At 41.6% G+C, this 127,951-nt stretch overlaps 2 protein-coding genes across 5 annotated transcripts in view; one reads left to right on the top strand and one right to left on the bottom strand.

Moving 5' to 3' along the window:
- Window positions 1-20,093: 20,093 nt before the first annotated feature.
- LOC115363046 (potassium voltage-gated channel subfamily C member 1-like) lies at window positions 20,094-65,904 on the top strand. Its single transcript, XM_030057120.1, has 5 exons — window positions 20,094-20,162; window positions 21,375-21,506; window positions 22,679-23,540; window positions 26,891-27,103; window positions 65,843-65,904. Exons 1-5 carry the CDS (start codon window positions 20,094-20,096, stop codon window positions 65,854-65,856), a joined length of 1,290 nt encoding a protein of 429 aa, XP_029912980.1. The 3' UTR covers window positions 65,857-65,904.
- Window positions 65,905-112,218: 46,314 nt separating this feature from the next.
- Window positions 112,219-127,951, bottom strand: part of LOC115363473 (histone acetyltransferase KAT7-like) — a 21,440-nt gene continuing 5,707 nt past the window's right edge. For 3 of the 4 annotated variants that reach the window (XM_030057711.1, XM_030057713.1, XM_030057714.1), the window contains 11 exons: window positions 124,747-124,829; window positions 123,924-124,010; window positions 122,328-122,426; window positions 121,734-121,844; window positions 120,635-120,826; window positions 119,261-119,350; window positions 118,898-119,038; window positions 116,149-116,242; window positions 115,706-115,852; window positions 113,485-113,591; window positions 112,219-113,264 (listed from right to left, as the gene is read on the bottom strand). In XM_030057711.1, coding sequence (XP_029913571.1) covers window positions 113,166-113,264; window positions 113,485-113,591; window positions 115,706-115,852; window positions 116,149-116,242; window positions 118,898-119,038; window positions 119,261-119,350; window positions 120,635-120,826; window positions 121,734-121,844; window positions 122,328-122,426; window positions 123,924-124,010; window positions 124,747-124,829 — 1,250 coding nt within the window. In that variant the 3' untranslated portion in view covers window positions 112,219-113,165. The remainder of the gene's footprint in view (window positions 113,265-113,484; window positions 113,592-115,705; window positions 115,853-116,148; window positions 116,243-118,897; window positions 119,039-119,260; window positions 119,351-120,634; window positions 120,827-121,733; window positions 121,845-122,327; window positions 122,427-123,923; window positions 124,011-124,746; window positions 124,830-127,951) is intronic. The other variant, XM_030057712.1, reaches the window with a different exon arrangement.

Below are 127,951 nucleotides of genomic sequence, written 5' to 3'. Positions count from 1 at the left end.
GACAACTGCTGTTTTAATGCCATGTTGTGCTTTTTTACGCTGCTCCTCGATGATTTCTGTCAGCTACTGTGCACGCAGTTGGAAACAGGCCGGTGTTCACCATCGTGTCTTGTTTTGGTTTTAAATGGATTAAATGAGTGAAAGGAATACTTCACCAATAATGCACAATTTTTGTATCCAGTGCTGCATTCAACCTTCGACAGAGAAAGCTTTACTCACAAGCCTTTATGGTCAACTCATATTCCAAAAAAATGCAGCCATCTCTGATCCAATGGGGGAAAACTGGATCCCTAATTTTACAATATCACATTATGAAAACACGCTCATTATGCTGTATAATCCAAGTCTCCGGTGTCCAGTTTTCCATGGAAAATACCAAAGAAGAGAGCATTTTCCTTCCTCGTGCTGTTAGTGGAATTTTATAGATGACCCTCTGATGTCCCAGTCATGTGAAGGCAGCATGGAGCCATGCCGCGTGCTGAACAGCTACAGAAAGAGACACTCAAGTGATGAGAGTCGTTCCTATGGGAAAGATACACCCTCTGGTTGTGAATCTTTGGTGTAAATTCAGTTTGTGAGTTTTAATGTTTGCCAATAATTAATGACAAAAATCATGACATTTTGGAGAGGGATCATTTTTGTAATGCCAATTTCGGGGAAGCTGAGCAACTTGAATTTTTGAACCTTGCTGGCATTTTAAGAGTGCAAAAATGGTTTCCCAGCAGCTACAGCCATCCCTGGCAAGTCTAGGTGTGTCTTTGACAGAGTACTCACTTACCGAGGGCTTTCCTGCCAGTTTTCATACCTGACAACAGCATTTCCTCTGAGAAAAACAGGGTGAATCAGCAGGAGTCTCGGCTAGCAGGACGGGATGCTTTCCTCCGCGGCAGCTGCAATTTGTGATCAAGACTGATCAAAGGGGCAAATTGTTACATAAAAATCGCACCTAGTGCGGCTTTAAATTCAGCTCCAGGTAGCAGTGAAAAGCCTTACACCTGAGCTAATGACAGGAGAGGGGAGGACAGCAGAGGAGGAGAGGAGGGTTGAGAAGGTGAGGGGGGGGGGGAGAGAGAGAGAGGAGAGGAACATTTATTCAAGGACAAATGTGGACGGTGTTGTGGAGTGCTGCAGCGATCAGGAGAACAGGAGAACTAAGCAGAAAAAAGTGCATTGCCTTCTGTTTGCCTGTCTCACCCCAGTAAGCTGCGTGGGCTAAGGTGTGTGTGTGTGTGTGTGTGTGTGTGTGTGTGTGTGTGGACCAGCAAGACAGAAGGAAAAGCGGGAGCTGTGTTGGTGAGCATGTGTAAAATAAAGGTGTATGCATGTGTGGTTATGCCATTTAAAGATACTGCGAGGCGAGTTACTATAACCAGTGCATGATAACCATAAATACAATTTGCAATATATGAATAAACCATTTAATACTTTAGATTCAGCTGTACAGATAAAGACAAAATATTAAACTGAATTGAGCTGTGTTGATTTTATAGTAAGAGAAGCTCATGTGTGCTGCTCATTGGCCTTGTGGTCATGTATTTCAGGGCGTCTTTAAAGCATTAAACTATTTACTTTTGCCAAATTCTTCATTTTCACTTTGCCCATTTTATGATACTCTGCCTCTAGTGACCCTAATACAGTGTTTGTATCACCTGTCACACCTGAAATCCACGAAAATCTTTGCACTTACCCGTCCCAAAAGGTCATGATTAGATTGGACTGTTAATAGCTACAGAATCATCCAGTTATCAGCCTGCGCAGTCTTAACTAAAGCTGGACTTAAACGGTAAAAGGTCTATGCATTAAACCCCGTGACACCTGTAGACAGCCTGAATTTGTGAGTGTGTTTTACGCGTTTAAGCTCTGTGTTTTCCTTGGCTCAGAGTGCAATCCTCCTCGTCTTCTTGTCTCTGCTTATTCCCCATATGCTCATCTGTCGACTGCCGCCTCTGCTGGCTGCTGTGTTTGCCTTGATGTAAAAAAAAAAAAAATGAATAAATCAATTAATTAAAATCCCTTCGGTCTCTCCTTTTAGCTCGTATGTCTTTCCCCAGGGTTTTCTCCCTGATATGAACGGTCTTCGATCACAGGAATATTTCCCACACATCTGTTGCGTGGTTGCTCTCCTTAATGCCGGTTTCTCATTAAGACCCGAAATGTGAATTTGCAGGTCCGTGTAAGAGTTTTACACCAGAAGCTCAGTGGAAATTGTCAGTTACAGAATCCTGAATTTTTCTTTTCTTTACTTTCTTTCTTTCTTCCCTTCTTTCTTCCTTTCTTTCCCGCCCTCCACATTCTCATGTTCTATTATCCTGCTCTCATTCTCTCGCCGTCCCCAAGGTCTCGTGCTGTTCTTTTATCACCCAAGGGACACACACACACACACACACACACACACAGAAATACGTGAACGTGTGTGCTCGACTGTCCTATCCACCTTACCCTATTTCTCCTTCTATTGCATTCCTTTTTATGCATGTAATTTTTTCGTGTGAGCTCACTTGTGCAAGAAAGAAAGAAAAAAAGGTTGTCGTCTTGTCGTCGTCCCTCCGTCTGTGTGTTCATTTGCTTCTCTAATATCTCAGATCCAGTTTTGACATAACACAGCACAATGATCACCAGTGTATTTGAGGTATTTTACTATGTTTTTTTTTTTTAGATACACTAATTGGCCCAAGGGGGCACTATCATTAAAGCGCAGTACAAAGTGATGTATTTGTCACAGCTTGGCCCAGAGGGAAACTGGATCATGCATGAGTGTTGATGTGTTTACTGCCGCCTCGTGTGCCGGACTGCTGGTCCTGCAGCGTTTACATGCCAGCAGACTCAAGCTGAACAGCAGCAGCTCCCACATTTGTCTCTGACAGAGCGGCTCACCTGTTTGATGAAGAGAGAAGCCAACCACAGGCTACAGCAGTCTCCTTCAGGTTGCTTTCACACCTCCTGTGTTTAGTCCGGTTGAATTGTTCCCTGCTGCGTTTACAGCATTATAGAGGCATTACAGCGTTACAGTTATTGAACCCTATTAGGCACCAGCTATTCATCTGCAAATACTTTTGGTCTTCCACTGGATCCAAGCAAACTCTGGAACAGTTCATTCAAAATCAGAAAGGTAACACTGCAAAAAGTCAAAATCAAGATTATTTGTCTTATTTCAAGTAAAAATTTCTTATTTCTAGTCAAAATATCTCATTACACTTAAAATAAGACATGATCAGCTCAGAAATTACTTGTCTTTAGACAATTTTCACTTGTTTCAAGTGAAAATCTACTTGAAACAAGTGAAAATTAGCTTGAAACAAGAAACAAATTTTGCCAATGGAACAAGCAAATTTTTACTTGTGACACAAGTGAACAAGTAAAAATTTGCTAATTGTAATTGCTAAGTGTAATGAGATATTTTGACTAGAAATAAGACATTTTTACTTGACATAAGACAAATAATCTTGGTAAGATTTTGACTTTTTGCAGTGAATCTTTCAAATGTGCGATTTGCATTCATGAAAAGAGACGAAAAGAAAAGAAGTCAGGGGTAGCAGGGCACAGCTGATGTACGTCGTCCATCTCCCTCATCATGCAACTATGAAATCATGTCATTGCTCTCGTATACCTTCAACACTAGCACTGGACTCTGGGAGCAACACGTCTTCTTTGGAATACACACGAGAGTATCCTCATTATCCTCTTATGCTCTTTTTTTGTCAATCCTTCTTTGATGTGCAGACACAAGAAACAGAATGACTGTCAGAAACACTGAGTTCCATGGTTAAAGGTAATCCTTGTAATATGAACTCTTTCTTTGACCAATAATAATAAGCAAGCACGTTGCATTGGTTTCGACTGGTGGTCCGCTTTAATTGTATTTGAAACACGTGAAAGCCAATCGTAATGAAAACAAATGAACCAAATGGGAAAAAAAACAAACAGAAAACGAACGCTTGTCCAAGAATGCAGAAATTGCATTCTTGGACAACCAACGTACATGAAACAACACAAGGAAGTCATCAAGGAAGCTATTAAAAGTAGATTAGTTGAGCATAGTTAATCTATGTTTGATAGCTTATAATTAGGGGGGTTCTAATGGTGTTTTTCAATTACTAGGCCGGGCTGAAATTCACAGTTCCACATTCATTTCCATGACACTCACCCTGATATCTGATGCTGGCTCGGTTAGCGCGGGCTGTGTGTGCACGCCACTGCAACATAACTTAAGATTTGATTCCTAATTTCCATATTGTGCACACCCTTAAACCTGCAACATCACTATATCTGTGAGAATTTTTTACCAATACGTTGGGGAAAACGTTGCTAAGCTGTACTAGAGGACTTTGCACGCTGGCAGCTCCAAAGCTGAACTACAGTACCCAGAAATCCCTGCACACTGCATGACAGGGTTATCAACCATGCCCGTCTGTTCATACCAGTGGAAACCAAAGTGATGTAATAAAAATTTTAGTGCAACCTGAACACAACAAGCAATAAGGAGCAGTGAATATCAACAGTGAATGTTTCTTTGAAGGAGGCTGGCCTCTGATATTAATGGCATCATTGGCCTATCAGTCCGCTGCCATGTGGGATTCTGCTTTTTCGCCAACAGATTAAGAGCTGGCAAGTCAGGAGCCTGCTGTCCTGAGGTCCAAAACGGAGTGTAAGCTCCACCCTGCTGGCACGCCACCACCTGATACGTTAAACAAGCGCGCTCTCCGCTACCTGCTGGGCTCATGCAGGAGAGGCTTTGACATTGAGAAAGAAGGGCAATGACAGGCAGGCAGATCGTGAAAATGGACAGTTATGAAATACTGCCATCTGACTTTTCAGCTCTGCAGTCACTGGTGCATGCACAAGTGGCGATTCATGTCTGTGTGCACACTCACATACACACACAGACACACACACACACACATAGAGCCATGCATATTCTCTGATGTGTCTTGGTGCAGCTGATGAAATACAGAAGTAATCGTCATATTGCAGGTGTCCTGCAGAAGAAAACCTTGTATCTTTCAGAAAGTCACCTTGTTAATTTCTCCTGTTGCTGCCTGTGCACAAGTATGAAACTCAGATAACTGCTGCGAAATTGCATCACTGTAACAAGAGAATGTGATATAACTAATACAATAAAGATATAGCGTCTTCTTTTGTGTTCCTTTCCTCTGAGTTATGTAAGCGGTAATGCACTGATGATGCACTCTGAGGCCTCCCAATATAGGGAGTTAATGGATGAGGTGGCGGCGAAGAATGCCATGATGCAAAGCAGAGTCCATTAATTCCCTATATGGGGACACCTTAGAGTGCATTGTCTCACACCATGGACACCTCCCAACAATTAAAATACAGGGCGACTTCATTAATGTAGGGTGCAGTATGCTCTGAAAGCAAAAACCAATTCTGCCTGCAATATTTTTGTGCAGGTCCGATTAATATCTGGAATAGCCGATACAATGAAGCCACTGCCATTGCCAGCTGATTTAAACTGGTGTTAATGTATATCGTTAACAGCTGAAAATAACCCAAATTATTTTGAAGCTGAACAGCTGTTTAGTATCGCTGTTAGCTTTCTGTTGTGTTGGTTACAATAATTTTTCTGCATAGACTTTAATTGTAGGAAATTAGTGAGCATTTTTATTAAATGGTGGATTAAACTGCTAACAGGAACTATGTTTGAGGTTTCCTGATACACAGTTTTAACAGATCCCGGCAGATTCAAGCACTTGCATTGGTCATGGTATAATATGCGCCTAAGATAAAATCCACAAGTCTTAGGGCTACGTAGACAGAAACGTTTGTTACCATCATATCAGTGATTAAGCTCAGAAGTCTGCCACATTTAACAATTTCTACTGGAATCAACAATTAGAGTCATAAATCTTTTTTTTTATATAGCACTTTTTGAACACGGTTACGAAGTGCCTCGCAGTCAAGAGCACTAAAATTCACAAGACAAACTGTAAAATCACAAGAAAAGATAAAACACCAAAACAAATGGAGCTAAACAGAATAAAATTAGGTCAAAGTAATAAGAAAACAGAAGGGGGATAAAGATTCTAAAAAGCGTTAAATTGTGTTTTAAGAAGTGATTTAAAAGACGATGCTGACTCTGCCAGCCCGAGCTGCTCAGGTGAGTTGAGAACCTGAGAACACACGGTCACATTCAGTCTTTAACCTGGACGCAGGACACATGATGTCAATGGTAGCATGGCTAAATCGTTTTTCTTTACAGTTCTCCTCACGAGTGCAGCACTGAGTGGCGCTGAGGGGTAAATCATGCAGAGCTGGAGAGATCCGCACTGCAGGTCCAACAGTGATGTGAGGTGTTTGGTCGTGTCACACAATGTTATCTAGCCACTTTTTAACGGCCAGCTTGTTAAACTCTCGTTGCGATTTGGCTCACAAAGGGGTAATTAAGGTAAAAAAAAACACGGTTCCTGCTCTGTTCAGCCAAGAGACGTTGAAAGGAATCGGTGAGGTCAGATCCCTCTGTGTCACAACTTTTTTGTTTTAGATTTATGACTGTGGACAGCTGACTGTGCGCTATCTGTCCTGTCCATTCCCTCCATCCGGCGCAGGAACACGACCAGCTGCTCAGTCTCTGGGGCTCTGCAGTATCCTCTGTGTGTGTGTGTGTGTGTGTGTGTGTGTGTGTGTGTGTGTGTGTGTGTGTGTGTGTGTGTGCGTGAGCTTTATCCCTCAGTCTTGTGCCAGCTTTGGCTTTGCTGAGGTGAAGTGCCAAGATTTGAGAAAGAGCGAGAGAGTGAGACTTCTTCTCTTTTACTGTCACTTGTGATTAATTTCTGTGTCAGTCACGTACACATGCATGGACACTCCTACTCACACACACACACACACACTCACACAAATATGATCACGCTCCAAGCTGCAGGGATCTTACTCATGTCACTTTTGTACATCAATTATCTAAGTGCTTCTGTTTGTCACTAGTTAAGAGACAAACACACATTGATAGATAGGCAATCAATGTATGACCTCAGCAGAGTGCCCCCTTCACTCGATGACCTCATCTAAGCAGCCAGGTGCGTGGGGGGTGGCAAATTGGCAGTGGTCCATGACTTCTTGTTACTATCCACAATCTACCCTGCATTAGTACTGTGAGCAATTTCCTCATCACTTTTATCCTGTAAAGCCAAAATGCGATATTATAAAACCAAACTGCAGTCTTTATCAGCAACATGGCCCCACACTGATTTCTTGTAATTCGCAAAAGCTGAAAGGAGAGCAAAGCTCAATTTTTGCAGGGTTTTCCACTGCAGCAGCAGCAGCAGCAGCTCAGCAGTCTCACACTAAAAGAGAGTTTTAAAAAGAAATCCAGAAGGGAATTTGTGGCATGTTTTGCATTACTTTGTGAAAAAAACTGTTAGGCCTGAAGAAAATTGTTGAAATTTTTCATTATAAAACATCACAAAACACCGAACATGACAGTTTGAGGGCTGAACATCAATATTTTAATCTCGTAATAGATGCGCACAGATCAAACGCAGCTGTATTTCTAATGCAGGGCAGATGCTGGGTAAGCAGATTTTTTCATTGGCACGGTTCACAGTTGTTTGCCATTTCACTGACACTCCAATTCAGACTGACGTGCAGTGAACAAGCAGAAAGTTTCCACAAAATGCTCACAGGCTGATGTCGAAAGTAGCCACACCAGCCAACATTATTTGACCCGTTGGTAACATTAATAAGAGTACAACAATTAACGTTAGTTAATGCCGTAATAAACATTAAGTAACAGGTAACTAACCGTTAACTAATGTGTCTAAGAATCATGTACTAATGCTGTTCATGCTAAGGTATTAATTTATATGTTATTTAAGGGTTATTGTAGACATTATTAACATTAGTAAATCCCATAATAATCATTAACTAACAGTTAATTAACCATTACGGCATTAACTAACATTAATTGTTGTACTGTTACTGTAAAGTGTTACCGACCCGTTCTGATGCTACTGCTAAAATAAAAAAGTCAATTACAGTTTTGAAAAAAAAAAAAAAAAAAAAGTTTAAAAATATAGTAAAAAAAAAAAATAATAATTGTATTTTGTTAATGAAATATGTGTTTGGATTATTGACTTTCCTCACTGGCAGGAATTGGTGGAAGAAATCCCCTGTCACTGTAAGACATCTTTAATATGAAATTACTACTTGTGGATAAAATTCACCTGCGCCTCTGTGCGGTGCACTTAAACTGTGCGGTGTCGCAGTTTGACACTTATAAGGTCTGGTCATGCTAACATACTGACAATCTGTAGCAAAAGCTGCTTTTTATTTCTGTGGACGGTGGAGCTCCTAAAGGGGACCAGAGGGGCTTGTTGGGCCAAGTTGAGGAGCCGCTGTCTTTTTGTGGACGGCTCCAGCGTCGCAGAGCAAGGAGCCAGACAACCGGGTCAATACTGCTTGGAAGCCGTGGGCCAGAGCGGTCCAACAAGCCTGGCTGGTAGCAGCACAGCGTACTGGCCATTCATGAGTTACACTTTAAGCTCCCTGAGGTTTCTTCCTATTTTTTTTTAACCCTGTTAAGGGGCTTTTTTAAGGGAGTTGTTCCTTATCCAATGTGAAGGTCTAAGGACAGAGGATGTTGTATTGCTGTGAAGCCCCTTGAGGCAAATTTGTAATTGGGCTGATACTAATATGGGATATAGAAATACAACTGACTTAACTTGACTTAAAGAGCAGATGCAGACTCGTCCGGTTTGTGTGGGACCCCTGTCCCGTCAGAAAGAACTGAACATGCTGCACAACTTCCAGGTTTCAACTGGACTGACCCGAGGAGTTTACATTTTTACACTGCTAGTCCAGAAAAAAAAAAAAAAAAACCCAAAGAGAAAATTAAGGAAGCAGTCTCTCCATCTCTAGTTTCTGTTGGGCCTGCTGCAAAAGCTTGTTGCAAATGTTTGACTTTAATTTAAAATAACTGAACAATTTCATTATGCATAAATTAGCAATGGCCACCCTGTCTGCTGTCACACAGTGTCAGTGCTCCGCTGGAACAACTGTGGGCTAAAGTAACTAATCAAACACTCAGTGTTGAGTGTTAAGTTATGCCACATGAGCTAATGTTAATGCTACCTTAAAGTCCTCTGGCATTTTTTTTTTTTTTTTTTAAATCTTTCGATGTAGATTATAAATACCTGTGTCAGCCTGTGCAGGACAGGTAATGGGAAGCCAGGGAGGTAGTGGTGGTGGAGGGGGGGAGGGGCTACTATGGCACTGACACAGGACGGGGGGTGGCGTGGGGGGTTGGAGGGCGTCCACTGTAACAGCAAGTGGCAGACAGCACCCCCTAGGGCCCTCTCTGTCCCGCCAGGTGCATGCAGTGTTCCCTTTCTGGCAGCCGCTGCTTTTGGCCCTCGCTCTGTGCTTTAGCGGCCTGGAGCACTATTTGGCAGCGCTGTGTCCTTGCTACTTGGTGTATTGAAGCCACCTCTGCAGCAATCTGCAGCCTGCGCTACAGCTACAGCTACAGCTACAGCTACAGCTACAGCTAGAGCAGAGGATGGGAGGAAATAGGAATTGGGAAGAGAGATATCCTCTGGCCACTGTCTTTTCAAACAAAGGGTTCTTTTTTTCCTCATTTGATGTTTTTATATTTCAGTCGTTGTTTTCTTTAGTTAGGTTGTTTCGTTTCATTGTCTTCTTCTACTTCTTCTTCCTCTCTCTCATTTCAAAATGTCTTCACTAGTCTAACAAGCCCTTTTTTTTGGCTGTTTACAGACACACACACACACACACACACACACACACACACACACACACACACACACACACACACACACACACACAGAGTAGATTTTGCAGTGTGACTTGGGGCTGTTTTAGTACTGTAGCCAGTGGATGGCTGGGTGGCTCTCTGTGCTATAGAGCCACACCGGTTTGTGACTTCACCCCTCCTCCTCATACTCCTCCTCCTCCTCCTCCTCCTCCTCTTCCTCCTCCTCCTCCTCCTTCCCCTGCCTCCCTCTGTCGTTGTTCCACCTTGGGTATCCGCTGGTCCGTGTCATTATAGCACAGTAGAGAGAGAGAGAGAGAGAGAGTGAGAGAGAGAGGGAGGGAGAGGAGTGCAGCTCCAGGCAGAGCATTTGCTCGTATCAAGTGTGCTCCCTCTTCCCCCTCCCTCTCTTCCCCTCAACCCAATCTTCTCAAGCACAAACTGCCTTGCTTAGCAGATTAAATTAGCCAGGAAAATATGTCTTTTTCCCCTCCAAAACGCATGCCGATGCTGGCTGGCCTGTCTGTCTCACGGTGCGGCACAAGGGGAAGGGAGAACCCAAACTGCCCGGCCCGGCTGTATTTATGACTTATGGCAATGTCCTCTGACTGATGGGATTTAAGCTGTCGATATATAATGAAAAGGCAGCACGACTCTTTTGTTTTTCATCCAAAAGAGTTCATCGATCCTGTTCCTTCCTACACCCCCACCCGCCCCCCCGATCCCTTGCTGATTCAGTGCAGTCTTTGCTTTGCTTACGCAGACGTCTGCTGGAGGCCGGACGGCAATTACCATCGCACTGATTTGGGAGATTTTTTTTGCAAGGCCGGGTCATTGCAGCAGCCTGCTTTATCAGACTCCAGACAATAAATAATACATAAATAAATAATGGAGATATTCCACCTACAAGAATATGTGGAGCCACCTACAGCAGTGTCTTTGAGTTTTAACCCAAGGCTAGACCGATTCAAATGAATGGAACTTTTCCAGAGAATCAACACTATAAAAGACTGTTTTTTTTTTTTTTTTTTGTGCATTGGAGAAAATCAGTCGACAGAGGGGATTAATGAAATCTGTGACCATTTAGGACAAAATGTTCCCTTTTTCCTCTGGCTGTGCAACTAATTAACAACACACAGCCTCAGTGCTAGTCTTGCTAATCTTGTGGAAGTGTCATAATTTTACAACTGCTGATTGCTGATATAATCTACTCCGTTTAGCAGGCGCTCAGCACTGCCCCTCTATGCCCAAAAGAGTGTACTGCACCCTTTGTCCTTGCCAGCGGCTGCGGTTCAGCTTTCTCTGTCCACAGGCTTTACAGGGACTTACAGGGCAGGGAGAGAGGGAGTAGAGGGAGGTGGGAGGAAGGGTGGAAATGATGGGGGGAAAGGAAGGAGGCTTGGAGAGGTGGGGTGGAGAGAGCAGTAATTATGCTGATGGGCCACTGGTTGTCTAATTTGGTGGTGTAGTTTTTAATTGTAAGCGCAGCAATATCACTACGCTACTAATATACAGTACAAGAATGCTGACTTATCCTGTCTGCACTTATTGTGAGTCACTCTGGATAAGAGCCCGACTTTCCCTCATTTCCTCCCTTCATTCACTTTCCCCACCCACCTGATGCTCAAGACAGAAAAGGTCCACTTCAAAACACTTTCTAACTGATTTTATAGGATTTTTTTTTTTTTACCACATCTTCAAGAGCAGTTGCAGTGTGATTGACTTCGTGCTCTTTTTTTTTTTTTTTTTTTTTTTTTTTTACATTTTCCATAGGCCTCAGAAGTCGTGGTGTCATGTTTCTGTCCGTTGTTAGATTTTTTTGAGATTTCCAGATCAAAAAGTAGATCATTTCTGGTTGGAATGATTGAGGTTTTCAAAATCATTTATAAGATTTGGACATTTAAATAGGAAAAAAATGCACATTTTTAATAAACTGAACATGGATAGTGATTTTAAAACACTAAATGTTCACGGCTAAGTGGTTAGCCACCCATGATTACTGATTATTCTCTTCTTAATATTTTTCGTTTGAACATAGAGAACAGATGAGCTAAAGATATGGACGTGGTGGCTGCTAACCAGGAACTTTTCATGACTCAGCAGCGAGTTAGAATAATTCTAGTCATAAATTTATCAGGCAAAGCCGCTCACAGAACAGCCAGCCTTGTATTTAGTTAGCAAAATAATTATTTCAGGTGAAAAGACGGACTGTGACTGTGACTTGGATGAAGGTGTGAAAAGCCCATGGAGAAAATGTGCTGGACCTGAAATTCTACATTTGGGCAAAGGTTTGTCAGCAGCATTACGTCTGCCCTCTGCAGCCTGTTTCATCCACCCAGCAGCCATCGCACTGACAATACACTGAAGTTAATTTTGCCAAATAGTCAATCCTTTTTCCAAATGGCATAGGAAACAACTACTTTGATATGTTTTTTGTTGATCCAGGGACTGACAATCACCTTTTTTTTTTTTTTTAAGTTGCAGCATAATAATGTCAGGCTATAAACTGTTACATATTGTTAAAATAGATTATTAAAAATTAATTTAAAAAAAATAGGCATGGATGCCAGTTGATGTTAATAAGATGTCCATTAAAGTGATTACTCTCATTAGTAATATTTTTTAAAGTTCATCTTAATTTTATCTAATAATAATAATAATAATAATAATAATAATGATAACAACAACAACACCAACACCAACAACAACACCAACAACAATAATAATAATAAAGTCTATATTTTAAATGTTAAAAATCAACTCGTCATTGATCATTGCTAATTTTAGACATCCATATTGCTGTGATATAAATTCATGCATAATAATCCTCACAGTATAATTGTGCCATCGTACCATGTGGCTTGCTGTGCATCTTGGGAGATGTAGCTGTGTTTTGTTCCATTCAAAATCGAGAGCCAGAAGGGTGCAAGCACACACACACACACACACACACACACACACACACACACACACACACACACACAGCAAGAGACTTCCTGTCCAGTACAGTCCTCACTTCTGAGTCGGCAGAACTCCAGGATCAAGCCTCACACTTCACATTTGTGTGTGTGTGTGTGTGTCTATGTGTGTGTTTGTGTGTGTTCAGAGGGATCCCAGCCAACGTACTGCTGTATCTTCCTCCTGGGAAGTAAACAGTATGCAAATCTCCAGGCGGGCTATTTGTAGTGAAGTCACCTCTACAAGGGACACAGTGTGTGTGTGTGTGTGTGTGTGTGTGTGAGAGAGAGAGAGAGAGAGAGAGAGAGAGAGAGAGAGAGAGAGAGAAAGAGTGAGTGAGTGCATTTTCTCTGCAGTGTAAGCGAGGACATCCCAATTGCTGCGTCACAGCTGTGGCATAATAGTCTCACCTCAAGAACGTGTTGAGTTTTACAAAAATGCCAAGTATTAACCCCGCCCCCTTTTTTTTTTTTTTTTTTTTTTTGTTAAAGAAAATTCAATCAAATCAGTTCACCTTTCTCTTTGAAAACGCCGACCGCTGCATGGTGTACTTGAGCGTCTCATTTTAGTAAACCTTAGGAGACTGACAAACACACCTTGTACACCTTGACGGCCTTAAAGGAACAATTCACCCAAAACAATAAAAAAAAAAACATTATTTCTGTGTGATTTGGATCCTGAAGGTGTGTTCACACAGTGCAGCACAAAACAGCCGTGAATTTTTCGCTCAAGTTGCAAAATTTTGGAGACTTCCTTGAGAGCTATTTCCAGCCGAAGAACACTGGCAAACCGTATTTATCCGCCCCTAATTCCTACGCCTTGAGGGTGGATAGATATAGTTTGCTGGTGTGATCAGTTTGCTTTTCATATTTCGGGTGACCCGTTCATTGAAGCAGCAACAGTCACCACATTTTCAGCTTTTCAAAAGAAAACAAGAAAATCAGCCACTCCTACGAGGTAAAAACTGAGGTTACCGCCAGTAAATGTAGAATGGAGCGCTGCTGCGACATTTCATTCTCAGCAAAGGATTACGATGAGGAAGTCCCACAAACAACATGACGGAAGCAGAAAAAAATCTCCACAGTTTGCATGGCAGAGAAATGTGAAAAGAATATAAGGGTCCATCAGCCGCCACAGACAGGCTTCTACCAAGCAGCCTGTAACAAGGACTGAGTGAAAATCATCATCATATAAACGCTCGCCCTTCAGTGAACCGACTGAACCCTGATTGTCTCTTAAGTTTCTCAGCAAAGTTCTTTTTTTTTTTTTTTTTTCCTCCATGTTGTGCAGCAGCGCCACATTCATCTTCTATATCTGCTGCTTGCAACACTCCACTGAAGCCACAGGGGTTTTTTTTTACGGCTGCAGGGTTACATCACATGGAAAATACTTAGGTGTCTTGTGCGTCATTTTATACAGATTTCCCTGCAATTCAGCAGGAATTACTTGGCACCTTTGCAAACCTTGGGATGTCAGCTAGAATTTAAAATTTTGCATCGCAGCTTATGATGCAAAACAAGCCTATCAACCGTGTTTGACTTGCCGAACGGAGCTAACCAACCCTTTGTAGGCTGCCATAAATCCTCTCGGGCTGCATTTACTGCGCATATCTTTTACCAAACTACATGTAACTGATGAAAGTAGCCAAAAAATAATGTCTTATGAGGAGGGGGAACGCATAAATTATTATTTCATTATTAGTCATCCAGTGGAAGTGATGTTTGTTCATGTCGGTTCATATAACTGATGATCTCCTCTCATCTTTGCATTTCCTCCACTGGCTCATCTTCCTCTCTCTCTCTCCCTCTCTCTCTCACACACACACACACACACGCACACACAGTCAGGTCAGTGTGGTTATGATCAGACATTGTGATGAGCTGGGAGCGGATCTCAGGCCTGGCCAGGCTAATTGACTGTAATTAGTTACTTCTGATCCTCCATCCTGACTCGGGCGCACTTTTCTCTCTTCATGTCTTTTTGATTCTTCGTCTATTCTCGTCTAATTTCTTTTCTTTCAGCGGTACACCCCTTGTTCTCACCACTGCACCCTGCCTCTGCTTGTCCATCAATAACCATTTTTTCTCTCTTTAATTTCCCTCGTTCTTTACATCGGTCTATCTTGCTGACTGGCTGTCTTGCGTTTTCTCGGACTCTCGCTCTCAGCATCGACGTTATTAGCTAAGTAGATGGGTAATGAGTATTTTCTGCCTCGCCGGATGATGTTTAGTGGCTTTACTGTTATTCCTTCCGTTATGCTGGCACAAGCAACCCGCACATAGTGTTTGTTTGTTTTGTGTGTGTGTGTGTGTGTGTGTGTGTGTGTGTGTGTGTGTGTATGTATGTTTAAAACCACTTAGATGCTTTTAACAAGCTTGTATTTTTTTGATCAATGTTTGCACTTATTTGGAAATGAGCACTAGTCCAGCTAATGGCTTGGCGATTACATGTTGACAAAATGTTTTATGAAATTAAAAAAAACAAACAAACAAACAAAAACAGTAAAATCTGGGGAAATGATGGCAGCATGATAAGTAGAAAAGACAGAAAGAAAGAAAGAAAGAAAGAAAGAAAGAAAGAAAAGGATACAGATAAAATTAGGATGGGAAGAACAAAAGGAAGAACACAAATGAAGGAGAAAGACATGAAAAGAGCGATGACAAGAGAGGAGAAAAATAGCCAGAGCGGGAGGAAGATGATGAGGAGGAAAAGGGATGAAGAGGAAGAGGAGAGAGCTAAAGAAAGGAGAGGAGATTGGCCAAGGGAGGAGGAAAGGGAAGTCAGGGGAGTGATGAGCGCCTGGCGTTCTGTTAATAAGAATTAGGTCAGCGTGGGTGACTGACAGGAGAGAGGGAATGTGAGGAAGAGGGATGAACATGAGGGAAAGAAAAGAAGGAAGATGTTAACGGAGAGACGGGGGGAGGAGGAGAGGGCGCGGTGAACTCTGGGTTTGTAGATCTATCTTTGGTCAAGCACAAATAGCCACCGGAGTTACACAGAGAGACGTTTTCGCTCTGACAGCCGTTTTTCTGTTTGGTGTTTCTGACTGAAGCAGAGATGAGACTGGAGTGAGAGAGCCAAAGCAGCAGGACACAACATGCAACATGAAAACCAAAGATGTTTGAAGACATATACGCTATACTGCATGCAGCTGGCAAATCAGCAAGGGATAATTAAAGGGATAATTCACTCATTTTCCGAAATATGATATTATTTCACTTCCCTCCTAGCTGTTATGTAGGACAGTAGTGGTGCTATCTTCCTCTCAAGGTATGGGAAACATGTTTGATAGAGGGGAGCAAATGGCATGCCAACTATCTTTTAGCAAGCAAGTAATGCATATACACATTCAATGACAGCAAACTCAAGCTGTCTACGTCCATCTCAGCGTTGGCTGCTTAGTAGACCTTAGGAGTCCACCTCAGTGGCAGGAGGCTAACAGTTAGCATTTGGAGCATCCAGCCAGTATCCAGCGGAAGATAGCACCACTGCTGTCCTACACAACAGCTGGGGGGAGAACAAATAATATCAGCTTTGTCAAAATGGATGAACTATCCCTTTAAGTAGACTTTATTAGTGGGGTGTGTGTGAGAAAGTTGCAGTTGTGATTACTAAATATGAACCATGTGCAATGGATAATAAATATGTTAAATGTAACATACAAATATTACATAAATAGAGCTCCAAATGTTAGCCACAGCGACTAACAGTTAACCCAACATAACAGGAAAAATAAGCTTCATGTTCCTATTGACTAACACTACAAGCAACCAATATGGAGGTCAAAGGTCAGAGGTCGCAGCAGTCAATACCAGATATAAAAGTAGTTTTAGAGGGATGATGTGTTAGGAAAAGACACGATTAGAAAACACTGCTGGGCAGATGAATGCAGACGTTGCTCATTCATTTTTGACAAGCTTAGTGTGTCTAGTATTGTCGAGGAGTATTTTCTCCCTTTTGTCAAAGTATTTTTAATAAAATTTTCTCCTTCTCTTTCTTTCTGTTTGGGGCTGAGGACATAATGGCTCTAGGCCTGTGGCTCACCTTAGTTTTGGCCTGTGGTTAAAATAAGAGAAACCTGTTGAGGCTAGTTTCTAGCAGTGTTCCTCTCCCTGTTTTGTAACAGCAGTCTTTGAGGAATTCAAAAACTGTCAGATGTAGCTGTTGTATCAGTCCAACTTTTGCAGGTTTGCTGAACTGCTTCTGCATTTTTGCCCCATCCCCGAGAAGATCATACTTTGCTCTCCATTCAACCATCAAGTTACAGCGACCGCTTTGGTGCAGTGTCTGGTTGAGTTAGAAGCTGTACAGGTTTATATTATCATATAAAGAAAGAATTACCTCTTCTACAGGGACTGATTGTAACATATCAAAGTTACTTGTCTTCAATGGAAAAATCAATGTGTGTGTGTGTGTGTGTGCCGCTGACAGATGTGTCTTCATGGAGTGACAGCTCAAGTCACCTGGCTGCTAAATACCCAGAGGTGAGCAGACACTCGCTGTTGTAGCAGCCAGCTGGACTTGTGAAAGACAAAATGATGCTACATGATGGCTGTTTACCTGCCAAAGTGGCTGGCAGGGTAGACGAACTTTACAGCCAGACAGATTTGACCATCATCAGTCTGGTGGAATTGAGTTTCCCTCGCTGGTTACAGATCCGCTCCTCAGCGCTGCTGGGTTAGCTTTGTTTGCAGTGGAATGCAACTGTAAGACAGACCGGTGCCACACACACGTTCCAGTGGTATCATGCAACATCACATACAACAAAACATAGAATAACAATGATATAGAATGAAAAGGCCCACTAACCATCCATCCACATCCAGGAAAAAGGAAGATTGCATTGTTTTGCAAACCATGGTATTTTAATGAATAGTCCGTTCTGATTGGCCAGCGAGTGCATTCCAAGGTGGGCTGTGCTATTTCTGATTGACAGTATTTCTGATTCACATCTAATACATGGTCAAGATTTTTAACTACTGTCACCTTATGCCAAAAAGATGTTCCTGCCTGATTACTGCAATAAGGTACAATATTATTTATAAATTCTACAAAGACTTTTTGACAAAACTTTGCTTCATTATTTACACGCAGAATGGTTATCTTGCTCGATTTACAGTTCTGTCACAATGTAGCCACTTTTGCTACAGAGCAGCCCGTCCTGCTGGACTAGATTTGACAGAAATCTGTAAAGTGCTTTAGGTCAGTGTTTGGTATCAAATGAGCCTCTTTTGCAAGTAGCTGTGTAATAAATAAGATAATGTAGGGGAGGCCGGGCCAGTAATTATTTCAAAATAAGCCCCTTCTGAGAGATCGCTACCTCTCCACTTCATGTCTGACTCTTAATTTATCCTCTTGTGGTTTTATTTATTTATTTAGTCATTTATTTATTTTAAATGAGTGCCATCCCGTATATCAGTGATTCAGTGATTTCTGTCTGAGCAGTTAGTTTAAAAAAAAAAAAAGTGCTACAGTTATACTGCAAACCACCATGAGAGATCCATAGATGCAATATATGATCACTTTCATATTGACTGATCAATTGATCAAGACTAAATTGCTGCAGTGCATGAGCATCCAGGTGAAGGCAATTCTTCATCCCTATGAAATGTATCCCCCTTTCCAACTCCCATAAAAGGTGTGTGTGCGAGTGTGTGTGTGTGTGTGTGTGTGTGTGTGTGTGTGTGTATGTGTGTGTGTGTGTGTGTGTGTGTGTGTGTGTGTATCCAGGGCAGCTCTAGATAGCAGTGTTAAATTAGACCATGATAATAGGCTGTGGGAGTTGATCTGCTCTCTGAGGATTAGAACAAGACTTCATCTGTCTGTCTTCATCACTGACCCGACATGCACACACACACACACACACACACACACACACACACACATACACAGGCCTGAGTATATATGCACTACACAGCTCTACACAGTTATACATCCATATACTTAAAATATAAGCTCACATATTTTAGCATATACACACAAATGTGAGCACACAGGCACAGACATGCACACAGACAATGGAGCTGGTGTTTGACTCGTTTAAAACGGTCTAAATTGGGTTGCTGCATTTTCTGTGACTTTTAATACTCCAATATAACACAATAACTTTTAGACTCATGTTCCAGCAGCCTTAGTCACACAGAATGTCTCAAAGGATTTGATAGAGAGTGAGCCTACCTTGATCTAACTGATCAACAGTCAGTAACAGAGTTAGAAGACACAATACAGTCTGCAACCAAATAATGCACAACAAAACAAAGCACAAGAGTCAAAACAGCATGTTGAAGAGACAAAGATAATCTAGCCGAGCAGAAAAAACCCAAAGAGAAGCATGAGTCCAAGCACAACCTGTTCAAACTCTGTGAAATGAAATGCTCAAAACATGAGGTGAGCTTTTCTGTTATTGCTGGAGTGCGATCTGTGATCTTTTTTTTTTTTTTTTTTTTTTTTTAAATATGGCATATACCTAATCTACCATGTGTTAGAGTTCATGTTAGCGCCATCCACAGTGAGTTTTGGTGAAAGAAGGCAGGCCACAGCCAAATAAGCAGGCAGACATGGGCAAGAGTGGCCAAATCTACTAGCAGACGGATTAATTAACACTTTGTATCCTTTACCAATGTAAGCTAAATAAATTTATTCTCCAAATTTAAGATGCAGAGGAACAGTTTTGGTGAAAGGGAACATTAAACGACCATTAAACTATGTTAGTGCAGGTGACTTTTTTTTTTTTGTGGAATAAGCGCTCCTTGGCTATTGATAGATATATCAGTATAGATGCAAGTATTGACAGGTGCATTTTTTTTCACAAATAATTTTTCACATATCCGAAACTTTGATCAGTTGTCATATAGTCGAGTATGTAGGACAAGCACTATAGCGTGAATGTTAAATGAGTGATGATGAGAGCCATTTTGGACACTTTGGTACACCACTCAGCACTGCTGGATCTCTTTCGCCGTGAAGGAACCACTCGATGTTTCCTAAAAAATGTCACCAAACCAAGGAACCTAACTAGGAGGTTTCTTATGCTTTCTACCAAAATGAGATGGTCCTAAGCAGTCACATATCCTAAAACTTGTGCTTCAGGAAACTCACTTGCCAAATGAGAGACATCAAGACAGTGGACGCTCTGTGGACCTCCTGTCATGTTCTGTCAGGACGTCTGCATTGATTCAACTCGACATGTCAGGCCGTGTTGAGAAAGGCGGAGCAAGGCTCTGATGGAAAAACGACTATTTGTTAAAAGAACGGTGCTTCTGAGGCTCATTTAGCAGTTAAAATGGTAAAAATGGGAAACTTTCACTTATTTTCTACTTTTCTAACAAGGGTTTCGGTCTCACCAGTGATACTCACAGTTGAGAATAAATAACACTATCTCATTGTAAGAAGCTACCATTATACAACACTGCCAATGTTAGCCTGCAACTGCTCCGAGGCAGCAAACGACAAGCTGTCCTGGATGGGGCGGATGGATGGGACAGTGATGTCAGGTAGATGTTGCCAGGTTCTCACGATGAAGTCCGCTATCTTTGTTTTTTTTATCCACCATCTTTGGCCAAGCAGCTCACTGCATTGAGCACAGGGAGCGAGCGGTATAGGAAGGGAGGGGCGAGAGAGAGTTGTGTGTGTGTGTGTGTGTGTCTGTGTGTTAATGTGGTGGGGGGAAGGAGGGGGCAGAAAGGAGGGGGGAACACTGCAGAAAAAGGGAAATTGCCTTACACACACATACACATACGTACACTGTACAATAAATGAGTGTAATAATACGGTACATAAAATATATTCATGGCTTGTCAGTTTCAGTGATGTGTGTGTTTGTGTTTGAGTGTGTGAGTGGATGGAGGGTGATGGGTGGCGGTCTAAGATAAATAGATAATCATTGATCGTAGGCTGATAGAAAAAAAGGGTGCTCAACCTACGTCTGAAAGATGTATGGGCAGACACACACACACACACACACACACACACACACAAATCGATAGGCATTTATCTCAACTCCAGCATACATGACACATGTTTTCTCAATGACAGACACAAGGAAGCCTACATCTCCACAACTTCTCTCTCCTCTTTTAATTCAGCATCTCTGTCTCTCAGTCAGTCGTTCAGTCATTTACTATTCATCTACCTGCTCGCTGCTCTTCTTGCTGTACAGTCTGTCCAGCTTTTCCCTCGCTCTCTCTCTCCCTCTCTCTCTCTCTCTCTCTCTCTCTCTCTCTCACTGTGCAGTTATCAATGGGATTGCAGCAGTCAGGACACTCGTGCTGAATTAAGCTGCATTCCTCCACTCTTTCTGCTTGGCGGAGTTTGTGTTATTTGGCGCCATCTATCTGCAGCTCATTGGCATCACTAGTGCTTTCTAGATACTGCATTGCACCCCCCAGCCCCCTAACACACACTGAGACGCCAAAAGCACACTGGTGTGCTAATGGTCTGGAAATGTCTATTACAAAGGGATTGTCTGATTTTGTCTCTGTCAATTTTAAGTTACTGTATAGTAAATATGTGCGTATTTGTTTGTTTCATGCAAAGTGACCTAGCCTCTGTCACTTTCTTGTGAAGGTGTTTTGTCTAAATGATTAACAGAGACCACTGGAATTTGTTGCAGAAAGTATAATGATCTTATGTCTTCTTTTCCCCCCGCTCTTTCTTTCCTCCCTCCCTCTCTCTCTCTCTCTCTCTCTCTCTGCAGTATGTGGCGTTTGGCTCCCTCTTCTTCATCCTCATCTCCATCTCCACTTTTTGCCTGGAGACCCACGAGGCCTTCAACACCATCTACAACAAAACAGAGAACGTCACAGTCGGCAACGTGACGCACGAGGAGGTACGGTGACCAGTCGGCCAGCTCCAGTAGCTAGTCAGTCAGTTGCAGTTGGGTTGGTAGTTTGCTTGCTGGTCCTTGGTTGGTTTAGGTTGGTCAGCTGTTTCTATTAGCCCTCTTAACCTGAGCGATACAGCAATTATCCAGCCAATTGGCCACCAACACACCACTAAAACTTCTGTAGTTGTCCACACTAAAATGGGTAAATTTGAAAACATTTTTCATTTTTCTTTTGGCCCTGTGTCCATACTTAGCTGGGGTTTCCACCTCTGTAAACAGAGCTTTTTAAAAATCCTCTCCAAAGTGTGTAAATTTGCAAATACTGGTCTTGTTTTGCAACAGGAAAATGCTGATGTAGAATTGCCATCTGATCTAGGCATTAGTAACACAGTGCTCACAGTGTAAGCACAGGCCATGCGGTACACCTGTACATTGAATTGGGGTTTAAGCATTTTTGAGCATTTCAGTGTAGAGGTGTCAGGCTTTTGGAAAGCCATCTGACAACAGTAGTATGGCACAGTGGGCATGGAGTACCAAAACAACGTTTTCAAATTTAGCCATCATAAAGCAAACATTTCCTTAGTCAGTTCAAATGAAGGCATCCTGGGTTTGACCCCACCAGTGTTAATGAGATGTTAATGTATGAATGGGTCGTAATTACAAGGCTGTAGACAAGGGGCTCCGCCTTTGTACCTCAATGAAGTAATGAATAATGTAAACCTGTGCTGTTGGTGAACAATAGCAGGAACTGACCTCAATCCTCAATGACACCTTGTGATTTTGTCCCTAATCTAGTTCGATGATTTGGCCAGCCAATGGATGGGTCATTGGGGGCACCCTAAGTATGACTGCTACCAAGAATGATATCATTCAGACATCCTTATCCATTCCAGAATGCAAAGTGTCTGTTACATTGTTTTTTCCTGTTAGTTGACATTTGCACTGTAATCGTATTCAAGAATTGAGAACAAAGGTCACAGGGTCACCAAAGTCTCCAGGGGTCACGAATGTGCATCGCAAATTTGAAAAGATTTCAATAAAATGTATCGATTTGTCCCGTTCACAGCCAGGATGTGTAGTGGCAGCAGTCAGAGCAAATCCACAATATCCCCAACCTGTTGTTTTTATTATAATGAGATCAATATATCAGTTAGTAATGGCTCTCTGCCCTCCAGATCGTCTATGAAGTGGTGACAGACGGCTGGTTGACCTACGTGGAGGGCGTCTGCGTCATCTGGTTCACCATTGAAGTGATGCTGCGCGTCATCTTCTGTCCTGACAAGGCAGAATTCTTCCGCAGCACACTGAACATCATAGACTTTGTGGCCATTGTGCCATTTTACCTGGAGGTGGCGCTGAGCGGCCTCTCCTCCAAGACAGCCAAAGATGTGCTGAGCTTCCTGCGTGTGGTGCGCTTCGTCCGTATCCTGCGAATCTTCAAGCTGACGCGCCACTTCGTGGGTCTGCGGGTGCTGGGCCACACACTGCGAGCGAGCACCAACGAGTTTCTGCTGCTCATCATCTTCTTGGCGCTGGGCGTCCTCATCTTTGCCACCATGATCTACTATGCCGAGCGCATTGGTGCCGACCCGGATGACCCGACGGCTGCGGCCCACACCAATTTCAAGAACATCCCTATTGGCTTCTGGTGGGCTGTGGTGACCATGACCACGCTGGGCTATGGGGACATGTACCCCGAGACATGGTCGGGCATGCTGGTGGGTGCTCTGTGTGCGCTGGCTGGCGTGCTGACCATCGCCATGCCAGTGCCCGTCATCGTCAACAACTTTGGCATGTACTACTCGCTGGCCATGGCCAAGCAGAAGCTGCCCAAGAAGAGGAACAAGCACATCCCGCGAGCGCCGCAGCCAGGCAGCCCCAACTACTGCAAGCCAGATGCCCTCGCCATGGCGACTGCCTCACCGCACAGGTTGATGGGTAACGTGATCGGGCCGGGCATGGTGGGCTCCGGGAGCATGATGGGAACCGGAGACTGCCCTCTGGCACAGGAGGAGATCATTGAAATCAACAGAGCAGGTGCGTGATGGATCAAAGGAAGTGTCTGTGTGTGTGAGCGTGTCTGTCCATCTGTCACAGTCCACATGGGTCTTGAAAATCCTTAAGTGAGAGAGACAGAACGAGAAAAGGGGGCAAAAGAAAGGTTTTGAAAATAATTGGCTTTGGAGTTACAGTATTTGATGTTTTAGCACCCAAAGAGTCCTTGATCAAACAATGCCTTGAAAGTCATTGAAAGCAATTATTGTTGAGTGCAGAGTATTTAAAGTATGTATAGTTTAAGTCATGGTGGAATGAGAAAGCTGCAGAACAAACTGTGAAAAAAAGCTTATTTCCCCCCCAGCAAATCCATATTTTCCATATCTCAGATTCTGTGTATCCATATAGCTGACATGCTCAGATAATCCTCTACAGACAGACTGTATTTCCTGCCTGTCTACACATTGATCCAAGCCATCTCATCTCTGCTCTGCTGCTTTAATGGACACGTCCATCAGCAGCAGCACAGATACAGTAGGTTTGTGTATGTGTGTGTGTGTGTGTGTTTTAGTTACAGAAATACTTTATAAAGACATTACATCCAAACACAGTAGACACCAGATAGTCCCTGTAGAGCGCTTATCCTCTCTCTCTCTCTCTCTCTCTCTCTCTCTCTCTCTCTCTCTCTCTCTCTCTCTCTCTCTGCGTGACTATAAGACAGGATTTAAGGTTTATGACTATGAATAGTCCCAAAATTGCTTCGCCATTGCAGCGTTTGACAGCACACTGAGATGTAATTAAGCTTAAGAGAGGGAAACAGGGGCTGTGTGTGTTTTTGTGTGTGTAGAGGGTTTGGGAGAGTATGCGACAACAGGGAACACAGCACTACAACTTAAAATGATTACCCAATTTGAGCTTTTGAGCCCTGATATAAACGTGTTTCATGAACAGCCCAGAAAAACAGGGATGCACTCAGCACAACAAATACGCAAGCAGCTAGCATATGGCATTCTGGGAACTTCCATGTAGAAAAATTGAGCAAAATGTAAAACGATGTTGCCTGAGGTTCCAACCTCTAATTCCAAGTGGAATGTCAATTCCTTATACCTTTTTTCACAGCAGCCATTTTGCCATGAAATAGCAGGGTAAACATAGTTGATACTAATGACAATAATTCAAATTTCAGTGTTCCATTTAAATGTAGCAGAGACTTTTCATTCAGATAGCATTAATGATATCAGGACCCTGGCTCTGTTAGACCTAAATGGAACAGTACTTTGACTCAGTGGCGGATACAGAACATGGCTAATGGGTGGCCTAAAAAATTCTGGATGGGCCTGTTATTTCATTTTGTTTATTTTTTTTTTTAGATAGACATGTATAAAATGATATGATGAAAGAAAAAAAACCCTCTCGGTAAATGAGCCGAGAGGTTGTAAACGAGCCTAAAATACACGTTGGAAAAAGGACATTAAAACATTTATTTATTCAGTTAGTTATTGTTTGGTCTTGAATCTGATAGGGTGGGCAAGCTGTCAATCTGGGTGGGCCTACGCCCATCCAGGCCCACCCGTAGATCCGCCTCAGCTTTGACTGATGTCATCAGTAACACCTGTGTTTACCCTGCTATTTCATGGCAAAATGGCTGCCGAGACAAAGGTCTTCAATTTTCTTGACTAGGTGGTTGTTGTTGTTGTTGTTGTTGTTTTTCCAACTTCTGAATACAGTGGAACATGCATTCGAACTACAAAGTGGTAGCAATCTTGCCAACATGAACAATAAAAGTCTAAAACAGCTAGTTAACAAAAGCATAATATTAAAACGATTATATTTTTTGCTGCAGACAGGGTAAGTGACCGTGTGGTTATGAGGCTCTGAATTGGGGGCTGAGAAAACTAGCTTGAGATCCTGACTAGGATTTCCAGGTCAACGCACGGTTTTATTTGATCTGTTTTTGCCCAGAGGTTCAGAATTCTGAGTTTCTTTTTCTTTTCTTCTTTCTCTGCCCTACTGTCCTCCGTGTATGTATATATGTGTGTGTGTGTGTGCGTGCATTCACCCAACCCCCGCCTCGTGTCTGTAAACTGTTGAGCAGTAAGTCACGTCAGATTAGATTTGACAGCCGTGTCGGAAGCTAGAAACATTATTTCCCCTGCATCTATCTCCCCGTTTGTGTGTGTGTGTGTGTGTGTGTGTGTGTGTGTGTGTGGGTGAGAGAGAGAGAGAGAGTCTGCATTTGTGAGATTGTACATGAGATTGTCTGTGTATTTATTTGTGTGAAAGAAAGACAGACAGTCAAAGAGGGATTCCATAAGTGTGTGTGTGTGTGTGTGTGTGTGTGTGTGTGTGTGTGTGTGTGTGTGTGTGTCCACCTACTGCCTGCTGTGCTGCAGTGTTTTGCTCATGTGATCACAACAGCTATCACAAGGCACTAATGTCACTTTACACCCCCATCCTTCCTTCCTTCCTTCTTCCTCTCTCTTCCTTATCCCTTCTTACTTCCTTCCCTCCTCCTCTTCTTTCCTTCTATCATCACCTCCTCCTCTGTTTGCCTGTTTCCATTTATCCATCCTACACTTCAACTTTCCTTTGTTTCTCCTCTTTCATACGACTGACCTCCACATCACTCTGTGTCTCCTCCGTTTCTCATCTTTGCTCTGAATCTCTTCGCCCCTCGCCACCTCCGTTCTTATCTCCCTTTCCCATTTTTATTTCTTTTATTCCCGTCCGTTCATTTGCCTCTCCCCTCACCCACCTCCTCCGCTCCCCATTTTCTCTCCTGCCCATTAATCTTCCCTCTGTCCTCTGTCTCTCCCCTCACTCTCGGCCAATTTCACCCTCTCTTTCCTGCCTCCTGTTTTTATTTTTTACCTCTTTAATAAAACGGTCTTCTTCCTTCCTTTTTTCCACACCTTCATTTTTCCTCACTCTCCTACCTTCCTTTCTCTTTGCTTGGCCTCCTCTCCTCTCCCCTGCCTTTCATCGTCTCTCTCCTTTCTGTATTCCATTTGACATTTCTGTACATTTTTGCTCTTTTCTGCCACTCTCTCCTCTGTCCTCTCCCCCTCCCGCGCTTTCTCTACCTTCCTGTCTCCTCTCCTTCATGTCTCCTTCCTTCTATTCTGCCCTTTCTCTGCTCTCTGTACTCCTGTCCTTTTTTACTCTCTGTTGCCCCTGCGTTCCTATCTCCCCCATCCCTTGTTCTCTGCTCTCTCCCTTTTCCTCTTTTCTATCCCCTCTGCTGTCCTCTCTGCACCCCATTTGGCATTTTCCTTTACCGTTCTCTCTCCCTCTTACTCTTGTCTTCTGCTTTCTCTCCTCTACTTGTCCTCTCACCTTCCACACCTCACCTCCTCACTTCATCTCCTCTCTCTCTCTCTCCTACGGTGCAGACTCCAAGCAGAATGGCGACGCGGCGGCCAACGCGGCGGCACTGGCCAACGAGGACTGTCCCACCATCGACCAGGTGCTGGGCGACGAGCGCAGCCCGGCCACCGGCGGCCTCGGCTCGGCCACCAGCCGCGAGCGCTACCCGCACGACCGCGCCTGCTTCCTGCTGAGCACCGGAGAGTTCCAGCGCACCACAGACGGGAACGTCCGGAAAGGTAGGAGGGGGGGCGGGGCGAGGCGAGGAGGAGGAGGAGGAGGTGGAGGTGGAGGAGGAGGAGGAGGAGAAGGAGGAAGGGGAAGGAGGGGAGGGCGGGACTTGAGCGACAGCAGCAGCTTTTCGCTCGACGCATGGTCTTGATTGACGTGTGTACCGGCAGTGTGTGCAAACGCGAAGTTAGAATCCTACATGGCATGTAGCAGTGCACATGTATGCGCCATACACACACACACACATGCGCAAAAGCACGCACTCAAGTGCATCACATGTACGTACATAGCAGAATATAACTCAGTAATAGGCACAAGTACATATAATGAACTATGCAAACACACAAACCCATACCCTCAGCTTACGTGCAGCAAGTTATTCCAAAGCCAAACGTGATAGGCTACTTAGATAAAGTCACACATACACACACCCACACATCCACACACTTTATCCTCCCTCCCCCCTTTTCACCTTCATCAGTCATTTTAAGTGACAGCTCAGCATCAGCACAAGGCTTGCCATGTTACGAGCTGCATCTACATCACAAACAACATATCAATGGCCAATCAGCAGCATTGATATTTAACCTGATGATTATGCTAATTGACAGCTTGCAACTACGGCGGCAGCAGCAGTGGTCCCGCTGCATCTGTGCTGCAGTGCTACTGCAGAGCTGCTGCAGCAGGCTGAGACGTGTGGATGAGGAAGTGATCGGGACACCAAACTGTTGGTGCCTCCGGTGTTTCCCGTCTGCAGGCTCACGATGTTGGCACGGCGCTGCAAAGCCACTGGTCCGACAGCCCGTTATTCTTTATCCCCTAATAGTCCGAAAAACATCTCACTGGACCAAAAGCCCACTAGTCCAACAGCCCATTATGCCCCACCCTCACCCCCCCAAATGAAACAGCCCATTATTCTGAAAATAAACGTCCATTGCTCAGAGGGCCCATTGCCCCAGTTACTGTTTGGTTCTGACCTGATGATAGTTTTGCCCTTTCATTTCCTAAGATGGCAACCGAATATTTGGCAACCCTTTCTCTAACCTCTCTAATCTGCCTAATCCTAATCTTAACCTTAACCCCAACCTAACCGAATAAACCAATAACCAATAAACTAAAATGAGCCCCCCAAAATGTAAAAAATTCTGGTGCCATCCTAGGATGAATACAATTTGCTTCTTAAAATAACAATAAAATGAAAAATAATCTTTTCAACTAGTTAGCTAATTTTGTCAGAGTATACACCCATTAACAATAATAATTTACAGTCCTGAAAGACGCCTCTTTAAGCCTCACCCCAAAATGTTAATTTTTTGACGTAATGAGCAGGATGATGCTCTCTGAGCTCGTCTTCTATCAGAAAATATTGATCTTCATGGAGGAACCTCAGGAAGGCCAGTATTTTTCAGCAGGAGACATCTCATTGTGGCTTATGCTTTGGACCATTCCAGTAGAAACTGTGACGTGTGGTTGACGTAAAACATGTCACGTAAGATCAACTGCGTACTGCCACAGACAGCGGCTTTGCAATGTGGCCAATAACCCAGAATTCACAAAATTATACTGATAGATGATAGGTGTGTGAAATCATTTGAGATTAGATGGAATGTAACAAAAGTTTAATTTTATGCTTTAGCTTTAATCAGTTGGACTCAGTTGGACATGCTGCTGTCACTGTAGGACAAGGACGTGTCATTGATCCCACAAGTAAACGAGGAAACGCTGCACCTCAAATGGCAGCGACCGGGCTGCTTGGTGCCAATTCTGAACTAAAAGAGAGAGAGAGAGAAAAAAAAAGATTTTCCCCATGTGAAGCATCAAATCTATGAGGACAGACTTCTGTGAAAGCTGTGCTCTGTATTCTGCGTGTATGCTGGCTGATTTAATGCTCATCTTTTTTGTAGTATTTTTTATAGGTCTATTTATGCACACGACTGAAGGGTTTCATCTCAGCTACCTTTTGGGAAAATACTGCTACCTGACTCAAAATTGGGAACCCATGACGTGCCTGACTTTCACGCAACAAGAGAAAGGAGCTTTTTTTCCTCAAAAGGTCAAAGTCTGGGGATGAAACTCTTCCACTGTGAACTGGCGTTACTTGAATCTGATTTGAGCCAGCAGATCAAATCAGATGAGGGGACAGAGTCACCGCATCAGGCTGTCAGACTCTGCTTCTCCATGGCTCTTTTCTCTCTCATCCTCCGCTCCCTCTCGTCCCTCCGTCTGTCTGTCTGTCTGTCTATCTCGATCGCGGTTCTCAGATGTCTCTCTTTTCTCAGTTTGCTATCAATGAGGCCATTCATTGATTAACAATTCATTCTCTCCCTCTCTCTGTCTGTCTCCGTACTCTTTTGTTGACATCCTTTCATTTCCTGCACTAACCCCATGCCTCGTTTGTTCTTTGGCCATTTCATTCACTGATTTTCCATTTTCCCCTTCTTCTCCTATTTCCCCAACGTCCTCCCCATTGCTTTGGCCTGCTTACTGTTTTGAAACACCCCAACCCCCCTGTCCGTTCCCCTTTAACCCCCATGGACACTCCTCCACACACACCTGCCCTTATACACAACAAACACACACAAATACCAGAGGGCTCAGTGTCCAGCAGTCTGATTTCCCCGCTGGCAGAGGAGTGGTTCAGGCCGGAGGGGCTTCTGCTGCAGCAGGATGTCAACGCTTCCTCCTGGATCAGACCATAAGCAGACAGAGGTAACAGCTTATTTGAGATGTGCACAGATTTATACAGATTGCCCTGGAGTATTCCCACAGAATTTAGATGTCTCAACCGGCTACGAACCATGTTAAAAACTGATTTTAAAAATACAAGCGGACGCATAGACCAAATCACAATGTTTGTTTACAGTCACTTCTGTGTAGAAAAGCTCTTCATCACATCCATGTAAGCTCAATGAGGCTGAGCGAAGGGAGGCGAAAGAACAAGTAACACCTGAGATGTAATTTCAGCTGGAGAGAAAAGGGTCAAATGGTGCTGTGCTTGGGGGTGTCAGGTAACGGTAAAGATTGGAGGTCAGTTTTTTTTTTTTTTGCAGATTTCCATCTGAGAAGAGCAAAATTTCTCTCTAAAACTACGAACCTTAAACCAGCATTTAGCCTGTCGTGTAGCTTTTGGCTTATCGAGGACGGCAGCCAGACAATGCAGACTGGAGACAGCGAGAAATGTCAGATTCCTGAGACTATCGTGTTTAACCGTTTGTCTTTGAATGTTTCCATTACAGCTGAATAATGACCACAGAAATAATAACATTCGCAGATCTCACAAGCCTCCGCCATTCAAATGAAATGCCAGTTTTCTACCCAGAAATGACCGTGGCTGTTAGAGCAACATCACAGTGATTCGGTCTGTTTAGTCCAGTCATTTTATGAAAAGACCTAGGACAAACTGCAAGAGAAGCAAACTCAACCGATTTTGTATCCTCAGTTTGTCCTGAGTGAGGGAAAAAAAGTCCCAAGAAATCCCATTGGTGGAAAGTTTTGAAAATCACCTATTTATCACCACATATTAACAAAAAACACTGTTTTTAACACACAGGAGAAAGGGGTTCAAAATTTTACTTTCAGATATCACTATAAAAATTCACAAGATGATTACACACACAAAGACAAGAAAAAAAGTCAATTACAAGTTCTTTGAATTATTCTGTTTACACATGCATATCACACATTATCTGATTCGATATGCACTAATAAGGAATATGAGGAATAAATGCCAGAAGAGACATTTAAATTAAAAGGTTACTATATATATAGTAACCTTTTAATTCACTGTTTAAATGTCTCTTCTGGCATTTATTCCTTATATTCCTTATTAGCTTTTATTAACTTTCCACCAATGGGATTTCTTGGGACTTTTTCCCCTCACTCAGGACAAACTGAGGCTACAAAATCAGTTGAGTTTGCTTCTCTTGCAATTTGTCCTAGGTTGACCCCAATTTCGGCCTAAAATTACTGGACTAGTTGTCCAGACAAACAGCTGAACTGACCAGACAGGAGCAGCTCAGAGCCCAGGACAACAGAGAGGAACCAAATAATCCAACAGTAGTCGAATAGTAGCAGGGTAGAGCAGTCTGAGCGCTGCAGTCCAGAAGAGTGCAGCAAAGTGAAGTGTAGTTGAGTAACGTGTCATAACACCGGGTACAGAGCAGCGCTTTAATGCCACCACTTAGGGTCCATTTCTCTATTTTAAAATGGAAACTCTTAACACAAACCAAACTAGCTTTGCATTTCAGCGTCCATAAGGCAAGCACATTTCAAATAGAGGTCTGCGGCTTCATGAAGGCCAACTTGGGGGGTCCTGAACATGAAAAACCTAAAAGCCCCGGGGATAGAAGAATACAGTCGAGAAAAAAAATCACATTAGAACAAAACGCACACAATGAATAAGCGTTCATCCTCCAGAAGCAACATCAAACCACTTTAATACATCAAATCAAACGTACACACACACACACACACACACACACAGTCTGAATGTTTACAGATGCATGCCGGGTGCTTGTTAATACAAAGCTTTTAAGTGTGGTTCAGCAATCATATGGTGAAATTTAATTGTGTGTAGGTTGGGGGGCATATGCATGGTGTGTGTGTGTGTGTGTGTGTGTGTGTGTGTGTGTGTGTGTGTGTGTGTGTGTGTGTGTGTGTGTGCGTGTATGTGTGCTTGTTCTGTCCATACAAAACACTTGACACAAGCACTGGTTTGCTCTCAGACATTTTATTTAGTTCAGCAATTTCACTTAACCCCACTGACACACACACTCTCACACACACACACACACGCATGTACACGCACGCACACAGGCCCTTGAGAGCAGGATCAGCTTTCACAAAGACCTCAGATCACTCAGAGCTCCCTGTGGGTTTGGAGTACATTTCCTCATTCATTCTCTCCATTTCAAACCAATGAATAGGTGGATTTAAGTGTCAAAGTGCTTTTTTATTCAATATATTGTGTATTCATCTTTGAGTCAGCTGAGAATAGGATACGTTTGTTCAGCCACTGTTAGTGCAGGGTGAACACGATTAACTTGAGCCACTGATACAGAACATGATGATGTCATTCTGGTCAAATTACCTAACGTCAGCTTCAGTCAACATTTTGTCTCCATTAAACATAGAAAGTAGACACAGTTTGACTTTTTCCCTAAATAAATTTGCTATATTTTGTTTTTGAAATTAAAATTAAATTGAGTCAGTGCAGTATCCTAAAGTGTCAAGTTATGCACCTGAGGCTAGCTCCAGCTTCAGTTCTGATTATTGCTAGTTTTTGAAGCAAATACTGTATAACATTATAGTGAAACATCAAGAGGCACAATGCATTATGGGTGCTGGAGTTGACTTGTTATGTAATAGGAAGTTAATTAGTGCACGGTGCACTTTAACTGATTGCTTGAGGCTTTAATTGTGTGTCAAATGGCCAAAAAAGAGGGGAGAAAAGGAAATGATGGTCATGCACTGCATCACACACACACACACACACACACACGCACATGCAAATGCACATACATATTATAACACCACTTTACATGTTCAAGAGATTACACTGTGTATGTGTGTGTGTGTGTGTGTGTGTGTGTGTGTGTGTTTATGAGAGCAAAAGACATCAGAAACAAAACTGAATATGTGACTGCATGCATGCATGTATATGTGCCTATATTTGCCTGTGTGTGTGTGTGTGTGTGTGTGTGTGTGTGTGTGTGTGTGTATGTCTGTGTGTGTGTGTGTGTGTGTGTGTGTGTGAGTGAGTGATATGCCTGCCCTCTCTACACTCATGTTGTAACCACTCAGGACGAGGGCTCACAGGCTCACGGGGGGCGGGAGGAGGGGGGGCTTTAAAGGTTAAAGGTCACAGTCTGACGCGTGCTGTTGCTGTTGTTGTTGCTGTTGTTGCTGTTGTTGTTGTTGTTGTTGTTGTTGTTGTTGTGTTAATGTCTCCTCCTCCAGGTTTTGTCGTGTCATGCGTTTGTACTTTGGTTCTTGTTGCTCTGTGTTACACTGTCCATCTGTCTGTCTGTCTCTCTGTTTTGTGTTTTTCTTGTTTGTTGTCCGTTCGTCCGTCTTTCTGTCTGTGTGTGCGCGCGTGTGTGCGTGTGTGTGTGTGTGTGTGTGTGTGTAGCTGTCTTCCCCTCCTCCTGCTCCTCCTCCTCCTCCTCCTTCTCCTCCTCTCACCCGGTCTCTTCTCACTCTGGTACTTACAGATAGGGGGCGCCAAACACCAAACACTCCCCAGGCTCATGCTGCCTCCCCCGAAAGCACTTTGGCTCCAAACCCCCCCTGGTGTCATCGTCACTCAATGACATCAGGGGGGTTTTTAGCTCCAGACTGTTTGTGGGGATCCGGCGCCTGGTTTATATCATACAACTGCCTTGATTAGCGTTGTAGTCAGCATAGCAGGAGCTTACAACATAAGCTGAAGGTTTTACAAAAAAACGAAACAAAACGAATTTGATGTGGCAATGAAATTTCCCTTTAAACCCTGTGAGAGAATTCCCTTCAGAAAAATGGAAAAATAAAAGTAGAGGAAAATGATCCAAACTAAAAGACCCACAGGGAATTCAGATAGCGCTGGGACGGGTGCCAGAGTGAAAGTGGCTGCTGCGCACTGGTTGGCTCGTTGCCCCGCCAGTCCACTGAGAGCTGGTTGCTGATTGGTTGGTTGGTCGGTTTCTCTCGTCCTCTGGAACTGAGCTCAGATCAGTCTTTCCGGCGCGGCCCACGGGGAGAGAGCGCTGCTCGTTTCAGCTGAGCAGACCCGGCTCCGAATCGAAAACGCCCCGCGTTCCGCTTCTCGGATCGACCCGGATCCTTTAAGGGAAGAGTTTGGCCAAATTGAATCCCTCCAAAAAAAAAAGTGCGTCCTCCATCTCGGTGCATTTTTACAACTCTCCTGTTGCACCTGCACTCTATTCGAGCCGCGTCTGACTCCATCCCCTCTCTCTCTCGGGTTGAGCTGGAAACACTGACGGCTGTAATGCTTCGAAGGTCCGCTGCAGCCAAAACACACTGGAGACATTTAAAGCTGTTCAAAAAAAAAAAAAAGAAAAACCAGACCAACAGACAGACCTAAGGGCAGGCAGACAGGAAGACAAAATCGAATCAGATGCATTCATAAAAAAGTCCAAAAAATTGAGTTCACACACACACATACCCAGGTAAGTACTGGAACAACAACTTCGAAGGGCTGCGGTGACTAGTTTAGTGGTTGTAGTGTTCGCTGTGCTGCGATCTCGGCTTCCCCCCCCCCCTGCACTCTAAAAGCAACAGACTTGGACAAACGATGCAGCTGAAAAACCAAAAAAAGGTGTACTTTATTTATCATTTTTTCCACACAAGGTACGCTCCTGCATTTGCGGTTGATCGGGTGGCTCGGCGAGACAAACCGAGCGCACCTCGAGTGAAGCCGCTGCCAGGTCTGCTGCACGCGGGCCAACTCCAACATGGCCGCCGGCTTTTTGCTTTTAAAGTGCCACCGGGGCTCTCTTCCAATTCCTTCTCAGACTCTCCTCTTTCCTTCCTCCCTCCGGCTGACATTACCACCGATCGCGTTGCAACCAGACGGCATTCATTCCACATCTCTGTGTCACTGCTGTCGCCCGTCCAAGACGATCAGATCTGTGGTTGTGACGGTGGGGGGAGGAACAAAAGACGCGAGCGTTTCGGAGGCTTTCTGGAATGGTTGCATTTTTCTCAGTCCTTCTCCCTCTTCTTCTTCTTCTTCTGTCTCTGTCTGGTGCTTGGTCTTTTGTATGTGCAGCTGCAGGGCAGGGGCGCAAGGCAGTACAACTAAAAACTAATAGAAATAAAGCAATCGTTACAAATCCAGACCTTTGGGCCCCGCCCTCATCGCTGACCTTTGCTTCGCCCCTGCCGGAGGAACTCGTGTAGTCTGTGGCTTGGTTATGGTTTTACTTTATGATATGCAATGCTTTGATCTTTTGGTCGGCCCGGCACAGGAGGCCAAAGGCTTACAGGACTTTCTTTCTCTTACTTCTCTCTCCCTCTGGGATTAATTTCATCTATCTATCTATCTATCTATCTATCTATCTATCTATCTATTGGTCTATCTGTCTCTCTGTTTATGTTGTGTAATGGCTGGAAGTGTGTGCACGGTGTGTTCGTGTTTATTACAATGTGTGCCAATGTGTTTCAAGTATATTTTTAAATTATTTGTTACCTCATTAAAAATGGTTATTTTTGGTTTGGCCCCGTCTCCTGTTATTTTTGGAATTTTATTTCTGTATTTCACGTTTATTTTATTGACCTTTTAAGTGGTGCTTCACTCTCCAATCCTTCAATCCCTCTCCCACCATCATCTCACCTCTCTCTCTCTCTTTTTCTCTCTTTCTCACTCTCTCTCTCTTTCTTCCTCCTCCTCTGCTGTTGCTACGGAAACAGTGGACGGGAGAATTCCGGGACCAGTGCAGCAAAGCATTTTGGGTCAAGGCTTTGTGTTTGATTACATAATTGATTCATATCAATACAGTGTGTTTTACTGTCCATCCAGTGAAGCCAAGGGACACGAGGGTCAGACAAACTAAGGCACAGCAAAGGGAGCCAATCGCCTGTTTCTGGACTGTTGCTGGACAGTCCACTGTAGGGTGCACTCACACCAAACCACACCTGGAGCGGCGTATTTGAATTCTGCAGTGTTCACCTCCTTGATTTGAGTTTTCTTCTTTACGTTTGGTTCGTTTTAGTCAATGACAAAGGTACCATTTGAACTCAGATGGCACCACATAACACAAAGTCCAAGCTAGTCTCACTCACCAGATGCAGAATGTGATTATAAGCTGGCTGACTATTTCAAATAACCAGTTAGCAAGTCAACTGAGGATTGCATGCAGTAGCCAGCTTTCCACTATCACGCCATACACAGGTGTGCTAGTGCGTGCCAAGGCCAGTTGTATTTCTGTTGTTGGTGCCTTGGTGGGGCTGTCGGGGCCGGTTTCCAGGTGTTAATGGCCTAATAAATACCCAGACAAGGCCAGACTGGGCTAGCGGAGGTCTGAGGCCAAGTTAAGGGACGTAAGTGGGCCGACGGTGCAGCCGATAAGTACAGATGTCAGCACAGCAGCTTGCTTTTGTAGCAGAAAGGTAACAAAGAAAAGAAAAATGGATGAACAAGCGGCAGCCCTGGTCAAACGAGGACATTAGCTCGGCTCGGCTCACTGTCCTTGCAGAGGATAGTGTCCAATGTCCAATCAACGGTGTTTGCCAAAATGAGGATACCGTAAGTCCCCAGTTAATCGCCCGGGCGTTTAATACGCAAAATCAACTTGGACCCCGGGCGTTTAAAAGAACCAGGCGGCTATTCGCTGCAGGCCTTTATTTATTTTTGCACAGACCTGCACCAGGCCATTATTGTGATGACAGTTACCGTCCAACATATTTACAGTCAGTCAATTTAAGATTACGGTACACCCTTTTTTTTTTTTCTAACGTTAGCTAGCTCTCTTATTTTGATAGAAGACTGTTTACTTCTACAAAAATAAGGTGAATCACCTTATTTTGGGTTTCCTCAATATGATGCAAATAATCACCCCGGCGGTTATTCGGGTGGGCGTTTAATACGCAAAATGGGTGCAGACCCCAGGCGTTTATAAGAACCAGGCAGCTAATTTGTGGCCGGGCGATTAATTGGTGAAATACGGTATTATGTGATATCTATACAGTTAGAGAGCTGAGAGCAGTGGGAATCCAACACACAACGGGACAGGTCCACCAAAAACTGAAAAAAACAGTTTGAGTACAGGTCAAGTTCCTGTAGCTCTACAAAGAAAATGCTGAATGTAGGAACCAATGCGTTTTTGTTGGTGTGGACAAGCACTCTGATCTGTTCGCTCGAGTTGGCTGTCCTACACATCATAGAGACAGAGTCCAAAAAATAAGCTCTTCCAATCCAATTTTAGTGTCTCTTCCCATTTGAGTTTATTGACACATTAGACAGAAATGCCCAAAAGGCAGAATCAAGATTTTGTAAGATTACAAATGGAAAGATCGGACCATGAAAACTTGAGAAAACTGAGATCCTGACACTTCATGTTCTTCTGCACAGCCGGCTTTTTTTTTTCAAATGTCACTAATGACATTAATGAAGGTTTGGTTCCATTTAGACCTAACAGAACAAGCTATTGTTCAAACCGGCTCACTGGACAAACTCTGCTCATCATTCCAGCTGAAGTTTCCTTTCTTTCACTCGTGAAACCAAGTACATTGATCTTTCCTAATTGCATCTAGCAGCAATCCTCAGACATGCTAAAAGTGGCCTACTAGCCAGAGGTATTTTGCTTCGCTGTTTCACATTGATCAGCACAGACTGACCTCCCCCCTTCCATTCGTTTACTACTTTTCCTTGTTGCCTTTGCTTGATGTCACTCGGCCACTTCTGTTGCTGAGTTCTTCACGGTCTCGCCAGCTGCTGTTGGAAAGTACTGACTTCTTCCTGGCATGTGTGTTGCTTTTGTAGTAATAGGCGTGAGCACAGGGTGAGGCTGCAACAGAGAGGAGCATCCCAAGTCTCACAGTTCAGTTACCTTATGCTGCCACCTGGTGCTGCCAACACACAACATTACCTAGTGCAGCTTTCGGGCAGAGGCTTTTACATGACAGTTGCTACACACGGACGATTGATAAGGTTGATGTTGGATTATTAATGGATGAAGATTTGATCGTCCGCTGAGCTTGTACTAGGCTTTTAGCTGCAGACTGGCTCACCCCAGGCTTGAAGAAACGCAGAAAGACTGGGTCAAACATGATGTCAGAGTGCTGTCCTCAGGTAAAATCTCCCCCAAAACTCTGTGTTCCCGCCGCCCTGTAGCCCTTCAACTGTCCCGCTCGCTCAGTGCAATAAAGGATAAAAGATTTAGGGGTGTGCACTGCCTGCTAAAATGCCAAGAGGGGAGAGGAGGCTGCCTGCTCTCCTTCAGGAAATAAAAACTGCAGAGGTAGCTACAGAGTGATGATGTTGGTGCAGTGCTGCTAGCGCCCTCAGAGGCCGACGCTGCACAATGCAGCCGCTCTGCATTATGATACTGTACACGTCTGTCTCCCCTTTCATTTGGGAACCCATCAGCGTGCAGGAGCAGGTCGAATAAGGGGACAAAGCTTCCAGGCAAATCTTACTTTGCTTCGTCTTTGGTCCTCTCGCCATCTCCCCTCCTCTGTTTCCTGGTATTTTATGGTGTCTGCCCATATTTCTCTCTCTGCATCTTTCTCTCTCTATCTCTCTCTCTCTACTCCTGGCTCTCTTAGTCTCAGTAAAATGTCATTGATTCTCTCCATTGACAAAGAGAAACTATCAGGCTGAACCGACTGCTGAGTCTCACTCACAGGCTCATTGTTGCAAGGAGATATACTGCACCATAACAGAGTGGAGGGCTCTCTCTCTCTCTCTCTCTCTCTCTCTCTCCTCTGCACCTCAGACATACACACTCTCTCACTCACACACACACAGACCACTTCTCTCATTTTGAGTTTCATGCACAGCGCATCTTTTTCCTCTTTTATCCTTTCGAGTAGAATCTGATCATTGCAGGTGGTCAGAAACACCCCAAGGCCTGTCACAGTTTTATTTCCCCAGCATCACCATGACAACAATCGAGCCACAGCAGGGTTGGGAGTCAAATCGACGGGAGAAATGTGCAAGCTGATCTATCACACTTACAGGACAGAGTCTGTGAATTGTAAGACTGAATATTTCATTTATGTGACCAGTCCTTTGATTTAGGGAAATCCTCTGTGGTCTTAAAACCCAGAGTTTGAACATAATAAAGTCATTTCGTCAGGGTTCCCGAGGTTGTCTGAATGGTGCAATAGTAGTACAAAATTCGCCCACACTGCATCGACAGTAATCACACATTGGTGCGGTGTTACTCCTTGTCCACACTATGCCGAATAAATTTGAAAATGGAACTTTTTTCTTCATTTGGCCTTCTAGCCACACTAACACAGCTGCTGAAAAAAGTCTAGCAGTATAGCAGTAACAGGGAAATGCAGAATTTAGAAAACACTGTATGATTGTATAATACCACCATTCTAAGGACTGCACTGGAAATAAGCTCTCAGGCTTTGTTGTGTTATCCCTTTGACAAACTGCCTGCTAGTGAGGCTACATATTTATTGATATATTTAATATATTAGTATGAATGAAGAAAATTAATCGTCATTTGACCACATTCAAGTGGTAGCCAACAAAATGAGTGGCGCTTCAAGCATTCACATAGGTAGCCCAACCATCCAAGGATCCTGCAGACTAACAGGCCCAACACAGCTCGCTAACACATCCGTAAAAAGCCCAGCTGTCAGGAAAACAGGTCGGCATTTTACATTTCTGCAAACCAAGGATACGCTGAAAGGTAATATTTTCAACTTTCATGAGGTAGTACAAAGTGTGTAAAAAAAAAAAAGCAGTTTGAAGGTTTGAGAACCGCTCATCTAAATTGTTGGTTTGCAGAAACGTAAATTGGCGACATTTTATTTTGTTGCCGTAAATGTCAGAAACGTCGCACAAGGGACCGGTCAGGGGTAGACTACATGCTCTGTAGTGTCTGTGTCACTCTTTTTGTGTCCTGTGGCGTGTCAGTGTGGACAAGGACCATAAAAAAAGAAGGTAAGGACATGATGTCACCGTGTGGCATCTGAACCCAGACTGGTGCCTAACCCTAACCCTCTGTTTATCAGGTCATTGAGCTGGTTGTTATCCTAGCCAGGTGTTGGATAACTGTTACCCAGCTCATATTTGACATATTGATGTATGTAAATTTAGTTTGGATGTGGCTAACATTAACACTGTGTCATTAATGTCTATATACAGCTATATACAGCTGTTGGATGGCAACAAAAAGCAGTCTACATTATGTGGTTTATAGTGGGATTTATTGACACCAAAGTTGGGCACTAATCCAAATTTTGAATGCTGTTGCGGTGTTGCGGTGTTGCGATGTCCTTTCCTTCTTTTATACATTGCTTGACTGCAGACACAAAACTCAACAACTGTGTGTGAATGGAAATAAATAGACACAGATATAACATTTTCAAATTTACCTGGCTTAGTGTTGGCATCACTTATAGTCCCTTAAGTCCACCTTCAGTAACCCATTTGCATCAGTGCTGTATACAGCTGAAGCCAATGACTGTTTACATGAACAAAATATTCCAACTACTGGCCTTTTCAAAATAAGATAATGCTCTGATTATTCTTTTTGCTTATAGAGCTGATGAATTTATATTCCTGTTTACATGCTACAAAGCAGAGACTCATTTAAAGAATTATGTTACATATAATGTATCATTTATATTAGGATGTGTTAATTAAATGCCAGCCATGACTAATCTAGTGGTAAAAAGAGGTTCCATCACTTTTGCAACAGCGAAACCATTTTTTTCCTCATCTGGATCAGAGATGGACATTTTTGAAATATTAGTTTACCATGAAGTCTTGTGAGTAAAACGTTCAAGGCAGCACACTGTGACTTCTTGATACAAATATAACGCATTATGGGTGAAATATTCCTGTAAGCTCACGCTACATAACACGCAGTTCCTGCCTCGGGACGTCCCAATACTGTGTCACATGTCACATTTCCTAACCTTAACCATGATTTTTTTTCCTAACCTTAACCAAGTAGTTTTGGTGGCTAACGAAGCTAATGAAGTAAATAAAGTGGTTAAAGTACCTAACGAGCTAACTTGAGCTAACTACAGTCATGTGGTGTTGATGCAGCCTCCACCACATTGACTAAATGTTGATATGCAACGTATTTTTGGTTCAGACATTGACATTTCAACACATTTATGGGTTTGTAGTAACATAAAATGGCAACATTTTATTCTGGTGACTGGGTTGGTACTTTAAGCTGTTCTTTTTACAGCCACACATGAGATTCAACAAGACAAGCCATCGCAAACTATAACTCAGCAGACAGATGCAAATACTATTCAATATCCCAACTAAAACTAGAATATTCCATGTTTTAATGCTATGAGCTTATTCGAGTTCAGGTAATCAGAAAATGCTGTTTGCACTGACATTTCTTACTCTGAGCATGGGGCTTATTAATATGGGAATATCACATTCCATGTAAACACATGTCATTGTGCTCCACCCTAGCAGTCCAGCATGAGTGCTGTATACAGTGACATTGTACAAGTCCTGAAATCTCCCATCTGTTCTGCATTGGGAGTGCAGAACTGGGACTTCTGTTTTCTCCTCATCAGTTGTTTAATTTTCCTCAGCCACTGGATGCAACTTCACTCTGTGAAATCAAAGGAAATTAAAAATGAATTTAGTCTTTCTATTGTCACCCCTTCTTTCATCATTTCACTTTCTCTTTTCTCTCTCCCTCTCTCCACATCTGGGTAATGTTCTTATAACTTTACCATCCTCTCCATGCAATGAAATATTGCCATGAGCCTAAACATTAACTTCAGCTCTAGATCTTAAGCACTATCAATCATTATCAGTTAATCCATGCAAGGACTGCATTATTGATCCAGGTTGTTCGCCCTGCCTCTTCCATGTGTTGTACATGTGTGTCTCTCTCCATTAACCGGCAGTGTTGGACTGGATAATGTGTTATTCATGAGCTGTGTTTTCATTTGTGTCCTCATACTGTGTTTCCTCCCGTGTGGCTGTGTTCATGTGACATAGCAGTGAGGCGGCCGCTGTTTTAACCAGCGCACTTCTCTCCCCTGTTCTCAGACGTGTTCTTCACAGCTTCTCACTGTGTCTCCTTTCTCTCCTTTCATTTCTCTCTCTGGTTTCATCTCAGTAATGCCCACTGTCACTGTCATCTTATCCCCTCCTTTGTCTTCTTTACTGTTCCACCTTTCTCTTCTGATACATTAACTGTGTGTACGTGTGTGTGTATGTGTGTGTGACCTCCTGATCCTGCCTCTTCTCTTCTCTTCTCTTCTCTTCTCTTCTCTTCTCTTCTCTTCTCTTCTCTTCTCTTCTCTTCCTTTGCCACTTTTCCGTTGTGAAGGAGCTATGTCACATACATACACTTGCTCTCTGTGTGTATGTATGTATTTTCTCACCTTTGTAGCTACAGTTCAGTGTGTCGGTATTGTCATGTTACATCTGCAAATGTCTGTGTTTGATGCAAATATTAATTCTTGATAACATAACTACATGTGGTTTCAAAGTACAACGTGTAACAGGTTTCCATTCATTTGTGAGCAAACATTGATATGAGCCACTGAAGTATGTTGCATTCCCTCAAATAATTCAGTATCTAAAGATCAGCAATGCTCTCTACATGTAGATTTGTTGTTGGGATAATATTTGCCCTGGTCATTTCCTCAACCTAAACCACACCCCCCTCCTCCTCCCCACCTCCTGTCCTCCCTCCTTTTCCCTTCACCTTCCCTCTCTGTTCTCCTCGTGGACTCCCAGCCCTCCCTGCCCCTCACATGTTCTCCTGTGAAAGCCTCATTAATCCAGTGTCAGTTCAAAATGAGATACCCACCATTTGATAAAAAGTGACAAAGTCATTTATTGTTTTTTATCCAAAATTAACTCTGGCATGGAAGTAAAACTCAATTTTGGAATATATATTAGCTGGGTATGATAAAATACCATTATTTTGGCAAATCATCCATATATTTTTAGTGCTTTAGAAAGGCTTGCCTCACATCCCTTGTACCAGGTCACATTATTTGGTTTAAGAAAATACATAAAAAAAACATGCTAGGCAGTGATGAATTAAACCTGCGTTTTTGTTTGTTTGGAAATATGGGGTTTTTGCAGGACACTGACTGTGTTCACACTCCTAGCAACCACATACAGGTGGCTGCCTAATCGCTAAATATGTAATTATATATATATATATATATATATATATATATATATATGTGAAAATGATTGAAAAAAGTGCTAAATTATGTACATTTTAGGCCTCAAAATAGTGAAATATATTTAACAGCGTTATAAGGCTGTTCTTTTCACCATGTAATCATCAGTTTCATTTAATGCAGATATAAAATGTGACAGCGGCATTGCTAGACTCTTTATGGTACCTAATATTTCATTGAGTTGGGATGTTAGTCAAATAAAATTTACCATAAAATGTGTAGTTCAACAAAAAGATATAAATGGAATTGGCAATACTGTCACTTATAGTCCATCATAAACTTTAATCTTGTACTTGATTAAACGTAGTCATATCCCTAGGCACTCAGTTTTCTGGTGCCCTTTTTCTTTTTCTAACACAAACAAGGCCTTGAAGTATCTGAAATTTTTCTGTTATTCACTGGTTGCACAAGTGGCTTGTAGTGTGAAGGCACAGTCACTCCCTCCTCTTCCTCTTCCTCTTCCTCTTCCTCCCACTCCTTTCCCCATCCTTCCTCATTCCTCTTCCCCCCGTCCTCCTCCTCCTCCCTCCTCTTTCCTCTTCCTCCCCCATCCCCATGTCTCCTCATCTCATTCTAACACTGGTGTATGTCCATCCATCCTCAGGCTACCCTCCCCAGTCCCTCCCCCTGCGTTGTGTTACTAAAGTCTGACAGATCAGAGGTATGTACAACCAGCACAGCAGACAGCTTCGCCGCTGCAGGCGCTTCAATCGGCCACACTTGCACAAGGGAACAAAAATGGCTTTCTGCACTGGCTTCGAGGCATTGTTACAGGTGCAAACCAGACAGATTATTTTTTAGTGGAGGCCGAGCCGCTCTGTAGGCAGAAATCATCTCACTGGTTGAGTTAAAGTGTGAGGCCAAAGAACCGCAGCAGAAGTTGCCGAGCAAAATTACCAAAATCTCATAAGCAGCTAATTGTGTTAACCAGCAAACGTGAATGGCAAGGAAGGAACTATAGTTAAAATATAACTAAAAATCATGAGTATCAATAGCTTCTCCATTCTTTCATGATTATAACATTAATGATGCTATTAGGGAACTACTTTAATATAGGCTAGCATGGCTGGTTTGGACTAGGAAGGTCAACTAAGCTAATAAGAGAGCTAGATAACAGTATTTTTTCCAGTTAGTATAAGAGCACTAGGCTACATAATATTAGCCCCCCTCTCCCATGGAGATTATTTCTGCCTATTTCTATATTATAATGTTATATGTTATAATATTTATATAACTAAAACTCCAACCTGTGCAAGCCAAATTATGCCTTTAAATGTTGAGCTTCAGTGTATTCCTACACTCTTTAAAAGAAAAACTTCCAGCTCATGTCTAGTTTGGGACAGCACACTTTTGTCACTTGTCAACACAGCCAGTGTTACTCACAGTAAATGCAGTATGTTTTATTCACCTGCTATATGTGTTGAAAAGTAACAAAACAATTTTTTCCAAAGATAATGACACTTTTTTTTTTTTTTTTTTAAATCATAATGTGTAGTTTGTGTTTCTAGTGGGCACCGAGTCACATTTAAATACACATTTAAAAAAAGACAAGACTCAAAAAGAATTCTTATTTAGCTGAACTACCTTTTTAATATTTAGATTTAATATTTTTATTCTTGGTATTGTTGTTAAATGTGGCTTGGTGCCCTTTTCTTACCGGATCCTTTGTAGATTTTTTTTATGTATGTGAAGATGGAAACACTAAATACAAAAATGCCTTATCTACTTAATTTAACAATGCGGCTTTTCATTTACGTCTGGCCTTACAGAGTCCACTAGCTGCAGAGATTACGTTTGTTAACTCTTTATATAGGTAAGCAAGCAAAAAAAAAAAAAAAAAAGTACAGAAATAGATTCTGCTTCTTTATATCATTGTTACATAAATGTATAGTAAATGTATATCTATCTAACTAGTACTTTCTCTCTCTGAGGCCTGTTTTCAACAACACAGGTTACTTTTAAAATTATTCTTTGAACATGATTTTAAAAGCTGTGGTTAAATAATAAAATAAATGATGGTCATGGACCAGAGTTGACGCTTGGCTGCACTGCTGTACAGTGCTTTATACTCCCTCCTGCCGGCCTTTCTCAAAATCACATTTCACATGACATTATTGCCAAGTATAATAAGTTTGCAAGGAAGCTTCAGAATAAAGCACCTAGATTTGTTACATATACTAAAGAACTTTACAATACAGTTTTGCACTATTATCTGCTTGTGCAACTTGCCTTTTAAACATTTCAGCATTGAAAACGTGAATGTATTTTTAAAAGGTAAACTCTGCAAGTTATAAACCAAACCGCCTTTGCAACTGATGTCATTTAAGCAGCGAATAAGCAATATACCTCCCTAGCCTTATTACAGAATTTACAACTAATTGTCTGCCAGTAAATAGACTGCATGGATTTATCTGGCATGGAACGTTATCACCTTTTCACAATGTAGGAAAATCAGATTTTCCTAATTTTATCTTACATCTCCTTTTTTGTGCTTTAGTTGTTTTAAATATCCCTCTTCAAACTGTGCATTTTCATTTCCATAATTCAGGTGTACTTAGTTGAACTAAAAAAAAAAAGAATCACCTAGATTTACCTTTTTGATTTTTGGTTTTTGGAAACAAAACTACTGCAGATATACGCTGGCCATCTGGGTATTGTTTGGAATGCAGCTGACTTACCGAGGATACTGCCAGTCTTAGTCTGTGTCCACACTACGCTTGGTAAATTTGAAAATACATGTTTTTTCATTTATTTATTGGCTCTGTTTTGACCCCAGTCACACTAACATGACATCTTCAAACACAGAGAGTGGATTGTCTCAAAATCGCCCCTCTGAATTGGGTAAAGTTACCTACCCTGGTCTCACACTGCAGGACTGGGAAAACAGAATTTTACAGTCTTAAAATACAGCTAAAAATTTGTTTGGGGTGAACCAAACAACCAAGGGGCATCACTACTTCAGGGCGAGTCAGATTTTGTGTAGATGCACACTTCCTCAGACAAACTTCCCTCAGCCTACCATGCTGTAGCTACTGTACTGCAGCTTCAGAGTGTCAGGGAAGAGAGCCGGCTCACAGATCTACAAATCAGCATCACATCCACACTGATGTGTTAACCCGGCGGCACTGCTTACATCGCCATCTGTGAGAAATAAAGCTGTTAGTGTGGACAGAACACAAAAGAAACGAATATACTATTTCCGATTTACCCAGTTTAATGTGGACACACAGTCACTGTTAAGTTACGTATTTTTACCATTTTTTACCATTCTGAACATGCAGAATCAGCATGGCTCACCTTATGACAGGCTAAGAAAAATGCATTTAACAATCGAAACAAACGTGGTTTTAGATGGCAACCCTTGAGTGTGTGCACAGCTAGCATGTTCACTTTGCGGCTACCTCCTATTTCTCGCCATTCCGGTTTGCGATGCAGTGTCTAAGGGCTTTAGGCTGACAGCGGTGACCCTGCTTGACTGCTGGCTTTGCTCTGAGCCAAGTTGAAACCTGCCACCGCTTTGTCAGCTTCAGCACTGCATCCTGCTGCACAAATGCCATAGAAATAAATAGTGAGAAATACTGTAAAATGGACGACACATACAGTATAAGCAATGTACTTGCAAGGCAATAACTGGCTCAGTGGTTAGCCTATCTGTTTGTTATTGGCTGTGTCGGGTATACGATATGTAATCGTGCCCCGTTTTAATTGAGAAAGGTCACATGCAGCAAACTGCCTGTTTTCCACAAAGTGAGAGCAATAGATGACACATGATAGGAGGACACGTTACACTTCCTCTGCTGCAGCGCTTGTTTCAGGTCACTCTGGCGAAAACGGATAAATCCACGTTTAATGTTAATATTCCACATTTTGGATTTCCATTATAGTCACTGAGGCAGAGCTCTTTTCAGAGTCTCCCAGATTCATCAGCTAGATCACCACGCTAGAACACATCAAGCAACCCACAGCACAGAGTGTCACGCTGAGAACTGGCAATATTCCTGAGACGCTGCAGGGTTCATGCAAAGAGGGAAGTGCCATGAAAAGAAATGTTCAAACATCAGAGCCGAGCCGGGATGCAGAAGGGACAGTCTCTATTTGAGAGGAAGATAAACATATAATCTGTCAAACCTGCTTATTTGAAATGGAAATTTAGCACATTGAAAAAAAAAACTGTAATTCATTTGAAGATTTACATTTCATTTGCTTGTTTCAGTAACAGTTTTCTTACATTACATCTCATTTTTATATTAAATATACAGTTGAAAAGAACAAGTTAGTGTGTCCATCGGATGATACCATATCTGTGTGGTTTAGGCATTAGATATGATAAAATATGCTGGTAAGAGCTGCAGCATGCTTTTTTTTTTTTTTTTTTTTTAACTTGGATCTTGTTTGTTTGTGTGTGTGTGTGTGTGTGTGTGTGCGCGCGCGTGTGTGCATGTGTGCGTGTGCGTGCTTGTGTGCGGGACAGAATTCAGCTTTCTACTGAATTATATTTATACTTTTGCCCTCTCTTATTCTCTCTTTCTCTCTCTCTCTCTCTCCCATCGTAAACTGCATTCTGCTTGGCGTGTTCCCGCGTTTTATTCAGCGGAGGGCATTCTGGGTACACAGTAGCCGCATCACCTTATATTTATCGCAAATACAACTGAAAACATAAATGATCAAAGCAGCTCAGTCACCGCGGCTGGTTCAGTTCTTGAAGCTGCCGGATCACACTGCATGAACATGAGATAAAATGACCTAAGAGGCCATCAAATATTCCAAAACAGCCTCTTCCTTTGAGGAGCAGCAGCGCGGCAAAGTAGTAAACATAAGAAGTGAGACGAGCTCAAATCTAACCTCATCTCATGTCTCTCTCTCTCTCTCTCTCCTGTCTCTCTCTGCTACCACAGAAAGCTGCTGCTCTCAAGCTTCTCTGGCTCGTGACCCATTAAAATGAAGCGATACCTACTAGGGTCTACTGTATTATACTACTACGTATTATATTTTTCCTTGTTCAGGTGGTTTCATTTGATTATCAAAGCAGGGCTATAGAAGCTGATTCAGGATTTCATAAAAAAAAAGACATAATAATTTCCTCTGCCATAAATCATGAGTCCCAACCTCCCACAATTATCTTGCACCTGATTCCTGGGGGTCCTGACCCCCAGATTCAGAACCGCTGCTGTGAAGCAAGAAAGCCAAAGAAGAATATCCAGTATCCAGAAATAGATGTGCAGATCGGAAATCACATTAGCCTGATAACTTCACTGATGATGAGTGTAGTCTTCCCGACCTGCATCTGCATCTGCAGTCATAAAAAATCCTCTGAGAGCATGAGAGGAGTGTTGATGAGGATTACAGATTCCTATAATGGCGTCTCCGCTGCCCGGAGCTGACTAACATGTTATTACTGTAAGACACGAATCACACGGCTGTCAGTTATTGATCCCAATAAATCTAATCCTGCCGCACCGCCACTGAGCGCGCTCCCAATCTGCTAAGAGCCGCAGCGCTGCCGATTGATTGCCTCGGTTACAAGGCTTGACGTTGCAAACACAATTATTTAAATAGAGAAGAATGCATGCTGTTACACAATAAACACTGCAGCATGTGCGCACAGACACACACGCAGCATGTACGCAGCCGGAGCCACACAGACATTTTTCATGAATTTCAGAGCTGCACGCTAGCATCGCAGCTCGCATACACACACACACTGTACTTACACATGCAGAACACACACATTTGCAAACGGATACTTTATGAGCATCTGTGAAGATTATTAGTCATCCAGGTCATGGCTATCCAAGGAGAGTTGAATGGAGGGCAGCTGGGCGTCTTTGTAGATTCCCAGGTATTTAACCTGTGTGGGACGGCTTGGCTCAGTGGCCTGGACCGTCCCACACAGGTCAAACACCTGGGACTCCCCGCCACTCTGTCAGAAGTGAAGAGGCGTCCTGGATGGGAAGTGAAACGTCTTCAGGAATCTACAAACACGTTCAGCTGCCCTCGATTCAACTCTCCATGGATAGATTACGAGTAGAGGCTTTGACACTCTTCAATTATAAGACACACACACACACACACGCACGTGCACATGCACACACAAACAGCACGATGAATAGCCAGGTCCTCAGAACATAGTGACCCAGATCTGTCGCTATGGTATCCAGTACCCAGAATGCCTCCTGAGTTTTAAGCGGTAGCTGACTGAGAGATTCTCATTGGCTGATGTACTGTGTGTAATTAAAACTACCACCAGAGATGCCAACGGATACTATATTACACTTTATTATACTGCGTTGTGCAGCACTGTGTTGCACTATTTAAATCACAGGCATGAGTTGAAGTCCAGGTTCTGGCCAATGAGACTGTGGTTGAACACTGAAGCCAAAAAGTGCTTTTGATATTCTATGTTTTTACTTCCAAATGATTCGTTTTTTTTTTTTTTTTTTAATGGATTTTCAGTTGCGTGATTTTGCAACCCCAGTTGAAAAAAAAAGACCACACAAGTGCTTTCATGAGTTGCTGTGACAACAAGTGAAAGCAAAGAGCTGCTTTCGGGAGTGAGCTGCAGTTTCAACCAGCTGGGTTGAGAACTGGCTCGTCCCTTTTTCAATGCACACCAAACAATTACAAAAATCTTTCCCAGACGTGGTATTAAAGCTTGTATTTCTTCCACAACTTTCATAAAGTGGGTGGTTTGAATACAACCTGAACACTTGCTTACTGCACAGGGTATTCATTTATTTGTCGTGACTGCTTTTTTAGACAAGATAAAGTGAGCTAGCGTTGCGGTTGCTAGTGTAAATCCTGACAGTGATCTGAAGTTGGTCTGGTTTCATTTATGTAATCCAAAGTCGTTTCAATAAAGACATTATCAGTAGCTGACAGCATTAATTTGTGCAGTTACATCCAACAAAAACAGCTTCAACTTGCTTTTCCGGTACACTCAGTGGACCTTGATCCATGAAGAAATGCTTTGACATTTTGATATTTCATCACTCTTCAAGAGCTTGAGGACAGCTGGGCCTTACAGCACGGTTTCAGTGAGGCAACAATGAACAACCATGAGCGACCATGGAAACATTTTTCATCCAATATGAAAAAAAGTCTCCAGGAAAAAAAACAAACAAATAAATGGATGAATAAATGGATTTAAAAAAATGTATATAAAGGGCCATTTCAAATGTCAAAGTGCTAACTTTGGATTGCTCAGTTCCAGATGAAAACAACAGCAGCACATGCATCTTAAAGTCTCAGCCAAGGGACAAAAAAAGAAATCAGTGAAGGATAAGTCAGCACCTGTCAGTTGTGTTGCCACTGGGGTTACGTATCTACATTTCCTGTGAATCGCAGCCTGAACTGACCTCTCAACCAATCCACTTCTAGACAGACAGGAAGCAGGAAGTGTCGCAAGGTAGCTCTGGCTCAGTTTGCCCTTGGATGCTGGTCTCAGATCACTGCTTCATTTCCTCCGTATGCCACATCCAAATTTAGTGTGTGCAGAGCTGAAACTGATCCCAGATTCAGCCCACAAGGGCAAATTCACCCTGAAAGACGTTGATGAGTAATTAAAAACCCAGGTGTATCGTGTGTTGGTTTGTTATGTAGCTATCGATTTTGTTGTTTATTGTCGTGGTCGTTGTGATGATGGTGCAAGGTAAAGATGCCCTTTAAAGCCTTTCTGTCACACTTGCAAGCTAATAATACTAATTGTTAAAGGACAACATGAGGGTTTTTACATGTGGGTGCTAAAGACAGATATCAGGTTACAGCAGCTCTGACATGAGCTCTCTGGATATTTAAAGGTGCACCATGCAAAATTTCAGTCCAAGTAGAAGGACTGCGTAGCCTCAGCTGACAAAAAAAATAATGAACCATGTAATTTACCAGTGAGTCAAGTCAATCTGACGTGATGCATCACCAAATTTCATGCTTATTCCATGTCATTTCCAGTATAGTCTGTAGAGTCCCTGCTTCAGTGTGTGCCTTTTAAAAAATGATCAGGTTTCAGTTAAATCTCTGGCCTCTTAGACTGCTTATATGTGCCTGAACACAACATCAGATGCCCAAGACCTTTTTTTTTTTTTTGATTATTTCTAAATCCACACTTTGACACATTCACCCTTTAAATACAGCTGTTGGGGTGGTATTTTGTATTCTTGGGTCCATGTTGCTGTTTGGTGCTGTATTTTACTTTGTCAGTGGACAACTGGCCAAATGTGTAGCATGATGACGCTGAGATATTTTTTATGTACAGTACAATTATGAGTAAAAGAGATTTTTTCTTGCTTGCTGCACCAGCATCATTAAAAGTTTGGAGTCAGTCTCAGAATCAAAGAACAAGGGCTCATTTATCAGCTGGCCATTTTCTGTTCAAGTCGCACAGGGAGAAATCCATTGTAGGAGGACTCAGAGAGATCAGTTTGTCCACTAATAACCAATATGCAGCCACTAAATATACCGTATTACATTTTCAGTGAGGGTGTAACAACCATTGGAAACTTCTTCCAACCAATGTTCTCACCGGGCCAGAGCTGGGATTAAGACGAACTGCATTTTGTTAGCATAATCTTGAATTATATACAAACAAAATACAAAACAGTACAATTCTAAATTTCTACTAACACACACACATACTAAAAACCTGCAAAGATTTGGCAATATAGTCTGCTGAGTGAAGAAACAGCAAAGGTTGTTTTACTCGTCGTTTTGTACAGCGGTGAGATGTTGGTCTGCTTAACCTATTCCACCCCCCCAGCTCTGACATTTTTTATAGTGTTGTGTTTCTGAAGCTCTTCTTTCTTGAAGCTCTGCAGCCCGGACAATGGTATTCAGGAAAGCCTCAGTTTAGGTCCCCCTTAGGTTTTTGAAAGGCATTTTGGGAAATGTTGGAAATCACAAAGTGAAGTAGAAGCAGGCAGATTGAGGGGAAAGGGCGATGATCAAAATATAAATGACAACACTTGGCTCACTCACTGGAACGCACTTGACGTCACAGATTGATGTCACATGACCATGTAAGACTTTCTGAGGGTGGAACAGCACCAATGGCAAAAAAAAAAAAAAAAAAAAAAAAAAACCCACATGTGAAAAATGCTGGTATTGTCCTTCAAGTTTAGCAATGGAGGTGTGAAAACACAGCTCTGGTCAGTGATTAAGGGCAGCTTCACCCCGGACATGTTACTGTGATGATGTCTGTGTGTGTGTGTGTGTTACTTGGGGGACCTCTCAGAAAGGATCTGTCATTACCAAACCTTTGTTTGTCAGCGTTGTTTCTTGTATTAAAAAAAAAAAAAAAATCCAATATCACATTTTACTAACTCAAGCTGTTGTCCTAAACTATACCTATGGGTACTACATGTCAAAAATGGCATAACCTTTTTAAGAGTGCTCCCTCTCCTCTTGCTGTTTAATGGCGGTGTCTGCGGCTAATCCTTTCTACTCCTAAAACACAGAACGGGGTCCCACATCAGTATTCCTATTGTTAAAACATCCAATCATTTATTCCCTTGTTTGTGATGGATGGTGTGTGTTGAACTGCGTTTCCTGAAAACACCTTAGCAATGAGGCCTCTTTCCATTGTAGATCCATAGGATGATGACGTTTGCAGCAATAAAAATCTCAGTCTTAGAGGTAAAAAATACTATTATTATTAATCCTTGTCCCACTATAATTCAATGGGAAAGGAAACATCAAATGTATCCCATAGTAATTCAATAGGGAAAACAGAATAGCATTGCTGAGATGGTTTTAGGAAACCTTTCTTACTCGGCTGCCTGACTGACTTCCCAACGTCATTCACTCCTGCGGGTTCCCTTCACTGGCAACAGTCTGCCTCCCCGACTGAATCCCACTCAATGTTCACTCGAGGGAGGACACAAACTGGCAAACACAACATGGACGCAGGTGAAAGGGGAGAAATGAAGGCAGTAATGTTGATTTACAGTGATCAACATGAACTCGACAGCCCGACCCCAGATGACCTGTGACCCCTTTAGTGAGACTTCCAGCTAGTAAAACGGCAATCTCATTCCACGGTAGCCTCCAGCAATCCACTTTCACTTCACACAGCCCAATAAAGTTAAAGCCAAAAAAACAAGACAGTGAACCACTCTTGCACTTGCACAAAGTAAAGTGGAAATCATTTTTTCTCCTGCTCGCTTGCTAAATTTTTTTTTTTTTTTTTTTAATTTTTCCTACACGTATCAGCGAGGGGTTTTACTTGACAGTGGCTGAGTTTGCAATGTCAGGTGCAGACTGTTTCTCAAAAAGCCTGGGTAAACTTTGAGACTCACATCTGTTGAAATTCCCACTACCTGCATTTACATCTAGATTACATTTTGATACAAAATTATTTACATTTACAGTTTTATTCACCGAGTATAGCCGAACTTTAAGATATAATGGCCTTTTAAAAATACCTCCAAAGAATATATGTGAACAAATTTTATGTCTTTTGGGGAATACTAGGGAATTAAATGGGAATGTGCAAACTCAAAAAAGTTTCAGAGAGTTGTTTAATGCAGAGATAGTGATGCTTTTCACTGTGTAGCCATCACTACTGGGTGCATGAAAAGAAGCACTAAAGATTCTTGTGAATGTTGTACCAAATTACAGTCTGACTGGAATAGCAGGCCAGTTTCCAAAAAAAAAAAAAAAAAAAAAAAAAGGAAATTCAGTCTTTGTTAGGCTACAAGGGATGCTCATGCTAATCAGGGCAGTGACCAAAATTTGGCTAAGCGTAAAAAGATGTTCTGCTGTGTTTCGTACGGAAAAAGGAAATAAGGAATGAAAGAAGGATGTGTCTCCAGAAGGGTGGGCGGAGGAGAAATGAGAGGGAGTGAATGTGGATGGGAAGGCAGTCAAACACCGCTGGGCCCTGTGAAGCTGTCAGTTTAGTGAACACACACAAATATACGGTGAAACGTGATTATTCAAACAAACATCGGCGGTTTCAAATTGCATTTCTGTACTCTCTCAACGAGCAGAGAGCTGCTGAGTCTGACCCTGCCTGGTGAACGCAGCAGAGGTGGTTTTGTACCGACAGCAGCATGAGCCTGACCTCCTTCACTGGGCCCACACTGTGGTAGTAGTTCAAGACTGCAGTCCTCCTGTCTGCCTGTCTAACTGACTGTCTCCCTGTTTAACAGCAGCCTGAGGTCTCTACTGTACTGTCTGGCTAAAACACCTGGAATCTGAGATCAAAAATCATCTTTTGAATGTATAAGCTGTGTATTAGAGCAATATTGTGTGTACTTCTCGCCCCGACTGTGTGCTCAGCTCCAGATGATTTACCCATCTGAGTCTCTGAGTTTCCTAAGTAAAAAAAAAAAAAAAAAAAAAAAAAACATTATGCACAACAGTGGTTGTACTGACTTGTTTTGGAGCAAAGTGCGTTAATGTGCTTTTGGGAACCATGGAGCAGATAATCCTGTCAATATGGACAAAGTTGGCTCGCTCAAGTTTCGAAATTTTTTTTGCACATGGAGATTTTGCGAAGTAGATCCCTATCTCCAGATCCTCGATTCAATACTCACCGCTCACCAGCGAGCACTGAAGTCATCCCAGTCACCTCTGTTTTAACAACACTGTGATAACACTGAGAGCATAGTAGGCCTTTTTCACCACTTCCATTTTTTACATGAAGTAGCAGGGTAAACAAAATGATGTCATCATGTAATGACATGAATCATCCTTAAGGTGCAGTTCATTCCAGTCGTTAGTCATGCCTGTGTTTACCCTGCCCCAAAATGGCTGCTGTGAAAACAGTCTCTTGGTATCTGGCTAACAGTAGCTTACATGCTGAAATACACTGCTATCTGCAGCTTAATGTGTTTGCTTGAAATCATATTCTGCAAAGTTGTTGCTTTTCTTCATTAGTCGCCCTGTTGGGTTATGATCTCCTCTAAACTCAGAGGTACCTATACTGCGCTCAGTGATGTTATGTAAAAGAGTAACAGTTGTGATTGGGTAATGTGAGTGTTGAATAGGTAGGAGCTACTTGGCAAAATCTCCATGATCCTCTTTTATTCACATGCCTAAAGATTTCGCGAGGCTCTTTTGCAAACAGCAATATCCGCATTAAAAGTGTTGTTTGTCCATATTGACTGGACGAGCGGCCCTCAGGTCCCCCAACGCCACTGTTTGTGTTGGTGTTGCAGAGCGCCACCTCTAGGTGTCTAAATGATGTTGTGGCAAATAGCCAACTGATGACTGATTTTTCGTAACCCATATCCCTGTTTTGTCCTGTCTCTGTCTCTGTCTGTCCACGTCTGTCTGTCTGTCTCTGTGTCTGTCTGTCCATCTGTCTGTCCGTCCTCAATCCAACTTCCTCCTTTGGTCTAAAATGTTTTACTTGGTTTGGGCTGTTTTTTTTTTTTGTTTAAATATTTCTTTGATTTATTTTTTATTTCATTTTTTTTTTTTTTTACTTTGTTTCATTTACAAATGCTTGTGACAAATGTAACAAATGGTTTACCTTTGCAATTTCTGATGCACAATGCTGTTAACTCATAACACCTCCCTGTTTGTCATGCAAATTTGCATTTCCTTTTCATAAACCAACATGTCATACTTTTCATTCACTTGTCGATCAATAACATTACAACCGCTTGCATTATTTTCCTTGTACTAACACAACCCTCGCTGTTCCACCGCTATCACCATCACCATCACCATCACCATGACGACCATGTCGGTACCACCTTCATGACTCGCTCTAACCTGTGTGTGTGTCTTCTCCGCGTAGCCACGGGCTATGAGAAGTCACGCAGCCTCAATAACATCTCGGGCATGACGGGCGCCCCGCTGCGTCTCACCCCCATCACCAACTCCACCTTCGAGCCCTTCGAGCCACCGGGACTCAGGCGATGCCACTCGCCCATCCCCTCCATCTTGTAGCATCACAAGCGCCCTCCCACCCTCACGTAACCCGGGAAATGACCGAGAAACGAGAACAACAACAGCAGCAGCAGCAACAGCAGTGACAAAAATACAAAAAGAATCTCTTCTGTGAAAGAGAAGCACCAAAAGAACCAACCGAATCAACACGGACAGTGTGTCTTGAAGGCATTTTATTCATCCCAGCACTTCTGTCATTCAGTCACCATTGCGTACGTCTTTCTAATGATAATGACCATGATGAATACGAGTTATTCCAGCTGTAGGCACTAAAGGGTGCTGTTCTGTCAGAAGAGCGTCCTGCTAAGTAAACGCAATATAGAGAAACCTTGCTGACTTAGCCCAGATAGTTGCTTAGGCGTAACAAACCGTACTTGCTTTCTGTAGTACACCCAAGTATAACACACAAACACACACACACACACAGAAAAACACACACCTGCCTTACTAACAGGGACTGAGTCTAGGTTAATAGTTAGACTGATATGATAGTTAAGTTAGTTTCCCTCCCTGTGCTACTTCTTGCCTGTGTATCAACTGCACTTGCACTTCGATGCTTCAAGAGTGATACTTAAGAGTAGGTATAAGAGACTTCTTTGTAATACACATTAAGCCTCAAAAAGCATAGCTTGTCTCACGCACACACACACGCGCACACACATACACGAATGCAAACACATACTGTACGCTCCAACCGCAGCTTGCATGTTCTTACTCATGAAACTCAAAAAGAGAAAACGCGTAACGTGTACCTACACATAGAAGAGTAAAGAAAAGGTTAGTTTTTTACACTTATAAATGAAAAGCATATCTTTGAAAAGGAAATATCCAAAACTGTAGCACCTCTGCACCTTTAAAAATGAAGAGCCATGTAGACCGTAGACGATAGGTAGGATCCCCCCCCCCCCTTTTTGATGTCGCTCATGTCATTGTTTTAAAGTCTCTCTGACACACAAACGTCCTTGCACACACGCTCACATGCTCCGACATTTCTCTTCTCAGTGTGTCCCTTTAGATATGCATACAGGGAGAGGGGAGAGAGGGAGGTACGTCACATTTAACTTAACCTCCATAATTCATTATCATTATTGATCTTGTAGCAGTGTATAAAGGCGTCCCCTCCTCCTCTTTCTCCTCCTTCCTCCTCAGGCTTCAGTGTTAAACAACAGACTCTGCTAACCTGCAGACTCTGAAGACATCAGCAAGCGCTTTACTAACAGCTACAACAAAGAATTAAGCCCTAGAAATAAAAGTATAGCAAACCAGCTGCAGGAATTCTTGAGGAAACACTATTTTTATAACTTGGATAGTTGTGAAATAAGCGTTAAAATGTCTGGATGTTAGTGGTTCTCTGTTAGGGGCCGTAAGGCATTATGGGATGTTGAGAAACAGTTTGTCCAATCAGGGCTGTCCAATGAGGAGTTAGCAGAGGGCAGCTTGCTGCTGCTAGGCCACCATCGCAGCGCTCCCGTGCAGGCGCATGACCCTCCTGTAATCTTAGCGGATGAGAGCAGCTCTTGAAAAATAAAAAAAAAAAAAAAGAAAGAAAGAAAACCCCATAGGCCAACACACATATTGTTCCCTGCCGTGAACTTTGACCTCCCCCAAACCTCCAATGTCTAGATGTCGCCGTGGAAACAGGACAGCTCAAGTGTGGCACGCTAAGTTTTACCACGTTACAGCTCCGCGTCGCCTCTTCATCCTCTTTCATGTTCATTCTCGATCTGCAGCTGAGCTGCAACGTCTAAAGAGCAGCTTCATCCTTAAGGCTGACGTGATCACCTCTTTTCACGTTTCTTCATCGGGGCAGGGTTTTATTTCATTCTTACAGTTTAAGGGAATAAGGTGCTTTGTGTTCTTTGAGTCCCCATGAAATGAACTTCCATCACTTTTTACCTCCTGGAAACCGCGTATTTTTGATGGTCCGTCCATCAAAAATACGCCATCCGTGATGACCCACAGGATTATACTACTGAATCAAAGATGGTGGATAAAAACAAAGACAGTGAACTACAGTGATCCATCTCATCCACCCCACCCACTGTTGCTGCAGTGGACCCATTAGTGGTTGTTGAGCTAACTTTAATGATACCATATAACATTAGTTCATTAACACTAACATTGCAGCAAACTAAACATTAACACACAGTGTAACATTAGTTCATTAACATTAACTGTGACATGTAACATTAACAAGGGACGTTAACGGTGCTGTAAACTGAATTTGAACAGTACACGTTAACATTCTGTGTGACATCAGTTCATTAATGTCAGCAGGACTGTAAACTAAACATTAACAGTACAGTCACTTCATTAACATTAACATTACCAAGTAACATTTGTTCATTACCATTTACGGTACTATAAACATTTACTGTACTGTGTAAAATTAGTTCATTAACGGTACCATAAACAAAACCTTAGCGTACCGTGTACCATTGATTCATTAACATTAACAGTACCAGGTAACATTAGTCCTTTAATGTTAACAATCCCGTGAACTATGCATTAACAGTATCATGCAACATTAGTTCAGTAATGTAAATGGAATTTCAACATTAGTTAATTAAAATTAAATCAATTATTTATTTATTCTTAACTTTGGTGGGATGGGAAGTAGGAAATCAATGAACGTTTGGCATTTTGACTTTGAGGCCGCCCTCACATGAGCCTCACACACGCCTCCTTTCAAGTTGTTAACTAAAACCCAGTTTTTCTCCCAGTAATTATTCATCACAGCAACATGATTTTTGCTCAGCATATGGACAGTCTGTCTCATATTGCCTGTAGATACAGCTGATAAAAATATTTCCCCTGGTACGTCACGTTTCTCACATTTTCCCACTGATGCTGATAGGTCACATCAACAACACTGTTCATACTGAACCTCATGGCTCGCTATACTAATGTGCTTGGTCTGTTGTATTTTAATCATGTCAAGAAGTAGACATAGCGTCCACTGTCTTTTACCGTCTTTTATCCATTATCTTTGAGTTATCCCTCCCTGCATTATAATCCCACCCCAATGTCCTTTTACAACAGGAAATCCGTAAAACCGAGGAAGTTAAATGTCATTTTGTAGGGACTTGTGATGATGTAAAACACTGACATTGCATCTCAGCTAGAGAGCGAGAGCTTTGGTTTTCTCCACCCCGCCATTCCCACCAATGCACTGCTCCTGTCATGAACTACTTGCACTGACTCCAAGGTGACTCAGCAGCCAATGCCAACATTTTTGGTTTTCTCCCTGTTGGCTTGTCTTTCCTTCCCTGTTTTTGACCCTTCTGAACTCCTCCCCTCCCTTCTTCCCCCTCCGTCCTTCCTCCTCTTTTTCCGTTTCGTCTCCTCTTCGCCTCGGCGGCGGCTCGGCTGGTCAGCAGGAGGAACCGTGAACGGCTACTGGAGCGACAGTCCGTGGTAGAAGAGACGGCAGCATCAACACGCCACCCGCTTCACTGGTAGAAGAGAAACAAACAGCAAAGACAACATACAAAAATAGAAATATGCAATGTAGATAAATATACTGCTGTATTTGCATAGATGTATTTCTGTTGAGATATGTTGTACTTGTGTATCTGCGGCACACGCGATGGGTGTGCTCACAGGTATGTGTGTGTGCATGTGTGTGAGTGTGTGTGTGTGTGTGTGTGTGGGTGAGTGTATGTGCGTGGACCTGCATCTACCTCTGTGCTAAGATGCATGTATGCCAACTCGGAAAATGCCTGCTTTCTTCCTTTCTTTCCATTGGCTAAAAGAAAGAAAGAAAGAAAGAAAGAAAGAAAGAAAGAAAGTGAAAAGTACAGATGAGAATGAGAGAGAGATAAAAAGGAAGATCTGTTTGATTCAATTTTTTTTTTTTTAATGTATATCATGAGCAATCAATATGTGACCAGTTGATGATGTAAGATCTCTCTGTATTTCAGCATTTTCAGATTTAAATTTTATTTTTTATTTTAATATCCTCTTGATTTTATGGATTCTGATTCCTCAAAAACAGCTGTGTTATTCTTATCATTTCTGAACCACCATTGTTGTACCTATCCTAATTATTGTAATTCTGTGTTGGGAGCTCTGCTTTGAGTCTTTTCTCCTCGTCTCTTGCTCTCGCCCTCCTTCTCCCCCCCCCATATGACAGCAGTATGGAAGCTGTTCCCTTTGATTTGCATTGGATTCCCCAAAATGACATACGAGCTTTTGAATTTTGTTTAGGCAGAACAATCGTCTCTTTCACACTAATGAAGCCCTCTTGATGGTGCAGAGGGACAAAAATAAAAGTTGAGACCACTCCAATTGTCTGCTCAACCTTGGGAAAAAAAGGGGAGGGGTTATAAAAAGTGTGCTTTTCAGAATAATTTCAGTTTTTTTATGTGCATCATGGGATAGTTGGGAGGTGAGAGCATCAAACGGAGAGAGCAGCTGAAAGTGGCTGAGATAAGGGGGGGAAATGTATGTATTCGTGTTTTGATGGGGTGGTGCTCAGATTGTCAGTCGTGCAGAGTTTCTCTGTTTCCTGCACAGATTCAGCCGTGCTCTCAGGTCTGGAGTCGGTTTCCGGTTTGTCTCCGTCCCGTTCAGGAGCCAAACTGAATCCCGACTCACTTGTGAATGAATCGTTTTGTAGTTTCATCCACTGGGTTTTTGAGTGTGGAATTCTGCTCGCAATCTGCTGTTCTGAGGGAACTTGTACTCGTTGAACTCACACACACACACACACACACACACTCCCACACACACACACACATATATATACTGCAGCCCCCTCTACCAAACCATCTTTCTGCCATTTCTGACTGTCTGGTCACCCACCTTCTTCTTCCTCTCCACATCCTCCGGTCCTCTCTCATCACCCAGCTGTCTGATTTTGTTTGTGTGTCCACGTTTCCTCAAAGACCGCTGCTGATTGGTCGCTTGTGTTTGATGTATATATGTAAAGTTTGCGTTGTAGACGAATCTGCATGGGTTTCCATTGCAAGCAATAAGGAAAATGACATGACAAGCTCCCCATATGTGAGGAGTCATGGTTTGATAAGATTTTAGTCTCAAGCTTAATGAATGTGTATATAACAATTAGACTCCTACTAAAAAGTGTGTATGACTGTGTGTGGGTTTATACACATGCATATGCACTGACAGCATGCAGGACAAAAAAATCTTCGCCTCTTTGGGTGCAAGAGGTGGGAGGGGCTGACATTATGCATGCCAAAATGCTATGATGCTATTGGTCGAAAGAGACCAGTTAGGTACTGTAACAGGGCGGGTGGGGGCGGGAAAGTTTATTTTTGCAGGATGGGGAGGGGTTACCTTTATAGTAGGTCTTGTATAGCTGCTTTCTTATTGATCTTGAGAGACTTATGAAAAGAGAAACTTATTAACAATCTTAGCTTATGATTTTGTTTTCTTTCTTTTGTTTCTCTTTTCACAGAGAACTGTTCTGAAAGCCCCGCGCTTATCAGATATATGCAAAAAGAAGCAGTAACTGTGAACTAACGCTAAGAAAAGAAATGACAAAAAAAAAAACAAACAAAAAACAAATCCAGCTTCTTCCATCATTGCCCTTCAATATGAATTCCTGCAGCAAGAATGTGATCCTTCTCCCAAGATGTTTCCTCACCAGTCATTGTTTTCATTTTTTTTTTGTGTGTCCACTTCTTCATCTTCTTACCCTCTTTCTCTCATGTCTTTTGTATCCCACCACATCAGTCATGTCAGCCTGTCATTTCTCCTGGCCTGTTGTGTCTTTGTCCCTGTGCATCCAAGAGAAGGATACCCGTGCAATGTGATACTGCACCAGTTTGACGCAGTCTTCCCTGAAAAAATCAGAATGACTTCAATCTTCAAGTTTTCTTGCAAATGAATGAATGGAGAACATCAACTCAATCCTGAATTTGAGCTTCTATCACTGGCCAAACGCCTTTTATTTTAAACCCCAAAACATCACTAAGTTGCATTCAGTCACTGGTGAGACATCGCATTGCAGAGGAGCCCTTCAAAAATCCAAATGAAAGGAGTTTTAATTCAATTTATGGTATTTGTAGCTTATGCTCTTTAGGTACTGCCCCTTATTCTCTTACCATTTCAGCCGTGTCCATCCATTTGCAACTCAGGTATCTCTTGCTCTGTCTCTCTTTCCGCCCGCTTGCCCCTCTGTGTGTGTTTTCTGATTTCCATGACTCCTTAAAAAAATGCTCTGTTGTGTACATATGAGGATGGGAGTAATCTGGGGAAAAAACAAACAAACTTCGCTTTCCTCTCCCTTTTGTGCCTGTTAATACCATGTCCTCTTTTTTGTCTCTCTCACCCTGAAAAATGCGATGTTTCTCCCTGTGTCCCGCTGTACTTCTTGTCTTCTCCTCTGAGGTGTTTCAGTCCATTGTTTTCCCACCTGCACTCAGTATCTGTACCCGCCCCCGCCTCCCCCTTTTGTGTGTGACCTTAAACACACCGTCCACCCACATGCAACATCATTCACGCCAAAAAGAAAAAAAAAAAAAAAAAAAAAAAAGGAAATGACTGATATGGGGAGACAGGAGCGCCAAAATATTGAAACATGTCCATACAATGGATTTCACCAAGGAAGAAGACAGGAATGGACATTTTTATGAAAGAGAAAGACTGAGAGACCTGAAGTGATGTGTTGTACATGGGTTGGAGGAGAGAGGTGTGCTGTTAAATTCTGTGTTTTGAGTGGATTGTCAACAAAGGAGCATCGGAGGGATAAGATGGAGGAGGCAAAGTTTGGGGAAGAAAGAAAAGAGTGTGGTGATGATGATGAGGAGGAGGAGGAGGAGGAGGAAAGAAGCGAATCGCTTCACCATGTAAGAATGTTGTTCTCGCTGTTGTTCCTGTCGCTTCCTGTGTTGTGTTCCCTCACCGTGCGTGGCTCTGTGTTCCCGTGACATTTTGTTTTTCGTTCTGTGTTTGTCGTGCCGTGTGGCTCGCTGTGTTTTCTTGTGTGTCATACCTTCTCTTCCATGTGGCCTTGGTGTCTACCACACCTGGGCTGAAGTAGTACTTGCAGATGCTTTCTGTGGTTTTGTTTCATCCTTCTCAGGTGCTGAGCAAGAGGGGTCTTCCACACCGTTTGTTCAGAAAATGGCAGCATTTGAAAGTCAATTCGGCTAAATTTTTGGATTGAAAACCAACCCACATTGTACCTGAACAGTGCCAAAGCTGATGGTTTAAGTGCGATGAAACAAATGCTGGGAATGATTTGCAACTAATATTTGACCCAGGTCTGGTCCGTACATGTGCAGGACACACCGACTGAGATGCTGCTGTCTCAGCTGTTGGTCTGTGATTTGGCCAAATCCTGGTTGGCTGCAGTCCTACGACTTCTCACCTCTGTTTTCAACTACAGTACGACCTTTGACCTCTTCACGATTTCTCATTGAGCTCGTGACCTCGATGTTTTCTGGCCTCATCAACTGTTCAATTAGCAGTCAAAAGGTTTTTCTCCATCAGAGGACTAAGCAGCCGCCAAGGACTGAAACCTGCAAATTGTATCAGTGTGTGTGTGTGTGGGCGTGTGTGTGTGTGTGTGCGTGTGTGTGCAAGAAGCCAGCCGTCAGTGTGTGAATAAATGAGAGACAGAGAGAAAAGTGCGTGTGTATCCTCTATATTTGGTGTACTTGCATGTCAGCTGGGCTGGATGAGCTTTGTGATGTAGTTTCTTTTGTTTGCTTTGGTGGTGTTTTCGGCCAATAATTTCCTTGCCTTGGTGTGTTAAGTTGCTTTAGCCTCCATCCGACCATTTCATATTGACTACAGTTTACATTAGGGACACTCACAGCCATTTTAGAAGTCTCACTTTCCACTTGTTCGCTACAGTTGTGCTGCACTGTTGCAGTATTTGGGAAATTGTGCAGTATCAGTGAGGGGAGGAGAGTTTTCTATAATGGCTGCCATATCTCATTTTAACATTTGAATTGGATGTAGGTCGAACATTTCATCACGGTTGAACATGTGAGGCCTCTTTGTCAAAAGCATCTCTGGAATCATTGATTTTTTGTTTGATGTCAAAGGAACACACACTGAGCTGTTGTGCAGACGGGTTGATTTGTCAGCATTGCTGTGCTGCACTGGGACGTTTCAGATCCGTGCGCAGAGTTTCCTGGGTTATAGTCCACATGTAACCTGGCACAGCCAAGTGCTCTTGCGAGTTCATTTTCCTTTAACTCACAAAACCATCTGGCCACCGTCCAACCAAAGTGTTTTTGAGCTTTCTATTGACTATCAGATGTTCTGCCTCTGAACTTGCACCCGACATGCTGAATGTGTGCCATTAGAACTGATGCCTGCAAAAAGAGAGAACCATCGATCTGTCCACTGCCAGCAAATGACTCGTTAACAAGAGTCAATGAGGAGCGCCCCTAACATTAGCTGGCCTAGCTACAGCTAGTCATCTTCATTGCGAGTGCTAGCCAGGTCTGTTCATCAAAAAACACTGTGCCATCGTGAGGACTACAGAGAAGGCTAGAATGAAGGTGAAAGTGCTTTCAAATAAAAATACCATCAGAGAAAGAGGTAGTTCATTTTTCACTGTGTTGTGCACCGTTTTGCTGAGATGTCATATTTCGGTCTCTTGGCAAACTCAGAGCTTTCAAATCTCTGTATTTCCGACTCAGAGTTCCAACTTATCTGGTGTTTGCACTTTTTCATGTAGGGAGTCCAATTTATCCGAGTTTCAAGTTCATTGGAGAGCTCCATTAGATTGGAAGCCACAAAACGGCCCAACCAATCAGCATCTTTTGAAGAACTTAGGTGATGGCGACAGCAAGAAGCTACAGTTCAGTGAATTGGAAAACAGGAAGAACAAGACCTCCATGGAGATTTTCCTTACAAAAATGGCAAGAATCATGTACCAACATGCTAATATGCATGCACTGTATGCTTATCAATATGATTACACGCTGGCATACCACGTTATATGTCATGTGGCTAATGATAGACATATGTTTGATGTCATCACCTGCTACATATTTTTGGAAAGGCCCATTGCTGCCATTTTTAGTCCTAAAGGTTTGAACCCAACAGCACCCACACTTGTGAACAGTGGAAACAATGGCTGTGCCAGGCTACTCCACGTGCATTATGTGGAATAACAAGTAACAAAGTAATACATTTGAATGGTTTTCTTACTGTATGGTGATTGGATTTAAGATGTTACTCGCCAGTGTGGTAAGTGTATTCCTTTGTTGCAACAAACGTGTCATTTTAGTCCAAACAGATGCTTTTGAGGAACTGAGCCCATGTAAACAGTGATTTACCCCATCTAGGTAAGGTGCTAGTCCATTTTCCGCTGAGGAAGTGGATATTGAAATAAATGGTCTGATTTGTTAAAATTTAAATTTGCTGTCATGATGGGTGGATCATTGTTTTACTTATTGTGTTTCCGATGTAGTGATTTATTCTCAAATGGGTAAAACTGGTGCCTACGAATTGCCCTCATATTCAGCCATCTCAGCAGCCAAACGCCAAAAATTATTTGACAACACAAGATGCCCTCGACCCCACCCCCCCGTCCCCCACTCTTAACAAAATTAGACTAAAGAAATTGGAACAAACAAAGAAAGAAAGGACACACTGATTTACCCCACGATCATCATCACTTAAGGTGTACAAATCAGCCCTGATTAACGGGGACGTGACTCCAACCTTGATCTGCACCAGACCTGACAACAGAATGACTGAATACAAGTAAAACTTTTTTTAAAATTGTTGATTGCTATTATAATAATGTTTCTCCTCATGAGGAATTTCCTTAAGCTTGGCAAACCTAAATCAGATGTTTGCCAAATAACACAGTTGAAGCCAATATCAATAATAATAAAAGCCTGATCTTATTAAATTACAACATATAGTATTAAATATTCGGTTCCATCTAAGCATCTTTCATGCTTTTCCATGGTCTGACACTTGAAGGTTGTGAGTCATTGCATCTTCAGTTGAAACTCCATTAACTTCTCTTCTCTCCTCTTTCTTCCCTCCAGTGTTGAGTTTCTAACATCCCCCTTTCTCTGCAAGAAGAGGAAAACAACAACAACAACAAAAAAAACCCCTGCTCATCCAGCGCACCCAACTGGATCTGCTGTAGAAAATGGGAGAGAGTGAGAGAGAGAGAGAAAAGAGAGAGAAAAAAGTAGAGACAAGAGACAAGAACCAGAGTTGAAGGAGAGATTCCGGTCTTTGCCACATCTTCTCTGCTTTTTTTCCAGCTTTACACTCAGTATCCTCCTTTTTTTCTGACTGAAAGGAAGTTAAGCAAGTCACTGTTTAATGCTCTGGCATTGACTTTCATCAGCGGCTACAGAACACATTCACGTGTGACCTTGTAGAGGAGAACCGAGAGAACACATAGGATTACATGTAAGCCATCTCAAACCAGTGGTGTGAAAACGTTTACACGCTGATTTCATTCCGCACTCGTAACTCCATCTGCAAAACAAAACGGCAGCACGGACGTTCCTCATGAAGCCAAAACGGCCTTATCTTCTGACTTTGCTTTGGAAGCCCCAGTGCTCGTTTGACATTTCCTTCCCTCTCGGCTGTCAGTTTTTTTCTTTAACCGTTTCAGTTTGAACAGGACAACACTGAAAACGTGGAAAATGCAACATCAAAGACAGAGCTCAGTGTTACATTTTTGTGTTTTACTATATTACCACTGCAAACATTTCAAGCTGCTCGCTCATTCATACTGCTGTTCATTTCAAAGGGTGGGCGTTCTACAATTTTAACACCCAAAGCACTATGCAAGGTGAGGGTTGATCTGTCCTGATGTCCGCAGGCTCCCGCCGCTGAGTCTGATCCAGTCTCGCATCGGGCTGCTAAAAATCTGCTGTGGGGACTCCAGCACGGCAGAAGACCTGAAGTCTATTATACATACATATCAGAAACATCAGCCATTTGACATGGGAGTCGACAACTTGGGACTTCAAGGTTTGACTGGCCGGTGGATCATTTCAGAGACTTTTTGATATTGATCCATCGCCAAATTCTGATGGAATTAACCCAAAGACAGATGAAGGTACGAACTCATCGACTTGGTCTACCTGTAGACGAAGAGAGGGAGTGTTTGGACATTGAGGCCAAAGGTGAAAAGAAACTGGCTTTAGGAGGACCCTCTTTCTCTTTCTCACTCTCCTTTTTCCTCTTCTCGTCTGTTTCTTAACCCACGATACCTTCGCCCGCCTCCTCCCTCCTGCATCTCAGCTGTTGCCGCTCCTTTGTAGCAAAACTGCATGGCATGAATGAAACCAATTAAAACCTTGAGGAGAGACCGCAATACCTACAATGGATGGAGAAAATGAAAAAGGGGGGGTGAGAGAAGGAAGGAAGGAGTCTACAAGAGAGAAAGACCTTGAGAGATCATTCTTCACCCAACAATATCAATGCAAAGTCACATCGTCATCATCCGAGCTGCTTTTTTCTTTTTCTTTTTTTTTTTTGTCTGTTGTTTTTTCCAAACTGGCTGCTAATATATAGAAAACAGCATCTCCTGCACCAGACTGCTCTTCCATAAGGCATGATGGATGGGGAGGCGCTCTCTTCGCTCTGAGGGAAACAAAAAAGAGGGAGAGAGGAAGGAGATTCTGCAGAGCATTAGAGGATTTTTAGAGAAAGAAGGTATTCAGCAGGAAAGGGAGAAAAATGTTCCTGGTATGAGAAAAAAAAAATGGCAGAGATTACAAAATTGGAAATGCATTTTTATGACATTGTTTACCAGCATGAATATTCTGCATGACTCTTTACTTCTGCAAGCCCTTTGAATCTCCCCTGTGAAAAGAGGGCTAGAAATGGAGGACTTAAACACGAGAATATGAACAAAAATGATTTATATGTTATATGCAACTGATTAAAAAAAAAAAATAGGATTATGTTTAAAAAAAGAGGATCTATATTTTGTTTTTGCTTTTTCAATAATACAGATTAATTATTAAGAAAAAAAAAAATAGAATTGCAGCATACACCCTGTTTTGTTAGAAATCTTATAAGAAGCCCCCGCGGCCCCATGAAAGGAGTCGACTTAGACTTCACCAGTGCAGCGACTCCTCTGAACCCCTCTGACGCTTTAAAACTACTGCAAGTACTTCTACTGATACTACAACTACTTCTGCTACCACTACTCTGACTTCTCACCTGGCTACAACTCTGCTTCTTCTTCCTTCTTCTTCTTCTTCCTCAATTACTGAGTCTTGTGTCCCGATTGCTCTCCCTGATGGCAGCTGTGTATATCGGTATCACAATTTGGACCCAGGACTACCAAAAAATGTTGTTTTGTTTCATTGGACCCAGCTGAGCTGTCCACTCCAAGATGTCATTGTCAGTGCAATAGTATATATTTTTTTTCTTTCTCTGCTTTCTTTGTGTTTTTGTTTGGGATATTTTAGAGTGACCTCTTGGAAATGCAACGATCTTCTGCCTCTTTTCCTCAAGACGTTTTCTTGACCTTCCTCAAATGGAGTTCAGGGAGGAGAGCTGAGGTTAGACATACACTCCTGAGGCTTGTGTTCACAAAGCGCTGCAACAGTGGAAACTGCTGCCTCCCGAACTCTGAAAAAGTTGCGTTCAGGGTCAAGGAAGAGCTGCAGAGGGAAAGGGGCAAAAGTGAAGTTTGCTATCCAACCATGGTCCTGGCAGGTCTATTAACCTCCTCAGGTGAAAAGGTGCAATATGGCTGCCTCATCAACCAGGGTTTTTACTCCATAGGCCCGGAACTATGCCCGATCCAGAGGTAATGTCTGTTTCACCTAAGCGACTGTGACTTGAGATCTTTGGTCGATGTTGATAACCCTATCCTTCCAAGGTCTGATGAAGCAAAAGAGAGGACATAGACTAAATTAAGCCAGTTACTCTAGTGATGTCTCAAATGTTCAGTTCATTAGCTCTCTGATGTCGATACTATTGTAAAATCATGTAGTCCCTTCATCATTAACAGTGCTTTTAGAATTTCTCACTGACTTTCTCACAAATTAGCAAAAGAAAGTTTTTGTCATCCCCCTCTTACTTTTTGGGGAGAATTTTGGGATCTCCATTCCCCCTGCAATGCTGTGGTGAAGGGAACTGAAAACTAATTTAACGCTGATTGATTTAGAGAAAACTCTATTTCAGTTACCTTTAATGTAGTCCCGTTAAAGGTGCTATGATGCTCAGTTTTCACGATCTTGTTTCCAAATACACTATGGCTCAGGATACAAATAAAGTTCTTTGCAATGGTCCAAGTGTAAGTGAGTGTAGTTAATTGTTTTTTAAAATGCAGTAACTTTCAGTTGAACAACTCAAAGGAAATCAAATATATGTATTGACACAGGGTAATAGGCTACCAGGGCTCCTTTAATCAAGCGTAAGTTGCTGCCATTCTGGGAGGCAAGTGCAGTAAATCATTTCCCTCTCTCAACACCAGAGCACAGATGTAAACTGTACAGCTCATTAACCTGATCAGTGTATATGGATGAGCAGTAGTTGCTGATTGGTGGTGGTTCCCCCCTGGGTGAGAGGCAGTCATCTTGGCGCCATGTGTTCAAACAGGGTTGGTCAAGTGCCATATTGCCATGAGCAGCAGAGGCTGGAAACCACATGAAGGTCAACCACCAACTGTTCTCCAAATCTGCGTTACCATAATAGTTTATTCCACAAGAGAGGGTAAATTCTCTTAGAAATGGCACTGTATTGTGGGTGCGTTGACAACATCAGGTGTTGTAAAAGTATTTTGAAAGGACAGAAAGCTTGCAGATTGGACAGATGTGTCACTGCTAAAAACAACGGCAGGTGGTTTCTTAAAATTCATAGATAAACTGGCACTTCTCAATATCAGTGTGTCATATGAGAACAGTATTATTGATTTATGTCAATATGTTTCAGATATTTACCCCGTTATACTTGAAATGTGGATAGCGAGTCCATGTTCCACAGTTTTGATGACTCAATATACATCAATTAAATAGACTCAGTTACCTAGCCCAGCAACATATTTCACCATTAACAACTTCCTCTCAAATCTCCATATACACTTTTTGAAAATGTTGCTCAATATGTTCTTTTTTGGAAGAAAAGTGCAACCTTAAACCAGATAAATGTAGTCTATGAACTCTATTGACCCTTTTGATGAGAACTGTCCAGCCAATCAGTGACAAGTTTTTGACCCTGTTGACACACCCGCTGCTTTCACCACATCTGCCAGCTGCATGGGTTGGTCCGCTGCAGGGAACCAGGCTTTCACCAAGGGCTATCAAGCAAAAACAGTAGATGCTGGTGAACCACTGCTGTATGGCAATGGTGCCCCTTAGAGGAGAGACAGACAGTATCCAGAGAGTCTGGCTGGTCATTGGGAAACGGCATACAGGAATAGGAAGTCCGTCTGTTTTCATCCGCATGACACAAAAATAGACTTGCAGGAATTATTTTTGGTGGTTGTTTCACATACATCTGTTATTATGTCCTCCAAACTCCTAGGCCAAATCTGTTAAATACGCCATATGTTGTCAGCCTACCTGTCCTATCAGGTTCCCTTATGGTTCAAACTCAAGGCCCTATATGGGAAAACACAGTAAAATGTGGCTTGCAGTGCATTTTGGGAGATGTAGCTATATTTTGTTCCATTCAAAATCGGGAGCCAGAAGTTCCCAATGTGTACGCAACTCAAACTTAAAATTTTCCCGAAGCAGCAGTTACCATTAGATCAGTAGTAATTCACAAGGTTAGCTAGGTTGTACTGTCGGCATAAAGTATTAACAAGACAGTGTAATTTTCAATTTATGTGTTCACCACACAGGCGTTATGTTAGGCTGAAGGTCATTCACTGCTTAACATCAAACGTCAGTGTAACCTGAGGATTATAAACATGTTGCAAGCAATGCTGTGTAGCATTTACAGTGTATGCTGCCATGTTCACACGACATCAGACAACCTCAGAGTTGACTGAGGTTTCAACTTGAAGGACTGTCTCGGTGTATTTTTCTTGTAAGTTGGGAATTTCTGACTCTCAGACGTACCTGGAACAGAGCCTACTGCTGGTGACATATAAGGTTTTGTTTGGGATGACTTGATGTGTACTGTAGAGACCTTGGTTACTCTTTGGCATGTACATTTGCTATATGAGGTGCTCTATTTCAAAGTGCTGCATATCCATGTTGGGAAAGGGAAATCATGAGCCGAAATTTCTCAACATCAAGTTTTATCATTTTGTCAACCAAGGACAGCTATCATTTAAATTGTACTATTTGTTGCAATCGTTGATTGTTTTAAACAAAGTGTCCAGTTTTAGTTATTTTATTTTTTCCAAATGTTGGATCAAAAAAATTCAGTATTTGTTGGGGAAATCGTTGGCATTGCAGAGAGACAAAAAACTGAAAACTGGGATCATCTCAGGGGCATAATATGTCAAAAAAAAAAAAAAAAAATCAACCCTCCCCTGTGGAAATATACAGAGCATTTTGTCAGTGTTGAGTGGAGGGTCGGTGGGATGTTATGTTGTAATGCTGCACCGTGTTGTTTCAGGAAAGTGACTTCTAATTTTCCATGAGTCTCTTAAGAGTAAAAGGGAACTGGAACCTGGCCTAACTGGGTTCCATTCTCCTCCCACATTTATCACCATGATTACATTAAACTTAGGAGCGTCAATAATATTGATTATTTTTTGCATAATTACTGTACAAGTCATTTCTCTTCCTAAAATGATACAGCGCTGTGTCAGTTGTAGTTTTTTGTCCACATGCTAAAACTGTACTTTTCATTTGCATATCATGTATCCAGTATTTTTAACACACTGTTGTTATGATGATGATGATGATGATGATAACAATATCAATGCATCCATACATGTTTTTGTATTCAAGCATGCAGTTTAAACACAAACTGATTAATCACCTATGCAAGTACTAGTTGGACCGCAGGCTGCCAGACTCTTTGTACGAGTGACATCACTGTTTGTCATTGTGCTGGAGGAAATGTGTTAGAGGTAGCCGTTATAGACATCCCGCTTTAGACTGCGTTGTTACTGAATCCTCCATCTTCAAGAGGGATCGTCTGGAGAAAAAAAAAAAAAATCAACCTTCTATTTTGTCTGAGTTAGTTTATAAGAAGCTACAATGGAGGGCTGCTGGTGGTAGCTAGTTGAGATGCTTGTGTTTTCTGTTCAAATATATTTTGGTTATACTATGTGAAATTGAAGAAAGATTTGTTTAAAGTGCTGTTTCTGGGTGAATGCACGCAGTGGGACTTCTCCAATGGCCTCCACTGTCGATGTGCAACAAAGCAAGGCACGAGAGCCAAAAGTAGATTCAGATTTCTTCTACAAACAAGGCAGCCCATCAGACTTGCCCATGAAGTTGTGTGCAAGAGCTGCATTTACAGAAACAATGGCCTCCTGTGATTTCAAATGACTCTATTGTCTGATAGCAGTCGCTCTCATGTTTTGGATTGCACGTGCAAAAATCGATGCTGGTGGCTGGTGGAAATATCTGATGGCTTAGGCTTGCAATGTCACCAGAAACTCTCCTCTGTGTCTCCTACTCTGCTCCCCGAAACCTTCCTGCTGTCTCCATTTACAGAAAACACCTGTCACCTATTCAAATAAACAGATCACACGTGCACATTTACAGAACGGCAAACTCTGACACCAGTTGAGTTTCATTTCCCCATTTCGGGCCTCTTCCCTTGTTTGGTTGATCATCAGAAGAATGCTAGAGGTTGTGAACATGTCAGGGGTTGATTTATGTTGATTTTTTTTTTTTTCATATTTTCCTCTGGCCAAGCTCAAACATTTTGGGACATCCTTCAGTTTGAGAATGCCCATCTGATGGAGCAAAGGTGGTGTGTGTGTACTCAGATGTCTTGAGAGGTAGAGGTGCATCAAGGGGTATGGATATGCACAGACCAATGTCAACTGGATCTCTCTCTCTCTCTCTCTCTCTCTCTCTCTCTCTCTCTCTCTCTCTCTCTCTCACTTATTCATGACCATATGACTGATTGTAATTTAGGTCCAACCCATCTCTTTCCACTCCACTGTCATTTTTGCTTCCTATCACATATCTCCTCTCTCTCTGTCTCTCTTTCTCTCTCTCTCTCTCCTCTGAACATTCACTAAGGCATGTTGCTTGACGTAAGAGGAGCAACCCTAAATAATGAGACGTGATAAGAACTTCCAGGGCAGGAGAGGCCGCAGCGCTAGCAGCTACCGCACCAGAACTTTGCTGAGATGGAGCGATGGCTTGTGGAACACAAAATGAAAGAGAGGAAGAGATGACGAGGCAGGCGAAGAGGCGAGGGGAGAGAGGAAGAAGAGGAGGGGAAGGGCACGGCTAGAGAAAGATGACTAAATGCATCACACACTCTTTCATCCTGCTGTTGGCTTAGCATGAATAATGTACAGTATAGGGGAGTTGTGTAGACAGAGCAGTAATGTGGTACAAACCTGTTTCCATGGGGAATTTCAGAGGTCAGCTATGTGTGTTTGTGTGTGTGAGTGTGTGTGTGTGTATGTGTGTGTGTATGTGAATAAGAGACAGAGTAGGTATAAACGACTCAAATAAAATATATCATCATTGTAGGGATGGTAGTCTGAGCTAAGTCCCGCCCCTGTGAGAAGACTGACAGCTGAGCTAACCAATAGTGCAACTTTACTTGAAACCCAAACAACCAAACATATCAAAACGAGATACATCTCCTCTCCACCTCATGCAGATCGGAGTTTTTAGTTTTAGAAATAACTGTTGGCTGCGGAGCCGCTCCAGAAGGTGGAACAAATCTCACTGTTTGAGTGAAACCGCAGGGGGCGGAGCTAACGAACCACAACTCTTTGTTTCTTTCTCTTTAGCATGCAAGTTAGCTAGCTGGCACATTTGAATGGCAAAGAATAAATAAAACTAAAAAAATATATATATATGGCCATGACTTGTTGCGCTCATTAATTTACTGTATGGCATTCCTGATACTGAACGGTGAGCAGGCTCGCTAACTAGCTTAGTTTTAGCGAGGCTATTTAGTGAGAGTGTTTTCTTTAGCGCAAGCATGCTAGGCTTCTTAAATCCAGCTACCTCCTCTCTTACCTCTTGCCTTCTCCACTTGGGCTTCCGTCTGATCTTACTTAGCCAGAAAAAAAAAAAAAAGTTCTTCTTTGGCTCCGCCCACTGAGGTTTACTCCGACCAATGAGATTGTTTCTGCCCCCAAGAGCAGCTCCGCCTCCTAAGACCAGTTTGTCCACGTCTCCTCCGTCCATCCCGCGCTCATCTCCTCTCTCCCTTCATCTCTCCCTCCTCCTCCTCTTCCTCCTCCTCTACCTTATTTTCGAGGAAGAAGCTCCTCTTTGCATCCCTTGTTCTTGTTGTTTTTCTATCCTATTGTTTGGAGATGAATTTTACTGCATGCAGACGACTTTAACTTATTTGTGAATGGCCAGGATGGGGGGAAGCCTCTCCTCGAGTCGAGAAAATAAAAGTCTCCCGGCGCCGCTCCTCTTTCTCTCTCTCTGTCACGTTATTGAGGGCCAACAGGGGGGTAGCATGAGAAATGCACAAACGCAGGGAACAAAATATTCTGTAAAAACGTATCCAGTTTTCTATGATGTATCATTTTTTTTTTTTTTTTTTTTTTTTTTTTCTCAATCTGTGGTTCTCAATCTTGGACCCCCCAGAGAGTCAGGAGATAACATTTGTGGGTCGAAAAATGATTAAAACATCTTTTTTTAAAATGCAAAGCCTCCTCTGACAATTAGGCAAATGAAACAACCTGAAAAGGTGGTCATGTTTTAGGTGGACTGCTCACCACCCCTGTGACAGGGGGTCACGAGCAGACACCAGTTTGTTTCGAGGTAAAATCCCAAAGGTTGAGAACCACCGGTCTGCAGCACTGTGACTGCGACTTCACCACATTTCTGCCACCTTAGTTTCAAGAGACCAGTCTAACTTACGTTTTGGACTGGCCATCTCTGTCTTTATTTTTTCCCGTTCCACATCTTTTTTGTTCTAGTATGCAACTTCTTGAATTCCGGGCACTGAGATGTTGTTTTCCATTTGTGGAACTGGAGTGGAAAATTCCCTGTCTCACAACATCACCTTCATCTCTACTTGCTCTCTAGTTATTGCATTGCATTTTTTTTTTTTTTTTAATAAATAACAACATAACACCATATTTGTTCTGTTTGGTTCTGAGGAACACACTGGGGTTCGTAGCACTGTGCCAAAACTGACTGATAGATTGATTACTTGATCAATCAATCAGATTAGTTGATTGTCCACCAACAGGGCAGAAAACCAGTGGTACAATTCCAGTGTGTGCAGTGTCTTGCCACTAGGGGGAGCTACCACACCAGCCTCCAAAGACTGGACAGACAGGGAAAAGCGAGACAGAAAAGGAAGAGGAGAAGCTTCCCTCTATTTACACTGAATGGGGTTAATGCTATAAAGACTGATGCTGGATACAATTTTAATGTCATTACACTGGCGAGAGAAAAATAATTACAAAAAAAAAAAAGAATCAAGAACTGTATAAAATATATTTCAACGGAATGTTTATTATTTACCTTTTATATTTTTGAAACATGTAAAGAAGAAAAAAGGTTAATAAACTGTAATAATTCAACAGCATTTGTGAAAAAGAGACTTATAAAAACAGTTCTATTATTAAAAAGTATGAAGGTTTGACCGTGAATGCTGATTTACCTGAGCAACTCTTCTCCTTTACTGATAGGATAAAGAAAAAAAAAGAAGAAATTTAAAAAAAATCACAAAACTACTGGGAAAAAGCAAACAAATCTAATTTAAAGAGAAAACATTAAAAACTTAATAAAAACATTAAAAGCTTATGCCAAAATTTTCAATCTGTGTCCTGTCCTTTTCTTTTTTATGCATTTTTTTGTTTTTGTATAAATGCAGCCTGTTTTCACACAGTGAGGATTTTCCATGTGAATTATTTAGAAAGGTCTGGAACAGATACATGAATCCAGTCAGGTTACTTCTGAAGCATTTTTACATTTTGATTTTCTCTTGGTTGCCATGAAAATAAATCAATCCCGTCTCCTCTGAGACACTTGCCAGAGTTTTGCAGCCACAGCAGCCTGACCCTTCCTATGGGAAGTGACCACCTTATGGCTGCCGCAAAGAGGGATTTTCTTATTTAGTATTATTCCTGAGTGTTATCTTCAACATCCACCAAGATTTGAGAGTTCTGAGGCAGTGTTCTGGTTGGATTGTATCGATGTTATTTGACAGCAGCTTGTAATACTGTGCACAACTGATCATTTCAGTCAGGAAACATCACCTTTGCATAGCCTACCATTAAAGATGCCCTGTGAACAACCCAAATAGGACACATGCATGCGCACACAAACCAATAATGATGTGCATTAATAGTAATGATTTGCATTAATATCCGATCCTCACATCACATAATCACATAATGTGCTTCTGACTACTGCAGTATGTTTATTAGACATAAGCTGTGAGACTCAACATTCACATTGCTTTAATTTGCTTAGATTGGATACCATTAAGACGGGTCGTGACACAACATGGAGATGTGTCCACTCTTACTTACTCACATTTTCTCTTAACACTGATATTTTATGACCTCAAAACTGAATTGCTCCTCTTTCCACCCCCTGACTCCTGCTTCAGACCAGCGTCGTCTTCTCACATCCATAGCAGCTGCTCTCTGTCACATACATCTTAGGAACGTCCAAGATATGTTTCACGGCACCGAACCTGTCTCCAGGCTCCGTCCCGATCTGGCCTCCAGCACTGGTTCCCTCCCACTGGGGCAGAGCAGAGGCCTGGGGTCCAGTGGGTGCTGGGTGAGGAGGAGGCACGGAGAATGAGTCCTGGTACTCACTGCTCTTCCCAGCGAAAGGGAGCATGACCAGGGGGCGGAATAAATGCTGGGTGTATGACGATGGTGATGATGATGGTGGTGGTGGTGATGTGTTGGTGGGCGGGGGTTTCCTCAGAGGTGGGTGGACATGGGCAGAGATTTTCCAACGGTTAGAGGGAGAGATGTCCATTCCTAAGATTTCAGAGCTGAAAGGGGAAGAGAGAAAGCAGGACAAAGAAAGACAGAAACAAAGAGAGGTTGAGGATGAGAAAGTGAGTGTGTGTGCATATGAGATACAGAAAATTAGTTATTATTTATAAGTTACTATTGGCCTACTCTCTCCATTGGTGGACATAAACACACAAACACTAGGTCTGACAAAAAGGCATCTGGGAAAGCCAAGATTAGGGTCAGGATGAGGAGGGCATCCCTGGAGGTGGAGGCCCACTGCCAGAGCCCTCTCCAACACACATGCATACACACACACACACACACACACACATACCGTTTGAAACGCCTGTGGTCGGCATGGGAGGTACTAATGAGAGGCTCTACGGTGCGTGGCATGTGTTCATGTTGTCGATACAGTGCCTGATGGAAAAAGAAAGAAAAATTCTTATTGTTAGTTTCACTACCAGATGAAAACTCAACCAGTGAAACAGGTCACATGTCACTGCTGTGTCCCACACAGAGCAGTCAACTCATGAACCTTGCACACAGTCATCCATGCTGATGATTTCTTATAATAAACAAAACTTCAAAAGATGTAGATAGGTGACAAGTTGAAGGTAAAAACAAATCTTGAGTGTTTTTTATTACTTTTAAGCAATTATCCAGCTAGACTGGCTAATCCTGCTGTGTGAAATACTCCCCAGCCAGTCAAATATTGTATGTTTAGAAAAACAGTCAGCTGTTCATGGATATTGCTACAGCGGAGGGCCTCCATCATGGCCTTGAGTTTGACCGTTATGCCTGATCGCGACAGAGCCCGAAGGAATGATTCGGTTCTAACTTAATTTCTGATTCTATTTCTTGATTCAGGTCGGGTTCAGGTTGAGAAGTGCATGCGCGGATTTAGGATTATGAAGGGGAAGAACTTGTTGTTTAATGTAAGACCTGGTAAGGATGAATTTAGACAAAATGATTTATGGCACAGGTTGGGTGGGGCATGAACATTTGCTGTACTTTGACTGTCAGAGGATGAATGATGTCCCCTGACAGTATATTCATCAGTCTGTCTCACCAGTAGAGTATCATCACTGGCCCTGCCAGAAGCCTTCAGGCCAGGAAAGCCTCTGTAGCTGTGCTTGGCCTCGCTGACCGGAGCAGAAACCACACGCAGCGACGGACTCTCCCTCAGCTGGAAAGGAGGAGAAAACAGGGTCAAACAAGATACAAACACATGCTCACACAAAATGAGACTCCCACAGCATGATGGTGTCCTCACCCGTTTGGCCAGGTCATTCAGGCAGTGTGTGCTCCAGTGTGGAGGGGGTTTGGGGTAGTGGGTCTGTGTCTGCCAGGCAGCCTGGAGCGCCCCGCTGTGTGCTGAACCTGAGGTGGTGACAAAGCGGCTCGGGCCACCGCCAGACGATACCCGGGCCCTTCTCTGCAGGACAGGAGGCAGAGGAGCGTCCTGCATGGGGAGAAAGAGTCAGAACACAATTTTACACTCCCTCTGTTGCCCGAATATCATCTATTTTAGCACAATGACCTGTCCAAAAAGTAGGTTACTTTCTTACTGATGCTCATCTGTAAGTTTAAGTCAAGTTTGTTGTATTGTTTATTCTTTCTTCACATTTTCTGTTTTTTTGTTTTCTCGAATTTTTAAGCTTTTTTTGTTCTCTTCCTGTTCTTTATTGCAGGCCTATTTTTAAAGTGTATGTATGTATGTATTTATTTATTGGAGCAAATTTGTGTTTTTACAGTTTCGGGGGTAACTTTCTGGTATTTTTGTGGTAATTTTCTTGTAATTTAATTTGAAATATACAATATTTTCAAAAGATATCAAGTGAATTTGCTCAGATTTCTAAGGTTTCAAGATTCAGGAAGAGAAAACTGAAGTTATTCTGTGTGTCTAATCTAAATGTGTTAGTTGTGAATGCTTTGACAGCATTTGAAATGCCTCGTCTGCGTAATAAATAAATAATAAATAACTTGGTGACTTTTTAATGGAGCTACAACTAAATCCACTGAGTAAAGTCAAAATGCTTTCACTACTTGGAAAAGCTACAATCACACCTGTGACCATAAATAATGAATGTGCATATGGAGTTATGGTGGCTCAGTTAGATGTGCCAGCAGCAGCACAGCAGGCATCAGAGGGCTCACCTTGCCGATGTCCACCCTGAGCAGCGGGGGCTGTGTGCGCCTCAGGCCGATGTCATAGCTCGTGTAGCCGGACTGACCCCTCCTTCCCTCGGGCAGCACCATAGCGGTACAAAACACTTCGGGTTCCACAGAGGAACGACGAGTTCTAGTTTCTTTAGCGGGTGCTGTCAGCCAGACTTTCCCAAAGTTATTTAAAATTAAAATTAAAAGTTAAAATTATCCTAACATATCCTGAAAGGACAGGACGACGGAGAATGCGTTTTGCAGCACAGAGCGGAGCTTTCAGGTTTGTGTTTGAGACAGTGTTGCCATGGCAACTTGACGCGCGACACTGCTGGAACTGCTCCACATTAACAATAAATAAAATAAAATAAAATAAAATAAAATAAAATAAAATAAAATAAAATAAAATAAAATAAAATAAAATAAAATAATTTAATACAAACTGCAAAACACAAAATACCAAGGCCAAGGGCTATTTAATTTAAAAAAAAATTAATCCGCCATTATTAGCTATATACAACTTAAGGGGATTTGCTTCCAATTAAACTTAAAAATCTGAAAAACAAGTCGATATCTTTCTTGGATTGGGAAGCACAGCAGTATACTGAAATTGGGCTGTATTTCACTTTTCATGGCATGGTGACTGTGTGTAGTAAAGCCAAAACCCCAGCAGGGGGCGCTGTGGTTCAAAGATAAGGAGCCTGCAGCCCCAGATGGAACAAGCTTTTATACAAACCCGTTCAGAAATGTTAATGCCATAGTCCTAAAATTGAGTTTCATGTTCGGAGTGCAACTGTTAAAAAAAAAAAAAAAAAAAAAAAAAAAGATTGATTCACTTATTTTGTTTGTTTGTTTATTAAATTATTAAGATTAGATGTGATCCCCCCAATGCAATTCTGGAAGGACATGTACAGAGTTCAAACTAGATTATTTTAATTAGAAATAATGAAATTAAACATATAACTTACAAAAATAAAGTGCAGAAACAAGGGCCTCAGTAAATATTTTTTTTTATTTTGGCTAGAGGCAGTGCATCCCAATGTTCCTCTTTAGCGTTACTGTGTAATTGATGACATATATAGATATTTTAGTTTTGTCCCATGGCAGCAAATTCTGTTTCAGTGGCTTTTCCATCTAGTCAGGGTTGAAATTCTGGCGCAAACAGTGAATAATTGCAAATCTGGGCCATAAAAATGATCCAAACCCTCTCTGGCATCTGCCTTCAACAGCTCTTATTGACTGAACCCTAAAACATAGGTAATTAATGTGTGCAGCATCACTAAAACCTGTCACTCAAACCTATGCATTCACTTGTCAATAGCAATTATTAGCTATCTTGCTTTGCCTGTGTGGGGGGAAAAAAGTGCAGCAAGTCTCTCCCTCATGTGGACGTCACCAGCCTCCTCTTGGCTGTGCTGATACAGCCATATGTGTTTTTAATTGACCTGATAAATCCAGATGATCCACTTCCGCCCGCCTGATGATTCCCAGATGAATAGATGATTAACTCACTTCCGTCTCTCTTTCTCTCTCCAGAGCCTCTGTGGTTGTCACTCGGTAAATATAGCAGCTGTCAGGCCCGTTATTCTAATTAATTAATAATAATCAATTAGAGTATGAAGGGCGGATGTTCATTGTGTCTCACCAAACAATTACCAGGCTGATCTAAAGGCTGTCAGTTAGCACAGGTGTGGACAGAATAAACGGTGACACATGCACCGCTGCCAGCTGTTGATCATTTGTGACTCTCTCTCTCTCTCTCTCTCTGTGTGTGTGTGTGTGTGTGTGAAAGGGAGTGTTTGGGTATAGTGTATATGTTAAGTCCTTACACTAAATTCAAGAATCAGTACTTTATTACCACAATAAATGAATGCCTGGAATTGCTCTTGGTGTGTTGCAACACACAATACCACCAACATCATGTAACCTTGCCTCCCACCTGTCAATTATATACATCAAACCACTGTAAACATAAATACACTCCCATCCCCTATGACAGTTCATAAAACGGTGCATAGGGACTTGTGCACATAGAAAATGCAAGGGACATGAATTAATTAAGTCCACCATTGTAATGGGCTCTGAATAGGAACTATTAGCAAACTGGTCATCCTCTTGAGGGACCAAAGTCTTGTGACTTGAGGGGGAGGGATGAACAGGGGTGGGCATGGTAAAATCTTGGTAACATCAGGGAGCCAAAAAACAAACAAACAAACAAAAAAAAAACAGGAACTAAATAAAATTACACATACTAATAGCAAAAACCAGTTCAGCCACAAATTTGAATCTGTGAATGAACTTTCTAATACAACCCAATCCAATTGTTGTGCCATAAAGTTCCCTTTCCTGCTGCCTATAATGCTCAGCTTTCCTTGTTGTCACAGTAACAGAGGTATTCATTCACTTCTATGTTTGGCATTGAGCTCATAGTTAGTGCTGCTGTTGCACTGCACTGCATTTTATGGAGAGCTGTTTCTACTATTATGCCCCTCTCATGTGTATAAATAGGGAGGACAAAAAATTAGAAACACCTCTCAATATAATGTAGCCCAGTACAAGACCTCTGCATACTACAACCTCAATAATAAACATAGAATTACATTGACACATTCTCCACAATGGCAACAAAAACTGAAAATTATAAACTTTGTTAAAAGGTAGAATTTATGGCAGAGCTGTTGCACTGAACTACATTAGAGTGTACAGGTGGACCTGATAAAGTGGACACTGAGTAGATATTCCAATTAAAACATCCATCGATAATTGACTTAAATTCTTAAATAAGTGCTGAACCAATTCCACCTCACAGCAGTCAGATGCAGGACCTTATAACAAATAAAGAATTTGAAATATGGGACTGTAATCCCATTGAAACCCTGCTTGTAGAATTATGCAAAAGTGCCCTCTAGGTACAAAGAAGAACACCACAAAGTGCAAGTAGGGTGGAATTACACAAACATCCACCCGTGATCAATATGCAAAAAAAAGAGCCATCACATTTTGGAAACATTTCAACATGAGCGACAGCCTATCACATCATAACAAATCCCTGAAATGCCAAGAGGAGAACAGTCCCCTGTGTCAGCAAAATTTCACACAATTCAACACAACAGCCAGCCTGAAGACAACTGCAGCTGCTCTCTGAATCTAGGAGATGCTCTCATACCACGCAGAAGGAGAAGTTCACTGTTGATAACGGCCCAGAGCAAGAGGAGCAGAGTTGTCTCTGAACTTCCTCCTCCAAGGAACAACAGCCTCTTGTGGGCAGTTTGGACCATGATGGATGGACAACACACACATCCACGCGGTTAACTGTTGATGTTCACATGCAAAGTCCTGCAAAGTGATGTCGGTGAGGTTGAAAAGAAAGAAATATGCATGCAATTAAGTGTCCGCCTCTGTATGTCGTCTGTTTGTTGTTCTTCCTACCTCTCCCTCTCCCGCTCTCATGATCTCTCTCACGCGGAAAACAAACTGAACAATAATCACTGCAATTAGCGATGCGAAGCAGCTAAAAGGGTTTAGTGTAAGTGGTCCCAAGCCACAGTGTAGCATGGAGATGTTAATGGGAGGCTGTGTAGGCTATTAAAAGGTCCACTGAAATGAGAATGGCATGTCAGCTTCATCCCGGCTCATACGTTCTACATAATATAATTGCTTGTACTGCAAAGCATGGCTTCATTAATGTTTGGTTTATTATATAGTCTCATTTAAATTGTGTTTTATAAGGAGAAAAAACTGTTTGTTTTTGGTTTCCTTTGTCAGGCAGGGTTGCTTTTTTCTTATACAACATCTGGCAACCCTGCTTGGTTTCTCCCATTTCCAGTTTGGCAGTTTTCAGTCTAACAGGTGAATGGAAGAGAGAAACAGATGACAGATGATTTACAAATACATAGAAACTTCAAATAAATCCTAACGACAGAAAGATAATTGTGCTTTTATTAAGTTCCTTTATCAAAAGGTATTGAACATGACTGTGTGTTTGAAGATGGAACGTGTGCGTCAGCAAATCTAATGATAAGGTTGGTTGGCTTCCTAACAATAGGACACTGTGTTGCACTAATTACATATATTATATGAATTACACATTTTATACACAATATTGCAGTGTGCAAATGCCATCATTTTTATCTATAGAAATAAATGCAAATGTAATATGGATTAATCTGGACAGGGCCATCCAGCATGACATCTGGATGTACTGATACAACTAAAGAAGCACTTCTTTTTATCCATGTGAACAGGATATAGAGCTCAACTGGAACATACGGTTTGGTCTAGAGCTGCAGCTATTAGTTGAATATTCGATGAAATACCAACTATTGAATTAATTGCCAGCTATTTTGATAATCAGTTGAGTCATTTTTAAGAAGAAAATGCCCAACTTCTCTGATTCCAGCCTCTCAAGTGGGAATATTTTCTGGTTTTCTTAGTCCTCTATACAGTAAACTAAACATCTTTGGGTTGTGGGCTGTTGGTTGGGACAAAACAAGACATTTGAGGATGTCACCATATCCTGGGGGATCAACATTTTTCACTATTTAATGACATTTTATGAACCAAACGACTAACTGATTAATTGAGAAAATAACTGACAGATAATCAGTAAAGAAAATACATACCACATATTCATTTCATATTCATATGTGCACACACAAGCAATGACATGCACACATGCTCAACACAAATGCACTTTCACACAAAAAGACATAGACTCCCTTTTACCCTCTCTCTAATACACACACACACACACACACAAAGGCAAAGGTCTCAGCAGCATCAGATTGAGTGTTCTAATTATGAAGAGGAGGAAGGTGTCCAGTTATGTTTACAGCCAGTATTCACTGTGTACTGAGCAGAGGGATTTTCACTTGAGACCTGTAGGCTACAGAGCAAATATGGATTCAGTGCTTCTGGCCGGAGAACTGAGCAGCAGAAGTTATATCAGGCGAGAGAGATAAACACAGTGGCATGCATGCATAAACACACTGAATCTCACTAACTCACTCACTTAGGGGACCAATATGGCACCATGTTTGCTACCATTTCATCGCCTGAAAGCTGGCATCTTCATCTGTGTACCTTCTCCATGTATCTGGCCTCAGATGAGCAATATACCAATAATAGATATCTTGATATGAGATGGGAGATGGGATTTTTGGATATTGTAATATCATATGATGCTGCCTTTTCCTGGTTTTAAAGGCTGCACAGTAAATAGAAGCATTTTCTGAACCTATTAGGTTGTTCTTACTGTTCTGTTATTTGCCTCTACCTGCTTGGTCATCACATCCACATTACAAATGATTGTTTATAAAAAAAAATCTGTTCTGTATAAATATCTTATCAAAGCACAAATAGTCATCCTTACAATACTGACACAATATTGATATTGTGCTATTCAGTCATGGTATGTGATTTTCACCATATTGCCCATTCCTTGTCTTGTTTTCTGGATCCACTGATGCACCACAGGTGTTAGACCAGTGATCCGCATATGAAGACATTTTTCAACCTGTCTAACAGAATTTATTCCAACAGCCAACAGAAATTGGCAAAATGATGTATTTAGCAAGATGCCAGTGTATAGCAGCTCTAGAAAGAAGCCCTCGCTCTTTGATTATAAAGGACCAACACCAAAGCCTGTCAATTGGTGTTTTAGATTTTTAAAAAAATGTCTTTCACACTTGTCCAAATTTGAAAAAGGAGCGTATTGTGTTCAGAGGATCATGTGTTCCCAGGATCCCAGAGTCCTACGTTCCCATGGTAATTTGCTCTCAGGTTCCTATGTTCCAAGGGTCCTAAGGTCCCAGGATCCTATATTCACATGGTCCTAAGTTCCAAAGGTCCTATGCTCCCATGGAACCAATGTTCCCAGTGTCACAAGTTCCCAAGGTCCGAGGGTCCTAAGGTCCCAGGTTCCTTGATGTTCCCAGAGTCCCAAATTCCTGAGGTCCTATGTTGCAATGGTCCTATGTTCCCAGGATCCTATGTTCCCATGGTCCCATGTACCTAAGGCCCTAAATTCCCAGGGTCCTGTGTTCCCAGGGTCCTACGTTTCCTAGTTTCTATGTTCCCAGAGTCCTATGCTCCAGGTGTCCTAAGTCCCACAGTTCGGTATCCTGTTAACACACCTTAACCCTAACCCTAACCCTCCAAATAGAGAGCTGGGGAACACCTTTTTCATATTCCCACCATGTGCTATATAGAGCTAGGGAACTTAGGACCCTGGGAACACAGGAATGACTCTAATGAAACCAGAATTTCCTGTTCTATTAAAGCCCTACTTTGTATTTAGGCTCATGTAACAGGTGATTTTTTTTTTTTTAATATATAAAAACATAGTGCCACTTCAATTTGTCCAGTATCCATGGAACAGAAGGCAGATAAACAAGCAGACAGCACACTGAGAAGAGGAGAAACAGACAGAGGTACACCTGAGGGAGACATACAGAAACGGACATACTGAGACACTGCTCAGACAAACAAAAGCTGATTGAGGTGATGATCTGCAGAGTACAGTTGTAATTCATGCGTATGATTGTGTGTGTGTGTGTGTGTGTGTGTGTGTGTGTGTGTGTGTGTGTGTGTGTGTGCGTGCACGCGTGCGTGTGTGTGTGTGAGTGTGTGGATAAGCTACCCCGGTGCTCGTCAGCACCAGGCATTGTGACAAGAAATTGCCTCTTGTCTTTCCAACACTTGACCCAGGATGAATTGGCCTTGCTCATTTCACTTTGTGACGGAAACAAAAAAGGAAAGGATTTGTCTTTGTTTTCACCAGCCTTTACTCATACGGTTGCTGCACAAAATTTCATTTGTTTCAGAATAATACCAGTGTGTCTTGCCGTTATTGTGCTATTTGATATATAGTGGAGAGATGGAGGAGAGGGTGACATAAACTGTCTCAAATAGAATCTGTCAGTGCCTAAAAGTGTTTGCCTTCACATACATAAATCAGCGGTGGTAACCTTAACACACAAACAAACAAAAGAGAACAGAGAAAAGCTACAGAATCTCTCTGGGCTAGTGATGACAGAAAGCCAACGTAGCAGCAATAATGTCAAGGAGTGCATTGTCTGAAGTAATTAATAGCTATTTTAATTATATCTTCATGGCTTGGCAAAGATGACGGGATTTTCACACATAGGGAGCCCAAAGGAATGGTTGTAATAAGGCTAACAAATTATAGTTGCCTGTAGTGCTCCACTGCTACACAAATAAAACAGAGCCAGAAAAAAATAGCTATTGTCAGTCATGGTTCTGATAAAAACCTGTTGAAATGTCTTCTGTTTCTTCTTAGGTAAAATGCTCTGAGACCAGTTGGCATCCCTGTTGTCTTTGTGCGCAGACCCACGTTTGTCATTAGTTTCCGTGCCACAGATGCTCTAGCCGTGTTCATCTGATTCCAAGTTGCTTCCAGGATTCAGTGGATCCAGTTATAGCGTCCCCTGGGACCTGGTGATTGTATTTTTCCAAAAAATAGTTTATGCCAGTCCAGATCCAAGCAGTTAAATTCCTGCTCCTTTCAGGTCCAGGCATGACTTTTTGAAACTGTGAAAACTCCTAACCCTTAGCACTTAATTAGCAAAAATAGTCGTAAATTGCCCTAGTGTCAGAGGCATAGTAGGGTTTTAATCATAGAAACTGAATGTGGTTTTACAGTTTTTTTCAATCGCTTTACCTCCTTTGTCAACTCAGAAATGCTGGTATCAAAACAGTTAATCCATCGGCCTAATGAGAGGTGCACTTCCCAAAATAACACATTTTGTTTGCAAAAGGCTCTTACCATGACAAAACATTTCAAACATGCAGCAAAGACATTTTGTCACCGCCCAATACAACTCGCAGTCAAGCGACATAATCCAGTCACTCACTCACTTCATACTCAACACCAAAATGCAACACACCTTTTTTAGTGTGAGCAGGTTCAACCTTACTTTTTTCCTGTGTGTATTGCAGTCATATTTTTGACAATTTACATAGTTACATATTGTAAAGCAAGTAGCAAAATCCAATATTTCCCTCAAACAACTCAACTTCTGCCCAAATGAGTAGATTTCTTCTATCAGCTTTACTGTACTGTAACACAGCTGACAGCAGAATACAAAATACAGCTGTCAGTTTGAACAAGGTTCTCCTGTGTGCTACACATTCAAATGTGAACTTACAAGAAAGAATTGCATCCAAACTCAGAAAGACTTTGAAGTGAAATTATACTGTATTGATGGGAAAAACTGAAATACGGTAAGTCACATACAGTATTACACAGAAAAACTCAAAGGAGTTGAAAAAAAAATACAGAATACAATTTATAGGCCCCTTTTTTGTAGGTGCATACTGATTGATTGGTGAATGGTGATTTGTGGAAAGGGTAGTAATGCAGGCGCACTAGTGATTTCACAGTGATGCAGCTCATTTCTATCAGCTGTGAGCAGATGTTTTGCTTTTGACTACCATAGTGAAGTCAATGGAGTCAGGGCCATGTAAATGACACATGTGAGAAGTGTTGTGCAAAAGAGCCTGAACAATGTGTGAATCCAATGAAAAGGTATGAACACATTTGCAAAAGAAAACTTCTGCTGTGGTTTGGAGGTGAAGATCACGACAAAGTGGATCCCAGTTTCATTATACTGGAAAAAGCGAATGAAAAAAACTGTAATGCACTTACTGAGTTTTCATTATTCACACTTTGACAGCAAATACATCTTCCAATTCTGACCCCAGCAGTTAACAGCATGAATTTCAGTGCCGTGTTGTAGCTTTTCCTTTCCTTTCCATTCATTCCCAGCCCAAACCAAATTTCATTTAAGTTATGTAGCACATTTTGCAGACTCACATGCAATCCAATGTGCTTTACAGAATTCAGAAGAAAAGAAAAACTATAACCTCTACAACCAGTGGCGGGGGGCAGGGGCGCCAACACGGATCTGACAGGTGAGCAGCACACACATACTGCCATCCTCTCATTATAAATCAACTTTTGTTCATACGCGGCTGCAGCAGCACAACGGACAATGACACAGACAACATGGTTGATTATTGACCGCGCAATGCGGCCATTCGCCGGTAATTGCGGCATCAGGCGAGCCTACCTACTGGTTTATATGCAAGCACAATACATGTGTATTTGCTTAGACCCCAATATTAGACGAAGGCGTTTTTTCAGGGCATTTTCAATGGAAAAAATATTGTCTTATATTCAGATGAATACGGTAATAGAAAACTGCTTTGCAGCAAGGATGATTTTTTTATTTATTTATTTATTTTTTTTTGCGCTCATGCCGCCCCCCACGTGACATGAAAATATGCCGCCCCGGGCGGCTGCCCGCTTCGCCCGTGCCTAAAACCGCTACTGTCTACAACCCATTTTCATGAATGGCTTTGAAGTTAGAAAAGTTGTTTTTTTCACATTGTATAAGAATGTCACAAACATATTCTGTATGTACTGGTTGCAGCGCTTCACTGAAGTTACTTCACCCCTAAACCAACATGCCATTGTTTCATGGCTGCTGTATCCCATCAAACAGAAAATATCTACATGTCTTGTACATCATTTTAGACACATTTCCCTGGAATGCAGCAGGACATATTTGGTATCTTTGGAAACCTCGGGATCTCCACTAGAATTTAAAATCAAGTTCTTTGAGTTAAAAAAAATAAATAAATAAAAAATAAATAAATAAAAGCAGTACACAGAGAGTATCAGAGAGCCTACCCATGTGTTCCAGACAGCAGCGGTTCTGCCTATGTTGCCGCCCTAGGCGAAATCACTGCCTTGCGCCCTTTCATGTTACTACTCCTACTCCTGCCCACATTGCCCATAGCAAAAACCGTCCCTGGTTCCAGATTTTCTTAGCTCTCGATTCATCTGGACATCACATTCAAAATTAGTCTTCAAATGGGAAGAAAGCCATCACACTGCCTTTCCATTTCCAGGCAGGAATGTTGGCTTTGTTCATCCCTGGAGAGAATGGTGACGGCCAGAGTGATGTCCTGTATTTTGGTTGGCAAACACTGCTCCCTTGGTGTTCAGCTGGAATTAAGTTTATTCATGGCTTTGTCCACAGGTTGTTTGCAAGAGTTACTGTAAAAGCAAGAGCATTGAGAGGAAAAAGGAAGGACTGGGCATGGAGTGGAAAAACAAGACAGACTGTAAATGCTAAATCATCTGGCATTTTACCTCAAACTCCTTCAAAGTCTTTTTGTAAAACCTATCTCTTTTAACCAGGAGGTTAAAAGAGATAACACATAATTTCGTAAAAGGGATATTAAACAGCATTGGCTATGATTATGGTATCAAAGCAATCCTGTGAGTGTAGTTTGCATCAAAACAAAGCAGGTGAATTCAAATGTCTTTTCATTTTAACACAGGAGTGTAGGGTTGTACAGTCACCTGGGCGTTGTTTGAGTCCACAAGGTAGTGAAATATGGCTGCTCATCCAAAATTCTGTATTTTCTATATCTCCACTCACCTCCATAGCACAGCAAAAGCGGTCCCACAATAACAATGTTCATGCATAAAACAATATTAAGAAAAAAACAAAACAGCATGTCCCAGTACTTTTTTTTTTTTTTTTTTTTTTTTTTTGAGGAAATTAAAGGTCTTGTATCATGTTATTTTCCTATCTGAATTGGAAAGTAGATCCAGCAGGTAGTGTCTAGAGGAAACCCCCACATAGTAGCCTTGTGCTAGGAAGACACAACCTGATAGCATATTCACAAATAATTGTAATTATATGAAAAATAAAAGGGTACCACGACTTGTACCTGTTTTTTCATATCATGTCCAGTTAACAAAAAAAACCTGCCGAAGTTCAGTTTTGCTTTAAGATAGCATAAGATAACATAACGGAGGCTAACATACAGTGTAAAATAAGATGACAGTCCTACCAATATATTTTAGTACATGTCAATTTAGAAAAAAACATTTAGTTTACCAACCCTGTAAGAGTGTGCATGTGTGCAAGAAAACACCAGTACCAACATACATAACAGACAAGCAAGCTTCAGACACCAAATGGCCTGGGCTGAATCTAATCCCACTGGCATCTTAGCACTCAGATCATTTGTGCTGAATCGTGGGCCAAACCACAATAACGCCATTGCTAATATGGTATCAGGGAAAATACTGCAATGAAATTATGCCTTTACTACAGAAATCCACATGTTGCTCCTGCGATCTCAGACAGCAGACCTTCTTCACAGCAGCCATTCTGACATGAAATAGCAGGTAAACAAAGGTGTTGCTAAAGATATTACTTAGGGCCCTGGCTCTGTTACACCTGGAATTGAACCTTAATCTATGTCACTAGTAACACCTGCATTTACCCTACTATTGCATGTCAAAATGGACAGGTCTATTCAGCACAAAGAAATCTCTCACAAAGCTCAAAGTGGCTCCAAGGGCTCCAATCCAGGATTTCACTGAAGGACAAAAAATGTGGATTCGGGAAGACCAGCTTTGCAATGTTGTATTTAAGCTCTTACATCCAAATGAGCTTTATTTTGCTGTATACTCAGTGGTGTGCCAACAAATATGAGCCAAAAGTATAATGCACACCCATATATCCCAACCAGGGCAGCACCAATGGATCCACAAAGCTTTGCACGGGTTTTGGTGTGGATATGAGAGGCAGTGGTGTTTTGTTGTAATCTTTCCTTGCAGGCATCTGAGAGCTTCCCTGGCTAGCAGCTATTGAAACTGACTGCAGCGCCTGAGAGACTGGAGGAAGGAGAGGGTTCAGGGTTAGATCGACACACTCCCAGTTTAACCAGGAGACTGATTCTCATGCACCTCTCCGTGTACTTCTGCAGCTGTTCAACCAGAGTCTCAATTCTCCTGATTTTTTCTCCCCATACTTTATTGCAAAACCTGTCCCTCCACCGTACCATACATTACCCCGAAAATGCAGTTGTAGGGTTACCTTGTGGCCAGCTCTCACTTCCAATTACTTCCATCTTCACTGAATGCACTGCAGATTAGACTGCTCCTGTTTCGCCTGTGAACTGATGGGAGTGTCATACAGTGAGATTTTTTTTTTTTTTCCTGTCAGGGGCAAAGGCTGAACAGCAACATGTTTAGGGCTGCAATAAGATTCAACTGAACTCAAGCCAACTATGAGAACCATGAAGCCTCAACCATTCAGTTACATGATATATGATTTATCAGGTGAGTCTAAACAGTCCTCAGATAAATGAAGAAAATTTATCTGAGGACCCCCCCCCCCCCCCCCCCCAAAATGTGTGTTCCCCAAATCTTAAGCTCCTCCTGCTGCTTCCTCTACTGTTCAAAAGAAGCGCCCTGCCCTCCCAGTCCTGAACACTCACAATGGCCGAATCCATGAAGCGAGTGAGTGCAACAACCGAGGCAAGTGATGGCACTGAGCTGAAACACTGAGTCAAAAGGAGAACATGATAAGAAATGTAACAAAACATGCCATGATTGGTTTAGTGTAGCTATTAGCCTGCAGGCACAGAGGTTTACAAAGTTTGTCCTAGGCAGTGTTGCCAAGTTAGGGACTTCATTCCTCAAAAGTGACTGGTGACAAATCTAGTGACATACTCCGATCTTTGGGAGAATGTCTGTGTTCACACACTACGTGATGTTATAACACGAAACAGTCCTCTGAGACAGTCCCACAGCACCTCTATGGGTCGGTCTCACAGGGACGGCGGTGTTCCAGAGAACAGCTGCATTCACACCCCCAGAGCTGCAAAAGTGCAAATGAATAGCTCATAACACATATATTGTTTTTGCTTATGTACTATATATAATTTTTATATACTATTTTATATTCCACATGTATTTGCCACTCATGTACATCAGCCTGGCATGCAAATTAAATGATGCTGTCATCCACTGACTTCTGACAACTTTTAGCACAGCCAATAGCGATTGGTCAGAGGCTGGCCGGGCATCTACTTTTGAAGGGAAAGCTCTTGGACTCATGTGCTTCCAAACTTGGAAGAAGAAATAGCTTAACAAATTAGCTTAACAAAATAATGACATTTCTCATCATCTGTTATGGGTAGCCATATGGAAATATTACAACTGCACCAACCAAAGTTAAATCTATCCTGATTCACCAGACTTGACCATGGGCACTGCCCATTGGTCCAAAGGCCCGTTATTTCAAAACCCCAATAGTCCAAAAAATGTCCCACTGGACGGAGGGCCCATTTGTCCGATGGCCTGCTATCCCCAAAAACAAACAGCCATTATTCTGCAACCACAATAGTCTGAAAAATGTCTAATCTGTAAATTTAGTCAAGTTTAGAGAGGGGGCTCCACACGTTAAGGTTAGGGGAAATGAGTGGATGCATTTTTTGGGATGGCCTGCAAAACTCAGCATAGCTCCAGCAGTCACTGAGCTGTAGTGACTCAACTACAAGTCCAGAGGGTGTATTTTCAGAGCAGTGGGCCTTCAGAACAACGAGCTCTGTTTTTTGGATAATGGGCTGTCGGACTAATGGGCTTTTGATCTAATGGGATATTTTTCGGATTACTGGGGTTTTGTAATAATGGGCCATCAGACAAAGGGCACAGCATTCTTGATCATATGACTCGGTGGGGTATTCATGTGCACTTCCTTGTAGGAAACTGAACGATATGGTAAACCCAGCACCCCATGAATGGTGCATTAGACTCTTTTCACCAAGGTTTTACTAATGACATTAATAAAGGTTCTGTTCCAGGGTCCCGGTGCATTTTTGTTCATTGGAAAGACTCTGCTAGATTTAAATGGAACCAAACCTTAATTAATATTATTAGTAGCACCTCTGTTAACCCCATTATTTCATGTCAAAATAGCTGCTGTGGAAAAAACTCTGTAGGCATGACAGTGAAATCTCCATCAAGCACAGTAAGGACACTGCCAGACAAGATAACAGCAAATCAGTGTCATCCCCCTCCAAAATGACAGAGTGTTTCTCCTTGACTACAGTCACTTCCCCTGCCATTAATAAGGCGAGTCACCTTACCTTCAGGAGTGAAAAGAATCTCATTAGCCTGTTAAATTCGTTTCTCTCTCTGTGTGTCAATAACAGCCTTCAACAACCCACACTGGTCAAACCATAGCTGTTTCATGGCATCAGCACATTAAAAGCATGGACCAGCGGGGTTCAACTTTTGCTCATTACATTACATGCTGGTGGACAATAACCGTGAAGAAAGAGAGAGAGAGAGAGAGAGAGAGAGAGAGAGAGAGAGAGAGAGAGAGAACAGACAAGAAGGCAAAAAAAGTCAAAGGGCACTGGGGCAGAAAGGATGATAAGCTGATGTGCTGTAATCAACACATACAGTAAAAACCAATTAATCACTTCCAGTAATGGCATATGGCTCGCTTTAAAAAGAACCATCTCTGTCTCGACACGCCCTGTTGAGGTCACAGAAAGTTCTGAAATGTGTTATCACTAAAATCCATATCGTTGGGGTCTTTACAATTGCACATAGTCACTTGGTTTACATGCAGGAATGTTTGTCAAGTGCCAAGGTGGTCTGTCAGCCGTTTGGGGTCCCAAACTGGAGGTTAAAGATGAGCATTATAGCCATAGGATGATGTAGTGTATGATCATCATTAGCTGTCTGCCTTGGGTGATATTTTGCGTTAAATAGCGTAATGCTTACCGTAATTATTCAGCGTGAAATCTGTTAATCAAGAGTGATTTTCTTGATCATGCTATCATGCTAAAGGGCATGATTATTTTTTGGGGGGGTTATTATCTTGAAGTCAATTAGTCAGTATTTCCATGTATGATGCATCATGTGTGTAAAAGTGCTATCTCAACCACTCAGCTATCCTTCAATACGTAACATAATTTGTTTGAATAAGCACCGGCCTGATTTCCAGCGGCAGCCCTGCGCTGTGTTTGTGGCCAGTTGATCTTTTGATGCAAAGCAGTTCAGCATCACTGATACTATAATTATTTAGAATTATAGATCTGCGGTTTCAGCCACACAGTCTTGTCACCATAGTCAAAATGATATGGTGCAACTGGTTTGTTGTAGATCGATTGCCCTCCTCTTCCTCTTCACATCTTCCTCCACATCGTCATTCACATCAGATGAGTCATTACCATGATTTGAAGGTCGGTACAATTTACTAAGAAGAAATCCAGCACTTTCTCAAGGTGCGCATAATTAGTGTACCATATAAAAATAGGATATAACCAGATTGCTCACATATTGCTTCATTTGTTTTTTTTTAAAGAGGTGTATATAACACTTCACTTTGAGTGTTTTTGCTAAAACCTGCTAAAAGGTGAATGGATTGCACATATTGTACATACAGCTACATCGATGCACCAGGACTACAGAGTGAATTGATTATTGATATGATTCAATAAAATTTAAAATATAATGCATATGATGCAATTAAAGGCCAACATAAATTTCCACAGACCGGACCCTTTACTCCCGCAGGAGCTCTCATGGCATTTAGAAACGTCTTAATGAACACCTATGTGTCACACTGTGCTATCATGGCCAAACAGAACTTCATTTAATGGCTGGGAGTGTTTTTTTTTTTTTTTCTTGAGTCCCTGCTGTGATCCAGTTGTTACATCAATGCAGGACATTTGCAATCAAAGTATCACGTGACCATTTAAAGTCAGTAGAATGTCAAACACCATCAGCTACGTCTTATTTATTTATTGTATTTAAAAATTTTATTTAATATGGGCAATGAAATTTAACATAGTTCCAGCAGAAAACATGAAACTGATGTGCTGCACATTGTTTATAGCTACTGCTAATTTCCAAATTGTGTCCTTCTTTTGGGCTTTTAAATGTATACTATAATAAAACTACAGATTTCATGATAATCATAAAGTCACCATATACAGCAGATTATGGAAATGATTTAAATTAAAATGCACATAAAATCTATGCTGTTTAGTACATTTAGGCTGAGGGAACATATGACACTTTTTATAATAATATTTGCCGCTTAAACCTATAGTTCACCTCACGCCTAATTGTAACTTCAAACAGAGATTTTTAATTTTTTTTTTTTTTTAATCGATTTATGAAGATACCATCATAATGTTATACTGGAAAATCTGTCAAACTAAATAGTCCTAAAGTATATTGACATTTAGATATTCTAAATTATATCCAACAACAAAAATCTACACAGATGGGGGGGTCTGATATCACTGTAGTATCTTGTGGTGTCAATAGACACTCAAACCAAACAGGCTCACGAGGCAGACCATCAGTTTCCATGTACACAGGTGTGAGCCCAAATATAGGGTTAGGGTTAGTAGCACATACTTTACGCATACTTTACACATGCTTATCATTTTCATCAAAATGTAATTCAGGATTTTTGTTGTATGATGCATGCAGGTTTTTAAATAAAGTACAGCAGCCAAGATGACCACAGAGCTTGCCTAAGCACACACTGCCACATCATAAAACCACACCCCATCCAGATGTGTTTTTTTTAGGGGGTCCTTGCATAATAAAGCATACTGTCTTGTGGCTGCATTGCGTTCTGGTCTATCAAGGCTTCTGTCAGTGGAGAGATGTGTCTCTGTGCCTCGTCTACAACGGATCTCTCTCCGTGTGATTGTGGAGGATTGTAGAATCTCGAGGAAAAAGCACTTACTCTTTGATTGTAAGTGGCACCAAAACCTTTACTGTTGATGCTGTGCAACACTGCTCTCAGATTCCACTGTAGCTGCTAGAAATATCTTACCCTGGTGCCACTCCACCACGTCTTCTTTTGGGTAATGCTGCTCGGGCAGGAGAAAACACACACCACTAAACAAACCTAGGGTACATTGCCAGTACCTGTTTTTTTTTAAGTGTTAGTGTTGTAGAATGGGTGCTCACCAGTCATGAAGCAAAGTTCTGCAAAACTGGTTTCATAACATAATATCTGTTAGTCCTGCGCTGCATCCGCTGGTGCCATTCACTTGTTTTGATGTTTGTCCTGAAACCTCTCTGATTTTCAATAGTTCCTGATTGGCGGAGGAGACTGATTGCACACTCATTTCTTACATCAGCTCCTGTCAGAGCAGTGGCTTGACCTGGAGGCTGCAGCCATTAAACAAAAGAAAAATACTAATACTAATACTAATTATAATTACAATATGTACATTTGTTATTGATGGTTAGAAAACTTGACATTATAATTGAAGATACGCTCCAGCCCCTGTGAAACTGAATAGAAATAAGTATGGAGAGTTAATGCATGAATGAAAGCAACTTATAAAGAAAGCTCTGATGAATTTTGCTCCACCTTGACACAGCTGGTAATTATCCATCAAGATATTCAAAAATGCTCTTTTGTAATTTTGTGAATTTCAGTGTTTCCTCCACAGTGTAGGTCAGTCTATATTCAGTTCTACAGCTAAAAATGTGATGTTATCAACATCTTTACTATTGCAGTTACCAATCCAGGAACCATGAGTTTTTACATCTACACAAGCAGGGCAAATGATGTTTTGGTGTACTATATGTTATGTGACAGACAAAAATAAGTAATGACCTAAGCAATTTTGGGTTGAGGTTTAAAGGACCACACCAGTGATTCTGAATGTTTGGCCGGTTTACCACAGTTTCCCTGCATTTTACATTGTAGCAAACCATTTTGCAAGTCATGTGGAGGAAGTAAAGATTTCACAGCCGCCTAATAATTTTTTGTTTCTGAGGCTAACAAAGTTGTCACCATTCATAAACCACAGAACTGATAATTCTCCGTGGAAAGCAAATGTTTCTCGAGGACTGTTTTCCGGTAGAGAGACTGTTTCACTGTACCCAGTTTCAAGTCATCAAAACACAGCAGTGCTGCTGCTTTTAGGAAAACGAATTTTGGCGACTTTATCACAGTGATGGAATACTGGTGTGAAGAAAGTTTGAAGTCTCTGAAAGTTCATTGAATGGACGAAAAATTATATCAGAGTTCTAAAATATGACTGTTTGCTTTGGGAAAAGATTAGCAGAAACTTGAAGTATGGACATTTTATAGATATAAATGTGCAGAATCACTGGTACGGTGCTTTTAAGATGTCCTCTGACATACTATTTTTGTGGAGGTTTTTTACCTTTGACCAAAGAAAGTTGATGGAGCACACTTGATATTATCCTAATTTCAGCATTCTATACCATTGCACTAATTGTAAGTCCCTCAGGGCAGCAGCATTGGCTAAATTTCACAGCTGTAAATGTTACGACAGATGTTATTCTAATTCTTTAAGTCCAGCATTAATGGTTTTAGTGGACATGTGCAAACCAGAGTATGTGGGGCTTTCAAGAAGAAAACTGTGGGTGAAGCCAGTCAATCTGCCTCAGATGTGAGCAAGTCTTCACTTCTATAAATAGTGAACGGCTGCTGTTCTCTTCAACACAATTGAGACAGATGAACAAGACAGAAATGGGTCTAATTTGATGTTTCCAGCCTATCATTAATTCTCCGACATAAAAAGCTTATTAGATTGTGCACTTTTCAGCAATCGGGACTATGCTTGTTTGTGTACTCGCATATTTGATTTGTGTTCTTGTGTATGTGTGTTTCAATCTGTTTATGGATGTACATGTATCTTTTCCTTTCTGTGTGTGTCTACATATCTGTGTCTGCCTCTCTTACAGTCTGTGTATCTGCATCTCTGTGGACCGCGAGTCTAATTTCATCCATCCCTGCCCAGCCCTGACCCCCGGTGCACCATGGGAAATTTGAGTTTGCAACAGCACCCAGTTTAGCTATTTCTTCACTGATGATTAAGGTTAAGATGTAGGGTTAGCAAGGTTAGCTGCTGTTTTACACAACTAGATGGAGGCCAAAGGTGTCGGGATGAAGGCAGGGAATACATGCATGCACAAAGCCTGGATGGATAATTGGAAGAGCGCTGTTCTCCAATGAATTTCAGCCTTCCATCAGTCAAATATGAAATCTGAGGTGGCATGTCAGAAACTACTTGTCTGAAGGCCAATTTATGGTTCAGCGTCACAGACACTGAAGGTGTCTGTGGTTTTGGTGCATAAAGAAAGATGCAAACCTGTCGTTTTCCCCCAATACCCACACTGGTACTATTTGCACTCAAGTTAAGTGGCCTCTTACCATAGGTGAGGTATTTCTGGCAGCTGGTCTGGCAGTGTAATAAGATGTGAGAGACCTGCAGTTGTTGGGAGGTTTGGTCAACACACAGAGGAACACACTTGGCTAAAAGAGGATGTTTACAGTTGTGGCAGCAGTTACTGCGACTGCTGCTGTTTTATGACCCGAGAATGCCACAAAGAGGGCACATTTTCAAAATAAATATGTATATTAAAAGCCCTGTTGGTGATTCAAATGTTAAAACAACAGAGTCGACCAAAATCATATAATCAAATGAGTACATGAATAAAGACATAAATGAATGAGATTCAAGTCAAGTCAGTTTCATTTGTATAGCCCAATATCACAAATTACAAATTTACCTCAAGGGGTTTTTACAGCAATAGAACATCCTCTGTCTTTAGACCCTCAAGTCAGATAAGGAACAAACACAAAAAACCCTTTAACAGAGAAAAAAATAGGAAGGAAACTCAGCAACAGAGGAGGGATCCCTTCCACCAGGACGGACAGACATGTAACGGATTTTGCGTGCACAGAAGAGAACACAAGTTACAGAATACAACATTGAAACAGGATTTAAAAAAAAAAAAAAAAAAAAAAAAAGTTATCATGGATTTATGAGATAAATAAAGAATATGATGAGGAGGACCTGAGCCACGTGGCCACCGTCACCGTGGAGACCTGGCAGGAGGACAGAGTACACATGCACAGAGGGGAGACTCTCATCACACTATTGTTGCACATGTGAGAAGAGACAAGAGGGACATTAGTCACTCATCAGAGTGAGAGAAAGACACAAGATAATTGGGCCTTTGAAATGTAGAATTTCATCGGCAGGTCAGTCCTTGGTTTATTTATCAAGACAGAAAACTGACCTGTTAAGCAATACAAGGTCAAGAAGTACTCACCTGAAGGGCAACTGAGTGCATGGAGGTTATTCCATAAGAATGGGGCCCAATGGGAAAAGGTACTGTAGCCCTCAGAGCTCATGGGAAATGTAGTCTTCACTCCAGGAAACACTACCGCTTTTGTCCATTGGGCCACCAAAATCTAATGCAAAATTCCTTGTAGCTGCTTTAATCACTGCTTCTTAATTTTTGGGCACACAAACTGATGAACTTTTGGATGCACTCAGCCCATAATATAGCTTTCTGAGTGGTATTAGGGTATGATGGGTTAATTAAGCGTGGAAATGTTCAGAAATGGGACAGTCGTCCAAACACACTCAAGCCCTGAAAGGTGTGATTGTGATCGGTCCGCTTGCACTGCTTTGTATTTCCTCCCGTGCCTCTGGCTGATCTCCACTCACAGTGATGACAACATAGAGTTGGTTGATATTGTGAAGACTGCCGAAGACATCTGATTGGATGCCACTGAATGTGTCCCACAATGCACTCTGTGTTTCAGAGAATGTAAACACACCTGCATTCTGTTTTTGTCCATGCTTTGTTAGCATGGGACTGACGAAAATGTAAGGTTTCAGCGGTCTATGTCCAAAACACAGAACAACCAAATACATCAGGACATCTGCAGTGTCGCTATGGGCTGATTGGCCTAAGCCAGGGATTTTCAACTGGTGGTCCACAGCCCCCTGGTGGCCCATGCAGGTACTGCAGGTGGTCCATGACCATGCATTCAATGGAGCTTTAATGGAATTCTGTTTTTTTTTTTTTTTTTTTTTTTTTTTTTTGTGCACATTTCCATTCAATTCTTCTCAAATTCATAAAATATATAAAATTTAGAAAAACTAAGGGTGACTTCTCTTACAAGTACAAATAGCACCCATACAGTCCTTGACCCTGTGCTTTGCTAATGTTGGAATGTGTAATGCATAACTGGTCTGCCTATACACACATGCTCTCAAATACATTATCTTACTGACTAGTATCTAAAAACAGGTGTTTATGCTGATGAAAAAGCCTTTTTGCAAGTTTCAGTGACAAGTAAAAGAAAGAAACCTCGACCCAAGAGCTGTTTCCAGGTGGCTTCTTAGGCAGGAGTTGGTCCTTGGGTCACAGTCAGCTGAAAAACCCTGGTCTAAGCAGTGCCTTCATCAGTTTTTTTCTGTTTTCACTCTCATATGATCATTTTAATTTCAGTGGAGCAGTTTGTTGGTCCAAGTCCAAGAATCTCCTGTCACTACATTTTATTCTTTGTGGTGTGTGACCCCTCCCGAGCTGTCTTGGAGTGAACAATCTTCTCATGAAAGCGAGCACAAAGAAACATCTTTACAATTTGATATGGGGTATGTGCTTGATGTCATTCACAGTCAATTAAGACACACAGCTGTTTGGTTTCTATTTCAGCCAGCTCTGCATCATAGACACTATTTGGACATTGGTGCATCATCCGTGCAGTGAATCTTGAGGTTTTCAGCTCATTCTTATCAGCCAAGTCACCATCGGGTGTATATCCTTGTTTGGCATCTATATTTCCTGGATTTTTATCTGGTCGTCTTATGTTTTTGGAGCTGTTAGATATGACATCAGACACATCATGGAGGGCACAAGTAGGACGACAATGAAATTTGAGAAAAAGCTCACATTGTTTGGGATATTGATGACTCAGAATTTAAAGTGATTCTACGGTTTAACTCGCATGTCACTCTGGATAAAAAGCATGAATGTCTAAAATGTGAAGCAGGTTGGGAAATGCATGTGTTTGTGTATGTGTGTGAGTGAGAGAGAGAGAGCGAGAGAGAGAGAGACAGAGAGAGAGAGAGAGAGAGAGAGAGAGAAATAAAGATTTGTATTCTTGTCCAAGGATTTTATGCAGTGATCATTTAAAGGCAGGTTAGGACCAGTTCAGGCTCAACTGGACGTCACACACCCAATGTGAATACATCAAGGCTGCTAATAAAATTGCACCTAGAGGAGGTGACACAGGCCATAAAGATGACACGAACCATGATTGCAGATGCCTAAGTTTGCAATCCAAGCCTGAGCTGGAATATATAACGATGCCAGTTTTATGTCCTCGTTCTTGCATCTGATTTCCCCATAAATTGAAGAGTGTCCTGTGGTGTTTTCCACCCGTCCTCCAGTGGTCTGAACATTGCCCCTAATAACTCAAACACCACCTCACAGATCAGTTGTCATGTCTCTGCAGTGTTCATTCTCCCTCTTAATTAGCTTATCAATCACTCATATACAGCCAAAGGGATAATCGTAGGTGAGTAAGAGAAACAAACCAACCTGATTATCAGCACATCTATCACTCACAGTTTGGGAACCGGTCAGATGGCGTTAGATAAGGCCAGGTTTATTCACCCGTTGCGCACAACACAACTTGTCTGCGTCACACCAAACCTCCCAAAAAAGGAAGGAAGGGGGGAAAGGCACACCACAGGATAAATTCATTTTGATATGATGCTTGAGGGAGAGGGGAGGGGCGAGCAAAAGGGTTTATAAAGGCAATCAGGGGACCCTCAACAACAAGATCATCATCAAAGTGCAGAGAGAGGGAGAGAGAGAGAGAGAGAGAGTTTGGAGCTTGAGGTCGCTTGGCTCCTGCATGCGTCCACATCGAGGAGGTGCGCGGCTCTTTCACTTAGTTTGACTACTTTCGCTGCTTTGACGATGGAGGCTCTGAAGTTTGCCGTGTTGCTGCTGGTGGCGGTGCTTGTGCAGGTTTACGACGCGCTGGGGACTCCTCTGTCCACCGAGGAGGACGGAGAGATCTGGACGCTGGAGAACTGGCAGGTAATGTATTCCTAGGTATGGATTTCTTAGCGGCTCTCGTTTGTAGGAAAAGATAATAAAACTACAAAATTATACTTAAATTATAATTTAAGTGCGTCTGAGGAACTGAATAGTGAGGTTTCTAACGCAACAATTGGCATTTTGTTAATCTCCTGGCATCTCTGTAATATTCTAATAACATTCCATTGGGAACTTAGCCTTGCTCTGAAATGTATAATGAAATTACTACAGTACATATTCCTAACCAGCAGGAGTGATTGTTTTAGCCGAAATGTACACGGGTAAATCCTACAGGAGAAAACAAAATAAAGAAAACAACACCTTTCCTTTGCTTTCCTGTAATTCTCTCGATTTCGTTTGCCTCCGTGTTTCCCGACTTGCTACTTTCACATTTCAGCACCTTGGAGAGAGACGGTCACCAGCGGTGTCAAAGAGCTGCGGATCAGTTTCATTAACTCGATAGAAGCTAAGTGATCCGTGGCATTAATGTGAAGCGGACCAAGCGGCTGATATTAAAGTTATGCGTCATCTCAAACAGCGCTCGCTCATAAACTAGTTTTGCTATTGGGAAGAAAATCTTTAAAAATGATCTCCAATCTCAATTTCAGGGCGCCATCCGGCCACAAACGGACACACACACACACTGAAGACACGCAACGCAGTCAACTTGAAATGAGCAGACGAGTTAGAGAAGGATTTTAAAGCTGTCTTGCACATGAAATATGTCGGCTATATAGAGTTTTGTAACTTTGTCACTTACATGCGGAGCGAGAATACCATTTATGCCTTTATTTATTGACGAGGTGGGATTTTATATTTTTAATCACCGATGCTGTTTCAGCACCATGGACAGGGTTCAGTCTTCGAGAAGGGAATCTGATCTATCTATCTATTAGTTTCTTTATTTATTTAATTAATTTATTTTCTTCTTCTTCCTCTCATTAGTTGAATTTCTTTCTTTGTTTTTTCTTTCTCTCTCTCTCTCTCTCTCTCTCTCTCTCTCTCTCTCTCTCTCTCTCTCTCTCTCTCTCTCCTTGAGGACACACTTTAAGAGAAGGGAAAACACTTCCTAAACCTCCCAAATTCCTCAATAGCCTGGCGGTTAATCATATCCGTCACTATTTCCTTTGCCGGTGCAGGGCTCCCCGCCCGACAGAGAGGTGACCGTCCGGCTGGCAGACCTCATCAAGCGGTCCAAAGCTCAGCAGTTTCACGGCCTGATGGGAAGAAGCTCAGGTAAAAAAAAATAACAATCATCTTCATAATTATGACACCATAAGAATTGTTTAAAAAAAAAAAAAAAACACCCTTGCATGTATTTTTCAGCACCTTAATAATCATTATATCCTAGAACATTCCTGTAAGGACGGTGGTGCTCCAAAAAAGTTTAAATTGCCTTTATGTTGTTTTTCATCTGTAATGGTATCATTATAATATTCAGGCAGGGACCTATATTGTTTCTTTTGTATGGTATGGTTATGAAAGTTTATGTCTCTGCCATAGTCTTTGTGGTGTTTTATTGTTCATCTTTCATGGCATTACTACAAAAATCTGTGCTCCTCTCTTATTTCAGGGAGTTCTCAGCCTGCGAGACAGGGCAGGAAAAGTGAGTATATACCTTACAGATAAGTGAATGTTATGTTATTTTGCTGCCATAATCTCAAGAAAACATGGCTTGTCTTGACGTTTTTGTGAGATAGCTGCAAGGGTAAGTGTATAAACAAATGCAGCTTTTCTCCCACTCTCTCTTTCCATCAGGAAATAAAGGGGAAATGTTTGTTGGACTCATGGGAAGAAGGAGTTCAGATCGAGGTAATGTTGGTTAACAGTGTACATATTTGGGTTGCCAAATAGGAACTGAAAATCTGCACTCTTTTCATGATTCAGTTTCCATCTAGTTCTTCTGATACATGTCATTTCACGCTTGTATGGGACAGATTGGCATCACAAAAAGGTTACAAACCCAATCTTCAGTGTGTAAACCGGATCTTGATTCTGGGATGAAAAGTATCACCTTGTCACCTGCATCAGTATTGGTGATTGTCCAAATAAAAGACAGCCTCATCCTGTTTTAACCATATGATTGTGTGTGTGTGCATGCCTGAGACAACTGAAAATACTTTCCAGGCATCCCATAATAAACTGTAAATTGTAGAACTGTCTGCTCACATCTCATGAGTCTCATGTTCTTTTTCTCTTTTTTCCCAGATGTGGAGGAAGGATGGAAGTCCGACTACTACTAAAAAACACAATAACCACTTAACATCTAATCAACACTCTGATTCAACTGTAATATCCTCTCCAATCATCAGTTTCAGTAATCCTGCTGCATGATCACGCAGCTTCAATTCAATAACACAATAACACAATAACAATATAACACAATCTGATCAAGGGAGAGGGTGTGAATACTTGCTGCAAATACCTGAAATCATTGCCTATCTGTCACTGTTCAGCTATAACTGTTGTTGTCAATGATGTTTACAGTCATGTTCGAAACCATGTACTCGTACAGTAAGCCTTATGTTGTTGGTTAAGGGGGGCTTGCTTCTTTCATGCCAAAGCAAGTGAGGTCGGTTCAAATGTGTCGTGTATCTTCATGTGTTGCTGCTGTGAGGAATGCTGTGGGAATAGAGATATGAAGAGTGTGGAACTGGGCCTCACAGTTTGTCATTTTATGTTATCACATGTTCCGTACCTTCAGGGCGGAGTGTGCAAAGGTATTTACTTCATATTGCTGATTTAAAGTCACTGTTGTGGCGAAAAATCGTGCACCACCTCAACGTGGTGATGGCATCATGTTGCAGATTCATGAATAAACCTTATTTTGTTCATGTAGTTGTTTAATGTGTCACTGCATTGCTTTGAAAGGTTCCCCTCTCGCCGAACAGAATTCAGTTTTGTGTGCAAATGCCACTGTTTGGATGATAAATATCTGCATGTACATAGGAGCAATATTAATATCCCATACTGCACGCTGCTGCAGGGCCAGTCCCTGTCTTTAGACTTCAAGACAATAATCTTTGTCTGCTTGTCTCCTATTGCAGCTGCGGGCACTCTCTTCCTTGTAATGCATCTTATACTTGGTCATATTTAATATGTCTTGTACTTGTCTTATGCATCTTTTATGTAGCACTGCTGCAATATTGGCCACACCTTTTCCTTAAACCCTTGCATGTACTTGCTTACCATGTGAAGCTTTTTCTGTCATTCTAGTCTATTTTAGCATGTGCTATAACTGAGATGTAAATGAAAATTATGGCATTCAGGTAGTGTTAGTCAAGCCATAGAGCTAGCCAGCATGGGGTGTATTCATTTTGTACCACAACTGAAAACTATGAGGATTGTTTTCCAGTTCTTGTTAAGTCACAGGATCTGAAAACACAATGAGGTGGCTCATAATGTAGAACCTTCCAATGCTACTTTTGATTAATACCTTTAGATCTAATGACTCACTTTTCCACAAGCTGCATACAAAACCATTCTGCAAACCTCTACAAGACCTTTAGCAAAAGCCCCCTTTAGTGTTCAGTGTTTGGCATATGGTGAAATTATAAAGAAATTACTTGAATTTAATTAAATTTTTGCACAAAAATCTCTGATACCAACAGAAATATAGCCTAAAACGTGAGGTACAGACAGCTGTGGAAAGGGTGAACTGTTACACCACAGGAAAGTAGGAAGGCATCTGAAACAGCATTTAAATCACATGGCACAGGAGCTCCCCAGTGAAACCTACACAAATCTGTTTTGTTTGTGTGCTCCAGGTGGACAGGTCTGTCTGTTCAGCAGAGAAAGGAGAGAGGCTGACGTCTCCCTTGTTAGTGCATAGTTGTCCATGCATTCCTCGTTACCTATGGAAACTAAGCATGTCAAAACCAATGATTTACTCACTCAGCATCCTCCTGTTGTTAATTTTGTGTGAACTGCCTGCTGTTGCCGGGGGATGCAGAGTTACAAACAAGACAAAAGACAAGAGGGTCGCCATTTCTTTCACCATTTGCATTTATTGAAGAAAGAGGGGAGAATTGGCGGAAGCAAGTACAAAAGCAGTTGCGTAACTGAGCTACATATCGATGCCGCGCTACTCTGCCCGTTGCTGCTCTGTGTGCCCAGGATAAATAAGAAGCAGGAAGCCTTGCAGTGCTGCTATAGTATAACTGCTCGCTGGTAGCTTATGAAACATGAAGGAATGCCGAGACCCTTATTCTACGACACTAACTCCATTCAGACGTGTTAATAAACAGCGAGGCGCTCTGCAAGCTGCTCATCTATAGTTGCCACTGGCACAGAGAAAGAGAAAAAACAACAGGGTAACAGGTCACATGCCAGAGTACAAAAGAAGGCAAAGGGGTAAAAACTCCAAGAGAAATAATATGGACACCATGAGGTCTGTTGATGGCCTACAAACTCAGGCAAAGTAGACGTGTAAACAGGCGCAAAGTTAAAAATCCACCCACAGGTACTCTTACAGTGATAGTTCAGTCTTTTACACATAAAGCGGTTTAACAGATCCTCCAAGTTTAGCCCTCGTCGTTCCCTGTTCCGACAAAGATGCTTCAACAGGACTGCTCTTCCTCAAAATGAAAGAAAAGGATATAGCCCAGCAAAAAAACACAATTTTCAGCAATAACCTAAGGCTGAAAAAATGTTGTGAAGGATGCACAACACACACTTTATTTGTTTGGGATTCATTAAAGACACTAACTGGTGGAACTACTTTCTCTCTGTATCAGTACGTAACAGCGCCCCTCAGTGCTGCATGTCTGTTTACACACCGGGTGACTGAAGCAGCTGTGTACTGACACCAAAACAAAGTAGTTCCAGTCTACAGCAAGCATGAGGCCAGGAAAGAGCATCGGTAATAAATCCCAAACAAACGTGTGTTGTTGGGATTTGTTAACGGGACACCGGGATTTGTTGTTGGGACATACATTCCAGGTGAAGCGGTCCTTTTCCTACAGGAAGGGATTGGAGGGATCATACTTGGAGGACCATTTAGCAAAAACCACAACATGGGTAAGAACCCAAACTATCACACTGTTAGATTTGTGACATTCAGTGCATTAAAGAAGTCTTTTTTTGTGATAAAAAGTTTCCTTGACATGCCATGCGGAGGGAGAGTTTTTCCAGCCAAGAAAAAGCGAGTTGCCCCATCTCGCTACTCTTGTTGGAGAAACTCTCTTCTACAATTTCTCTGTGTGATTGGTGAATATTGGTGAAAAACGGTTAAGACAGAGTGGCATTTACCTTTGAAGTTTTACATAGCGGAAAAAATCCTGTTATTAAACCCCGTTGTAGCTACGGAGCTGACAATATCTGGTGGTGACGCCACAATCATCTGGAGTTGTGCAGTTCTCCAAAGGAAAAAGAAAAATCCACACCCAAGCCAAAGTACAGGCCCATACATAAATGTTACATTGGCAAGACTTATTTTTTGACAGTGTTGAAGTGTTTTAGAGTGGGTTTTTCCTTTAAGAAATCACAAAGAGAAGTGTAGAGTGCACATGTAGCATCAGAGGAGTAATTAACACAAACAGAGGGCATCTTAATTTGACAGGTACATGCTGAAGCTTTTGAAAATCCTTTAACATTCAAAAGGTGATATCAGGAAAAGGCCCTCAATGCTTAACCCAGTCCTCCTAAATGCACTTTGTAATTGGCAAAAAGCTCTGACTACACTAAAACAATCATGAGAACTTCAGCAGAACTTATAGTAAACATATATTAACAATTGGTGCTGCTTTAAAAAAACAAAAAAAAAACAAAACAAAACAGCTAAATATGATCATTTGAAATATATGACCTGTGAAATATATTGATTTTAAGTCTGCCAGTCTGTGGCTCCTCACTCCTCCCTCTGTCACATTCACATTTGAAGACAGGAATATCAACCACAGGTCCAGACAAAAGAGAAACAAGTAGAACAAAGATAAATACATCCACAGATGGTAAAAAGACACCACAAAACTGTTAAAATACAATAAATCGTGAACCACAGAGAAAAAAAATCTTTGAAGGCAACATTTCTTTCCCCAACTACGAAACTATACAAAGAAAAACACATCCACCAGCAAGTTCTAGCTAAAATCAGGTCCAGTGATGTGTTTTTAAACCCTGTGAATGAAGAAATAAATACTCCTGCCTAGGAAAATGTACCACTAAAACTACAAAACACAAAGTTTCCCTCATAAGAAGTAATTGTAAGGTTGGCAGTCATCTGCAGTTTTACTGCCGTTTACTGTTTATGCATACACACACCTTTACTAGTCTCTTAAACTTAAAGGAATACTCCACCCATTTTGAAAAATGTAATATTATTTCTCCTCCCCCAAGCTGTTCTGTAGGACAGTAGTGGTGCTATCTTGCTCTCATTGTTACTGAGTGCTGGATACTGCCTGGATGCTCCAAATGCTAACTGTTAGCCTCCTGCCATTAAGATGGACTTCCCCCAGCTAACACTCTTGAAAATAGCCACCTTATTCCACTTAAATTATTAAATGAAAGAAGTGTTGAAGCTCTCTGTGCTGGTCTGCAGTTACAACAGTGGCTGGCACCACCGAAGAAGAAGCTAGCTACCACATTACTTGCCAGCTATCTTATAGTATTTCTAGGACCTAAAATGCATACATGTCTTCCATGAAGAAAACAAACAACAGGAAACTCAAGCAATCTACTCCAGTCTTTGTGGTGACTACCGCTCCTCTGGGCTGGAGTAATACAGGAAGAACAGAAGTTACTGGACCTTTCTGCATGTTCATAATAGGAAAAATGCAGTTATATACAACACTTTGACCTAAACTATCATCTGATTGCTCTCAGTAGTCATACATGAATTTTAAATTGGGAAAATTATGCTTGTAAAGTGATGTTAAATCTTCTTGGAGTGCGTTAAGTTGGTTATTTGTGTGTTAGCTGGGGGGAAGTCCAGCTCAATGGCAGGAGGCTAACAGTTAGCATTTGGAGCATCCAGCCAGTATCCAGCACTCAGTAACAATCAGAGGAAGATAGCACCACTACTGTCCTACAGAACAGCTGGGGGGGATTTTCAAAAAGGGGTGCAGTATCCCTTACAAAAAAGACTGGACTGATTGGAGGGACAAGACTGCCTTGAGTGGAGATGGAGACTGAAGAAGAAAATAATACGTGTTCAATCAACCACAGCTAGGAGAATGAAAACAAACAAACAAAAAAAAAATAAAAACAATGAATGGCTGTTGGTCATACTTGCTGGTCTATGTTAGGTCGAAATGTTGCGCTGGTTGTGCTAATCGCCTGCAGCAGCGACTTGGTGGCACAAGTAACATCATGTTTGACTCAATCACATGTTGGCTACTTGTCTACGATGTAAAATGTAAATGACCTCAGTCACTGTCCTGATTTTCCCTCCTCTGTACCTTTATAGAGATGAATCTCTTCTAATTACATTAAAATCTGATTACATTTTTTTGATATATATTTATATTCACAATGAAGTCAGTCCTACAGAATAGACATCTCTCTAATAGACTTTGTCTTTCATGTTCTAACCAGTCACCATTTTTAAGAATATAAATAGCATATTAAAAAAAAATCTGCTGGTAAAAGAAAATCTTGTTAACCTCTTGCTATGACCCAGCTACATATCTTCGCACTTTAACACACACTGAGAGAATAATAATAATAATTAAAAAACCAAAATCTCAACAAGCTTAAAAGGGCCATTCTAGCTTTTATACAGTGGTAAAACTTTAGAGGTAGAAAAAAGTATAAAATACCATTGAGAACATAAAAAACATAAAAGGTGCGGAGAAATGGCAACGTGTTTGAGTGCTCCCTCTCCACTAACAGCACAGGATTGTGGATTGCTTGTGTAACTTTTTTGCAAAGTACTTACCGAGAAGACTACGGCTGCTTTTGCAATGTAGGTTTTTAAGGAAGTGTTATTTTTTCCGTGCTGAAGACCTTGTATAAACTCCCATTTGCAGACATTGTGAAATGACAGAACACTGCACTAAGTTACAAGGCTAAAAAAAAAAAAAAAAAAAAAAAATGACAGTGCAAGTGACAAACTGCATCACCCATCCAGGTGACGGTTCAAATGTGGCCAATGGCAGCTATAGCTTCCTGTTTTCTGACAGAATGAGCTAAGTGACTGACTGGTGAACTACTTTTATACTGTAATACACTGTGTACTTGTTGCATCAGAGGAAAGCTGAGCTGTTGATTTGCTCAAGGGTTCAAACGTGCTCTATTAACGCTCACCTTAAATTTCACAATAAGTCACCCCAGCCATTGAAATGTATGTGCGGAATAAGTTAAGACCACAGCCAAACACTGACAAAGCATGTGACCAGGAACCTAGCTCCAGCCTGGCCAGGGATTCGTAACTGTATGCTCGCATTTATATGATCTCTGCCAAAAAATATTCTTATGGCTAAGAGGAGATAGCTCGAAATAACTGGACGGTCAATCAAATTTATATCAACAACCTTGGTGGTTGGTTGGTATATTGGTATAAAATCTCATGTGCTTAGACTGAAAGATTCAAAGACAGCAGGTGACTGTGGTTTCCAAGAGTGAAATAGTTAAAGGTATACTGCAAAATTGCAGAGGATTGACTTCAGTGAGGGCATGGAATAAGCACAGATGATGGCTGAGTCTATATGGTTCTCACCACTGGTTAATCACTGATAAATTACATGCTCATTCATTATAGTATAAATACAGTCTAAACAATCCTCACTTAAATCAAACCTCAGTCATTTTTGCATAGTGCACCTTTAATAAAATTTTACAGCAGTCATGTAATGTGTACTTAAGGGAATGAGAGTGCCGAGCCAGAATATGCCCTTTCCTTCCTCGCTCATGTTTGACTGAGACACTGTATAGATCAGGGGTGCCAAACTCGTGCCATGGAGGGCCAAGAGGCTGCAGGTTTTCATTCCAACCAAAAACTCTACCAGGTGATTTCACTGATCACCCTACCTCCGAACAGAGAGGCGGGACTAATCAGTGAAATCACCTGGTGGAGTTGCTGGTTGGAATGAAAACCTGCAGCCTCTTGGCCCTCCATGGCACGAGTTTGACACCTGTGGTATAGATGTATATAGATCCTGTACAGAAGTCCCGTAAACTATTGTAAACTCAAATTTTAGTGACAAACATTTCTTGGAACCCAAAATAATTTCATTGGTTCAAATGATTTAACCTCAACTCCTGAAGTAAAGAAAAAAAAAAACAAAACAAAACAAAACAAAAAAAAAAAAACACTATTTTTCAGAGCACAAAGTAAATGGTAAACATGAATGGCAAATGAACAGTAAATGTGCAGTTACATCTGTTTGGTTAGGAAGCCAGCTGTTTCTGGAGAAAAAAAAATTCTAAGCAGAATCTTAGTCCGGGTTCTGACATATTTTGTAGACAAAAAATGAGTCAAGTCAAAAAGTCCAAATTCTGAGATTCAATTCAAAGAATTTTGAGATTTTTTCTCTCTCAGAATTGTGAGATTAGAGTCAGAATTCAGAATTCTTACTTTAATCTCAGAATGCAGCCTTTAATCTCAGTATTCAGACTTTAAAAGCAGAATTTTGTCTTTTCATCTCTCTTTTTCATCTTTTTTTTCATGCGGTCCTGTTGTCCTTCTGTACATATGTCACTAACCTCACAAATATACTAACAAAGGAGCACAATTACATCAAATGTTACATTATGACATTGTTACTTTAGGTGCATCAGGACTTCTGAAAAATAGTTCTGTTTTCATACCTTCTAAGATATTTTGGTTCCAAAAGAATTCATCTAATTCATCTGCAGCTCTTTCCCAGACGCACAGTGCCTGTGTAGGAAACCCTCTGTAGTTGGTCACGTGACCTGACGATGTCAATCCCCCTATTCTTAGAAACTTTATGCATTTTGGGCACGGGGCTCGTCCTGTCTAATCACAGCCAGCTGGTCAGTGTCTGCGGAGACGCACAGCGAGAGTTAACATGCTGTCGACCTCTGTTGTGTCGACTGCTCTGACAACATAATGAAGTGAAACGCAGGTTGAGTGCAGGCTGTCGGAGATTCAGTTACCCAGTGTGCCTGGTGCTCTGCACTAATCAAGTGTCCGTGAGTAGGTGTGCTACTATCTACAATTAGTTTGCCTTTTCACATAGTAAATGAGGCCAAGGAAGCCAGTGACGTGGCTTCCTTGCAACGCAGATCAGCACAAGGTAATTGAGAAGGAGGTCATATCAGAGGCTGCACCGTATTGCATGTGTTTTAGCTGCCTTCTCTGTTGAACCAAAATCCCACAGGCAATGAATGGGAGTCAATGAGAAAATTTAAAACCTAGATGTGATTAAAAATAGACTTTACTGACTCATAGTGTAAAGGCAGCAAGGAATGTAAAGGCAGAAATGAGTGGAAGCATGAGATGCAATTTCAAATGCACCAATCGCTTCAAAGGGCCAACATGTGCTAGAAGTATGACAAACCATGTTAGACCTGTTTTCTTGTTACGATTCTGGGACTTCTTGGTTTTTTTTCGTTTTTTTCTTTTTGTTAAACCAGAGTCACGTCATTAAAAATTGTTCAGCTGTATATGGATAAAATATGAACATTTATGGTCTTGCTGGTTCTCAGATGCATGAGGCAACCCGACCTTAAAAACTGATAATGTTACCTATGGCAGTGTGGAAACACTCAAAGTTCCTTGATGCGCCACAAATTCAGCAAATTAGGAGTGTCTTATTATTCGAATCCACCCAGTTCCAGTGCGTTTAGTCCTGGATACTTCTTCCTATTCAGCTGAGATAATCTGAGAACATCTATAGCCACGTAAAAGAGTAACAAAACCCCAAAACCCAATCTGTGTGAACCCAGAGCTCTAATGGTTAAAAAGTAGGGTGCCTGGTCTTTGGTGCCAGGTGATGTCACCACTCTCCTTTTCACCATTAGAGGTTTGGATTAGGGGTTTTGTTCCCTGTTCCCATAAATTCCCATTGTTAACGGTTCTGTGAATTTGTTTATAATGCATAATTTGAAGTGTCCAGTTCTATGGTCCCTCTTGAATCCCTCAGTATAAACTCTACAGTTACCTTGCATTTTCAAAAACTATAGCCAGGTTTTACACAATAAATACCAATTCTCATAGTTGATTATAATATTCTATCCAGATTGATGCACATTAGCTATATTTTTTGCACAATCTGTGTACTTTTCAAAGAATAAGGTCTAAAACTAAAGCATCATATTGGCGAGTTAAGTTGATAGAGAGCGTTGAACCCAGAGCTCCTGATGATAGCTGACAGTAGCTGCTAAAAAGCGGTTTGCAGAACAGTGTGTGAGGGTTTAGGTTCAGAGTGTGTGCATACCAGTGTGCACAGGAGTGCACAGTGTGTGTAGGTGTGTGTGCGTGTGTTTGGGGGTTGAGGTGTGAGAGGAAGCTGTTCTACGTCCCTTTCGGTGGCGTCCATTTTAAGGCTGTGGGGTCGATGGTCTTGCTGTTGCCACGTTTGGTCTCCTTGGCCTTCCAGTCATCAATAAGGTCCTGAAGAATGAAATATCATTTCAGCGTGCTATGTGACTCCTCCGTGTTTCAACAGCCCAAAAAAACTTCCAATCCATCAATTTTCTTCTTTCACTGACATTTCAGAGAGTCAATGCAATCAGCCACCAAATGAATGAGGAAAGGATGGTAGATTTCAAACCAAATGCCAGAAAAATGGTGAGAAATTATGACTTGAAAGTTTTAGCGGGGTGTTTCTTACCTGTCTCTTTAAAACCAGGTGCTTTCCCTTCCAGTATTTGAGCATCTGGAGGGACTGCAGCGTGCTGACGATGTCCACTGGGTTCACCGCCGTCTCCTGACTGATCTCTGCAAACAGGAATCATGAAAACGGGACGATGCCATTAGACTCATGCAATTAAAACTACTCTGGGTAAAATGTTCAGTCCAGTTTTACAATACATTATATTGTTCTGATTGTTTTTTAATTTTTTGGTGCACATCAAGTGGCTATTTTGTCTTCCATCATGTACAGCAAAGGAAGTATTTTAAAGAGAATCAAAATGCTGAAAATATCTACCTGATTCAGTGACTAACCTCCAGGGTTGAACGATACAGTTAAAAAAACTTAGCAAATCAAAGAGTAGATTCAAGGGAAAAGAGCATCCACACACTCATGTCTGTGCAGATATCTTATTTTATTAAGCAAATACTCAGAGACTCAAAGTTCACTGAATGCCTTGACTGCCTGACTGAAGGTTTGTTTAATAAAGTAAGACATCTGTGTAGGCATGAGTGTGTGAATGCTCATCTCCCTTCAGTAATTTACCAAGTAAAAATGCCATATAGATGCTGATCCCAGTGTTACTAAAATCATTAAGATACTAAGACTGTCTTCCTTTTCTCCATTCATCTCATTATGGCTGCTTGTTAAAATAGCTATTAGTTTAAGCCCTAGACAGAACAGTATTACTTTTTTTTTTTTTTTTTTTTTACCATATTATCATCATTGCCATCCGAATCTGTTTGAATGTATGCTAAATATTAGTATGCAATGACGGTATTTTTTCCAAATTCTGTGCCTTTCAAATTGCACTGGATCATTAACGAGTCCAAAATTCCAAAATTTTAACTCAATTTTGCTCATCAGTGATACTAAAGAACTAAAGAACAGTAAAATCATGACTATTGCAATCAGAGCAGAGCTGCACACATGTAAACCTCTACAACATAAATGTGCAATATTCTGAGCACACTGTATGGTATCAGTGCGACTGAATCAGGACAAACTGGCAGCACTCTGAGGCTGTAAATGTCAGCAGTGTTAACAGTCCTGATTTAATACGAACAGTGTGAATCCTCTGTCAACAGCAGGGTGGGAAAGCAGGAAAACGGCGGTGGGTTGACCATATCTGACTAACAGTTAGACAGTCACGATTTCACGACTTTAATTTCCTCTCCTTTCAGTTTGAAAGGACACTGACCAAAGGCATCAGTTGGAAAATATGCTGATAATCCTGATAAGTCCTAACTGATTAAAAAAATTACTAATTAAAGGGATTAAAGAATAAGTTCAGTATCGCCTAATAGTTTGCTCACTTGAACTGGGACCTCTTAATGTCTGAATTTGAATGGCATTCACGATGCCAGCTCAGGAAATATGGATGCTCTTTGCATGGTATTCCTTATGTCAGAGAATACTGAGTTTCTTCTTCTTGTGGACATTCGTTTATCCCTAGTTCACATGGTGAATGCCATGTCACAGGTTGACATTTTTCAAGACAGACATTCCAATGTCTGAGTTCAGGCAAACGCAGCATTAGCCGAGTTAGCACCAGAAAAGTGCAGATACGACTATGCAAAGCAACATATTATCGTAAACTCTACATAAAAAGTGTCATGTGCAACTGTTTTTTGGATGGCCAATTTCAAGACGTATTTGACTGCGCTTTGAGCTTCTTGTTTTCAAAAACTACATTTAAGTGTTCCCAGTTCAGTTTCCCAGCAACAGAATGGTAAGTTTCTCACTACTAGGTAGGTAGGTAGATACTTTATTCATCCCGCAGGAAATTCACAACTAAAGCTTGCGTGGAAGTTGTCCAGTGTATGACTGTGGGTATTAAAATTTTAACATGGTCAGGGTTGAAAAATACCACACCTATCTTATCATGGTGGACATATTTTGAGGGATATAGGTGAATGATATATTATAAAGGATCAAGAAAAAAAGTCCCGACTTCTCCATTGGAAAGTTTGCATAAAATTGTATGACAAACAGCCTTGGAAAAATTAACGAATGCACATACATAGATAAAAGCCCCATGTGAAAAGTAGGGGCATCAACTGACTAGAACACAAACTGTGGGCTTTTATTGTTGTTTGCTCAAACGCAGTCACAATCCACACTCAAATCCCTCTCTTTTCCTGTCTCTCTTAATAAATGGAAAGAACCCAGCATTTGGAGTGTGTGTGTCAGTGCTGACCTTTGATGGAGATTTCCTTGCCCTGGAAGTTGTTCAGGTAGCGCAGCAGCACTTCCTTCCAGTAACTACGGTAGCTGATAAGGCCCAAATCAGACAGTGGTCGCTCCGGTGAGCCAACTTTCTCCTCCACTTTGGATAGCAGGTAACCTGCGGGACACAGCAGACAGGGCTGTTGGCTTGTTTTATGTATTCAATCACTTGTTTAGTTTTGTGGGTGAAATTTCCATTTTGCATTTCCTTCTTTAGAAATACAGGTATACAATAATAAAATTACATTATTAATGACTGAAATCAAACAGCAAGAAGCTGGGGTGTTTTTCTCTGAATGGAAGCTGCTGTGCAAAATCGCTAGCAAGTGTGTGCAGAACACAAGGTTATGAGCCACTCATGCATACATTACATAAATATAAATGGACACACACAAACAAGATGAGTATACTCACTGAAGTCTATAAGCATCTTGCCGTAGCCCTGCCGCATGTACTGTGGCATGGTGAGGATGCAGGACACGTTGTAGTTCAGAAAGGAGTTCTTCTCCTATAGAACAGAAATAAATACAGTTACCACCAACTTCAGGGATTGACTGATATTGGCTTTTTGATATGGATTTTTTTTTTAAACTACAGTTGCTGGTAGCCAATGTTTGGTACCAATGTCCAACTTCACATTTTTCCTTTCCCATGCCAAAAATTCTAAGCATTTCCCCTAGGCATTTCTCCTGAGATTTTATTTACCAAGGAATATTATCACTGAAATAAATGCATAACTAGAAACCACTAGGTAGAGAACATACATCCACCAACACTATGTAACTGTCAAATTATGTTAGTTAACCTTCTGAGATATCCTGCTAGCAAACAAACAAACATGAGCAGTCAGAGACAGCAATCAACATACTGCACAAGGCTGCATGCTTCTATGATGCTTTGTTCCAGAGCTGCTGGCCAGAATGTAAATTCTGACCTTTGGGCGACCTTGAACTCTGACTTAGATACTCCAAAATTTAATCAGCTGATTCTTTACTCATTATTAGTCCCTCCAGGAAGTTACATTACAATTATTTCATGAGTCATTAGACAAACATACCAACAAATGGTGGTGAAAACATAACCTCTGTCCACCTGGTGGTGGAAGGAAATGGACAAAGAAAATAAAAAATTTAGAGCTGAAACGATTACTCGAAGTAATCGAGTACCTCGATTCTTTTTTTGCCTCGGGTAATTTTTCCTGCCTCGAAGAATCGTTTAATAAATAAATAAATAAATAAAAGTATAAATCCGCGGTGTTTCGCACGGACTATTTTTAATGTGGCACAACCGGCGCAATGTGCTTAAGTCACGCACGCAAAGGAAGGAGGAGGAGGCGGGCGTATTTTGATAAGTAGCGGCAAGATGTCAGAAGGGAAGCGAGGATGAGGAAAGCAGCCCCATATCGCCGGTGTGTGTGTGTGTGTGTGCGTGCGTGCGTGCGTGTCTGAGGCGCACACACTCACTGGCGCTGTCTGAGGTGTAGCGCGGCGAGAACTCAGTTAAAACAACAGCGCGCTGACATAGATTGTGTCACAAAATGAAGAGTGGCCACTCTTAGTGGCCACTCTTCGTGTATTTTCACTGGCTAACAGCAGCACACTGGCTTAGCTTGTCTATTCAGAGAAGAGGTATCACTTCGGCTTATTTTTCAATCTATGTTGATACTACTGCTCATTCATTGGTAGCTGAATTGTTAGGTCTATTTGATAAGCAATTTACATTTTTAAAATAATAATAATGATTTAACATATTGTTAATAAAAAAAAGCCAACATGATGCAGGTCAAAGACTAAAAAAAAGACTATTGACTAAAACTAGACTAAAATACTTTGTAATTTAGTCCACTAAAACTAGACTAAAATGCCAAGACTGTTTGTCGACTAAAATGTGACTACACAAAAAAGAATACAAGTTGACTAAATATGACTAAAACTAATAAGGGCATTTGACACATGACTAAGACTAAAACTAAAACTAAATTGAAAAATAGCCGACGAAATTAACACTGGAAGAAAGCGAACAGAAATGTGTTACAATATTAAAACGAACTATTTCATTCCAAAAACCACGTGACATGCAACACGTGGAGATAGATTTGTCGCATTGCCACAGACATCCGATTACGGCCACTGCTGTTAATTTCCAATGCGATGTTGTGCTGTGTGTGTGTGTGTGTGTGTGTGTGTGTGTGTGTGTGTATATATATATATATATATATATATTCATAATTGCTCTTTATCTTGGCAAAAACGCATTTTATCCGATTACTCGATTACTCGATAAAATTTTTGGTCAAATACTCGATTACTAAAATATTCGATAGCTGCAGCTCTAAAAAAATTCATCACAGGTTTTATAGAATATTTATGTAACTGTGGTCACTTCATTATATTTGTGGTTTACAACAACCCAATATTTGATAATATTTGATAATATTTAATAAAAGGCCAAATGCAATACTGCCAAGAAGTTAAACAATTCCGCTTAGAAATAGTGCTGTGAGCATGAAAAAATGGGTGTTTCATATCATATCACTATGCAGACTACAGTGCATATCATATAGAGCCATGGATCTGAAACCTTCACATGGTGTTAGTCAGATGTTTTTGTCTTGTCACTTTTCTCTCCCTGATTTTATCCATCATTTTATGGAACAGGTAAGTGTTATTTCTTTAGGACCTTCAGCATCTGGATACTCGCCTCAGAGTATTTCTCCAGTAGCACACACCCATCAAGCTACAAGATCATAAACTACAGATAATATGATAAGCAGTGTTATTCTTAGTCTTACATATTGTCAAATCTATATAAACTATATAGTCTTCTCAAATAGCATGGTGATTTGATTCTCACTATTGCCCTGATGTAGGATTCCCATGCCTTTTCATAACTAAATATCTTCACTGAAAAACCATCATGTGTGAAACAAGTTGGAAAATACATTCTTGTGCATTCCTCTAAAGTGATCAATCTGTACAATGTCTACATATTCCCTAACTTCCCCTGAAAATCCAACAGTTCCACTGACTTCCCTATAAATGCACTTCTGTCTGAAATACCTGAAATGTACCTAAAATTTCCATGACATTCCAGACATTGTGTGATCAGTGGGAAGCTGACTGTGGCTGTATGGTAGCTGAACGCTTGCTGGCTTGCTGGTTACCTTGGAGAAATATCCGACCAGGTGGCAGCCCGTGTTGTCGGCCTCGGTCATGACATAGAAGAGGAAAGGTTCGACGTCATAATACAAAGTTTTGTGGTCCAGGAAGAGTTTAGCCAGGAGACACAGGTTCTGACAATAAATCTGTGTGCAAACACATCACATGTATTACAATACATCACAACACATTATGGTGTAATATACTGTGGTGGTGGCAGCTTAAGTTACAGGGCTGTCAATAACATTAACACTCCAAACAACATTATGTACAGGAGAAATATGAAGTGTTGCCCATTCCACTTCATGGTCAACTGCTTTTCCTGTCATGGTTTTGAGAGGAGAAGGACTTCTGTAGTGCTGTCTCACCTTGTTCTTCTTCCCGTCCACCTCAAACACAGAGATGTTTCCCTTCCTGTAGATCTCGTCACCTGGCGGGTGCTTCCACACACACTTGGCCTTGATGAGACAGAGATAAATGACCACAATTATGGCTGTGAGTGGTGATGTCACCTGGGATTTTGGATATTGCAATATTGTGATATGGTGTGACGTGTGAGTGTTGTCTATTCGTGGTTTTAAAGGCAGCATTACAGAAAAGGGATGCAATGTTCTGGACTTACTGACATCTTGATTTGTTGTTATTAAATTATTGACTTATTGATTAATTACTTATTAAAGGCTGATTATCAAAACATCTTTGTGTAAATATTTTGTGAAAGCACCGACTGTCATCCTTACTATATCGGATCAATATTGATATTCTTTAAAATAGACATTATAAAAGCCAACACTGAACTCTGAGACAAGCCACTACTAACCGTGGCTGATATGTTCATCGTCAGACTGTAACATGTATGTGTGAAATGAAGGTTGATCTTAAAGCAAAACATTTTAAAAACTGCACTCACATTTGCACTACGAGAGTTACATCTTAATGCATCTGAAGGTACATGTAAGAACATCAGAGATATCCATGACGACATAAAAAGGCAGGAAAATAGACGGCTGGAGAATCTTTACCAGAAATAAATGTGGGCTGCAAGACACTGTGATATAAAAAGCAGGAACATCTACACATCTGACAAAGTGAAATTAAAGATTTTGGGCTACCTGGAACTGAACTATGGAATTAACAAACAAAATAACCAAAAACAAGCAAGAACTACTACTACCAACCCTAACTTATCAAAACAAAAAAAAAAAAAAAAATCTATTACTGACTGAACTTGCTGATGAATGTTCTGAATTTATGAATGAGCAGTACCAAATACAGACACCAAGAAACCAGGAGTTACGATCATGATGTCAAACTGCATTCTTTAAAGCATGTGTGATGAAAACAAAACATACAGTATTTGGCATATTTTATTAACACTGTCCTGCATTAATGTAACAGTCAACATGCAGGTGGGTCCAACTTCCTGTGACCGGCTGGAAGTGCAAATATGGTACAACAACATAAGAAAATAAAACTGACATGAGTGCCAGACTTATTCACATCTACGCAAATGCACTGCCGGTCTCATTCACATCAACACACAACTACACAATTCATGGTGTTTGCCTTATTTATTTATTTATTCATCCATTTATTCAACACATTCCTTTACAGCTGCCTCGGCTGAATACCACTAGATGTAAGGAATGACACTTTTATTTCTTTGTACTGAGGATTTTTCAGACTTTTCTAGACCCCTAGATGCAAAACAAGACAGACAAGAAAAGTCACAGCTGTCTTACCATGTGCCTGCGCAGAATGGTCTGGCTCTTCATGTACTTGAGGCAGAACTCACACATGTAGAGCCTCCCCAGGCGGGCATACTCCTCCGGGTACGGAGAGTGGTACCACGTGTCCAGCTCGTAGCGACCAAAGACGATGGTTTTGATCATGTTGCTCCCCTCTGACACCTGGCCCGCCAGACGCAGCTTCTCCTGCACGGGCCAGGATAGGAGATAAAAGGAGGAGGAGATGAGGAAGAACAGGGAGAGAGAGAGGGGAAGTGATAGAAAGAGGGGGGTGGAAAAGGAGGTGAAGGAAGGAAAAGAGAGAGGAAAAAAAGAGAATGGTATGATTGATGAGACAACAGAAAGCACCAGCAGAGCCAAAGATGACACTTGGGAAAACCTCAGTGGAGGTCAAGGAAAAAAAAAAAAAAACACTCAATGAAAATCGGAACTGAGTCTGGTGATAAGTGAAACTGCAGAATAACAAAAGATGGAAGAAGGAAATTCATATGAGGAACCCAAAACAAAAGGCAAGATTTGTGTGTACGAATCCAGACTCCTTGGGAAATGGCACAGACTGGTGACAGGGTGTCTGCATGGACTTTTCAAGACCTTTAAAATACAAGGTATTTTGAAATATAAGACCAATGTTGCAAATGAGCATGAAAAGATAAACAAACAGGCTCTTTTTTCATTGGAAAGACAGTCAACATACCATAATAAATGCAAGAGAAAAAGAACTGAGGATTTAAAGGTTTGGCAAATTTAGGGACCTTGAAATTAGGTTAACTTCAAGAGGTTTGAACACCTTTTCAGGACCTGCAGACACCCGCAGTGAATCCCCCCACCCCAAAAAAAGCATCTTTAATTACCCTCAGCATGCAAACAGCAAACCCTTCTGAATGTGTCACAGCGAAACAGGATGCACAACGGACGCAAAGAAAATGACGAAAGCGATTGTCCAAACTACCAAAAATAACCGAGACTCCTCCTGTGGCTGCAGAGGAGGAAGAGGAAGGATAGGGGCCGAGGAAGAGAAGAAGAGGACAAGAGAGTAAAGGGGGGGGGGAGAGAAGAATACAGGAGGAGGGTGGCAATGAGTTTTCTCTCTTACAAGGTCGTCCGAGGCACGTGCCTGCGCTTTCCTGAACAGCTCGAGGTCGTAGTCGCTGGTGATGTTTTCCAGTAGCGGCTCCCGGCTCGTCCCGTGGCTCTGACGGTGCTCCTGGTGGTGGAAACACAGGAGGAAAGAGATTTTTCTAAATTATTAATCTATTACTAAGAATTTCAAAGATTCTTTAATGGAAAAACTTTAATGGAAAGACTTTAATGGGAAAAAAATTGATTTAATAAATATTACAATTAATGAAAAGATTAAAATATTTGAAGATGAATTCAAATAATTACTTTTTTTTCATAAAACAACTGAATGCATTAATTTGATAACTGGTAAAAATAAATGGACTGCACTGATTTGACAAATGAGTGGAATTATTTGCTTAGCATATCAGACTATTTTTGAAAAGAGGAAATATGTATGTAACATACTGCATGCGGCATTTGAATAGGAGTTTTGCAAAGAGAAGAATTTCTGGAAGGTGTGTCCTGCTCCTTATTGACGCAAGAACTCCTCTTCCTTACCAATTCAGACACAAGAAACACACACACACACGCACTCACACCCACATGCACGTTTGTCACTACTCACCATATACTTATCCTTCTGCTCCTTATTGAGGCCAGAGTTCCTCTTCCTCCTCAGATCTGTTACCTTCTCTTTGTAGCGCAACTGACGCTCCGTGGGGGCCTGAGACCACACACACACACACAAACACAAACACAAACACAGACACAGACACACACACAAACACACAACTATTAAGTCAGAATATTTAAGCACCGATGCTGTCAGTGGTGCGCAGACAACTGAACCTGCAGAGCGCTGCAGCTGTGCACATAAAGAAATGCTGATTCTGATCTGATGACCTGTGTGCACAAGCACTTTTTGCTTGTGGAAACAGGGTCGGCACCTGGCAGGAGACTTTAAGCACCTTTGACCCAATTACTATGTATTTTGAGGAGAGGCAGTAGTACGGCTCAAACACAAAGTAGCTCACACTCCCAATGATTTGCAATGGCAAAAACATATAAACGTCCTCAATATACCTCTCACTCTTACTGTGGCTTCTTTGTTCAAACGCACAACAGGCAGAGAGATAAAATACAGCTGGCAGTACCAATATAAAGAGTATATGCAAATAGCTTTGCTGAGGAGTGCTCCTTCACTAGCACAAGTATCAAAGACAGGTGCTCATTGGATCCAAGGACATATCATAAGACTAAAGAAAGAGAGCGAAGTTCGACTTGTACTTTGCTTTGTGATTGATATGTCTGAACCAACAAATACGAAGGCACTCTGCTTTGCAAAAATTAAACAGCCTTTAATTAAACGGGCTTAGCGCCAACGTGTTTCAATTTAGTCTTCTTCGGGGCATATGAAAACAGCTCACAGCTAGGCCTATATCAAGGCTGGCATCAGCTGGGAGCCAATCAGAATAGCACTGATTAATTGACGTAGGTGCAGTCAACAGGGTAGGTGTGTGCATAGTTCAGTCAGTTCTAACAAGGCATTAATATTTTTAAGGTTAGCAAAACACTCAACAGCATAGGACACCCTCAAACAATCACACAGAATAACAGTTACACAGAGAATCACCCACGTTAAAATGGAACATATTTTGAAAGTATGATTGATTGATATGTACAAATTGTATCCATGTACATTATTTGTAAGCATGTCATAAAATATTGATAGTATTGCGAGTATTGTTCGGCAACGGATTACATCAAAACATTTTGAAAAATCTGTTTCTTAAAATACAATCAAATCAAATAACATTTTTCATTTATTTTTGCAATGTAACGCACTGGCCACACGGGGGCAACGTAACTCCATCTCTTGCCTCCTGTTAAGCAACGTTAAGACAGTGTTGCTCCACAGTCATAGGTTGGGGTTATGTTTAGGCTCATGATTGGGAAATGATGGATCCACAATTTGGTGAGATTTCAGGAAAGTGATAATGACATCATAAGTGATATGATACAACAAAATGAAAACATTTTGTTGCCGTTCTTTTGTTATGATTGTATAAGCAGTATTACTTGATTTTTGTTGGTATTTTCATTTAAAATTTGCTGTTATATATCAATTATCATCTTGAAATTTGGCAATATATTGATGACATGCTGAATTATTTGACAGTCACAGTAAAGAGTCACGCGTGAGGGTGTGTGTTTGCGTTACCTGGCTCCTTGTGGAGTGTCGGTTCTCGTCCTGTCGGTGCGACAGCGTCCTCTCCTCAGACTGCTTCTCGCGTGTTGATGCCTTGCCCTGACAAAACATCCACACTGTCTGCCAACACCAACAACAACAAGTGTCCCTGCAGCATGAGCACCTCAGCCATCACCGCCATGTCGCCGCAGGCCTCGCAGCCTGACAACTTGAGTTTTACTCTGTTAAGTTTCTTCCACTGGACAGCAGACACAACACAGTGGATCCACACTAGCATCTTAATTTGACTGAAAAACGGAGCGAAGGCATAGTTTGCAAATGCTCATTTCAACTACTGGGCACATAATGAGTGAAGGTAAGACTATCACAACCTATTCCAAGTTGTTTTAAGAGGAAATCTTATCCAAATCTTTTCCAGAGGTGCTACTAATTACATTAATTAAGGTTCTGTTCCATTTAAATGTAGCAGAGTATTTCCAGTGAGCCAGCATGAACAACAGCAGGAGACCTGGCTCTGTTACACCTAAATACAACACAACTTCATTAATGTCCATAGTATCACTTGTTTTTACCTGCTATTCATGTCAGAATGGCTGTTGTGAAAAGGGTCTACTGCTCAGGGACAGAAGCACTGTTATGTTTTTCTGTGGCTGTCAGAAAAATATAACAGACTGACATTAAGAGTCTTTTTAATGAGAAATCATGAGATCACAGACTAAAATTCAAATTGTCACAGGTTCCCCCAGAGAATCCCTTTCTGTTTCACACTTAACTCTTACCAATCAGTCCCTATTGATACAACTGTGTGAATGTGTGTGTGTGTGTGTGTGTTTACCTTGCATTCATCAGCAGAGAGGTTGTGATAGAGAGGGCAGCCTGATATGGAGAAATGTCTCTCATGCCTCCCTGTTAGATGGCCTGAGAGAAAAGAGAGAGACGGTGAGAATCAGGAGGGGGAACAAAGAATTGAGGCACCTAGAGATTTCTAGTGAAGTCACAAAGACCCAAATCACCAGGGTGGTAAGGGTTGGAGGAAGTGGTGCGGTGACTGAGCCCATACTGAACTTTATCATTTGTCCCTTCCAGTTTGAAGACCACCGTCTGTCAGCAACTGGTCCACAAATCAGTTAGTTCACAGTGGCATCAAGTTCAAAATGAACAAAATGAGCCATTCAGTGCCAGAAAAAACAAATAATTCCTCCATCTCTTGTAGACATTTGTACTCTATGGTGACATCACCTGCCACCAAAGATCAGGCACCCTACTTTTTACTTCAGAGAGTTGGGTTTGAGGAGTAGTAACTCTAATTAACACTAATTAAGGGAGAAACAGAGAAGTACTGAGATAGTGTAGGAAAAAGACAAAAAAAACTCAGGGTTACTGCAAAACAGTAGTTAAAACGTTGGACTTGTGTATGTATTGGCAGTAGGGCTGCAACAATTAGTCGACAGCGTCGACAGCGTCGACGACGTCAACAATGAAAATTTGTCAACGTGAAATTTCATTGTCGACGCGTCGCACTGTACCACTAGGGGCTCTGCCGACACTACTCAAAAGACTGCAACGCACCACAAGTGCTGGAGGCAGCACCGTCGTTACTTGCAGCTTCTACGTTCTCAACCAACAAAGAAGAATGTCATTTCTGACTCCAAGGTAAACAGAATGCAGCATGATGGCGAGTCCGATGGCGGCACCACCTAGGGTTGCCACCCGTCCCATAAAATACAGAATCATCCATTAATTGACAATGAAATGTTGCGTCCTGTACTGAACCAATACTGGACACGATTTGTCCTGTATTCATAAATGCCCCATACACGTCTGTCACACTCACACACACATCAACACTGAATAATGAACAAAATAAAACAGGAAATGTTAAGGGAAGCTAATCTAATCGTGGTAGGACCCACGTAGCGAGGAGCTGACGCGAAGTACAGCGGATAGAGCTCCACCTCCTATGGCTGCGTCTCTCTCTGTATGACTGTCTGCCTGACTGCCCACTCCTGTCATGGGTTGCCTAGTTACACACACCAACACTGTGCACTGCACGCACCAGGGCACCCGCATGTTTTAAAGATGTCGGCTACACCCGACACTCCACCACATCCCAAAAAGCAAAAACGTTTGCAAAAGTACAGATGTGAGTGGGAAGAGGCGAACCCGTGGCCTGACAGCATCAGTGGCAACGAGTACAAGGCAAATTGCAAAATGTGCGGGCGAGTGTTTTCTGTGGCTCATGGTGGACTAGCTGACGTGCGGCAACACACAGGAGGGGGTCAACATAGAATAAACATGAGAACGGACAGGAACCAAACGGCAGTGTCAAAGTTTTTCATACCTGTCACAGCTCCCGAGGTCGATACGGTAAGGGACATCATTATATGATCAACTTGACCTACACAACCTATATGGTTGTGTATTTACCAGAAGATGTCAGTGCTTTGCCTATTTGAAGAACAACTCTATCAGAAATTGGATTCATTACAGTAATAAATAAATAAATACATACATACATACATACATACGAGCCATGGTGGTCGTGGCCCCGAGGCAGGGCCGTGCGGTCCACAGGGCAGGTTAGGCAAATGCTATAGGTACCATCTTTTTTTTCCCCCATTCTATTCGAATGGGCATTAGGGCATTAAGGGCACTATGTTGTGTTGACTGACAGGAAATCAGGGTAACATTCATGGGATGCAAAATTAGAGAGAGGGGTAAAACATACCCTGGAGCCTGTAATAAGAGCTGCATCAACAGAAAGCACAGATGGTGGGTGTGACAGAAATAATCGCTGACTAGCCGACTAATCAAAAAAATAGTCGCCAGATTAGTCAACTACTAAAATAATCGCTAGTTGTAGCCCTAATTGGTAGTATATTAGTAGGACCATGCTGTATCCACTCATGCAGGCATTCAGACTGAAACTGCCCTCATGTTAGCAGTTTTCTGTAAGAGAGGGGATTTGATTTTTCCTAACCTATTACTGGTAACCGGTGTCACTTAGTAGCTATGCCTCAGGGCTGTAGAAGACAAGCGAGCGATGTCCATTTAATATTTCAGTATTGCTGTAGTCTCCAAACTACAGTGTTGTTAAGCCCATAGCTGCTTCTTTTTCCTGACGCAGCCACTGACACAATTAAACGACAAACAACAACAAAGGGTTTCTCTTTAATTTTAACATTATCCATGTTTTCAACTACTAGATGGGCTGGCTAGTAAATGTAAGTTTTGCCAAATCCCCTGGGAAAACCAAAAAAACTTCCCACTTGAAGAAAAGCCTTCTGCAAATAACTGTGTTCATATTTAAGCTGTCATTATTTGCAGTCCAAGCACCAAAGGTGCAGGAGCCCTTTTACAATGGCTTGGATTATTTATTGATTTTTTTTCTTCTTTCCTTCAATATTACAAGTATCTGAATCTCAAAACTGTAACAACCACAGCCACCAAACTCACAATATATGCCCTAAAACTCACCCACTTCTCAGGTAACAAAAATGACGTTAATTGGCCAGACGGTGGGGCTATATTAAACAATTTCATATTTTGACCTAAAACGTCATTATCAAACATTACATATTGAAAAATCTCACACCAGCACTCTGGGCTGTATAACAAGGAGTTGTCAAAGGCTTTTTGATATTCATAACCATTTTGCCGCAACGCATTTTTTTTAAAGTTTACACAAAAAGCTAACTCTCAGAAAAACAGGTGTAACTCATCAACTATTCATTGATTTACAGTAAAAAAAATGGATTTGAATGAAACTTTTCCCACATGTTCCATGGTCATATCCAATTCATTGTATGAAATTTGGACATGATTAGCAGCAAGGGACATGGTTTTTAAGCACTCATTTTCATTTAAACTAGAGTCTAAACGTCAAAAAAAATTTAATTGAACCATAGGTCGTAGAGAGCTGAAATATTTTCAGCACATCCACTGATGTGAGATAAAAGTTTACTACACTGATACCTATGGTACATCACTCAATTATTTCACAGAAAATGCTAAATCAATGAACACAGAAATACAAAACA

This window comes from Myripristis murdjan, chromosome 8 (assembly GCF_902150065.1).
Source record: "Myripristis murdjan chromosome 8, fMyrMur1.1, whole genome shotgun sequence".
NCBI lineage: Eukaryota > Metazoa > Chordata > Actinopteri > Holocentriformes > Holocentridae > Myripristis > Myripristis murdjan.
Note: the sequence above shows the minus strand (reverse complement) of the source record. Positions and strands in the feature narration are given on the sequence as shown.

Excerpts from the sequence above, each read along its gene's own strand:
- LOC115363046 (XM_030057120.1), top strand. The coding sequence starts at position 20,094 with ATGTTAGCCTGCAACTGCTCCGAGGCAGCAAACGACAAGCTGTCCTGG. Across the intron at positions 20,163-21,374 it reads TGGGGCGGATGGATGGGACA|TATGTGGCGTTTGGCTCCCT; the intron begins GTGATGTCAGGT and ends CTCTCTCTGCAG. Across the intron at positions 23,541-26,890 it reads CATTGAAATCAACAGAGCAG|ACTCCAAGCAGAATGGCGAC; the intron begins GTGCGTGATGGA and ends CCTACGGTGCAG.